This window comes from Musa acuminata, chromosome BXJ2-4 (genome assembly GCF_036884655.1).
Source record: "Musa acuminata AAA Group cultivar baxijiao chromosome BXJ2-4, Cavendish_Baxijiao_AAA, whole genome shotgun sequence".
NCBI classification, from domain to species: domain Eukaryota; kingdom Viridiplantae; phylum Streptophyta; class Magnoliopsida; order Zingiberales; family Musaceae; genus Musa; species Musa acuminata.
Window position 1 is genome coordinate 33346953 of NC_088341.1, and position 140888 is coordinate 33487840.

The 140888-nt window shown below is 39.5% G+C and overlaps 12 protein-coding genes, 1 long non-coding RNA gene and 1 other non-coding gene across 37 annotated transcripts; 7 read left to right on the forward strand and 7 right to left on the reverse strand.

The window, feature by feature from the left end:
* Window positions 1-462: 462 nt before the first annotated feature.
* On the reverse strand, window positions 463-5199 carry LOC103976531 (general transcription factor IIH subunit 2). Its single transcript, XM_009391772.3, has 5 exons — window positions 4798-5199; window positions 2906-3367; window positions 2453-2828; window positions 986-1150; window positions 463-915 (listed from the first exon to the last, which is right to left on the reverse strand). The coding sequence occupies exons 1-4, from the start codon at window positions 5131-5133 to the stop codon at window positions 1020-1022; spliced, it is 1305 nt and encodes a 434-aa protein (XP_009390047.2). The 5' UTR covers window positions 5134-5199; the 3' UTR covers window positions 463-915; window positions 986-1019.
* A 4053-nt stretch (window positions 5200-9252) lies between these two features.
* LOC135610410 (receptor-like serine/threonine-protein kinase ALE2) lies at window positions 9253-19159 on the forward strand. The gene is made up of 8 exons (XM_065104884.1): window positions 9253-9670; window positions 11573-11683; window positions 11757-11846; window positions 12008-12376; window positions 12459-12719; window positions 16590-16979; window positions 17524-17764; window positions 18241-19159. The coding sequence occupies exons 1-8, from the start codon at window positions 9613-9615 to the stop codon at window positions 18908-18910; spliced, it is 2190 nt and encodes a 729-aa protein (XP_064960956.1). The 5' UTR covers window positions 9253-9612; the 3' UTR covers window positions 18911-19159.
* A 2095-nt stretch (window positions 19160-21254) lies between these two features.
* Window positions 21255-57887, forward strand: LOC135581604 (uncharacterized). 16 transcript variants are annotated; one of them, XR_010486112.1, is made up of 19 exons: window positions 21255-21679; window positions 21790-21848; window positions 23584-23665; window positions 26728-26795; window positions 34160-34229; window positions 35909-35990; window positions 36450-36514; window positions 38390-39430; window positions 39546-39608; window positions 39731-39777; window positions 44128-44173; window positions 44282-44361; window positions 48803-48919; window positions 51674-51755; window positions 52517-52639; window positions 54209-54289; window positions 55696-55821; window positions 57512-57627; window positions 57787-57887. XR_010486112.1 is itself a non-coding variant. In XM_065104885.1 (18 exons), exons 1-18 carry the CDS (start codon window positions 21374-21376, stop codon window positions 57542-57544), a joined length of 2571 nt encoding a protein of 856 aa, XP_064960957.1. In that variant the 5' UTR covers window positions 21255-21373; the 3' UTR covers window positions 57545-57887. The 16 variants fall into 16 exon arrangements, 10 of the variants coding, with proteins under 10 accessions (XP_064960957.1, XP_064960958.1, XP_064960959.1 ...); XM_065104885.1 differs by having other exon boundaries at window positions 57512-57887; XM_065104886.1 differs by having other exon boundaries at window positions 52520-52639; window positions 57512-57887.
* Window positions 57888-58112: 225 nt separating this feature from the next.
* On the reverse strand, window positions 58113-60573 carry LOC135610412 (uncharacterized). 2 transcript variants are annotated; one of them, XM_065104896.1, is made up of 6 exons: window positions 60337-60573; window positions 59227-59359; window positions 58903-59043; window positions 58756-58805; window positions 58520-58607; window positions 58113-58442 (listed from the first exon to the last, which is right to left on the reverse strand). In XM_065104896.1, the coding sequence occupies exons 1-6, from the start codon at window positions 60481-60483 to the stop codon at window positions 58348-58350; spliced, it is 654 nt and encodes a 217-aa protein (XP_064960968.1). In that variant the 5' UTR covers window positions 60484-60573; the 3' UTR covers window positions 58113-58347. The 2 variants fall into 2 exon arrangements, with proteins under 2 accessions (XP_064960968.1, XP_064960967.1); XM_065104895.1 differs by having other exon boundaries at window positions 58756-58814; window positions 60337-60568.
* A 2930-nt stretch (window positions 60574-63503) lies between these two features.
* Window positions 63504-65235, forward strand: LOC103976487 (ammonium transporter 1 member 2). The gene is made up of 2 exons (XM_009391707.3): window positions 63504-64027; window positions 64120-65235. Exons 1-2 carry the CDS (start codon window positions 63534-63536, stop codon window positions 65123-65125), a joined length of 1500 nt encoding a protein of 499 aa, XP_009389982.2. The 5' UTR covers window positions 63504-63533; the 3' UTR covers window positions 65126-65235.
* Window positions 65236-65392: 157 nt separating this feature from the next.
* On the reverse strand, window positions 65393-69362 carry LOC103976480 (uncharacterized). 2 transcript variants are annotated; one of them, XM_018822253.2, is made up of 5 exons: window positions 69005-69362; window positions 68121-68164; window positions 67936-67994; window positions 66526-66678; window positions 65393-66159 (listed from the first exon to the last, which is right to left on the reverse strand). In XM_018822253.2, exons 1-5 carry the CDS (start codon window positions 69212-69214, stop codon window positions 65486-65488), a joined length of 1140 nt encoding a protein of 379 aa, XP_018677798.2. In that variant the 5' UTR covers window positions 69215-69362; the 3' UTR covers window positions 65393-65485. The 2 variants fall into 2 exon arrangements, with proteins under 2 accessions (XP_018677798.2, XP_009389970.2); XM_009391695.3 differs by having other exon boundaries at window positions 67936-68164; window positions 69005-69361.
* A 9181-nt stretch (window positions 69363-78543) lies between these two features.
* Window positions 78544-83250, reverse strand: LOC103977769 (protein unc-13 homolog). Its single transcript, XM_009393378.3, has 5 exons — window positions 82522-83250; window positions 80509-81393; window positions 79949-80410; window positions 79696-79882; window positions 78544-79615 (listed from the first exon to the last, which is right to left on the reverse strand). Exons 1-5 carry the CDS (start codon window positions 83032-83034, stop codon window positions 78633-78635), a joined length of 3030 nt encoding a protein of 1009 aa, XP_009391653.2. The 5' UTR covers window positions 83035-83250; the 3' UTR covers window positions 78544-78632.
* A 3085-nt stretch (window positions 83251-86335) lies between these two features.
* Window positions 86336-99673, forward strand: LOC135581614 (transcriptional corepressor LEUNIG_HOMOLOG-like). Of its 3 annotated transcripts, none has more exons than XM_065104897.1 (18): window positions 86336-86536; window positions 86627-86826; window positions 86926-87023; window positions 88301-88410; window positions 88500-88798; window positions 88885-88957; window positions 89046-89151; window positions 89712-89758; window positions 89845-90138; window positions 91952-92020; window positions 92154-92363; window positions 92456-92594; window positions 92675-92784; window positions 96716-96865; window positions 97787-97942; window positions 98026-98142; window positions 98231-98428; window positions 99247-99673. In XM_065104897.1, exons 2-18 carry the CDS (start codon window positions 86795-86797, stop codon window positions 99388-99390), a joined length of 2352 nt encoding a protein of 783 aa, XP_064960969.1. In that variant the 5' UTR covers window positions 86336-86536; window positions 86627-86794; the 3' UTR covers window positions 99391-99673. The 3 variants fall into 3 exon arrangements, with proteins under 3 accessions (XP_064960969.1, XP_064960970.1, XP_064960971.1); XM_065104898.1 differs by having other exon boundaries at window positions 86727-86826; XM_065104899.1 differs by having other exon boundaries at window positions 86401-86536; window positions 86732-86826; window positions 99247-99603.
* Window positions 99674-101783: 2110 nt separating this feature from the next.
* TRNAN-GUU (transfer RNA asparagine (anticodon GUU)) lies at window positions 101784-101857 on the reverse strand. The gene has a single exon. It is a non-coding gene; the product is annotated as a tRNA-Asn (tRNA).
* A 7398-nt stretch (window positions 101858-109255) lies between these two features.
* LOC135610414 (uncharacterized) lies at window positions 109256-110655 on the forward strand. Its single transcript, XM_065104901.1, has one exon. It carries the CDS (start codon window positions 109559-109561, stop codon window positions 110186-110188), a length of 630 nt encoding a protein of 209 aa, XP_064960973.1. The 5' UTR covers window positions 109256-109558; the 3' UTR covers window positions 110189-110655.
* A 743-nt stretch (window positions 110656-111398) lies between these two features.
* On the reverse strand, window positions 111399-113956 carry LOC108952435 (uncharacterized). The gene is made up of 2 exons (XR_001977431.2): window positions 112782-113956; window positions 111399-111708 (listed from the first exon to the last, which is right to left on the reverse strand). It is a non-coding gene; the product is annotated as an uncharacterized LOC108952435 (long non-coding RNA).
* Window positions 113957-125034: 11078 nt separating this feature from the next.
* Window positions 125035-129119, forward strand: LOC103976433 (uncharacterized). 3 transcript variants are annotated; one of them, XM_009391636.3, is made up of 8 exons: window positions 125035-125119; window positions 125235-125407; window positions 125646-125926; window positions 126378-126737; window positions 126881-127282; window positions 127438-127815; window positions 127976-128066; window positions 128605-129119. In XM_009391636.3, the coding sequence occupies exons 2-8, from the start codon at window positions 125239-125241 to the stop codon at window positions 128859-128861; spliced, it is 1938 nt and encodes a 645-aa protein (XP_009389911.2). In that variant the 5' UTR covers window positions 125035-125119; window positions 125235-125238; the 3' UTR covers window positions 128862-129119. The 3 variants fall into 3 exon arrangements, with proteins under 3 accessions (XP_009389911.2, XP_018686840.2, XP_009389904.2); XM_018831295.2 differs by having other exon boundaries at window positions 125080-125463; XM_009391629.3 differs by having other exon boundaries at window positions 125080-125407.
* Window positions 129120-130960: 1841 nt separating this feature from the next.
* LOC103976419 (heavy metal-associated isoprenylated plant protein 9) lies at window positions 130961-132744 on the reverse strand. 2 transcript variants are annotated; one of them, XM_065104902.1, is made up of 5 exons: window positions 132441-132744; window positions 132149-132332; window positions 131897-132069; window positions 131734-131821; window positions 130961-131625 (listed from the first exon to the last, which is right to left on the reverse strand). In XM_065104902.1, exons 1-5 carry the CDS (start codon window positions 132456-132458, stop codon window positions 131105-131107), a joined length of 984 nt encoding a protein of 327 aa, XP_064960974.1. In that variant the 5' UTR covers window positions 132459-132744; the 3' UTR covers window positions 130961-131104. The 2 variants fall into 2 exon arrangements, with proteins under 2 accessions (XP_064960974.1, XP_009389886.2); XM_009391611.3 differs by having other exon boundaries at window positions 131731-131821; window positions 132441-132742.
* A 1743-nt stretch (window positions 132745-134487) lies between these two features.
* Window positions 134488-137603, forward strand: LOC135609139 (heavy metal-associated isoprenylated plant protein 29-like). 2 transcript variants are annotated; one of them, XM_065102233.1, is made up of 4 exons: window positions 134488-134682; window positions 134781-134876; window positions 134959-135629; window positions 137267-137603. In XM_065102233.1, the coding sequence occupies exons 2-3, from the start codon at window positions 134810-134812 to the stop codon at window positions 135201-135203; spliced, it is 312 nt and encodes a 103-aa protein (XP_064958305.1). In that variant the 5' UTR covers window positions 134488-134682; window positions 134781-134809; the 3' UTR covers window positions 135204-135629; window positions 137267-137603. The 2 variants fall into 2 exon arrangements, with proteins under 2 accessions (XP_064958305.1, XP_064958304.1); XM_065102232.1 differs by having other exon boundaries at window positions 134494-134682; window positions 134768-134876.
* The last annotated feature ends 3285 nt before the right edge of the window (window positions 137604-140888 follow it).

Consider the following 140888-nt stretch of genomic DNA (forward strand, 5'->3'; position numbering starts at 1 on the left):
TTTTCCTTTTACAAAAGAAGACTTCATGGTGGTCGTATGTTTTCAAGTGGGGATGTGAAGCTCCACTCAGCTGTTTGGATACTGGTCATCTTCGAGCTGAGAATCTCATGAAAGGTAGAATCCTCTGATACCCATCACAGTCTAAGCTGATGGGAAATAAGAGCACTAATCTTCTCATCTTGGATGTATATATTGAAAACATGTTGAGTTTTCCTGAAACCCTAAAACATCTGAAAGCAAATCATGTTAATGTTAGACCTGTCCATCTAATCCACCATCTGAAATATAAGTGAAACATATAATACCATGAGATCATTTGATACTAACCAATGAAACGTAGCATTTTAAACTGACGACAAAATGAACCTCATAAGTTGATAGAAAGGATGAACAGGGAGTCGTTTAAATCATATCATACATCGATTTGATAGGCATCGCACAGCCGAAAAATAAAGACACGAGTTATTTAAGAAAACTACTTATGATTATTAATGTCTTTGAGTACAATCCTTTCTACATAACAAGAAAGTAACAACTCTTGAACTTATGGGTTCATGTTTCTAATATAACACAGACCAAAACTTTGAATAGACATGAGCCCTTGTAGACTGGTTTAATCTAAGAACATGTCACCACATTATCTGGTTTAATCTCACATATCTTTCGAGTCAGACGTCTCCAGTTCCTTCTTGCATATCAGTGAACCTCGAAAGTTGCAAGGATGAGCATTACATAAAAGCCGATTGGAGATTCAAGATAAGACCTTAAAGCAAACTAGAATTCACGAGGCCCCTCTACTCATGTGAGCAAGTCTTTGCAAGCTGTTGTAAGCATGTAGGAGCAATAAACACAAAGTCACATTTAGGTATGGCTCCATTCAAGCATAAAGCACTGTGCCCAGATTGGCAGGCCAACCTGTGTGCCAAGAATTGCAAACTGTCAATTTATGTGGTTAAACCCGGCAGAAATTACACAAAATACGCACCTACGATGCACTCTGGAGATGCAATCTGTAACAGTCACGTAGTTGAGCTGCGATGACTCTCACAACCTGGACAGTTGTGCAAACTCTCATGGATATAAATATCACAGTCAAGGCAGAAACGTTGGTTGCATTTTGGACAGGACACATGGGGAGCGGGTTTGCTTCCTGCAAAGATCATGTCATTAAGCATATATAGAAATTTTCACAAATGAAAGAATGTCAATGGATGAAGCTTAATCAAGTAAAAACCATCAAGGAACATCATTTCATGGAGTATGGCACACATCCTAACACACCATAGCATGATTACATGTCAAATAGTCTTAGGCAATCTTGGTGGTCAACTTAAAACCCACACAACCTACTAGATGCTAGAGTACTTCAGGCAACAAGTTCATCACAAAATCACTAACATCGTTTTTCAAAGTTAGATAAAGCATGTGTGCCGTAAAAGCTTCTTACTATTTCTTGGCAAACTAGAGTTTCGATATACCTTGACTCATTCAAGCAATACTGGCAATCCAAAGCACTTGAAAAATAATAGTAAGTTCAAAAGATACTAGACCAAAAAAGATAAAATTAGAGATCTGACGCATAACATTATCATCTTAACTTGAGCATGTATGAACTTACACGCTACAGGCATATCAAGTTAATGTTTCCATGAACCATACATAGAGTAAGCGGTCCAAGTGAGTATTAAACATTTAGAGACTGGTTTACTAAGAAGCTCATGATAATGATGGTAACAACATGCATGACTGAAAAGGAATCAACATTGTGAGACTCATTCTATATTGTGGAGGTCTATGAAAATGAGGACTCAACTGGTTCTCTTTTTTATTTATTTTATAAGGTCATTCAGAGGACTTAAAAGACACCAAGAGAAATCCAAATAATTCACACTTCCGATTTTTGATGTTCTGTAAGAATAATGACACTACAGTCTGGAATAATTCTAATTTTTAGAATTTCGTATGTTAGCCTCCCTGTATATAGGTAAGGCTGCTGCTTATGTCGATTCTTCCTGGACCCTGCATTGGTGAAAACCTCATGACTGCATGATCCATTTGGTTCGACACACAAAACAACACAACCAAAATATTCTGCAATCATAACATAAAAATGAACTAACATGACAAGATGAATATTTATTTTAAGCTGTAATTTCACAGTACCATAAACACCCTTATAAAACTTCCAATCTTCTGTGAATATTCTTAGAAAATATGATAGACACCCTTCTAAATAAATTATTTTCATTAATAAATACAAAAATTTTATACCATGCAGTCTAAGTATGTTAGCTGCTATCAGAATCCTATGCTTCTTTAAAGTGAAGTTAATCTTGCAAAAGGGAAATAGAAGACTGCCACTTTACCATTTATACTATGCACACTATCCTATCATAAATTTTCTTAATTTGTTTACAAGACAAGGATAAGGCTTAATAGGTGATGCACTTACCATGGCTGAGAAGGCTCTGTTGGCATCCATAACAAGTTTGTGCTAACTTCTGACTAAGTTTAAATGGAACAACAGATGACACCTCATTAAATGGTGTCACTGGGAAAAGATGATGATAAGATCTCGCTAGATGAGGAGAAGAGACCAAGGTCAAGCCACAAATTCGACATTCAGCTGGTAGTTCACAGACACGTGCTTTACATCTTGGGCAGGTGTAACCCCCACCAATCTTTACGTCTTTGTGACAAGAACATATAGCAATAACACCCTCTGCTCCTCTTTGAGGAAAACCCATCTTGATCAAATTAGCAGCTGCATATTCTGCTATTGCTGGAGGCGGTGGTGCATGTTCCAATAGCAACTCCTTAAAATGGGACTGTCAGGATAAATTGCAACATGTCATCATCACAAAAAAGGCCCACATACTGAGGTAAAGACAAGAATATTTCTTACCTCATCCAATGCCACGGTATAGGAACCCCCAGTCTCTTCGCACAGATGTTTACATATGAAAATTTCTGCTGATAGGCCAATTACAGAACATCTAATTTTAGCATTCTTGCAATTTTTTATCGTTTCCATTATATCCCCTGGATCACATGTATTGCGAGCAGAGTACAAGATTAAGACTTCACGGTGACCATAAGATGGGATTTGGCTCAGATATCCATGGATAAGCTCTAATGCATTTTGCAAAGAAGCATCGCCTGAGCATTCAAGTTTGCCCATTAGAGCTTTAATCTGCGATTCCGGGCTGCCTCCTATGTCTGTGAGTCGATGAGCGACACCATCTTTTATGGTCACAAGACCAATATGAGATAATGGATTCTGATCGAAGAACTCCCTAATAAAAGCCTCTGCACATTTGGCAACTGCAACCATTCGACTAGGGCGATAATCTGTCTCTGAAGCTGCCTGCATTGTTCAGAGTAGTTGTTAGTAATTAACACAGACCTAACGCTTCAGCTGCATAGAAAAGGCTCTTATTGTGTGAATTCAATGTTGCAGAATCCAAAGTTTATGTTATTAAAACAGAACAACTACATGGAGGCATGATATATAGGAAAAAAAATGCTGGTCTATTTGACTTTGTAGACCAGACCCAAAGAAAGGCCAAACAAGTTCAAAGAACATATTTGGTTGCAATTTGATACGGAGATCTTCCTAAATTCTGTGAATTGCCACACAAGCTGTTACTTGTCTTTCTCCCTTAAATTCAAATCTTACTGGTGCAGAACCTGAGGAACAACATAGTACATCTGTATGAAAAACATGAGCATTTATCCTAATGCAGATAAAATGTGGTGTGTCCTTTACAGGAGTTGTGATCACTCATTAGATAATTGCAGTCAGCACTCTCATTCATCTTGGTCATAGACACAATATGCAACATTCACCAACACAACACACAGTTGGAAGTATGATAGAGCCAACTTATTTTGTTCAAGCGTAATAATAATATGAAGGAAATTCAAGAGAAGCGGTTACAAGAAAGATTTGAATCATCAAATATTCTGAAGCACCTCCATTTGAAATGCAAACTTTCTTGATTGTCAATACAAAGATTTATAACATGAAAAGTACTGTACTGGTTGGCAATTTCTTGATTATCAGTACAAAGATTTATAACATGAAAAGTACTGTACTGGATGGCAATTATTGAGGTTCAGAAAAATCTTATAACATTAAAATATTGTTACAATAGTTGTCAAACCACAAAAGAAGTTATGGAATCACGGAATCACGAGTATCTAAATGACTCTGAACATCATTAGGAAATCTTCATTCCTGTCGACCAAAGCCCATTAGAAGAAGAGTCTTGACAAACAAAGAGAAGCCCACTTTTCAAGAATGTGTCAGCAGAGATCACACAGATCACTCAAGCAGGTTCCTGTATTGACTTCTCTGATTGTTAGAACAATTAATTTGCCCAAGAATGCATCCTTTGTATAAATTTTATCACTTCCAGATCTTTCCTAATTGAGATGTGGACCATAATCATTTGATCCCTCAACAAAAAACTCCTTATTTCTACAACATAAACAATTCAAGCTGGCTAAAAAGTACATGTAAATATAGAACCTAGGAACTCCTTTCCAATGTCTGAATAGGTCACAATTGGTGCGACCAACCAATGACTTCAGAAGTCCAGTGTCGTTCTAGCAGGAATCTCCAAGCCGATCCCAATCCAGTCCAAAAGCGCCACATTCTTTTGTAGCAGCAAAGTTCCCAAAAGGAATGACACCGCTCCCAATCCAGTCCAAAGAAACACAGGCACGCAATTGTTTGCAGAGACTCGACCAAGAGTGTTGGTGGAAGAGCAGGAGGAGGAGGAGGAGACGCACCCGAGAGAGGTCGACGACAAGGTAGAGGTATCGGATGAGGCCCTTCTGGATCCTGGACGCGGCGGAGGCGGCAGACTTCTGTAGGAGGCGACGGCGGTACTGGGCGTGGACGAGGGTCTTGGTGTCGATGGGGCGTAGGAGACCAGACTCGTCCTCCTGCAGATCCTCCCACGATCGCTCGTCAGCGTACGCCCGCTCCCACGCCTCCATCCCCCTCTCATCCTCCTCCTCCTCCTCTTCGTCATCCTCCTCCCCTCCGCGCCTCCGCCTCCTCGTCGCTTCCTCTCCCATGCCGGCGTGATCGAATCGCCGCTGCACCTCCACGCTACCGCTCATGGGGGGCCAACCGGTGAGGCAGGCGGCGTAGCTCCGCTAAAAGAAGCTTCGACTTTTGCCCTCTCGGATTGAAAATTGAGACCGACAAAAGACCGGACCGGATTGTTCAAAAAGACCGGGCCGTTGAATATAATTTATTATTTGCAAAAACATGCATTTTTGTTTCTTTATTTTAAAAAATACAAATAAACATATATTATATTTTTCTCTTATTTTAATTATATTCAGAGCATTTCTTTTTTTTAATGAATTTAAAGAAAATAATGAATTGAGGTAAAGGGAAATGAGGAAGAGGATGACGTATATACCAATGCATAAAAGTTATTTTTTTAATAAATTATTTTTTTCGAGTAAAATATTTTTTAAAAATAATTTTTTAGCAAGGAAAATAAAATTTGATATTTTTTAAGAAATATCAAATTTAATTATTTTAAACTTTATTAACCCTCATGAAAACCTCGAAATTGAAAAGCACTTTAAAGACTTAATTTGCAAGCGCTTAAAAGCACGTGTTCGTTGTAGAAAATCTCATATTATTTTCTTCTCCTTATTTTTTAATTTAATAAATTCTTTTGTGTTGTTATAATAGCTCACAATTATCCTTTTGAGTTAAGATAGCTAATATCCTCCATATCACTATATCTAATTATTAGGAACGAGTCGGCACTAGGGGGATGAAATTAGTGCAGCGGTAAAAAAATCTTTTTACGATAAAAATTGATTTCGACGAAAATCATTTTGGAGAGAGGTTAACTTGAAAGCGTTTTCATAAAGATAGCTTAAAACCGTACGGAAGAGCATAGTGGATATAAAGCAAGTTACGAGATTTACAGTAAAATAAATTTCTCAAATATAGAAATGCAAACCAAATAAGAAGACGCCGATTTTATAGTAGTTCGGTCGTCATGACCTACATCTACTCTATCGATTCCTCTTCCGTTAAGGCTATCGGCATCCACTATCAATCTTCCGAATATTAATCTCCTTCTTACACCCCTTTTCTCTTTTTATCGGATTTAGGAGACAATCTTTACAAGTACTCACATCTCTCAAACTATTCTAACACTTAGACTAGAAGAGGAGGATTCTCACAAGAGATTACAATAGCGTTTTTCCCTTTTTAAATTCTATGTGTTTGTGTTTTTTAACTAGGGATGAGAAAGGTATTTATAGGCCTCAAGTTGTCAAACTTGGAGCCTAAAAATATCTCATCCCGGGTTTCCTGAGTACAGGCGGTACCACCGCTAGTGTCAGTTTGACACTAACACTACACTGGGCGGTACCACCCCTGGCATCCTGCCAGGGGTGGTACCACCACCTAGACTAGCGGTATTATCGCCTGACATAGTCTCGGAGACTGTGCAACGATGGTGTCACTTCTTGGATCACTGTTTGGGCCTTTCATTGGGCCCAACACAATTCTTGCATGGGCCCAACTGGCCCATAATTGGGTTGGCCCAATTCCAATCTTAATTATGTGCTAACTACGAAACTTAAGACATCTACTAAGCTAAATAAGTCCGTAAGTCTTGGTTTCTTCCAGCGAGCTTTCAGCGATCTTCCGGTGAACTTCCGATGGTCTCCCGACAATATTCCAATAGACTCCCGGCAAGCTCATGGACTTCACGATGATCTTCTTGGCAAATTCTGACGAGCTTCTCTGGCAAGCTCCGGGACTTCTCGATCAATTCCGACAGAACTTCCGATGAACTTTTGAACTCCCAACGAAATCGCGTCATTGACTCCGGAACTTCATTTTACTTTATGCTTTGCTATCGTAGTTAATCCTGCATATGTAAAAACATACTTTGATCTAGACAATTATTACTAAGCATAAATCATGTTGTCCGACATGTTATTGGTCCATTGACGCTTCATTCGATTCTTCGGCGCATCCTCCTCTCTTGCGGCCTATTGTCCAATCGATCAGTTGACCTCCGCAACTCCGATATCCTTGGCACAATATCAACTTTCTTGGCTCGATGCCAAAAAACATGGCCCGAAGCCTTCTATCAATACGTCGACCGATCCTCCGGCTATACATCCAATCTTCTGACATGTTTTCTCCCGGCCCAACATGATTCTTCCTGCTTTAATTGTTTCATCCTGATCGAAACATCCTGAGTCACTCAAAGCGCAGATTAAATCATAAATAATTATCAATTAGTTTCATCATCAAAATACGAGATTCAACACTAATCGTGATATAAGTGAAATATTTTGAGTCAAGATATAAAAAATATAAATATCCCTAAAATACTTTTCAAGCAAACAATATATTAATGTCAATTAGAGATCAATCCAACAGTTCAATTAACAATCATCAACCAAATTATGATAAGTTTATACCAAACAGGTTTGAGTTTAATCAATGGAATTGCTTATCACATTCCAATACGATGAATTTGTCATATTATCTCTCTCTCTCTCTCTCTCTCCCAATTAGGGCTTATGCTCACAAGCAAATCGATCCTAAGCCCTCCTCGGGAGAGAGAGACAACAAAGTTTACATCACATGCACCGAATGAATGCTTCGCAGCTCAAGCGGAGTAAGCGTACCGCAGCTGAGGACCGATGCGTATGACGCAGTGAGTGCTCGTCACTCCAACACTGAACAGTGGCGTGCCCTGCCGACCGCGGAGTCTCGTCTTTTCCCTGCCTTCAAGCTAACGCTACGCCACCCTTTCTCTCTCTCTCTCTCTCTCTCTCTCTCTCGCCATCTCCATTGGGAAGCACATGACATGACCTGCTACAATTTCCCCCACTTTGAGCACCGTCTCACTTAAATGCGGCCTTGCGATTGGGCGTTGACTCCGTCGTCCGTCGGATCCCAATGAGCTGCAATCCATTTCATTATGTATGCATACATGTGGGAGTGAGGCACGTACTTTTTCTTTTCATTTTTAATCTATTATGATGTATTGCCAGCACCATTTTATTATTGTTTACCAAAGGAAAAAAGTAAAGATAATTTGGTTGGAAAAGAAATATATTCGGTAGACATATGTATTTTATACTAAGGGAGAATCAGTGGACTAATAAATGAGATAAATTGAATGTACTACTTTAATGATGATGATGATCAAAGATGTGATGGATTTGAGATATAAATGACAACAAGGTTGAATAATAAATAACACGAAAAATAAAAAAATTAATATATGATTAACTTGATAAAACTATCGATTCATAGTATTATTATCGTCGTTATAAGATGATTTTATTATGATTCATAGTATTATCATCTTCGATGATTTATAGTATTGTAAGTTGATAACTTCGACTATTAAATATGACACTAAGAAATTATGATCTTAGTGTCATTCACAAATATGTCTGTTTATGATGCTATTACATAATATTTTTTTAAAAATAAAATATTTTTTTTTTATTTTTATTATAAAAATTTGCTTTAAAGATATTTTTGCTTGATCTTATTTTTTTTTATTAAATTTGTAGGAATGTGTGAACCTTTAATTCTGAAAGTCTGTAGAAGTCTAACTTATTAAACTTAAATTTATAGAGATAAATACATAATCACCTCTCTCTCTCTCTCTCTCTCTCTCTCTATATATATATATATATATATATATATATATATATAATTTTATCCATCTTGTTAAATTTAGAGGGATGCATAAAAATCACATATAACAAAATCATTGCCTCCTGCTTTTATAATTCTGAATATATAAGTTATTAGCCATTTAACATATTTATTCATTGTATTATTAATGCATTAATAATACAATGTTCATTTTTATTCAAACAAAAATCTTATTAAGCGTGCAAATGTTTCAACAAAAAGGGGAAAAAGACACTATTTTGGGCCACATAATGTACTGCTATTCTATTAGAGGGGTAATCCTGTATCCTACCTCGGCCGGGGTAGGAGATCCCTTGCGAGGCAGCAAACACGGGACAAGATCACATGAGACCTCATTTAATGGAAATTATGTGTGAACTCAAATTAAGCAAGTGTCGATTGGAAGCGAAGGACGATAAGTAGAATTGGGTTCAATAATAGAATTAAATCCTTAAATAAATCAAATGGGTAATCTATACGTAAATCCTTATATAAACGATATGAGTAAGAGAGAGAGAGAGAGAGAGGGGGGGGGGAAGCAATTACTGCGTCAAGCTGGAGTTGTTTCTTATCTTTTTGCCCTTGTTCGCTTCACTCCATACCCCCAAAGTTTGGTGGTAGTCGTCGTTAATGCCCGCCCCCTCTCTTTATTTCGCTTTCTGCTGCTGTTGCTGCTGCTCCTCCACCTCGAGATCTCGTCTCCCTTGCTTCTGCTTTCTCTCGCTCGACGAGCCCGTGGATCTGCTGCGGATCCCGCCGCGGGCTTAGGGTTTTATGAGCCGGCCCCGCCGGCACCCTCCTCCAGCGGCGGCGACGGAGAGGAGCCGTTTCGGACTCGGGGAATGGGGGATGCCGGGCTCCGGAGAACGCAGGAATCCTTCTGAGGGATCGAGATGTCGGGGCTACTGATGTGTCTGCTCTCTCTGCTCCGTTTGGCGTCGAATGATACTGGTATTTTTCTGCCCTCTCTTTGGTTTCCCGGGATTTGTCCAAGATCATGTCTTGTTAGGTTTTGAAGGCGGCTTCTTTAGATCGGCTTGAAGCAGGTCTTGTGAAACGGCAGGATCTAGCTCATTCTCGGCTTCTGGTTGGGAGTACTTGGGAAAGGGGGGGGAATGTGGTCTCGTGCTTAGCCAGACTTGGACTTTTTTGGTCTTTAGTCGATTGAAGGGAGTTGTGATTTCTAGTCGTTAAATCTCGAACTCAATAAGTGTTCCGTGGAGTGGTTTCTGGGAATTCTGCTAATGCTTTTCTTTTGAGGATGTATCATTGTTATTTCTTTATACTAAAGTGGCAAATTGTTTGGTAAAATATTGAGATGGTCTACACTTCTCTAAGTTTATGTGTCTGACGTACGACCTCGTACAGGAGTGGTTTTCATTCCTTGGCAGACAAGATGTCTTTAACGAGCTTGATATCAAATTTAAAGTTTTGTTTGTAACATGCTAGATATAATCGGAAGCAAAGCATTCATGTTTAGAGAATCTGAAAGAAAATAAACTCCATTCCTGCTTTGCTGGTTAAAGGTTTCGTGGCCCTCACTGGAGAATAAGGGTCGATAGGCGGAACATTTGATTAATAAAGTCATGCTCATTTTTAAGACACAGTTTCACATGGAATTGCTTGCTAGAAATTTCCTTTATGATCTTATATTCTTTGCTCTTTTAGATTGGTTACTTACATTGATAACCAACTCGCTGTCATGGTAAATGAAGCTGATGAATTCACCAAACCAGATCTTGCTTCAGGTTTGCATACGTTTGTAATCTCTCAGTCTTATAGGACAAGAACAAGCACATGCACACAGAAAATTTAAGGGTTTTTGAGTTGCTAACATCTGGAAATGATAATATTACAAATGTAGACATTTTGTCAAATGCAGGTTTTGGTTTGCCTGCATCAATGATGCATTCAGTGGCAGTTTAAGTCCTTTATTCTGCATTTCCACATGCGACTTAGGTGTCTGCATGTGTTATTGCAGGCTAGTTACAACTGAAGACTGGGATCTCTGCCATCTTGCTCTCTGATAACCACCACCCCTCTTGCCATTGCTTCCGATCATTGCCCCTCTGGCCATCACCTCGATTTATGTGGTCCTTGATGTCACCACTCTCGAACACTGTTCCTTTTTCTACCTCTCTTGGTCATTCTGGTCCTCACTGCCATACATCCACTGTTTTTTAACCATTCCTGCGCCTCTGACATCCAGTAAACAAATCATTGAAGTTGCAAATGCAAGAATGATCATATAATCTTGGCCTTAAATTTAAGCTAGTTCCTAACTTCTTGAAAAACAGACAAACCACTTTCTGTTTGGACATGCAGCAAATGCTTTGATATAGCTAGCATAACTCAAGACCCTTTAATATGATTAACAGATGATTTTAAATGCTGAATGAAGTGATACAATTTTCATATGGATCCTTTTCACATCTATCATATTGGTCTGGCCTCTTTCTTGAACACTGGTTGCGAACATGGGACTTTTTCCTTTTTATCTCATCCATGCTTCTCCTTTTGCATGTTGATGCTTTAGTACTTTGTATGCCAAGCCTTTAAACAATAAGGTGGAGTTATTGAAGAAAAAAAGCTCGAACATTGAGACACTTTGAACTTTGAAGGAATACCTCCTTTTCAAATACTACAAAAAATCGGGCTCATCTTGCATTACAATGTTTTGAATGAATATTTTGTTATCTACAGTTGTGTCTACTTAGTTGGTTGTTTTTATATGTATTAATACAAGTAATTACTGATGATACTTTCATTGTCACTGCTATCCTACTCTTCATGCTTACACACCCATCAATAGCATTGGACACAATCACTAAATTTTAAAGATTACTTGTTCAGGAATGCATACGGTAATAAGCCAGGCAGTGACTCCAGCAAACACACCAAAAGCATGGAATTTGAAACATTTGGGTCCGGTACCTGCTCCATCTGTCTCACCTGAACATCATGGTAATCAACATTTTAATTTAATTTCCTTCTTTTGTTGCTATTCTTTTAATGACATTAATTGATCTAATTTCAGGCTCTGTCTCAAGTCATCATGTGTTGAAACATCATAGACATTTGCCTCCTGCTCACCCACCAACCTCAATTACACCACCAGAAACACAGGGTTTGAAATTTTGGGCTTGGTTCATGTTTTTTTGCTAAAAATAAGGATTTAGCAGACTTTGTCAGTGATGATAATTATTGCGTAATGTGGATCACCATGATTAATTTTTGTTCACATGACTGCATTTCTGATATATTTATTTCTTCTTGAACTTCAAATAGGTTGTGAAATATCCTGTTCTGATCCACTCACTTCAACCCCAATTGGTTCACCCTGTGGATGTGTATACCCTATGCAAGTTGGAATTGATCTTGGTGTAGCACCATATGAGTTATTCTCTAGAATTGCTGAGCTTGAAGTTGATGTTGCAGCTGGCACATTTCTGAAACAAAGTCAAGTGAGAATAATGGGTGCCAGTGCTAGCATTAAGGACGCAGAAAAGACAACAGTTATCATTGACTTGGTACCTCTAGGTGAGAAATTCGATAAGATGACTGCACTTCTGACTTATGAAAGATTTTGGCAAAAGAAGGTGCCGATCAACATGTCCCTTTTTGGTGACTATAATGTGTTATATGTTCATTATCCGGGTAATGTCATATACCTCTTTTGCATAAGTTCATAATATTAGCATATTTATACTTTTGCTTAGAATCCAGGAACATCATGCAGGACTTCCTTCACCACCACCTTCAGTTGATGAGTCATCGGGTCCAAGTGGGATTGGGGGTCACCAATATCCTCTCACAGCAAATATTTCAAATCACAAGTCACAGAAACTGAATGGAAGAATAATTGCTATAATTGTATTATCTTCATTCATACTTCTAGTAGTATGTTCTGGGTTAGTGTGCATGTTTTTGAGATCAAAGCTTGGAAAATCTTCTAATTCTGTTGGACCCACAATTACATCCTCAGCAATCAGAAAAACAGGTACAATCAATCTAAAGCGCGTTAGTTTCAAATTTTAGTGATTTTAAACATGTTATTGTATGATGCATCGTTGCACTTTTATTAATGAGTGAATGAACCAAAATTCGGAAGATAACTTTCCAAATGGGTAAAGAACCAGATGTCCTTCCTAGTATCATATCCCACAGAAAGATGATTAAAACCAAAGATTTTAAGAGTTCAATGGAGAGAACTTCTTGCTTCTTCTGAAGTATGATTTAACAAACAATCCAACCAATCATGATTATAGCAATCCTTCAACGCCCATGCATGGCATATAAATCACCTATCTTCTTGCCTGCCATTTCAACCAAAGCATTGACAACAGGTTCACCTCATCTCCACTACCCAATCCTCAAAATGAAAAAAGATGGGTTTGGTAGGGAATTATGCCGTTGGTAACGAGAATAGAAGAAGAACCAAGGTAAGGTTCAACAAGCCTATGCAAGGGCTACTTAATTCAGTCTCAGAGTAAGATTTCCTTGAGAAAGAATTGGCTCGTTTTTATATTGATTAGTTTGGCAGTTCATGGATTCAACTTCTAGTTTGTATGGTGGTAATCAGTTCTTAATTCTTACAAGTTTTTAGCAATGGATGGAACTGGGTAAAGAGCCAGTTCCAGGTTACCCCTGCTTAACCAGTTGAGCTTTTCTGGTCTTCAAAACATTGTGCATACCATATATCACAGTTTTCACTTTTAAACTGATTACTGTCCAGCAGATGATTGTATCTTTATTTGCACAATCAACAATGGGATTTGTGTGGTGCATGTTTTTGTAGCATGATCAACAGATCCTGGTATTTCTAATGATCAAAATTACAAAGAAATACCTTAACTTATCAGGATACCAAGTGTCATAGATAAGTTGGGTTCTGATCCTAGAGACTCATAATCAATTTTCTAGAATGAATGCTATGTCATTGCATATGTCGATGCACATGAGCTGGCATAAGGACCAATCTGTTGCATATGCTGTGGATGCTTGGGTGACCACACAACACTGTAGTGCCTGCCATTTAGGCACATATGTGGTTCAAGTGGGTGCTTCCATTGATAGGTATATTGCAAGGTATGCAATATCGTACCGTACCGATGTTTCGAGGATGGCTTGATTCGGTACGGTACCATGTACCGAGCGGTATGCCAGGGTGTACCGGGCGGTAGACCTAATTTAGGTATAAAACCCTCCGAAAATATATGAAAATAAAAAAAGTTAGAATAGGGTTTTTAAGTTAGAAATAAATATAGTAATAGCATAAGTTTAGCAAAATCAATGTAAATTAGGTAAGAATAGTATCACATATCTTTTTCGGGCTTTGAAGAATATCTTGTGCAAGGTTCGTATTTCAGTCCATTACGGATTGTCCTTGTGTAAATATTGAAATATCTACAGAAAAATCATTTGAATTGTTAGACTATTTTGTTACAATATAAACTCTAAAATTTAAATGAATTAAATAATCACATATGCAGATATACCTGATTACTGATTCTACCACCAAAACGAACGACGGGCCTTCACGGGTGGTGGATCGGGGTCCTCGATCCTATACATCTGCATATCAATATGATATGTTTGTTGAACCCAATAATGAAATTGATCCTATGACATAGTGTATTGATACACCATATGCTATTGATGCATCAATGTGGTGCTGATTGTAGGCTGATCGTCATGAATCATATTCGTTACAAATCGTTGTTTTGTAGAGTTTAGAAGAGCACCAATGTGAGAAAAAAAGAGTTTGAGATAGTTTAAGAGAGTATGAGAATGTAATGGAGTGAAATAGGAGAGAAGAAGGGTTTAAATACTATGAGAAAGGGCTCCAATGGTCAATTTGACCGTTTGTGCACTGTAGCACTGTTACAGTGCGAATCGATCGTTACCGAGTGATAACGGTTGATTAGTTGTGCTGGGCGGTAACGGACAAAATTTCGACTGTTACCGCCCGATATTACCTCGTAACGTTCGATACGAGGCACTTTTAAACGTTTCGCCCGGCAGTAGGCGATCCGCATACCGGTATGTTGTCGGACTGGTACGTACCGCTCGTATCGGGCGGTACCATTCGAAATTGCATACCTTGGGTATAAGTATGCCTCTTATTTTCCTTGCTTGAAAAGTATTTAGTCATATTAATCATTTGATAATATATTTGTTCCATGAATATTCTTCATCATTTACTCTTTTTTTTTAAATTAAAATTTATTATGCTAGAATGGATCCTGGAATAAGTTGACTGTTCCTTTGCATAATTTGCTGCTTAAGATTGCATAGTCACTTGAATTTGCTATTCTCATGTTATTTTTATGTTTGAATAATAAACATCCAAGGTGGCATGCCGTTTATTGGGTTTCTGTTTGCAAGCAACCAAAGTGTACTACATTGCCCTATTAAGTGGCAGGTGACTGATCTTAGCAGTATAGTTTTTTTTCAACTTTTATTGTCAGAAACATGGTTGTGCGTTTCGCTCGGGCCAGTATGTATCAGTCTAATGACCTGTCAAGTCGGCAGAATGGACTGCGGCGCATGTCTTCTGATACCATATGTTCTCCTTTTAGAAAGAGTTTTGCAGCATGTGCTGACATACCATATGTTGATACCATGTCACGTAGTGGACCTGTACTCCAGCCGGGGAACTGGCACGGGTCTGGTTCCAAATTGGCAAACCACGGTTAGAAACTAGGTGCTTACTTTTTAGACCTGCTGAGCAGCACTAGTAGAAATGGTAATCCAGAAAATGATGTATGAATAAAATTTGGGATTTAAAAATACTTTGTTCCTTTTAGTTAGATTAGATTTGCGATATGTGCACATAACTCGAGGTTTAGTTATTCTTTGGTTCTGCTTTATGCAATGTAAGACTCTTACTATGAATTGTCCGCTCATGTAAAATGATCCTTATGATGAGAAAAGATTTACTGTTTTTTTCTTTTGTAAATGAGTACTGAGATTCTTGTGGAAACAGTTACGAAACATGTCTTCAAGATATCTTCTTCACTTTATATTCTTGTAATTATACCACAGTAACTTGGATCAGACAAGAAAATATTTTCGAGGCCTGAAAAGTAACTTATCCCATCATTAGACTGAAATAATCCCTTTATCTTCAATAGAGGTTTTGTCAATTATGCATCCCCTTCCTCTCGAGTAAGATATGAGCAACTTCCTCAGTTATGTGAGAATATAGATTTTTGGCTTTTTAGTTCTAAGAGATCGATTTTAAATGTTAATGTAGTTACATGTTAAAATCTCATACGCGATCGGCATTGGGTGATCCAGGTTTGCTGCAGAACACGTCAATATACTTGCTTCAGTACATTCTGTTTCTTTACATCCTTTGAGGTTTCTGCAGCTGGCCACTTGCTTCTTTTCTATTTTTCATTTTTAAACATGGGCATGCATTTATGTTGCTGATGTCTTGTAATTATGAGATTATAAGATTGCCAAGCATTTTTTTTGTTCAGTGTGACATGGTATCTTTCTAGTAAATGAAGAATACTGATAATAAGTGGATGTATGCCCGCCTTCAGTGTATTGCATGTAGGTGGATGTTATTCAAGTGGTGAATTGTTTCACTGGTCCTTATTTTTCCATAAATTGCTTCTATGTTAGTGTTTGGATATGTGGTTTTTTACTTATGCATGAAGATATATGTCCTACGCGATGTAATTCTACTTGTCTGTGTTTTGAGACCCAAAACAGTTAGCATCTGTAACCTCATTATATAATCAAAGCCTCAATTATTTTACAGTACTAGGAAGTACAAACTGTATCTATATTTTATGTGCTCATGCTTTATGATCCATGAATACACCTTTGTCTTAATGTTGCACATCTCTTCGTACAGGTATCAGGTCTATATTATCAAGTAGTTTAGCTAGCTCCATGTCAATGTCCTTTGTTTCCAACATGGCTACCTGTCCACCTTCAGTGAGAACATTTTCAGTAACTGAGCTCGAGAAGGCTACAGATAAGTTCAGTTCTAACAAGATTTTGGGAAAGGGTGGATTTGGACGTGTTTACTATGGTGTCATGGAGGACGGAATTGAGGTTGCTGTGAAGTTGCTTACCAGGGAGGACCAGAGTGGGGATCGGGAATTTATTGCAGAAGTGGAGATGCTTAGCCGGTTGCATCATCGCAATCTTGTTAAGTTGATTGGCATATGTATTGAAGGGGGAATTCGATGTTTAGTATATGAATTTGTTCGAAATAGAAGTGTTGAGTCCCATCTTCATGGTAAATTTCTTACAATAATTCTATACTTCACAAAAAACTGTACAATCATGAAAAAACAAAGAGCTGCACAATCATGAAAATATTTAGGCATCTTATGTCACTATGCTTCTTAATGTGAAGGTTGAACAAAGAGCATCTTATATATAAAGGAATTTTTAATGGGAATGATTTCAGAACATTTTCATAACTATGTTAAACCACTTAATTACTTCTTAATGTGAAGGTTGAACAAAGAGCATCTTATATATAAAGGAATTTTTAATGGGAATGATTTCAGAACATTTTCATAACTATGTTAAACCACTTAATTACTTAAACCATCGGATATGCCTGAGTTAGTGATGAAGATTTTGTTGTTATAAATCTGGAAAATCTTTTCATTGCTGATAAATGGATGTTGACTAAAAATTTTGTTCCATTAATTTTGCATATTTTGGGCCTACAAAGTAGTTGCAAGGAGTCGTTAGTGTTGTCTGGTTGCATGTAACATAGCACTTGTGCTCAACATTTTTTTTTTCCGGTTACTGTTGTGCTTGCATCACAGGTGCTGATAAAATGAAGGGACCTCTTGACTGGGATGCTCGGATGAAAATTGCCCTTGGTGCAGCAAGAGGACTCGCATATCTGCATGAGGATTCCAACCCTCGTGTTATACATCGTGATTTCAAGGCCAGTAATATTCTACTTGAAGATGACTTTAACCCCAAGGTTTCAGATTTTGGATTGGCTAGAGAAGCATCAGAAGGGGTTCATCATATATCTACTCAAGTTATGGGGACTTTTGGGTAATGTCACTTCTTCCAACACCCTTTGTGTTGACGTTTGAATTGAATTTTAGATTGCATTAATGACCCATGTCAATTTTCATGCTTAAAGAATTTCTACTAGAATCAATTATTGTCCATCATTTATTGTTCACCTAAGACATGCTTAAAGAATGTCACTTGTGCTATGCAGCTTATTTTTGTGTTAATTGCAGCTATCATTATTATTACATGGTGTCTGCTGGAAAAGATGTAACAAACGATGCATCGTGTCATGTTATTGCAGTGGCTCCATATGAAAGCTTTTTCTTTTTTATGAATTATATATAATTTAACCTAATATTGTATCCTCTGACTAACGAATTTCATGCCACTTGCTAGTAAAGAAAAATGAACAAATTGCATGCGCTTTCTGAATAGCACGGCAAGCATCTGAGTGCATCCCCACATTTTATATTGCAGACTTCTTTACAAGAGGCTTACCCATGACTTTGCAGGTATGTTGCCCCAGAATATGCGATGACAGGTCATCTACTTGTTAAAAGTGATGTTTACAGCTATGGGGTGGTATTGCTGGAGCTTTTATCTGGTAGGAAGCCAGTGTATATGTCTCAGTCTCAAGGACCAGAGAACCTCGTTACTTGGGCACGCCCTTTGCTTACTAGCAGGGAAGGGCTGGAGCAATTGATCGATCCATCATTAGGTGGAAAGTATGACTTCGACAATATGGCAAAAGTAGCAGCAATCGCATCCATGTGTGTCCACTCGGAGGCATCTCAAAGGCCGTTCATGGGGGAAGTTGTGCAGGCACTGAAGCTAATATGCAATGACATGGATGAAGCTTGTGACAATTCTATCAGCCAGAGGGAGGAATCATTGGGTACAGATGGTGATTTCAAGGGAGATTTCGACAGCGAGAGCAGTTGGTGGAATGGTGCAACACCACGCATAACCTACGATGGTGCTACTTCTTTTGTGACCATGGAGTACAGCTCAGGACCAATGGAGGAAATGCAGAGACCCCATTCGACATCTACTTTGGTCGGGGGGATAGAAAGTTTGGTCAGACCTAACAGATCTGGTCCTCTAAGAACAAAGAGGAAGAAACAACCCTTCCACAGATTGAGAGGGAGTATGAGCGACCATGGCCATCCTTATGCAGTCTAGGTCCTGATGGCCCTTTGAGTTAACCTTTTACAGACCGAGAGGGATCACAAGCGACCATGGCCATCCTCACAGTCTGTCAAGGGAAATTTACGTTGTCGATTTTTACTTTAAGCTGTACAGTTCCGAGAGGCATCTCTTGTTGCAAGTCATAACATGGTGTCCCCTTCTGTGTTATATCGATTCGTTTATTGTGGCTCGAGAAATGTTTGTGTCTAATGGTATACGAGACGGGCCTTGCTATTTACGTTACACTGGTATCCTTGCTGGTAGCTACAAATTTGAACTGTACCAGTTCGTTTTCCCCAGTTGTTGAACCCAGATTGTTCTCGCACACAAAATTGTGTGGTAGGTATGACAAATCTCTTTAAAGAAATGTTTTAGGAGTGGTGTTCTACGAGTATAAATAAAAAAAATATTGTCTGCAAAAAAAAAAAAAATATTTTTTTAAAAAGAATTTATCCTATATTTTTAGTGAACGATAGATTGGATATCAGAGCTAAGTTCCCATGCAAACTAGTGGATCGATGGCTATGTGTTCAATAAATATAGGGGTAATTATATATTATCTTTTTGTGGTTAATTATGATTAGAATTTTGATATTTATATTTTTAAAAATAGTATTGAGAATTTTATATTTATAAAAGTAAAATATTTAATTATAATTTTTCTTACTTTGTTAATTTTATCGATAAAATAGCACGTGTTGTTACAACAGGAAAAGAAAAGATAAAAATATAATTTTATTTTTTTATTATTAATTTTATATAAACTTTTCATCTTTACTTATTTCCTCTCTCCTTTCTTTTTTCCATTCCGACTTGTTTATCGTTCGTCGCACTTGTTCACCCAATCTCAACTCTAGCTCTTCTGAGAACAAGAGCTATTTCGGAGATCAATTCAACCACATCAACGACTAGCTCGATGAGCAATATGGACGGAGACGTTTGGTAACAGAATAATCGTTCGTGGAGTTATAGATAGTCATAAAAGAACGATCATTTGGAGCCAAGCCTCGTAGATATATTACGATGATATACTTGGGTGGTGGTAGTGTAGAGTCTCAAGAATTTATACGGAGCAATAGTATCACGGTAATCCTTGGGCTTCCCTATGGGAGCCTAATTCCGTGGATTTCATCGACCAATGTTGGACTTTGAGATTGAACTAATGCAATAAAATTTTGTATACAAACGGATTATAACACGCAGCGAAAAAAGTAAATAAAAATTATAATCACATAAACACTAAGATTTACGTGAAAAATCCCTCCAACGCAAATGAAAAAAATCATAGGACAAACTAAAGAAGTAAATCCACTATAAAAGTAATAAACGTATAAAACTCAAAGTTTTTTACCTAGAAAACTGTTTAACAATCATAAAAGAATAAATGAGATACAAAGATGACATCACCGTGATAAGTTACTCTCGTTTTTTTCCTTACTCTTCTTCCTCTGCCCTCAATTATTGCTGCTGTGATTTTTTTTTTTTTTTTTCTGTCACACCGATAGCCATTGTTGCCCCCATTTTTCTGCTTAGTCGCCACAAGTTTTAAGTTAAAAGAGTTAAGGTTTTAATGCTGAGATAAGCTCAGGGTTATTAAAGCCCACCATGGATTCAAGTAATGGCTTCCTGACCTCGTCGAGCTACGGTGCTCTGTACCAGTGGCAGCAGGCACAAGAATCTGAAACCCGAGTTAGAAGGCCTTGGGGCGGGTCGAGTGAGAACAAAAGAGACTTTTACCGCCGTGCTCTGCTTCACCCAGCCGGCGCCAGCGCAACGACCGGTGGCCGGTCTTGTTGGCTTCCAGTTTCTGCTGGTGCTGCGACCACATAGCAGCTCTAGAAAGCGGCTGGTGTTCTACGAAGCAAAGATTCATCTTTTGCGGTTAAAGAAGAGAATTTGCTGCTCGCAGATGTGTGATTTCTGGTTGATGTAGTAGTGATAATGTACCATTTTGTGCAAGCATTTAGTGTATCTTTTAATCGTGTAGATGAACATGAGATTCGTGCATAGCATTCTGAATGCCGCATTTGATCGAATTATTATATAAAATTAATACTTTTAAAAATAATAAAAGTATATTTATATTTTTAATATAATAATACTGATCTTGAGATTAAATATTTCATATAACATTATTTTTTAAAATATAAAAAAATTAGATATTAATCATAATTAATTATAGAAATAATATATAATCATTTCATAAATATATGTATGTATATAAATAAATAAAAATTTCCATGTGATAACTGGTGACCGTTGGGTATGTGTTCAATAAATAAATATATACATAAGTAAAAATATTATTTATTTAAGCTTTCTAGAGGACGCCTTCTCCTTCTCGTTATCTTTCCTACCCGTTTCCCCTTGACAGGAGGGTGCAAGAAAGGATAACCGAAGAAGGAGCCTTTGTACCTTGCTCGTTGTGAGCTCCTACACCTTCCCAGCGTCTCGCCAATGACCTCTTTGAAGAGCCCCAAGATCCCTCTCCGTTCGTTCCCCTTCCAACAGCTCTTCTCTTTGCCTTCTCCAAGAGTCCCTCGCCTCAACAAACCCCGTCCGCCTCCCGGCGCTGTGGCCTTTCGCAAGAAAGCGAGGTTCCTGAGGTCAATCCGTACACCAAGCGGCGGTCACGCGGCCACCCGTTGTTCCAGTGCGCAACACGGCGGGAACTCGATCGAGGAAGTGGAACGGCCTCCCTTCGATCTCAATCTCGCCGTCGTTCTTGCTGGATTTGCCTTCGAGGCGTATACGAGCCCTCCGGTCCGTTCATGGGTGTTTTTTCTCTCCCAAGAAAGTTGTTAATTTTTTCTTGCTCTCTGATTGTTTTATTTTCTTTCGGGCAATTTTGTTGGTTCGTTTCTTTTGAATAGAAAGACGTTGGATGGCGTGAGATCGATGCTGCAGATTGTCAGACGGTGTTCCTTTCCGAGTACGTCCTCCTCCTTTTTGATGCGCATGCTGTTGTGAATATTTATTGGTTTATTTGCGTCGGTCTCATGTATTGAAATCTTGGTCATCATTGAATTGGTTTACAAAGATTGTTTTCTCATTTAGTAATTATTCTATATTCCGATTGCCTCTTCAAGGCAACTTACATGAGAGTAGTCCAGGAATGTGGTACGAGAATAACTGAATTTTTTCGGGAGATCAGCACTTGCATTTAGATGGTGCTTACCCTGTTTATTATTCTGTTTGAATGCTAAGCTCTATCATAACATCTTTCTTGAATTAAATGAAGAAGGTCACTTCTTCTCACTGACTTGTTATACAACGGATTATTATCTGTGCAAAGCTATACTCTAGTTGTCATATGAATCACCTGCTAATTTTTCTTGGTTTACTAGCTTCTCTAATGTGCTCTTTATGATTTAGGACTTTGTGCGCTGAACTTGGTATTAAAGTGATATGCCAATTAAGATCTCTCTTTTGAGACATGTTTTTACAAGTATAATTTGGTTCTTACAAGTCTTCTAGATAGGTGGCTCAAAACCTCCATATGAGATGCCAATTTTACATTTGTTTTCTTTTTCTAAAGTCATAATTATCATCATCATTTTTTGCACTTTTGCAACCTCTTAAAAAATCATTTGTAAAATAAGTTGCACAAGCATCTTTGTCCACCACCCTCTTTCTCTTCTTGTGATTACTAACAAGCCTAAAAGGAAGGCAAAAGGAGTATATTTCTCATGTGTCTCATACCTAGAAATTTCGCTACTAGGAAGTTAATCTGTTTCATAGAATATCTTAACAGTATAGTTTACCTTCTTACCTTGCAAGAAGATAAGCTGGTTTCATGGCTTAAGCATCTTCTTCTTCTAAGAAATGATAAGGTTCTCATGTGGCCCTAGTCTATAAGCACCATATAAACCACACAGTACACTCATTCTTTTGTTTAAATGCTAGGGCAAAATTGACAATATGCTGCATTAGTATCTTATTAGTATATATATATATATATTTTATTAGTGCTGATTGATATAGTGGAGCTTATAGTACATACAATCATGCCATGTTCTAGTGATTTGCCTTTTACAATTTTTTTAATATTATAGCTGTAAACCACATGGAATTCTTCTTGAAATTCTTATCTTTGACTAATTACTGCATTCCAAGCTGCTCCTTGCACACAGGAAGTTGCAGATTGTATTTGTTGTCAGTGGAGAAGTTGCATTAATAGTCTAATATAACCTTTGAATGTTCTTTTCTCAATAGTGGCCAGAATAGACATTTAATTTATTTGGACAAAATTCACCTTTTTTAGGTATGTAGATAGATTATTTGCTGATACATCTACAAAATGTGCCACTGGAGTGGCTTTAGATGGATAAATTTCCTAAGAAACAACATTTTAAGCTATTTTCATGCATATTGAATATGACAAAGGCCACAAACTGAAGTTGTCATTATGCTAATGATAAAGTTATTGCAAAGTCTCATTCCATATGTTAGCTGGAAAAATCTATGGTTGTCTGATCTCTTATAACTCCAAAACCACAAGCAAATTTACATTCAGTAAGAAATGTTCACAATAAAAAAACTTGCTGTGTTTAACTTTGTTAGGGTAAAAGGATATGGTGCCTGAAATGACATCAGTGAATTTTGGGTCTGTATATCATATATCATCTGTGAAATGGAGTTCCAATATAGTCCTTATATTTTGGCAGGCAATTTCTTCGTGAGGTATATGATGGGCAACTTCGTATTAAGTTAAAGAAAGGTGTAGATTTTCCTGCATTGGACCCATGGGTATGTCGTGTCGTTGCCTCTATGTTCACTCCTGAAAAAAGAAAAAAAACTTTGAGATTTATTTATTTTGATCACTTTTGCTGCATGAATAAAATCTAGTGACCAGGTTGCTTCCCATATACAAGTTTTCGTTTCTCCTTTATCCCATGTATAACATTTATCTAATCTACAAAACAGTATATGCTATGTATCCCATTGTGAAAACATGGATATTGTAACAAATCATTTAATCAGCATTAAAAATGCTTGAACAAAAGCTGGTAGGCGATGATAATAGTAATGGTTGTGAATTTAACATGTGCAGAATTAGAACGATTATGTTTGCTTTATGGCTGGGATAAGTTGGTGAATCAAATTGTCTAAGAAGCTATAAGACACGGAGGATCATAAGCACAGACAGCACACAGCATAGGCACTACAAAATTTTGAAAAGTAAGACATGATATGACCAATATGCTATAGTTTTATATATTAAAAATATTATGTACAATTTAGATATTCTAGGATCATTGTATGTGTTTGCACTTATGCACAAAATGTTAAGGAGATTTTTCACATACTAGTAAGCCAAAATTCCAAATGCATTTATAGCACTGAATATTTAAGCACTATGTAGATAATATGTCTTATATATTGTAGGTAAATGTAGGTTATAAATATGTCCTACTAAATCTTGAAGTACTTGACACGTTGGTCATTATTTGTTAGTACCCAACACGTACATTACAAACATTTTAGAAGTGTCCATGCTTAATAGCTATGTACACGAGAGATGTACATTATGTTAGGCTTAGGTATGTTAAAAAAATTATGTTCTTAATAAGTCATTTATGTAGCCTATGATTGTGTGAGATATTTTCATAAATGTCATGAGGTGGTAAGTCTTGCAATCACCAAGTTTTTGGTAATTTATATAATATTCTTGTTAATATCTAGAAAATTTTAGTTTTTCTTTTCTCTGTTTTCTGAAACAAAAAATGAACAATAGCCTATCTGCTTCATTTCATTGTGATTTTGAAGTAAAGCATGGACATCTCTTCTTCAGGAGAAGAGAAGAAAAAGGAAGGAAAAGAGGTGGATTAGCAAGTAACTTATTCATCTTGTTGGAGTATTAGGTGTCCCCGAAAACAAAGTTTAGGGGTGGCATACTTTTGGGTAGGTTGGCTGTCTTTTATTTAAAAATATTTCTATTGTGCTTTATGGATTACACTAGTATCTGATGATAATAGGCAACCCAAATGTTCACATATATACATTTATCTCAACTCTCATTTGAACATAAAATAGTTTAATCTAGGAAGGGAAATGCCATTTAAGGAAAAGGAAAAAAAAAGTATAATTGGCTTATAAGTTATAACAACAAAAATAACTACTTAATAAGATGGAGGACAAACTCAGGATGCTAAAAACCAGTAATGAATAAGCAACATGCTTTTCTGTACCTACTGGGGGAAGCCACACTGCTGGAGAAAGGACTGTCAGAAATCGAAGCCTTTGAAGAAAGTGAATCCCTATGGAAACTGTAAAACAGACAGGACTCCTTTTTGTTAATGGTAGAAGTCTTCAACCACTATTTTGTTTGCAAGGAGACTTCCCAGTTTCCAATGGTGTGTTGCCGTTGGAGGCTGATCTCTCATCATCCCTCTTGTCTCCACTAAATATGGTGGTTCCGATTGAAAATTTGAGCTGGAGGAGATCCAAGTTTGTTATAAAACATAAAATAGGCAATAAGCATGCCTGACTAGTTTGGTTGATTTTGTTGGATCGGCTCAGGCCAGTGAGCCGATATCATCTGGAAAGACAAAAGTACGTATATACTGCATTTCATGTCCAAGCTTACTCTTTCTGTGTGTTTGGTTGTATGTGTGTGTATTTTTCTTTTTATGTCATGGGGATTTGGTTCAAACCTTTCCTTGTTGAAATTTGATACTGTAAGGCCTCTCTCTTTCCCTTGTTAGAAAAAATGTGCCCATAGGACAGTATCTAAACAAGGGAGGGGGACATTAATGGGGAAATTTTGCTTTGTGGGGACAATAATTACTTCTTATTGTAATACTTTGAACTTCTAAGTAGGAAGCTTGACAAAGAAACTATTAACAAGTTCAAAGGGCATGAAATACTATTAAATAAATGATTTGGCATACTGACCCCAAATGTTTTGGCTGGAATTGTAACTTCTTAAAATTTTTTATTGGATTTATCATTTTTCTTTGAGATGTGCTTGACCTGGGTCCAAAATTTGTCTCTTCGTTCCCAGGTGATTAATCTTCAGTACCTACTTAATGGTTTAATAGGTATCTTTTTTTCAGTATGTGGACAGTCCATCGAATAGTGATATTTCAGAAAAGGGGTCTTGAGGAACTTTGACTACTACAAAGCAAAACATAGATTACGGGCTCTATTTTCTATTATACAAACAAAAGCAAATTATCATATTTTGCATATACATCTCTAACATCTATTTCTTGTGTTTATACCTCTTACAATTATGGTGATATGTTTGCTGATTAGACATGTGGGGTTGCTGGAACAGTTTGGTTTGTTTAAAGTTTAAAGTTTAAACTAATATAATTAGTACTATATTACTCTGGCAAATTGTGCAAATGTGCAAATGTTAGAGATTACTTTAAGCATAATGCAGAAGTGAGACAAATTTTGCATGTGTTTTTATTTTTTAATCTTTTATCACAAATCTGGTGCTCTCCATGAATGTAGATAGATGAACCAGAGATAGGTAACATCATTTATGAACTTGTGGCAGTAAGTTTATCATGTTTATATCTTCATGGATCATATGACTTGATCTTTATATTTTTGTGTCACATTTAAGCTTTGGCCACACAAATCATTTGTAGAGTGGTGTGCCATGTATGTACCCAAAGCTACTGCTCTCTCCCATCTCCTAAGTTACCCATCTACAGACATGAAGGATTTGAATGTTTAATGGATATTGTCTTCTGATTCTGCAAAATAAAAGCTGAAAAACAGTTATGCATGTCCACTGTTCTTTTTAGCATTTGGGTTGCTTCAATTATTTCTTAGGAGCCCTTATCAACTTTCAGGGAACAAGTGATCCTTATGTGGTCTTGCAAGTAGAAGGTCAGGTCGCAAAAAGCAAGGTCAAATGGGCGTAAGTCCTCACTTTCTCCATGTGAAACTTACCAGTTCAATTCCACATGAGGCTACTTAAAGCTTGTTATTTACCAACTTATGGCTTTCCCTCACTAGTGGCATGTCATTGTGGCTTGAAGTCATTCTTTTGTACAATTTTTTGTTACCTTGTTTAAATATTAAAAAGAATATACACACCATATTATTATCGCAGTATAGTCCCTTAGTATAATGCTCCATATTTCAATCATGTCATCCTTTTTGGGTTTTATGGTCAGTTCTAATCGAAAAAGCATATAGGAGGCAGAGATTGAAGTTTTTAGTGTTTAACAGTAAGGATTCAACGTACATTGACATATTTATGATCCTTAAATTCTGGAAGAATGCCGATGGTTGTGATTGTGAAATGGCCAATCTTTGTTGATATCATTGTACTTTTTGCTGCTGGTTGGGCAATCTAGGGTGTCACATATGAGGGAAAAAGGAGAACAATTATGATTGATTTATTTGAACTAGGACTTCAATAGAGTTGAACTGTGTTGAATTAAGTTGCTTACTCTCTGATATTCCTTTTTAGGAGGTAATCAAGCTAGGCTCAATCTTCATTTCATGCTATGTTCATTTTTAGATAGACATTCAAAGATTTTATCTAAGCCAAGCTTCCGTAGGATTCACTTGCTGAACCAAATTCAGGATTCGCTTGTCTATTTCCCTAGTTTGGATTTGCAAATGTCTTGTTAGTGAACAAATTCTGTCATAGTTCATGCTAGTGGCTGGTTCTGATATTATAATAAGAAATTTGTTAGAAAGTGATTTGAAATAATCTGTAGTTGACTGATTTTGACCAATTCTAGCTGACTAACAACCTAAAAAAAGCTAGCTATGTGCCCAATTTTTAGTCAATATTCGATTCGTAGAGCATTATTGTAGGTATTTCCATGATTTGAACCTTGATCACCCATGTTATGAAGGAGAATCTTATTATGATGCAAATGCCTACCATCAACTAATTGAGAACCTCAAAAGAAGAAAATGAAGAGAGGATCGACGAATGTAATTGAAGGAGAAGTGGAAAACTTAAATAGAGGAAAGTGAAAAGAGAATCTTGTGATTATTATAGTGAAATAGAGTGGATACATTATTACTATTGCATTTCCTATTGTTGTAGCTATCATCTTCCATCGTTTTTGCAATGTTTGTTCATGCTAGGCATTTTTGTGAATACATATGATGCTTCTCGTAAGTTGCATATACTAACAATTAGGATGTTTATTGTACATGAAGAGATAGTGAACCTCAATACATTGCTCTCTTAGGAAAGAAAATCTTGTCTCCTCACAAGAAAGAATGTAAATTTATCGAAAATCGTTGTGACATACATGAAAATTTATTGAATCAGCAAATCTTTATTGTCATCTTCTATTCTCATGTCCATGCTTCATAGATTATGACAAGAGTCAATATTGGTTTGTACATATTGAAGTTCCATGACAATGAATGGACTAAACTTGAGCTACTTCATCAAGTCGGTAGCTATTTTGATCAGCCAAGTTTTTAATATGTGGCTGAATAACTGATAACTCCTTAAGTTTTGAGTCATTATTTGGATGAAATAAAATGTTAAGTCTATATGCTTTGCCTACTGGTTTAGTTCGAAAATGACTATCAAACTCCAAGCTCTTTGGTAGTCCATTATTCTCACTAGAGTGAAGCCCCATTATGGAGGATGATCATTTTGTCACTCATCTACAATTTGGTTAGCAAGAATATAACTGAGACTGGATAGTTAATTCTGGGATCGAAGACTAGAGTGAAGCCCCATTACGGAGGATGATCATTTCATCACTCATATACCATTTGGTTAGCAGGAATGTAACTGAGACCAAGGTTTGCAATTTCGTATCATACCGGAGTTTCGAGTACAGCTCGATATGGTACGATATAAGTATATCGAGCGGTACGCTCTAGCGTACCGCTCAGTATGTGTGTGTGTGTATATATATATATATATATATATATATATATATATATATATATATATATATATATATATATATATATATATATTAGAAGTTAAAAAAAAAAAAAAAAGGGGCGACGTTGTCGAGGCGACGTCGCGTCATTTCTTCTCCCCACGTTGTCACAGACTTAGCTGGTTTTGCCTAAGTCGTGCGGTACCCTTGCGTGTCCGTCCGCAAATGTCAGCCTTCCCGAAACCTCCCATGGTCCCTTAGGACCTACAAAAGAGAAAACGGGTTAGAGAAAGCGCCTCACTCGGGATCCATAAGCAAACATTTCATAAAACACTTCATAGCTAATGCAAATTACAAACGGACTTTACAAGCTCTAAACGGTTGCATAACAAAGGGTCAGAATGGTCCACTACAGACCGAGTATCTCTCATAAGTATCCTCATGACATAACATTTATTTACAAGCCTAAAACGACCACCAAACCCAACTAAAATAGGGTTGTTAATCTTTCGACCGTCCCTCTACATGCTATGCAAAGCATGAACAAACCAAAGGACACGGATATACATAAGCATTACATCAAACATCCTGTTTAGAATTTTGTCCGTGACATTCTCCCCCACTTATTCCTTCGACGTCCTCGTCGAAGCCTTTGCTGATGCTGTATCTCCTCGCCTTCGCTGAGTCTTCAATCTTCTGCTCCAGCTGCAATGCGTCTCTTGGCTCCCAACTGCTCTTCGTTGCTGTTGTTGAGTAGTCGAACTTTTGATCCGTCATGCTACTTCAACTCGCCAATGACTCTAACTTTAGTGTGGGGTTGGCTCAGTTGTGTTGATCCTTGTTGGGTCCTGCGGATCCGTCAGATGAAGGAAAAGACCATCCTTACTATACATCAGTTTCTCAAATGCCTCATGTTGCTTGAACTGGGTGGATGCTTGTTGGAGTTTTAACGAGCATCGCCTCACAAACTTTTGAAGTTTTGGGTCCTTCCTCCACAAAATTTGTCAATCGACTCTTCTTTTACTTAGTTGTTATTTCCAAGTAGATTCGCATCACTTCCGCTTTCGATTGGCATTCTGTTGGGAAATGAAGCGGATAATCTACTCTCACTAGCACTGATCACCATTGGTGAGGATTTGACAACTATTGTCTTTCATTATCTTCGAAGGGTCTTTGAACCTATGCAGAGCTCCTCTGCTGGATATATAAGAGAATTGTAGTACTCGGTTTCGCCCATTCTCCTAAGAGTTGAGAAGGCAATGGTTACTTAACTTCGCCCACCTCCTCGATGGTTGTACTCCATGCATCGAGCTGGTTACTGGCCTTCGCCTGCTCTTTGCTCACACTTCTGAAGCACTTGAAGTATTTGCACTCCTTGTGTTGAGTTAGCTACTGTGATTCACCTTCTCAATGCCATTGAACTTCTGGAATGCAGGAAGTTTTCACTCCAACTTGGAGTAAGTCTCTAATAGTTTTGATCGCCTATGAGATTGTACTGTCTTCTCCATCAACCCTGCTGCCTACTCCACTGGGTAGCAAAGGTACAATACTACGTACTGCCTACTTCGTTCCTTGGTCGTGCACTCTTGCACGACCCAAAGTCCTTCACTTTCGGCTATCTTGATGAGAAGCCCGTTGACACCGGTCTTACGAAGTTCTTTGGCCTCTGCCCTTCAGCCTTGTCTCGGTACTTGGAGTTTGCCTTTGCATACTCCACCTCCTCGACCCCTTTCATGACCAATCGCTCTCCCTCCATGAGAGCAAGGGATCGATGACTTCACGAAAGTCCCGCCTCTCGGTACCATGGCGTTGCCATGCCCATGGCCTTACTATCCATCGCTTCGCATCTACATCCCTTTTCTTCACGATCGGTAGATATGTCTCTGTGGCACTCCTTCGAGTCCACCTCCATTCTAACTGATGCTTTGTTTTGGGTAGCTAAGTCCCTTTGGACTCGTCGTTGCTTCCTCGCCCCTTTCGACCCCCTGCTTCAACACCTCTGTGTTCTCTAAGCAGTTCCCCTTGGTCGACGGAAAGACAGATTGCAACTCTCATGCATGGCCTCTGTCATCGTGTTGTAGGGTTTGCACCGATTCTATTCTCCTTAGCTTCCTTGGTAGCAACGTTCGCTTACTCGACGTTGTCCTCTGACTTACCAGGCTCCCTTAAGCGAATATAGGCTCTAGAGCAGTCCAACTCTCCAACTGCTTCGATTATACCTCTGCATTATCAAGTCCCTCCAATGAGACGCACTGGTACTTGCATTTGAACTTTCCCTCGGTGGTATACAACCCCCCTATGCTGATGACCAAGGCTTTCATCCGATGTAAAATTCGATGCACACACGGAAGACCCGCCTTTGCGGTACCATGACTTTCACTCCTTGAATCCATAGCCCTTCTTGCCGTCGTGTTGTTCGCCGAAGTGGAGCTCCCAGTAGCTCCCGATCATACTTTCGTATGATATAGTCCCTCACAGGACTAGATTCGTGTGTATTGCATTGCCACGAACTGTTCCACCACGATTTGCTGCACCATGTCGCCTCCTAGTGACATCTCCATTGCATTCTGATCCTTGTGGGATGAACTTGGATTGTGATCCCTCCATGTGTGGCCTCTGCTAACACATCGCAGGGCCTCTTCTACCTTCGATTTTGTTCGCTTCTTTGACAATCGACCTTCATCCACCCTCTCTCGGGTCACACTCAGACGAAACACAGCTCTAGGACAGTCTGCCACCTAGTAGCTCTTCATGACAACTTGAATGACAGCACTATGGCATATTTTTCAAGAGTACCTGCCTCCGCGTCCTCTTGCCCCGTGCCAAGGCCTTCTGAACCCAACTTTGCCTTTGCAAGTTGAGTTTCCTTGGTTCCTCCACCAAATGCTTCTCCGAGATAAGGTGCATACGTCCAGAAGCTCCCTTCGTCTTTGGCACTATGCAAGATGAGTCCGTTCCATTAGAATGAAGGACCCATGGAACGACATGGTCCCGCTCTTGCCTCTGCAAGAGTTCATGTCCTTGACCTCTGTCCAAGGAAAGCTCTATGCCTCCGCTCCATGTTCCATCTTCTATGCTAACTCCCTTCATGCGGCTTGGGTACTTCACCAAGTTACACCCAAGTTGCTCCGCTCCTCAGTTTGCATTGAGTTGATGGTGGCCCTCGCGCCCACCATTCCATGGGTCAGCCCTATATTGAGTCCGATCTACATATCGACTCCAAGTGTGCTTACATTTGTGTTGCCTTGGGTTGCTTCCCCACTTGATCTCGTAATGCATCCACCAATGCATTCTCTTATGCGAGATCATGCGACGACTCCTCGTCGCTCGCTCGGTCCATTGACCTTTGTGGAGTTATTGTTTTTGAAGTACTCCTCCTCATCATGTGCGGTCCGTTGCACAACATTCTCCCTTTAGAGAGCCGAGACTTATCCCTCCTAGATATTTATCCCGTTGGAACAACATCTCTCTTCGTTTCCTTCTGAAAGTTTCAGAGACCACTATCCCCTTGGATTACTCCGACTTGCTGAACAAACTGTGCATTGTTCTGCCCCCTGCAAACGCACTTGTTAGATCACGACTCCACGTCAATACAGCCCCCGCTGCACCACTCAAGGCCTAGCAACATGCTGAACTCACTGCACACTTCAGCCTCCTACGGACGTATCCTTCCCATACCGAAGAGAAAGTTTCAATGCTCCATGGCGTTGAGTTTTGATCACCTTAGGATGGCCACGAACATTCCATTGTCCGCATACAAGCCCTTGTATGAGTACCGAATTCTTCGAGTTAGCAATTCCCTTCACCTCTGTGAGCTTTGCACCACTCTTTCGGTCGCTGAACAACCCATTCCACCTTGCATTGTCTCATCCTTTACCAAGTGCTTTGCTTGCCTTGAGCATTATCAAGTATGGTTGTCAACATCGAGCTGTAGCTCGAACTCAACCATCCCAACCTTTGTGCAATACGCATTCTTCCCAACTTGCTTGTCCTCGTGGTGCCTCTTGCGCGAAGGGTTGGCCATTCCTCTGAACGCCAATCTCAGATGTCCGCTCCTCTGAGCGACTCATTTTCCCTACATCTCCATGCTCGTTTTCCCCCAAACGGTTGCGCGTGCTGCAAGGTTCGCAATACCGTACCGTACCAGTATTTCGACCTGGGCTCGGTACCGGTACGGTACGGTATACCGAGCGGTACACCCAGGTGTGCCGAGTACTGTAGCACTGCTACAGTGCTACAGTGCACTCAAACCGGTAATAGGCGGTCCGCGTACCGACAACCTGTCGGATTGGTACGTACCGCCCGTACCGGGCGATACAGTTCGGTACAGCAGCAGACCCTGGCGTGCTGATTGCCCTCAACGCAGCTCCGCTAGGTCCCCCACGTTTGCATGCCAAGTGTTTCTATGAGTGCTTGTCCCGCTCTAATACCATTTGTCATGGACTTAGCTGGTTTTGCCTAAGTCGTGCGGCACCCTTGCGTGTTCGTCCGCAAAGATCAACCTTCCCAAAACCTCCCATGGTCCCTTAGGACCTACAAAAGAGAAAACGTGTTAGAGAAAGCGCCTCACTCGGGATCCACAAGCAAACACTTCATAGCCAATGCAAATTACAAACAAACTTTATAAGCTCTGAACGGTTGCACAACAAAGGGTTAAAATGGTCCACTACAGACCGAGTATCTCTCACAAATGTCCACATGACACAACCTTTATTTACAAGCCTAAAACGACCACCAAACCCAACTAAAATGGGGCTGTTAAGCCTTCGACCGTCCCTCTACATGCTGTGCAAAGAATAAATAAACCAAAAGACACGGACGTACATAAGCATTACATCAAACATTTTGTTTAGAATTTTGTCCATGATAGCGTGGGGAGAAGAAAACCTCGAAGCCTCAGCGATGTCGCCGAGGTTTCTTTGCGGGAAGTTTCTTCTCCCCCCGAAGCCTCGACGACGTTGCTGAGGTTTTTTCTCCCCACGCCGAGGCTTCTTCTCCTCGCGCGGATTAGGAGAAAGTCGCTGATGACGCTGAAGCCTCGTCACCTCAGACGAGGAGGAGGTGACATCTCATATGCAGTGTTCGGCGAGGGAGGGCGGCGATGGATCGGGATTGTCGAGGGAGAGCGGCGTCGGATCTCCAGGTGCACCCTCTTCTTCTCCCACTTCTTCTCCCTCAGCTAATACCGCCCGGTAGCTGGCGGCAGTGGTCGAAATCAACCGTCACCGACCGATTTCGGGTGGTAATGGAGTGGAAATAGCCCCAATCGACGGTACTGTCCGGTACGAGCGAGATCATTCGAAATTAAAAACCTTGGCTGAGATTGGATAGTTAATTCTGGGATCTCTTTGATTTCATGTACTTGGATATTTTGTTATTATAAATTTCTTTGATGCTTTTTTAACTGTAGGTCAACAGAGCCAACTTGGAATGAGGATTTCACTTTGAACATCAAGAAGACACCAGCTAAAACTTTGCAGGTACAGTTGAATGACAAGCATGAAATTGCAGGATGCCATGCTGGCAACTAGCATTTGCTAGTCATTGCTATCAATATTTACCTAGTATATCTAGTTTTTGTGCCATTAAAATTAGTATATCATCGACCTAATTTATCCTTATCACTTCTAAACTTGTTTTGTATGTGGTGGAAAAACATCTTGAACTTCAGAAATGTATTTTCAATTTCACTAACTATATTACACTATTAAAGTGGTGGTCTATATGGGTCACTACATTATTGTTCATGTTCTCTAATGGGGTCTAACATTACGTAATAGGCCACATACTGTCAAGTTGAATGCGCATGCTGGTTGGAATGTGGGTTAGTCACTAAGCTACTAGGACATGTGACCTTGACTTGTCTCTTGTTTTTGCCCCACTTATGATCATGACATGAGATGTTGACCATCGCTTTTTCAACGGCTGTGCTTCGGTTAGACTCTGCTAATATGGGGCATATCAGATACAGTCACTTCTAGGAGCCTATTACCAGTCCTAAATGATATGACCCTAAAAAGCTTTCTGCTTTGCCTGGTCTGCCATAGCTATCCCTAGGTGAACTTTTTCTGTAAATATGGGGCTTTTCCTCGTTATTTGAGTTTTGCAATTGTTGGGTCTTGTAATCTTTAGTCTCTTAAGTCATTCTATTACTAACCTGCTTGCATCGTGCATTGGAGAGGACCCTTCCAAAGGTTACTCCCATGTTCCTTGAATCCTATTTAGCTTTGTTGAACCACCTTCAGACCCTTTCAGCATAAAATAGGAAAGTGACAAACAACAGCTTGTTGATGAACCAGTCAATTTCCCTGTTCTTATGGTTTGATAAGTGACTTTCAATTTTTGAGCTACAACAATATGCTTTTAGCATATGTTTGCTAAAATATAGTTCATGTGAAATACAACAACAACAAACTGTAATGTCCCGAGTCCTAACTATTTAGGATCAACTACATAAATCTTTTATTGCCATTGAGTTTTGTGTAACGAAACATGTCCATTCAAGTCAAGAGCTGTCAAATCAAGTGTTTCGAGTCACTTTTTATTACTTCTAGGAAGGTCTTCTTGGTTTCCCTTCAAATCAAGTGTTTTCAAATCACTTTTTATTGCTTCTAGAAGGTCTTCTTGGTTTCCCTTAATCTCCTTACATCACTACTCTTAATTGGCTCGCATTGTGTAACTGTAGTATCCATATGCCATTTCTTAACATGCTCATACCACTTTAGATGATTTTCCCTCATTTATCCTCTATTGGAGCTATACTTAATTTCTCTTAAATTAAAACATTTCTTATTTTTTCATTTCTATTAACTCCCATACATCCACCTCAACATTCTAATCTCAACTATGCTAACTTTTTCTCTATAAGTAATAAGACAAGAGTAATATCAAATCAATCTATCATTGTCCAGTGTTCCACAAGCTGACTTGATGATGATTACATTTAAGCCTAACTTCTATCTTAATCAACATATTCAGATCAACATTTATGGAGAACAAAAATTTCCTAAAAGTATGAGTGAAAAATTATAGAAGCAATCAATGACAAGTGGTGTTTGAAACTTGTTTAATTTCAACCTAACATTTTACTACTTTAGCCTTACAAGTGGTTTGATTTTTCACCTTATCTCTTGTTATGGTACTTAATTTGTAAATGAAGGTTGCAGCTTGGGATGCGAACCTCATTACTCCACACAAACGCATGGGAAATGCAGGAGTTAATCTCGAAACTTTCTGTGATGGTGAGTGTCCTACATGTGAAATGGCCAATCATGACAACTGTTTCTCAACTTTAATCCATCGTATGTTTTTATGGTTATACTATCAAAGCATCTATATACTCTCATCTGAATATTCACATGCATAGAATCAATTGCCATGTTGTGATTTACTATTTGCTGTATTGAGTCTACCCAGGAAACCTCGTGTTTTGTGGTAAGTTCTGACAAGCTATGAAGTTGTGAGCTGCTAATACTTAAAATTGGTAGACCATACAAATTTAATATATGTTTTATGCTACTAAATTTTAAAATAAGCGGGAAGGTTCCTCTGACAATTTTGTATCTATGTGATAATGATGCATTTGATTGCTGAAGTTAAGAAATTGTTGGTTCTTTTAGTATTTGCAAGCCAATCCATTCAGTGTACAGCCAGTGTTTGTTTTCTTGGACAAAGAAGTGTAATAAAATTTGTTGTTGTAGGCAACCTGCATGAGGTGATGGTGGAACTGGAGGGGATTAGTGGTGGTGGAAAGATATATTTGGAGGTAAAAATTGGTTTATATGCATAAAAGTAGTTACTGCCAATCAATCCTTAAAATGATAATTTTTTAAAACTCTAATCTGTTCTGTTTTGTTTAAATTCTTAACATGTTTTTTATATCTGTTTATTAGATGTTAATCATCAACTGGTTATATGAAGTTCTTGTGATATGTAAGACCCAACAGTGGTGACTAAAATATACCGCAGTGAGCTGACGTATGCCACTCAACTTGTATAACTTATGCCTTTTAAGGGAGCTTCCTCGATTGTCTTCTTGAATCATTTGTCTTGTCTTTTTTTTGTGTTGTGGAATTGATCAATTTGTATCTTGTTCTTGAAATAACAGAAAGTAGCTCTGTTGCTATAGGCGAAGCATTTAACTTTGAAATGAACATTTTCCAAACACAATATTGTTTACTTTGAACTTTGAAGTGACATGTATGGTTCCTAGTTCCTATTTTGTTTATACAAATGTTTTTGCATGTTAGCTTATCCCAAAGACAAACTAACTCTTAAGGAAAATCTTATATGTTTAATGTTGGTATCTATGACATCTATCTCTAATCAGCACAAAAAAAGGATTATCCTAAACAGTAAACCTCCTAATAAATTGATGTATGGGGCAAGGTTTCATATCTCAATGGTACCTGTTATGGTAAATAACTTTTTTAGCCGTGACCTCGAGGTCGACGCGGCTAGTTCAGGGGTCCGAATGGCGGGGATCTTGCGTGGCGTGCCTCGGGTCCTTCGGGTGGCCGACCGCGGTGATCTGGATGCCCCGTCAGGGAGTGAGCTCTGCCGCAGCGTCTGGGAAGAGGCAACCTCGACTCGCACCTGCACACTGGTCGGGTCGGAGGCTCGACCCGACCCCTCCGACGATCAAGTTAGCGAAAGATGTAGAGGGGGTTTCGAGAGAAGTAGTGTTTTTGGGGTGTGTCCCCGCCCCCCCTCTTCTAATGAAAGAGAGGGTATTTGTAGGGAAGCTTACCGTTTCCTGGTGTACCCACCTGTGTGAGGCAGGGTCGCACCTCTGATGGCGTCTGACACCGTTACTGACGTTGCGTGGAGAACGGGAACGTTGCAGGGTATGGGCGAGGGTCGGTAGTCGTCCTGCCCTGCCATGGTCAATCGTGCGGGGTTGGAAGCCATTCCCTGATAGCGGGTGTCGCTAACGCGAGTCGAATCAGCGTTATGGCTCTCCTCATCGGGCAGAGTGGCGCCCACGTGGGGCTTTTGTCGTGACACGTCACGTCGCCATTATTTCCCATATTAGTACCAGTTGGTATGGACTAATATTTACTGGTCCCACCAAGTGCTGATATTGAAACACATACCTTGATACCAATAATATTTGTTTTTTTAAATTTTTTCAATGATACCAGGTTTTATAGGTCGGTGTACTGTCTAGTATTATAAGTACCTGCTGAAACCAGTATCACACTGAGATTAAAATGATTGGTATCCTAAACAGTAAACCTCCTAATAAATTGATGTATGGGGCAAGGTTTCATATCTCAATGGTACCAGTTGGTACGGACTAATATTTACTGGTCCCACCAAGTGCTGATATTGAAACACATACCTTGATACCAATAATATTTGTTTTTTTAAATTTTTTCAATGATACCAGGTTTTATAGGTCGGTGTACTGTCTAGTATTATAGGTACCTGCTGAAACCAGTATCACACTGAGATTAAAATGATTGGTATCAGGATCCTCTTTTTTCTGTGAAGAAAATAAATAATTGACTTCTATTAATGACGAAGCTTGTTTTCTAATATTTAAAGGATATTTTTTTCTAGATCTACCATTTGTCTGCTCTGCTTAACCATAAAGGATGAACAATTAGTAACTTATAAGGACTGCTTTATTTATTAGGTTATTTACAGAAGCTATGATGAAATTAAAGAAGAGAAACTGTGGTGGAGAATGCCTTTTTTCTCAGATTTTTTTATAAAGAGCAACTTTGGATCTGCTCTCAAACTGGTCCTTGGGTCTGAGGGTACAAATGTTAGTCAATTTGTACAATCTGCCTTTGGGCAGTTAAAAACTTTTGGATATACTTATCTTGAGAAACCTTCCTCTTTCAACAATGATAACAATGACTCAGAACACACTGATAAATCTATAAGTAGGAATGCTAGCTCAGCAACATTTCTGCAGCAAGAGAGCAGTTCAGAATCTTCAGATAATTCCATATCTAACTCAAACCTTGAGAAAGAGCCCACGTTACTTTTGGTTCAAACTAGTGAGGAAGAAAATTCTACATTGGAGAACGATGATAAATCAGGGCCACCAGATGAGTATTTCTGGAGAACTTTTGCTGAAAGTATCAATCAAATTGTTCATCAGAAGTTTGGCTTTTCACTTCCTGAGGTCAAACTGTTTGATGGATTTGACAAGTTAAATAAGGTCAGCTTACAGTCACTCAGATTTGCAGAAAAAGAGTATGTTGAATCTGGACTTGCAACACCTGAAGATAAGGGTGATAATGAGAGACAGAGTGATCATCTGTCTAATATAGATGAGTCGAAGTACTCACTTATGGACATCACGAAGGTATCAAGGGATGTGCTGAGCCAAACAGAGACAATATTTGGAGCATTAATGATCCTCACTGCCACACTCTCTCAACAGAGAAATGATCTAATGTCATTGCTTGAGAGCAGCGGTAGAGAAGACACTTCCAAGACTGAAGATGACATTGCAGGATATTCTTCAAACGACACAGGAACTGTTGCCGTAGAAGGATTTGAACTAGACACAGAAAAAGCTGAGGAGATGAGGGAACTGTTTTCAAGTGCAGAAAGTGCAATGGAAGCCTGGACAATGCTAGCCACTTCGTTGGGCCGTACAAGTTTTATCAAATCTGACTTTGAAAAGATATGTTTTCTTGATAACACCACCACAGATACACAGGTGAGTCTGTAACTGCATATTGGTGATTTTAATTATGATAAAATCTACATGTCTTCCTTTCTTAAATTCACAAAATTTAGGAATACTGAGTAAACTAATATACAATGATCTGTAGGTGGCCATCTGGCGTGATTCTGTTCGGAGAAGATTAGTTGTTGCCTTCAGAGGTACTGAGCAAGTATGTTGTTTGGTTTATTAGATATTTACACTTAATTTTTTGCATGTTCTCTCTTGCAAATAGATTTCTAATGTTGAGTAAAGTTTTGCTGGAACTTACATGTGCAATTGTTGTATGATCAGTCAAAATGGAAGGATTTGTGCACCGACTTAATGCTACTTCCAGCTGGGTAAGAACTTATTAAAATTTCCACTTTTGATGTATATATACCAGGATTGCTCCTTTGTGACTTGAGTGATCAAGGTTTGAGTCATGGAAACAACTTTGGATCACCCTATATATATTTATATACAATTGAATATTTATTTTATTCTAGATAGGATTCTTGTTCAACTAATGAGCTCCAATGGACCAATACTATGAGACATGTTCTCTTTGGGTCTCAATCATGATAAGATTTTGGACTCTTTTAGAAGAAACAAATAGTTGTCACCAAAATGACATTTGAACCAAGGTTCGTAATATTGTTCTGTATGAGATGGTATGGGCAGTATTTACTAGCCCAATAGGTTCCCGGTTAACTAACCACTGTAAACCGAATGATGTGTTTGGTACCCAACAGGTCGGTACCGTTCAGTACAGGCGGTACCAAGTAGTTTATATTTTTTTCAGTATTTTTAGGTTTTTTCTGAAACTTGGTAGGACGGGTACCATACTGGTCTGGGCTATGACTGATACCATGTACTGTACTGATCCGAGCAATGACTGGTGTACATGAAATTGCGAACCTTGATTTGAACTGGAATAAGTGAAATTGCTCAGTGCCAAGGTTCGCAATACCGTATCGTACCGGTATTTCGACCTGGGCTCGATACCGGTACGGTACGGTGTACCGAGTACTGTAGCACAGTGCGGACCGGTACCGGGCGGTCCGCGTACCGTTGGCCTGTCGGACCGGTACGTACCGCCCGTACCGGGCGGTACGATTCGGTATGGCAGACCTTGCTCAGTGCATTTTTCTTTTTCTATCATCTCTATAAACAATCAATGCTTTAGAATATTGAGTCAATTTTGGTTAGTTTTTCAGGAACAGGTAGATAAATTCCTATGAAGCTTTCAAGGAAACCATAATAAGGCATTGGATGGACTGGAGTTTAGCAAGTAATGTAGCCACTAACAGGGTTTGCAGTTAGGAAAAAATATATGCAGCCAACCGTAAATGATTGAAATTCATGGCTTATTTATTCATGCAGTTTTGAATAATACCGCTCGTACCTGGCGGTATGTACCGGTCCGTCAGCTGACCGGTACACGGATCGCCCGTTACCGGACGGTATGTATATATATATATATATATTAAGGCGATGTCGCCCGGAGAAGGAAAAAAATAAAATAAAATAAAATAATATATATATATATATATACCGAGCGGTATACTGAATGGTATATTGCTCGATATACTATATCGTACCGTACCGAGCGAATGTCGAAACGCCGGTACGGTACGATATTTCAAACCTTGGTATCATCATCCTTGGTTAAGTTAGGCTTATAAATATATTTCAAAAAATTGGTTTTGGTCATTGGAAATCTTCAAATTTAAAAATGAACTGCTATCAATATTCTTTGAAATCAAACATTTTATGAATACATTTTTTTTTCTTATGTGTTTTTATTTTATTTTATTTTCTCATAATTAGTTTTCTACCCATATAAACAGTTCAGAACCATTACTATAAGTTGAGAATATAGATGGAATAACAAGACTTCTACCTTGTAGTATGATCTAAGGACAAAATATGTTGAAAATATATAGATACTTTTGATTGATAAAGCGAAGCATATGTTTGATCTGGAAAAAGAACTAAGAAATAATCTATTCCATGGATCTAGATGCTTCTTTTAACATGAAAAACAGCATATAATAGATGTTCCATTGACTAAGGGCCACATAGAATACTTGGCATAGATTTATCATTTATCCTACATAAGATACATGAGATATCTCATAGACCAATAGTTAATTGATGAAAACCATAAAATATGTCCAATCTACATTAAGCAATATAAAAAGAGTGTAGCTTAGTGTGTAAAGCTCCCCTAGTCCAGTATCTGGGTAGTGTAAATGAATGCAACATTACCCATGTAAGGAGAGAGGTTGTTTCCATCACTTGAGCCCTGGCCACTCCATGAGCAACCTTATTATGGTATGAAGGTTTGTTCTTTTCTGAAGGCAATGATTCTACCTTTTAGTTTAATGCAAAGGATATGCATGCTTTTCGAAAATCATTTCTCTAAGAAATTGAAAAAGCCACAAAAGAGAAAAAACAAACAAGGAAGAAATTGACATCTCTATAGCATCTTCATTGCAACTAACTTCTTTATATAAGTAAAAATACAAGAGAGAATCTTGCAAACCCTGGATACATTCACTCTATAGGAACAACACCACCAAAAAAAAACCTCCAATTGAATTTGGGTCCTTGTTTTTTCGTTTTTATTTTCATTTCTGTTCTTTCAAATTATTCAACACATTAAAACAGCAAAAGTATCTCTGATCTTTTACCTGAGCTGCAGAATAAAATGATTTCTCCAAAGACCCCCACAAAATCCTCAGTGGTGGAAAGCAGCTGTGAAGTATCATGTATTAATGAAAATTTCCTTCATCTTATGCAACTACCTGATGGTGAAAAAAAAACATGATTAGCATCTTCTGATGGAAAGTCACAAATGGAGCACCACTTTTATAGCCTTTTCTGACCAGTAATCTTCCAGGGTGAATTTTTTCCTTTCGTTGCTATTTGCATATAGATATCTAATAAGACCGAAGAACTCCTATAAGATTTAGTAAGCGTTAGGAAAAAGACAAGAAGCAATGGAGAAGTTAAAGTCAATGGAGAGCCTCCAAATAATGAAATTAGTCTTTTGGGAAAAAAATAGCCAATGCTTATGGACCAAGGTTTAGGATACTGGTCCAATACTGATCTTGGAACCCTGATGGGCTGATATGTAGTGGTCATTATGTTTTCACTCTGGTAGGACTCCAAAATAAATTTAGAAATTTTTTTTAATGTCGATGTGTTAGGTATAAAAATGGTACCTGCATTATGGTATTCGGTGGGACTGGTTCATTCAGGCAGTATGGTTATAGTATTTTTAAATTGTAACTATGATTGAGGACCATCTTAGGTAATTATGTAAGACCATGCATAGAAAACTCTGTGATGCATAATCATGGTCGTCATCGCATTGATTTTGTGCAGGACTCAGAGATAAGGAATTTGGTGAGAAAGAAAGTGTTTTCATTATATATGTGTTTCCTGAACCAAAGTGACAAGTCCATTTCCCAAACTGAAAGAACAACCAGCACCCTCGGCTGCTAAATATTCACTCCTTCAGTCTGATTCTCTACTTTCTCCTATGCTAAGTGATACCATTCTCTTCTTCCTTACAGGGGGTCTTGAAAATATTACTCATCTTTTTGCATTATGCAATATCTAATCATACCTTTGAGATACATCTGTTCATTTACAGTAAACAAATTATTCTAATAGTTTATTCTAATTTCTGGTTTGATTCTTTTACATACATAGTATGAGCTAAACCTAAAATTATCGTGTTACTTGTTTGTTGATATTGTACAGTGTCTACAGACTACAGATACCATTCTCTTCTTCCTTACAGGAGATTTTGAAAATATTGATCATCTTTTTGCATCATGCAATATCTAGGCATATCCTTTTCTAAGAGGAGATGGAGGAAGATGAGGAGGATGTGTATTGATAGGAGGAAATGACTATCCGAATGAAGACACAACAGTGACATGGCAGGACAGAGAGGGCAATGATGGAGGAGAGTGAGAGAGCATGAGGAGAGAGAGAGAGTGCATGAGAAAGAGCACAAGAGAGAGGGAATAAACAAACGAAAGAAAAAAAATACAGCTATGAGCTTACTGCCTGGTACTGAATTGTATTTGGCTATTCACCTCCCGGTAAGCCTGGTACAATGAGATTGCCGAGTGGTATAATCCATACTCGATCAAACTTGGCTAAATCATTTGATCCACATTTTGATCGACTGTTGAATTAGTAAATACCATCTCATATGGAGCCGTAGATGTGGAATTTAATTCCTTGGTTCCAAGAACTAACCATAGACATTGGAATTTAAATTCTAAATATAACTATTTGGCTAAAGCAGTCAAATGCCTTATATTTGACTAAATTGATAATAAGTTCAGATCAAGGATTCAAACCTCGGTCCGATACCGACTTTGGTAATCTACTAAATTGGTATGGTATTGGTATGAAGAGTGGTAATTGACCTATGTCGCCTGGCATAACCTGCAAAAAAATGACCAGACTGATAAATACTGATTGGCGTGCACCGTACAGATAATATTTGAATCCATGCTTCAGACACTAACCAGAGTCTTGTATAAACAAATTTGTCAATTCGGGATGGGTTACTCAGCTTCTTGTGTTGATATTGCTCCAAATTTTGTTTAAATTGCAATGTTGGAAAGAAATACATACATGATATTGTAGCCTGATTTTCTATGCCATTCTTGATCATGTAGGCTAAACCCTGAGAGACTAAGTGGCGATTTTAAACAAGAAGTTCAGGTAATGATATAAATTTATTCTTTTATGCTTACCGTAATAACCTTGTTGAGTTCAATAGTTATTCTATATAATTTAGCATGATGTTCAACTGGAATTAAATTTTGACAGGTTCATAGTGGATTCTTAAATGCATATGATTCAGTCAGGACTCGGATAATGATGCTCACTGAACTTGCAATTGGTTTTGAGTAAGTCATTTTTCTTTGTAAACAGAAATACAATTTATTTACATGATATATGTACAATGCTGAAATATAATAAAATGCAGGTTTGCTTTAACAACATTTTTCTATCTGATTAATATATTAGGATTCTTTAGATCTGTAATTTTAAAATTCATTGTCATTGCCTATACAAATTTCATACCTATTTTATTGTGCTAATGGTACAAACTATATGTTCATGCTCTTATTAATATATTTATATGACTAAACGATGGATCTTTCTTTTTTCTGCATATGAGTTTTGTTTGTTAAAAACTTTGAAATAGTGAGATTTCATTGAGTTTTAATACAAAGTAAGATAAGGGTTTTAATCAAGAAGGTGATGAATAGGATGGATTAAGAGATTCAAAATGATAGCTTACCTTTGGACCAGTGATTTAAAAAGTATTAGACACCAAGGTCCCAAAACGTCCGAGGCACTAGGCGCTCGCCCAAGCGAAATGAGACGTTCTAAAATATTAAATATAAAAAATATAATTATTTAAATAAAAATATAATATTAAATTAAAAATATATTGTTAACAATATATTACTTAAGTTAGAAGAGGAGAAAAAAATATTCTCTGAAATATTAAAATATAAAAAATAAATAATATAATTAAAATATAATTATTTAAATTGAAATATAATATTAAATTACAAATATACTGTTAACAGTATATTACTTAAAGTTAGAGGAGGGAGAAAAAATTGTTAACAGTAGCACTACGAACGATAGCAGCGACAACGGTTTAATATACTATTAATCAGGGTCACCGTACCGAACCATACCGCTCGGTATGGGCGGTACGTACCGGTCCGACAGATTGTCGGTACGCGGGCCGCTGTTACCGGTCCGAGTGCACTGTAGCACTGTAGCAGTGCTACAGTGCTCGGCAGACCTGGGTGTACCGCTCGGTATACCATACCGTACCGGTACCGAGCTCAGGTCGAAATACCGGTACGGTACGGTATTGCAAACCTTGCTATTAATTAAGGTCTTCAATTTTGAATAATATCGCCCGTACCGGTCCATTAACAAATTGGTACACAGATTGCTCACTACCGGGCGGTATATATATATATATATATATATATATATAGCATCGGTGGCGGAGGCAGAAGGAGCGCTAGGGTTCCTCAGGGTTGTACAGGCGTGAAGCGTGGTTTTGAGGTAAGAAACTATGAATCGAACCGGCCTTAAATCAGTTCGGTTCGCCTAATAGAGTCGGGTGCTCGCCTGAAGCGCCTAGTGCTTGCGTTCAGGCGAGCAGCCAGGCGGCGCCTCGTTGAAGCACGCTGCCTGGTGCACACATGAGGTGCTCGGGCCTTGCCTCGCCTCACCCGAGCGCTTTGGCAAGCGCCCGAGTGCCTATTTAAATAACTGCTTTGGAACTTTTTTTTGAGTTGTTAAAGGCATATTCGGGCTGTGAATTAGATCCTGTTGCACTTAGGACACTCTTGCCAAACACCTTAACAATTTACCATCTGATCATCAATCACTTTGGCCAACCCATTTTTTGTGGATGGGGTGCATTTGATGAAATGAAACTTAGTTCTAGATTAGGTCATAAGGTCATCTAAAAATGACTTGAAAATGTGTTGTATCTATCAAGCATAGATGATATCAGTTTGCCATAAAAGTGATCAACTTTGTAACTTGGTACACAATGCTCTCATTTTGGTGAACCTAGGTTGCAGTTGGAACAGAATGGGAGTGTACAATCTCGTATACTGAGAGTGACCTTTAAGAAAGTGGCAGACCGTGCAGCTTAACATATCCCATTGCATTACAACGCAAGTTTAGCTAGATTAGAGTTCACGCACCAAAATGTTCTTTAATGCCAAAGTGACCAACCAAATCCTCCACAATATAGTTCATAAACTAGAGACTCCATAGGTAGGACTTGGAAACAATTATCCTTCTTCGATGACAAAGTTTGCAGTGGGATCAAAACCAAAGTCCTGACATGACTGACAAGTGGATCCAAACTATGGACAACTGTGATATGACTGTTAAGCACTCCCAAGCATGCTACCTGGATTGACATTTTGACCAATGACCTCAGTTTATGACTCAGTGCATTGGCCACTTTATTCTTAAGATGAATTGTGTTACTGGAGTAAAAGTCATTTAGCATGCTGTTTCTTTCCATCAAATTTGAGTTCAACAAACACAACACCCTCATGGTTGGAGTTCAATAAAATTCCCTCTAACGAAGGTAATGCCTTATCCAATGTTTAAATCCTGAATGATTGCATAAAACTTAAAATCGTATGTGGAGTATCATGCTTTGCATCATTTAACTTCTCACCAAAATAGGCAATAGGACAACATTACTGATTCAAAACAAGAGCTATGCCTATATGGGAGGAGATGTGTCAAGTATCAACTCTAAAGACCATGTCAAAATCAGGAAGTGCTAACACTGTAGCACTTCATAGACTAAGCCTAGTCTAAACCATGGTGTGTGTAGCCTTCACTCCTAGGTTAAGCCAGATTGATCAAAACCCTGTTGGTCATGCAAGAAACAATGTTAAGAAAAATGGCAGCACTACAAACAAAATTGTTAATTATATGACAATATATTTTATAAAAAAATCTATAGAAAACACATCTAGTCCCCCGAAAGCCATCCCCTCATTGTTTATATTTTATACCAAGGATTACAATTTTAGTCTGTATCGGTGTACCGAGTCCTGCTCAGTACAGTATGTACCGAGGAGTATCAATGGTACGCTGGGGTATATCGATGGTACACCCAAAATCATAAAAAAAGAAACATCCAAAAATACCTAAAAAGTAGAAAAAAAGTTAGATTAGGGTTTTTAAGTTAGAAATAAATATAAATTTAGTATAATTTTAGTAAAAATAATATAAATTGACCTAATATCGATCAAATTTTGATTAAATCATCATTAAAATCACTAATCACAATATTAAAAAAACTTAATTAAACCTAATTATGACCCTTAATATGCATGAAATATAGAGATTTAACCTATTAAGTGTCTACTTTCGAAAAAAATCATATTAAACATACTAATCATAACATTAAAGACTTTAATTACTCCCTAATTAGTACTATTCTACTATCAAAAATATATTAAACCAAGGTTCACAATACCGTATCGTACCGGTATTTCGACCTGGGCTCGGTACCGGTACGGTACGGTGTACCGAGCGGTACACCTGGGTGTATCGAGTATTGTAGCATTGCTACAGTGCTATAGTAACTGCTACAGTACTATAGTACTGCTACAGTACTCGGAACGGTAACAGTCGGTCCGCGTACCAAAAATCTGTCGGACCGGTACGTACCGCCCGTACCGGGCGGTACAGCTCGGTACGGCAAACCCTGTATTAAACAACATATTAGACATTAAGTTATATGCCACATAGAATAGGCTTAATCATCTCATAAATCAATAAAAATCTAGAAAGAGAATACTTACCTCTTGATTAGAGTGTTCTTCTTGTTAATCCTCCCAAATTAATCTATTGAATTTCATCAAATCCACAAATTGTAGCTTTGTTTTGTTTAGGAGAGTGAAAATGTGAGAACAAGAGAGAGATGTGAGTGAAAAAGAGTTTGAGAAAGTTTAAGAGATCGAGAGAGTGAAATGAACTGAAAGAGGGGGGAGGAAAGGGTTTAAAAACCCTTTTCTAAGCCTTAAACCGTCAAATCGATCATTTAAAATAGGGCAATCTCAGCCCTTGATTGGTAACGGTCGAAATCCGATCGTCACCAAACAGTACAGGTCGGTAATCCGATCGTTACCAACTAGTACAAGTCGATAACGATCAGATTTTGACTATTACCACTCGATACAAACCCCGTATTGCCCGATACGGGGTCAAGTGACCGGTACCGCCCGGTAGAGGGTGGTCCATGTACCGGTATCCTATTGGATTGGTACTACGCATTGGTACAGCAAACCCTGCTTTATACTCTCATCTTCATAAATATGTTTCATGAGGCTAATATGAGCTCCACCATCACAGGAAAACAAGAATAAATCTTATTTGTTTCCGTATTGTGGAATCCATTCCAACCCTCTGCCATAAATTGATGCACTAGATCCTATTTTTTCAGCATTTACATGATAATGAAACTTTGCAAATGTATCTGATGGAGATTCGGCCCTGTACATCACCTCTTCTCTACAGCATTCTATTCCAAATCTGTCTTGGTACAAGCTTTCCAAATCTGTCTGAGTAGTGGACACAAAGCAACAAAATTTACCATAATAAAGGTACACAAAGCACTTTGAAAACATGTCCAAGGTGAAGATAATAATAATCTTTCAACAAAAACAAGAACAATAAGTTTTGTTTTTCAGTTGTGTTTATTGTGGTGTTTTTTAATTACTATTAATTGCTTTTCAACTATTTTGATTAATATTAACAGAGTTTCTATTACAGATTGGGAGATGAATCAGAAAATGCACCTAAATGGCAACTTTATGTTACTGGACATAGCTTAGGTGGTGCACTTGCTACACTTCTTGCTCTTGAATTATCATCAAGTCGAATGGCAAAGTTAGTAGAACATTGTTTCCCATACAAATTGATGCATTTTCATTTCCTAACTTTCAGAATTTTTTTTTCCATTTTCTTGAAATGACATGCTTGATTCCTGCTATATGTATTGAAAGTCTATTCTGGTGGGAAAGAAAAGAAATATAGAGTATCTGGCAATGAGAAAGGCATATCAGAAATTTCCTCTTCCCTTGTAACAAAGATCAGAAAATGGATTCATAAATTGTAGGTCAGAGGAAAATCCTCCAAATGCTGCAGAATAATGACTCAACTAAGTAATGCAACATAAGTTATCAAAAAAGGGGAAGGATAGTTGCAAGCTGAGGATATTGTCAAGACTTGAGTGAACATTATAGAGTATGAGATTTATTTCCTTGGATTAGCTTTTTAACATATAGAGGACATTAATCAAAAAATTCTGGCAAAGGTTTGAATAGGATACTTAAATATGCTTGTGTTTTCTTTCGTTAAAATAGCCAACCATGTCATATAATGAAAATCTTGTAGTAAAAAAAATGATATATTGAAAAATTAGTTATCTTTGATGAGGATTTGATGTAGAACAAGGTAGAGAAATAGAGAGAGAGAGTAAAAGAAGAGTGAGATTAGAGATTAAAGAGGAGAGAAAGAGAGACATGCGATTAGAGATTAGAGAGGAGAGAAAGAGAGGCGTCATATTAGAGATCAGAGATAAGAGAGGAGAGAAAGAGACTAAAAGAGAGATGCAATTCTTCTCCATTCTAATGAAGTGTTTGATCCATTGAAAAGCTCCACTATTTACAAGGGTTTATAAGCCTTGGTACAATTAATGAAGACAATTATTTTCAAGAGTAATTTTCTAGGGAATTAGTATACCTTTTAGAAATCCAAAATGTAACTTTTAGGATACGTAAATAGTAAATGAGTGCATTTAATACAAAAGTAATCCGTAGAAAGATAAAAAGACTTTTCAATTTTCAATATAACTCTTAGAATTTCTAGGTCAATTAATTGATGACTTTTTGTTGATTTCTTTGCCTAGAATAAACATTTCTGAAATCCTTTTTAAAGTTAGATGATTCTCCATCGGGATCTCAAACAAATTATCAATTTTATTGAGAAATAAACTTTCTTGAAGTGCAATTTAATTGAGAAAAAGAAGCCAAGTGTTCTTGCCCTGAAGTTAAATGATCTCAGAATGTTAAATGAGATCTTGCCCTGAAGTTAAAAAACAAATTAATGAGAAGACTATGGTATGATGATCTCAAAATGTTAAATGAGATCTTTCCCCGAAGTTGAAAAACAAATTAATGAGAAGACCAGGGTCTGTCGTAGCGAGCCGTACCGCCCAGTACGGGCGGTATGTACCGATCCGACAGGTTGTCGGTACGCGGACCGACTGTTACCGGTCCGAGAGTACTGTAGCACTGTAGCAGTGCTACAGTACTCGGTACACCTGGGTGTACCGCTCGGTATACTGTACCGTACCAGTACCGAGCCCAGGTCGAAATACCGGTACAGTACGGTATTGCGAACCTTGGAGAAGACCATGGTATGATGTAAGGATTGCAATCTTCCTCGTTGAAAAATACATGGCTAAACAAACTTAGACATTCATGAGAGCTTATTGATGAACAGATCTTCTCTTTACTCACTCCTTGGCCAATGAGCTTTTGATGGGCAATCCTCTGTTACTTCTTGAGCAGAGACTGAGGGATCTGATCTTTATATTTCACAGACAAGCTGATTAGCTGGACCAAGAATTACAAAGTGAGGTACTAAAGGACATAGGTCCCTCTTGGATTGGTAGGAATGTAAGATACTAATGTATCAACTGTATACCATTTGGTATCTCGGTACCTATGAAAAAACAAGAAGGAAAAGAAAGTCAAATTTCAAAATACTAGCTGATCTTTATATTTTACAGACTAGCTGATTAGCTGGACCAAGGATTACGAAGTGAGGTACAAGTACATAGGTCCCTCTTGGATTGGTAGGAATGTAGGATACTAACATATCGACTGTATGTCCTTTGGTATCAGTCAAATTTCAAAAGAAAGGAAACAAAAAAAATGAGAAAGGAGTAGATGGGATGTCAGGTTGATGTCTTCTCTCCCTTGCAGCATTGATTCTATAAGCCCTGGCCTCCGCCTCCGCTGCCCCATCTTTCTTCCTCCTCTCCTGACAGATACTACAGGTCTGCAGTATCCAGGACTAGTTTCAAAGCATTCCACCATAAATTTCAGAGTATCACCATTTAAGGGTTTCCATGGCTTGAATTTTATAATTGAACTGGGTATTAGTATGTTTCAATTTATTACCTTGGAAATAATAATGTGATTTATAACTGGGTATTTGTACTAGTGGATGCAGCAGTCTTGAGAATTTGAAATGTTCTTGAAATTCATATTTGCTGCATGCAGTAGTCTATACTATTCTGAACTCTGAAGTAATACAGATTATGTAATCTGACTATAGCATGTTAATGCACAAGTTTGATCTTTGCATAAAATAAGCTAATATTAACAGATTTTTAAACTAGATCTCTGTAAGCAATTACTATATCATATTTGCACCATAGCTCTCATTCTACTCATGGTAATTCATTTGGTATATTTTACAGTATGCATTATTTTCATATGAATTACTATCATAAATATAATTGTGTGCCTTAGACAGCCATAATTTGGGTATACTACCATCTTCTTTTTTTTCCTGATATTAGCTTTTCTTCTCTAAATCCAACTCATATGTATCTTAAGTTGTTATTTGTAGGCATGGACAAATTACGGTTACGATGTACAACTTCGGTTCTCCTCGAGTTGGAAATAGAAGGTTTGCTGAGCTCTATAATGAGGTATGGAAGAGGTAGCTGCACCCTAGGTTCATGATGAGATATATGATGCATTGATTTGTTTCCCTTTGTTGTATATTGGCTTGGATTAACACTCTTATTATTCTTAACATAATTTTCAAAAATCATTTCCTGTTATTAAATACTTAACATATTTCTAATCAGAAATCCATATTCTATACTATCAAATAGCAAGATAAATCCAGAACTACCTTGTCAATTCTTATTTATCTATCTTGGTTAGCTCAAGAGTTGGCATTTATATTGTGTACAAAAAAGGAATAGGTAATACCTTTTAACATTATGTGCAGCTTTAGAGATTATACATCATTAGGCAAATTGACCAACTACAACAAATTGTTTCTTTCAACTAATAAATGCTTATTTATCAATGATGCCATCAGTTCTCAGGTAATAACTGCTAAGTAGCCCTTTGTTCCAGGCTCCCTGTATTTAATTATTTAAGCAGCTTTATTGATATTCTAATTTCTGAAACTAATTGGTTCACAACTTGATAATGTGTATCCCCTTGAAGCTTGATGTGGTAAATATTTTGTTGAATTTTCTAGTAGCAGCTTGTATGTCTTAATTTTACAACCCCATGCTTAACTCTTTTTAAACTCGTTTACTATTCTAGCGTAGAACTCTTTTTGTTTGTCATCTACAATTCCACAAGTAGTTAACTTTTGGAAAAGGTCCCTTTATCATGTTTTTTTGCCACTTATTTTATGCAAAAAGTTCTTTAAGAAAAACAAAACGTACAGAAGGTCAAAGATAGCTGGAGAATTGTGAACCACAGAGACATTATTCCAACAGTGCCTCGTCTTATGGGCTACTGCCATGTTGCTCAACCTGTTTATCTTTCAGCTGGAGATTTAGAGGGATTGGTGAGTAGTAAGTTATATTGGTAAAAGTCATGCAAGCTTCTTATACAAACATTCTTCATTTATTGGTGAGTAGCAAGTTATCTTGGTAGATGTTACCCTTGGTTCTTATAGATGGCTTTTATTTATGAATACTGCTCATAGCCTCATACATCCAGGGTAACAATTATTGTTAATAGAATAACGGGTATGAAGACTGAAGAATATTCAGTTGTTAAATAGCCTTTCACTGGACTTTGGACCTTGTGGTATTTTCTCTCAATTTTATGAATAGTGTACACAACATCATATGCCAGCATCCTGGAAAAAGCAGAGCAGAGAATTAGCTTCATGATTTTAAATGCCTCTGAAAATGATAACAGTATCACTTTTTCAAAAAGATTTGAATTTCTTAAAGATCTTCCTGGGACATTCACTTAAATTCTAGCCTGTTGTTTTCAGTAGCTGTTTCTGCATAGGCAGGTGTCAGTAGTTAGGTGACCAAGCAGAAATTCAGTAAACCAGGAGAGATGTTAATTGATTTATATAGTTTATGGTTTATGCCTCTATGGAAACTTTTTTTGGCTGAATCTACCTTGCAGAGTTAAAGATTATGGTGTTAATTGCATCCTTTAAATTCATTGCCATGTGGGTAACATTCAACTTCCAAATGGTGTTTCATGTAAATCACAGACATGATAGGCAGTTGCTCATTCCATCCCTTAAATTGCTATTGTTGCTTCTATTTTAGGAGACCTAATATCGCTCTCTTTATTGTGATGATTTGGAACATATGATAAATTGGTTCCTGTTTGTAATTGGTTTTCTTGATCTAAAACCAAAAATATACTTTGTGAAACTCGAATAATGCCAAGAGAAGAAACAAGAATATAGTAAACATGGACAAATGAAAAGTTCAGGAACCATATAGATCTATTACTCTGTAGAAAGGGGAGACTGATGTAACAGAGTTACAAGTGGGATATTTGTAGAGGGGCATCAGGAGTTGAGTTTATGTGATTGTCACATGCCTTTCAGACTAATCGTAAGGCAAACAATGCTTTATAGACTGAAATTAGATAGTCAGCAAACAACACATATTCAGTGTTGTTGAGATGGATGTTTGGTGTTACTGGAAAATATACAATAAAAATATATATATTTGTGAACAGTAAAATATAGCTTTCACAAAAGAAATTTGGGAAAATTGTTTAAGAAGATAGAACATCCAGAGCCTCATGGACACTCCGATCAGATGAGATGAGTAAATCAAGATTAGTGGTGCGTGAACAGGTATAGGGATGCCTAAGAAAACTATAAGGCTGTTACCTAAAACAGCTTATTATTGTTTTTTCTTGGTTCCAAGGATGAATAGGGTTGACAACCATATGTTTAAGTGAGCCTATTTTTTCTCTTTAACTTTCACTTTTGACCATTTTTATGCCTTGCCAAATGTAAATGTATTTGAATTAATTACTTCATCAATTCTCAGTTTTGTGCAATCTTTTTGACCCATAAATTCTATTGTTAGCGAGTTTATTCATCAGCAACCAGAGTATGTTACACTTAATATTCTGATACATGTTGCTACAGGTAAATAGAGAATTTCTAGGAGATGGGTATCAAAGTGATGTAATTGGAGAAGCCACACCTGATATTCTTGTGAATGAGTTTGTAAGTGTCACCCTTGCCATACATTAATGTTTGTGCAGCGAATCTGTAATGGGGATCACATTGGTGGGGATATAGGCCGATATGTCCCCAACTTGTGTTTCAATGACGGGTAAGGCAGTCAAGCTACCTGCACCTGTCTGGTCTGATCGTTTAGCGGCTCTTTCTAATAGATGAGAATGTATATAGAAAACATCCCCCGGGAAAGCCTCATAGCCTCGGTGTAACAATAATGACATTTGTCGATATGCCACCGCCTGTTTATAGGTGCACATGAATGCTTAGATTTGAACCTATGTTGGTGTCCACAAGCATGTGATGGTATTCCTTATAATAAAAGAAGATAGTAATTTTTTACATTTATGTTTGCCGTATATCTAGAATTTCTGAATAGTAACTTAGGACAAACGTGTAACCAGAAATTATTGACGTGTTCTTAATAATTCTAGAAATATAACAAACAAACAATTTGAGTCACTTGTTCTAATTTCAGTATATGGAAGCATGCTTCAACTGAAGCAACATTGCTTTCCGTACTCATTTGAACACTTTTGATGGACCCCTGCCTGGTCCGTGTCTTATAGTCCTTTGAGATAACAACAAATTCAAAGAACCAGATTTTTAACTATTTGATGTTGGACAATCTCCTTTATGTGTGTCTAGCAGTGTCATGTCATCTTTTGCCATCTTTTGTTATCTTCTTTGGTCCTTCCCTTCCCATAGAACCTTGTGCAATAGGCTCACCTTATCTTTAGGTGAACTATAGCTCTTCTTTTGGTAATGCCTAAACTGAACCATGTTGTGTGATTATTTTGCTCTTATCATTAATTGCATTTCCCTGTAAATGACTACAACCATTTCTCACTGTAAATTACTTGTCTCCTTTATCTGATGTCTTAGAACCATGTAAACATGCATCGATATAAATTCTTTTTCAACCTTAAACTGTTGATTATCATAAAAGGACACACCTACATGCATACACTTAGGCGATGCCACAAATCATATATACTACAAATTCAAAAGAAAATGTTTAGATTATATGACTTTTAGGCTTTCTTCATCATAACAAAAAGAGATAATGCTTCGCAAATACTCTCTTTGATTCCCTATCTCATTGTTTCTTACCTTATTGTGTTTTCCAATATAGTCAAAGTTGAATCCTTTTACTAATTGACCTTTCCTGGTTAGCCATTTCATATGAAGAATAAACATAACTTGGTTCTTTTTTATTGTTGTGGATTCCCATTCAACCCCATATATGATCCTCATCCTGCTTACATATGTTCAGTATAGTATATATTCTATCAAAGTCCTTGATTAAAAAAGACAAAAAAAACCCGCATATCTTGTGAAAGATGTTGTATGATGTTGAAGTGGTCTCTGATGAAGGGAAACCTTCTATGCAGATGAAAGGAGAGAAGCAACTTATTGAACAAATATTACAGACCGAGATTAATCTCCTCCGTTCCATCAGAGATGGGACTGCCCTTATGCAGCATATGGAAGATTTCTATTACATCACTCTTTTGGAGGTTCTTCTGTGGATCCTTGTCATTAATGTTTGATTAATTTAAATTATGCTTCTAGATTATCACTTATTTTTTGTATATTGGATTGCTTAAGAATAAAAGATAAAGCTGGTGTTTTTCAAATGCATTTTCTAGAATTGTCAAGCCTATTCTTCGGAGAAGATTTATTTATTTAAACTTGGAAACCACTTTCTTGTAAAAGGTGGATAGGTACAACAAATATTTGTTGTCAGTTAATCTTCTAACATAATTGTTGAAAGTAGTAGCTGCTGATAATTCGTATGTGCACCATGTATTTGGAATAGGAGAGAATCAAGATAATAACTGGGATCATAGACACATTAAATTCATAAGAAGAGATGAGAAGGTTGCAGTTGAAGTCTCATAAAACGCTTATATACAAGAAAGGATAATAGTGAAACAAGTGAAGGAAGATGTAACACTAAAATTTTAGCAAAAATGTAAAAATAGTATCCTTTTTGTTTTGGACAACAGAAACTAGTTCTTGAACGATGTTAACTCTGAGGGATTATATAAGAACCAGTTTCCTTGATGACATACAAAAAAAGAGGCTCACAGCAGAGGTATAATTAGTAGGAAATAAGATATTTTAGAATAGAGCAAAAATAGCAGAACTATAAAACATTTCATTCTCTACAAAGTAGAAACTTCCAGAATCTGCAGCTAACAATGACCCATAAAGTAACAAAATCTTTTAGAAAACTGATGACCTTTTTCAATTATTTACCTAGTTTTTGGTTTTTGTGGCAAATTGCCTGATCACAATTTTTTCTTTATGCTTTTCATTTCACAAGCATGTTTATTGTCTTTTCAGATGTTTTAAATAGGATACCACATACTTTGTAAATGACCATTGTGGCAGCTAGTGTTGTTCACTGGTGGTCATGATAGGAAAAGAACATAACTAGTGTTGTTTGCATGTAACTAGTTATGTCAAAATTGAGGTATTTATCTAAAATGAGGTGTCCATAAGGATAGTACTTCTGAGTTAGCAACAAGTTGCCTGGATTCTTCAAGTGCACTTTGAAAAGCATAAGCTGATAAATACCTAGTATCATTTATCACTTTTTGATGGGTAATGATTTTTTCCTTGGCCAACATATTCTCGTGTAAATGATAATCCTTTTAGTATCCTTATGCTGAAATTTGAAATTACTCATGTTAATTTTAACCCAGAGTTACCATATTTCTATCAGCTTTCTGATTTTCACTTGTCAACTTGGTTGTAGACACACCTTATAATTTACAATCATACTTTAGACGCTTCTGGAATACCTACACATGATTAAATTATGAACTTTTTCTTTTGAAGTAAGTTTAACTGGATGTTGCATCAGTGCATTTATACATAAAGATTCATGGTTTTGTGATACATGAATATGCAAGGTAGCTTAGTTGTTGGTTAATTTTGAGTTAGCATTTGATATTGTCCAGTTCATTATTCAAGCTTTACAGCCTTCAAATGGCACAAACAATTGATGAATGCACCATACTTACATCTGGGATGTAATCCCATGATCAGGCATTTGTTATCGTCTGCCTGTCATGAAACTGCTATAGCCAAAAGCTTTCTTTTATGCATTATAAATCACATGTATCCATATTTTACTAATTCAGCACTAGAAGGTATGACTGGAACCTGGTTTAACTTGGAAATACTGTCTTGTCGCAGAAAGTGAGATCAAACTATCGACGGACGGTTTGAGGGAGCCATCATGCAATTGCATCTTCTTGAGTTAATTCAGTTCATTCTTGCACCTCCAACCTTCTTCTATTAAGTTTTGTGAGGTCCTGATATTCTCTTATTTTTTGTGTTGGACATTTATTTATATGACAATTGGGGGTATCAAGATCGATTACAATATAATTTTTGATATTCTGGTCGATCGACTGAAACTTGATGACAATCTGATGTTTAGTGGATTGATGTACCTGTTGTTTTCTCAGTGGGGATGGTGATAACATGATAGAATGTCAAGCTAATTTGCACTGCAAGTCGGGTATGTATTCAATGCCAGAAAATATTTTATTATCATTATTTTTATTCATTTCATAGATGTGCATGTAACAATGGGACTCAAAGTTCTAACCACAAAGTCCTGCTATGTGATAGCAGCTGCAATCACAGAGTTCTCTAACCACAAAAGTAACTGCATAAATGATTAGTTCTAAGATCCTGAGAGATATAGCCACACCACATCAATGGTATGTATTCCAGTTGGAGAAATATCTTTCCACTAGTTCTTAATAGATGTACCGATGGCAACGAAACATTCTGAGACAGTTGGAGAAATATCATTGCCAATTATTTGTGATGAAGGCATATCGATCAAAAGGTCAGCATATCTCATGTAGCAGCAGACATGCCAAATAGACAATGTTTCGTTCTCCATATTACAAGCATTGTCGTTCTAACATCAATCTTGTAAACAAAAGCTCATATCGTGCTATCCTTTTTGAGTGGCTGATGAAGCACAAAACCGGATGCTCAGCCGAAAGTGGTAGAACTCAACTTAAATCCTTCTTCATTTCTTGTTGTAACTGAGTGAAGGCAGAGAGCATCGAAGACCGGATATTTGCAATTTCTACTATGGCATCAAGTGCTGCACAAAGCGAGGTAGATTTTAGCAGAGAAGTGTTCATTCAAAAAAGAATGATTGAGTTCATGGACATGACAAACCTGTCTCAAACGAAACTTGGGCACCACGGAGCTTTGGAGACACCAAAGTTCCAAAGACTGATAAGGATTTAGACCTCTCCTTCTGAACCTATGGTTTGAAAGAAGAAACTTTAAGCTACAACATTCAAATTTCGGAACATCGTTTCTATAAATTACACCATCAGAGGAAAGAAAAAAAAAAAAGCATTCCAGATTGTTTCCGTAACATATCAAATTTTCAAGACAACATAACTTACATCACTATCACTAATGGTAGAAGATGCATTGATTGTCAAGTCATGTTCATCTGTAGTATCTAAAATCAATGAAGACATTTTGTTATCCATTCTACCATAAGGAGAGGTTGAAAGATACAGGAAAAAAGTTTAAACGGAATTTAATACCGTAGAAGTTGGATGAACCTCGATGCCTTAATTCTGAATTCTTAGATGTCTTTTGCACACGACTGACTTCCAACTCCCTGAAAGAACATTTCCCATCCCTCGAAGATGCCCATTTTGAAATAGCAAAACTTGGATGTGATTCTGTAGTTGATACAGGATTTTTTATCTTCAAGATTCATATGCAAAAATTATTCTACAAGTTTGAGATGTCAATCTTACAAATATCAACTATGTAGTCAGCGGATTAAATCATGATGCAGAACTGCCACAGACATTCTCATCCAACAGCAATTTTATTTCAGACACAACATATTCATAAGATACCTGATGGCGATCCATCAATAGATTTTCTAACTTGAAATGTGGTTGCAGCAGACTGTACTTTCTGGTCAAGCAACACACTTGAGATGCGCGATGAACCCATCGAGTGACGAGCACTAGCTAGTTCGAACCATCCCTGCAGCCAAGAAATGTCTTCTCTAAATGGAATAGAAAGGCATAAATCACAAGCACTAAGTTCCATAGATCAGCTCAATGAGATACAGAAAGCAGCTACATTAAGTGCATGAAGTTAACATGATCACAATCTCATGATCAAGAATATTGAACATATGAAATGGATCAAAATATCCTTCAGAGATTTACACATGGAAGGAAAATTGGTTAACGGGATTTCTATCAGCAACTCTTTTCTTGCTACTTACAATCTCAACTTTTAGTATTCCTAAGATATCTCTCAGCAAATAGATGTAAATGCTCTCAACTTATCATTTAATTTCAACACTCTTTCGACTCTTTTTATATAGCCTTTTTTTTCTTTCCCTTCTTCGTCTTCTTCTCCTCCTATCGTCCGAGATGGTCGGAAGGGACACAGCTAGGTTCCGGTGTCGGTGCTCATGGGGATGATTGATCCGCGAATGAAACGGGTTGTATGAAGTAATGATAATTGAGGGGTTGTGGAAAATAAAAGTTTGATTGGTAATTGAGGGATTGTATTTACTAAAATTATGTTTTATATATATATATATATATATATATATATATATATATATATATAATTGTACGAAGAAAGGGCGTTGCCGATAGGGCAAAAAAAAGGGCCTTGTTATATCTGCAGATGGAATTTCCTTTTTCCTCTCAAAGATCTATCTTTATTTTCCCCTAATTTCCATGAAATCTATTGAACTGTACAAGGACATGTTTAAGAAGAAGAAGAAGAAGAAGAAGAAGAAGAAGAAGAAGAAGAAGACTTTTAGATCATTTTACCCTAAAAATTGCTTTTTTTATCCGGGAAAATCTCATTCAGCGCCGACACGAAGCCGGAAAATTCATGATTGCACAATCAGCGAGAGTCGAACAAGACTGACATCGAGCCGACCTGATTTCTAATCTAAAGAAGCAGCAAAAAAATGAGCAACGAAAGGGTGGACTTACCTGGCGAAGGGTGGAAGACAAGGCATCGAGTAGCGTAAGATAGCTATCCAAAGAGTCGAGGAATCGGAGAACTTTCCCGTCCTCATCTTCCTCCTCCTGCCCGATCCCTCCCGGGTTGCTCGAGGAACACCGGTCGTCGTCCTCCATCCAACTCGAGCGCCCCCAACGAACCACAGATCTCCGGGTGATCTCCTCCAACTAAATCCACCCGGTTTGAGGGAAACGGCCGAACCGGCCGGCTCGATCGGTTGATTCGTCTCGCCTCGACGACGAATCACCTGTAATTAGCAATCCGTCTCGTAGGTGTGATTCAGTCGATCGACACAGACATGTAACTAATGATAGAAAATTAATACGTTAGTTCGTTTGTAATATTAAATAACTTTAAAATATATTTTTAAAATAAATTAGTTCAATAAGATCGAGGTGATAAGATTTATGAAATTATAAAATTAAAATTAAATTAAATTGAGTCTTCGAATCAATTTGAATTTAAGATAACGAAGTCGATTGATTGATATTTTTTTAAATTAAAATCAATTAACTGAACTAAAGAAAAGAACTGAATTATTAATTGATTGATTGATTGATTGATTGATTCAAATCGAAATATAATTAATTGATCATAATATTTTTAATATAAAAATATGTATAATTATTTTTTTACTAAAATAATTCTTTTGTTAAGTACAGTAGATGATTGAAATAATAGATGACTAAAATAGTGATCAGCACGAAGCTTAGATTAAGTATAATAGATAAGTAAAATAATATATTACATATCTTCTGTCGTCTCTCTTTAGTCACGTGAGCACATAAGTTAATCATTAAAAGATATAAAGATAAGAGTAGACGATTTTGGTTCTCTTTGAAGATTGTGACTTTACGAAACTTTTGAAAATCAAGTAAAAATCTTCTAGATAAAGAAAGATATACATCAAAAATATGATATAATGTTATTTGATCTTAATAATTTTGGTGTTAAAATTTTCTGCATACAAGTGTGGCCTCACAGTTCTTTGCCTTCATTCATGAGCTTGCTTTGACATGCTTTCTTGGCCTGTGTTGTGCAGAAAACATGATGCAAATATGGTGATGATGATCCTAAGAACATAATAGAACTGAATGCACTTTGTCTCCAGATTCTTGTCAACGCCAATAAATAATGGCTTTGGTATCAAATGCCTTTCACAGATATGGGGTTCTGCTGTCCACTGAATCTCCCACATATAATATGGTGTTCATGTCACATAAGCAACAGACAAAGAAGGAAAAAAAGAAACATCAGCTTGAGAGCTGCAGTGCTGAGCTCATAAAACCCAAACCCAAAGTTTGAACTCCTAATTGGGACGATAATTAATATTGGGCAAAGTCTTACTTCCTTAACACCACCCAATCTTCACAATCTGCGAAAGGAACATCCATTGTTTGAGCAAAAATGCTGATTATTCAGGAAATGAACAGCAAAGTTGGAGGTTGAGAAAAGCATCATAAATTTTCAAGACACCAGTAGAAGCTGAATAGTTCTGAACACATTATGTTATGCTTGTTGCTGTTAAGATGGAAAGACTTGATGAGTTCAGACAAAATAAAGAAGATGACCATATCAAATGGAAATCTATAAGAACATCAACTACCATTGCAGCTGTTCCTGAGTTCTATCAGAAGCTGAGAAATGTCCAATGTCATGAAACAAGAGTTATCATGTCAATTAAGTATCACTAATTACTGCAGTAAAGAAGGGAAGAAAGAACTAGTTTAAGATTGAGTGTTGAAGGAGATCTCAGGTGAATTGGTGCCAGGCCACAGGAAGTGCTAAACATTAATATTGTTCAATTAATTGCATAATTGAAGCTATTTGTTGGCATGAGTTGGCCTAACTACATTAGTAAAAACATTATATTCCTATATATTTATGATTGCAAAACAAATTAAAATCTTATACAATTATGTACACATATGTGGAAAGATAAATATATGTTGGTCATACAGATTTATAGATCAAAATCACTTAGTGGTGCACCATTATATAGAGCTCTTGTAATCATATATGTATTAGATAATAAACAATAACAAAATCATAAGTCTCAATGATTTGAGGTCATCATTATTGAGAGTAAAAAGTCATACATTAAGTTAAGTTCAAAATACTTTATTTATTGTTTTTGTTAAACTTTTTTAGCTTTCTTTTTTTATCTCTTCTCGTACTGCTAATATTAATTATTTTATCTGTTCTAATTTAACTCATAAACAGTGACATTAATATTAGTTATCTTTTACTTCTTAAGACTGTTAAAATTATAGATTTTGCATCTCTATTACTTGAAAATTATCCTTTTGATTATACTGATTCGAACACAAAAAAAAAAAATTATATAATGAACCTTTCATGATAATCTATGTTAAAGTTTTAAAGAACATATATAATATAATAATTATATCGATTGTTTAGTTATATTACTGCAACATCCCTATCCAGAATTAAAGAAATACATATGTCAAGGGAGCCATCCCAGTTTTAAATCAAGTTAGAATTATTAGAACTTATTCTATATTCGATATGATTACAATATTTCTTATTTCAATATTTTTCTTTTTATTCTTCTACTTAGGTCTATAAAAAGTGATTAAAGTATTATAATGAACGAAGAAGATTAATCAATGACTTGAATTCCTTTTACATCGAGCGGTGCGAGATCACACTTATGTTTTCGATAATATGTAGGAGTGCAACTCCTTCGTTTGTAAAATATTCTTCTTAAACCATAAATCAGATAATTATTTCTTTATTTTTATATTATTATCTTTATTTCTCTCTCTCTCTCTTTTTTCTCTATTATCAAAACCAAAATTGTCGAAATTGCAAGTCTATGATTCCAACCCCATCGAATCTGATTATGCTGCACATTATATTGATATTTCTAATAAACAATTAACTTATAGGAGCTAATAAAGATTAGTTTTTAATAATATACGTGCAAAATTTTAATTCTGGGAATATATATTTAGCTTACATTTGGAATGATGAATACAAAGCACAAATGGCATCTCTCTCTCTCTCTCTCTCTCTTTTCCTCTTCTTTTGTCTTTTACCAACACTTTTGTAGCCAATATAACGCAAACTTTGCTCCTTCCTTTCTCCAACTCTTCTTCTTCTTCTTCTTTTACTTGAACACCACCTTAATCTGAAACTAGAGATGGCTTGCGACGCATCACAACTGGCTCCGCTCCTCGGCAACGCCACTGACGCTGCCGATTACATCTGCAACCAGTTCGTCGATGCCGGCTACGCCATCGACAACACCTACCTGCTGTTCTCGGCTTACCTCGTGTTCGCCATGCAGCTCGGCTTCGCGATGCTCTGCGCCGGGTCGGTGCGTGCCAAGAACACCATGAACATCATGCTCACCAATGTACTCGATGCGGCGGCGGGTGGGATCTTCTACTACCTCTTCGGCTTCGCCTTCGCGTTCGGCACCCCGTCGAACGGCTTCATCGGTAAGCAGTTCTTCGGGCTCGAGGAGGTGCCTCAGGCTGGGTTCGACTACTCCAACTTCCTCTTCCAGTGGGCCTTCGCCATCGCCGCCGCCGGCATCACCTCCGGATCCATCGCTGAGCGAACCCAGTTCAGCTCCTACCTTATGTTTTCCTCCTTCCTCTCGGGTTTCGTCTACCCCGTCCTCTCCCACTGGTGATCCACTTTCTATCGCCCTTTCTTTGTAGATGTTCCGAATTATGTGGGTTTGGTGATGAGACAGGCATCTGTGATCTGATGATGCGCAGGTACTGGTCTGGTGATGGATGGGCATCGGCCGGCCGAAATCTCGGTGAGTCGCTCCTTTTCAAGTCCGGGGTGATCGACTTCGCAGGGTCCGGCGTGGTGCACATGGTGGGGGGCATCGCTGGCTTCTGGGGCGCGTTCATCGAGGGCCCCCGCATCGGGCGGTTCGACCACGAAGGCCGCACCGTGGCCCTGCGCGGCCACTCCGCCTCCCTGGTCGTGCTCGGCTCCTTCCTCCTGTGGTTCGGGTGGTTCGGGTTCAACCCCGGGTCCTTCGTCACCATCTTCAAGTCCTACGGCCCCAGCGGGAGCATCAACGGCCAGTGGTCCGCCGTCGGCCGCACCGCCGTCACCACCACCCTCGCCGGCTGCGCATCGGCGCTGACCACCCTCTTCGGCAAGCGCCTCCAGACGGGCCACTGGAACGTGGTCGACGTCTGCAACGGGCTACTCGGCGGCTTCGCGGCCATCACCTCCGGGTGCGCCGTCGTCGACCCCTGGGCCGCCATCGTTTGCGGCTTCGTCTCCGCCTGGGTACTCATCGGGCTCAACACGCTAGCCGCCAAGCTCAAGTACGACGACCCCCTCGAGGCGGCGCAACTCCACGCCGGCTGCGGCGCCTGGGGGATCCTCTTCACCGCCCTCTTCGCCAAGGAGAAGTACGTGAACGAGGCGTACCCAGGGCGCCCCGGCCGGCCTTACGGCCTCTTCATGGGAGGGGGCGGCAGGCTGCTTGGTGCGCACATCATCGCCATACTGGTCAACATCGGATGGGTCAGCTGCACCATGGGGCCACTCTTCTTCATCCTCCACAAGCTTGGTTTGCTCCGCATCTCGCGCGAGGACGAGCTCAAGGGCATGGACCTCACCCGGCACGGCGGCTTCGCCTACGTCTACCACGACGAAGACCCCGGCCACCATCAGCTCGCCAGCTTCCAGCTCAAGTCCGCCGCCGCCCGGGTGGATCCCTCTACACCCCCGCAGGCCGCCGAACCGAACGATGCGTAGCCATGCAAGCCCATCCAACCAATCCAAACCTGCTTGTTCGTTCTATGGATCACCGTTCTTCTTCTGCTTTTGAAGTTGAGCAATCCACTTGTTGTTTCGAGTTGTGTATAGCCTGATGTGGACTGATAGAATAGGCAACATGAATGCAATGGATGGAAACCAAAGTACTGATCAACTCCCTGCCAACAACACATCCACTATCCATTGACAGATCCAAGTCCAACTAAGGAAAATTTTCAAGAACTAATAATCGTATCTAATAAGTCATTAGGCAATTCACATGAATTCCATATTCAACTTCACTGCCCTGAAACTACGGAGCAAGGAAAAACAACAACAAAATTCTTACATGCAGGCTAATTAGTCAAATGACATAAATCCTCTCTTAATGTATGGTAAACAAGGAAATGGCAAGCCCAGGACGAACTCTACCAGATAGCATTTGGAAATAAGAGCACTTAGAACGAGATTTTTGTCTAATTCTCTGCCATTAATGCCTAAACCCATTCCACTGCATGCAACAAGAGTAATATTACATAGCCAAGGAACTGAAAAAAAATATGCTAAGCCGAAATGCTCCTCATAAGCCTTGCGGACCTGTGAAATATACCTACTCATGGGCAGTATGCTTTGGCACAGAGAGTAATCCTTCATATCCATGCTCAACACTTCAGAATCAGAATGGAGATTGACGACAACAGTACCATGGACTGGATGAACTTTGCTTCGAAGAGATTCAAGGAATGGCCCTTGTCGATCCCACAGCTTGTGTGGAAAAATATCATCACCATCATAAGCATCAATGAACACCAAATCATAGATGTCATGGCTGTTGAGTACAAAGTCCTCTGCATCTGATCTGTGAAGGAACAGCCGCTCATGAATGTGTTCCCACAATACTTCGTCTGCATAAGAAGATTGATCAAAGGATAACTTATCTGATGTTTCTTTTACAGCAGAGGCAGGGAAGCCCATTGCCTGAACAGAAGCCATGACAACAACTGGATCTATCTCCACAATGTGGACAGAAGCACCTGAAAACAACAACAGAAAATCTGAATGCATACTGTTATAAGAGCTATATATAACATTTCAAGTTCATTGTAGAAGATTGACTATTGCTGCCATCATGGTATGTTGCTGGAAAGAATCTTAACTTCAGTTGCTTCTTTTTATTTTTTTACCCTTACTTGCATATGGACAATAAATAGTTCCAAGGGATACTGATAATACCCTTTTAATGTTGCTGGTAAATTGATCCTAAAGCAGATTTCAGCATAACTTCAATGGTGAAGTCTCACTAAGTACCGTCCAATGGAAAATCAAATATCATAATAAACAACACGAAAGATAAGCCAAGACAGAACCATTTAAACTGCAGGCAAAGAAGATTGATTTACCTTTAATTTTACTGGCCAAAAATAATGGTAGACTTCCACCACCATGGCCAACACATAATATCTTCATGCTTCTTTTCCCTGTAACTGCTCCAGAAAGATCATAACCGGAAGAAGCCAATGCAGTCAAACCAGCTGATACCATGCTCTTTAGATCTGGCAAAAAAACACATTATTGACATCAAAAGTTGATCATGCTGATCACATAAAATCTAGGAGAAATGTCAACGGAGATAGTTGAGGGCATTGATTAAATTTTAATAAACCAGACCCCTTTTCATGTTTATCTTTCGTGTTTTCTTTTGTCTGTCCATATGTTGCATTACAACATAAGGTTTCTGTAAACGTGTTGCAGTGGAGAGGGCAAGTTCAGTGTACTCATCATGAGCACAATTTAGGTTTATTCCAATACCTTACACTGCTAATAAGTCAAGTGAATAAAGGCATAAAAATGAAAAAGAGAACACAATCTCAAAATAATAACACCAACTTTTAAAAATAGATATAGATTTCTCCATATGTACTCATCTTTATGACAGACTTGTCCTATTACAAAAAAGTAAATCAATGTATCAACAAGTCTTGATCATGAAAGTTATCCAACTTGCTGAAGAACTAAGAGTAGAAGCTTACAGAAATTTCAGAAAATATCTTGCATGATTATGTTGATTTACTTATGCACGAGTTGAGATATCCAAAAACTCCAACTACATCATGATTAACAAGAACTTGTCCATTTTTATCAGACAAATATTGGACAAAGTATGCAAAATTATTACAGTAAGCCCACTTCATGTTTAAGGAAAATGGCCAAATGAAACTTTTTTTCGATATAATTGTTCTACCATTAAGTTTTACATTTAGAAGGGGAACATGAAACTCTTGACAAGGTTTGACGTACCGAAGCATACCACTCGGCATGAGTGATACGTACCAATCCGACAGAGATCGGTATGGGCGGTACATCGATACACCCAAGTGTACCATGTGCTAGTATGCTAGGCACATATCATACCGACAGCTGGTTGGTATATCGGTATGGATCAGTAATACGAACCATGACCCTTGGGATATCTTAACAGCTAGAAGAACTATTACGAAATAAGAAACAAAAAGCTACATATGATTCCTAATAAGCAAATGTGGTTGAAAGAGTCGGTTGAGCCAAGTTGACCAGTTCACCATTTGAACTAAAATATACAAAGGGCTATTGCTTACAAATGTAATTAACTAAAAGCTACCAAGTTTCCAAATCTGTCAAAAGAACACATCAACTTACGGTATGACTGCTTGCAACATTAAGGCTGGAATCTTTACTGAAAAAAAAAAGCGCCCTTCAACGGAACATAAGAAATCAATTTTCAAGAGAAGTGATTAACAGAAGAACATGAGAAAGTGAGCTAGGGAAATTACATGGTACAGCCAAACAATGTGGCTGCTGCATCAGAAATAGCGATGAAGGGTCTGAAGTTCTGTAAGCGGTCATAATTTTAGCTGTGCTTTGGCGAGTATTCTCATTAAAACGAAGTACACGCCACTGATAACCAAGAATCTTAAGCCTTCCATCATGTTCGGATTCTGGATGGAGTTTCTCATACCTTTGTTGAATCGATCTTTCTATAGCAGGCAATTGCTCTGCAGGCTACACAATAAACAAGACTTCTCAAGCAATGTAGGTTTATAGAAAAAGGGGGGAAAAGATGCATTATATGATGTTTTAAAGGATTATAAGTAGATAATAATACAAATACATTCCATAACTTTCAACACAATCAGGTAAAGCTTAATTGTCTACAATAAACTTGTATATTTCATAATTTCCTTGCAATTTTTTTTTTTGCATAAGATAAGTGGCAAAGACGTTATTCGAGTCCAAGTCCAAGACCTTACAATAAACAATCAAGATCTTTACCTGCTAAGCTAGCTAACATCTTACCTTGCACATTTTATAAACACTACAAAACATCCCTGCCAATTCCAATATCATTATAACGTAAGGAAGGTGACTCTCATTTGTGCATATGATGCTTTGAAGTTTGAACTTGCATAGAATATGAAGAAAAAGCACAACAAGCACTCAAACCTTGCAAAGTACAACATCCAAAAAACTCTGTGTTGGATTTTCAAGACTTGCGAAAATTTTCTATTGCAGAGGTAATTGGGATGCCACAAGAATGTAAAAGAACCCGAAAAAGTTATGGCAACTTATACATATGAACCAGAATAGTCATTTAAACCATCTTGACAGAATCTAGTGCATGAAGTCACTTGTCTGATCAAACCACACTTATACGAAGATCATCTACAGTCTTACATTTGAATCTGTTTTTGAGGAAAGACTTATGCTTTAAGGTGTAATCAGAAAAAAGGAGGGGAAAAAGTCATTGTTTAACGACCGCGACAAAGAACTATCGTCTGGTGTTATGGAGAGAGAGAGAGAGAGAGAGAGAGAGAGAGAGAGAGAGAGAGAGAGGGTCAGCACCGGTCGGGACGAAGGGTAGGCGACGACGGAGACGACGCCGTTTCCGTGATCCGAGACGGATCGAAAGACGGTATCGCCGCCGTCGCTCCACCATTCTGAGACGTAGGACCAGTCTCCCTCATCAGCCAGATGGCCACGGGCGGCAGCAGAAGTGGCGGAGGATAGCCACCGGATTCCCCTCCTACAATTCCTCCACCGCGACCTCCACATCTGCTCGTCGCGCGACGAAGATCGAGGAGATTCTCGATCGAAATCCCAAAAAACCCCTAAACCCTACCTCGGCGGCGGCGACATGATTCCGCGGTTCCGCCACACCGCTACTACCCAAACCGCTTCATGACACCGTTTTAAGGGACACCACAAGCGCGACGGAAGTCGCGACTGCCCGTGAGAACGGACGACACCTTTAATGATCTAAAGTTAATATTGGAAATATTCATAATTTTCAGAACAAAAAGATTGCTCATTTGCAGACGGATGAATTAGTAATATTTTTATCAAAAAATTAATATCAATAATGGAAATGATGACATCTGGACTAAAAGATTGTTAATTATGATCGAGTTCGAATGACTGTAATCGATGGGATCATGGATCAGATTGTAATTAGGCGAGTGAGTTTATTTGATCCGTGAACACTAATAGGGATGATTTACCTCGTGACAGTTTATTTGTTACACAGGTCGATACTTAATCAGGGTCCTCAGTCATCAAACTCAAAATAATGTCATTGCAATGTATCTCCTGATAATGATGTCTTACATTATTAAAATCAAAATAATTAATGATTAACTTGATCTTATCCCAAGTCAAACAATAAGAAAGTCTAGGGATAAGTATAAAAAGAAACTCATCAGCTCACATTGAGAGAGGGCTCTTGCACACTAATTCAGTCATATAGCTCACGCTATTGTATTCTCCCCTTCGTTGACTTAAGCATTGGAAGGGTCACGCCGGGCAACCCTCGATGTTGGCCTATCATGTAGGATCATTGATCGCCCGAAGACATTCAGATGACCCAGCCCCTAAGGAGGAACCTTACAACTAGGAGGATCCCAATCTGCCTACACGGTCATCCCGAACCGGATCCCCCCCAATAAAACGTTTTTCGATCGGGGAGACTATACGGTCTCACCTCACCAAGTCTGTCACGTCAACAAGGAAGAGGCACCTGGATGAGCTTGCACATTCGATAGTGAACCAACTGAACCAACTCATCAGTTGATAGTACTCATTATATCATCATTCTAGTGCTATAAGGAGGGGCCAAACGTCACAGGCACATCCTTCCAGCGAACGTTCGAGCAAAGAGATGTTACCTCCAATCCCAAGCCCTCTTGGGAAGAGAAGGCACGTGCCATATTTTAACAAAATGACACCCCCACCTCAGCCCAAGCACCAGGGCTCTATTGGCACCTACTCAACGATCCAAGGCTCTTCCCCCTCCCCCCCTGGATTGGAGATAAGGGGCACTTCTCTCTTAGTTTATTCAACCTATAACCCTGGCGCAACGACTCACCCTCGGATTGCCAACAACACCTCTTCTTCCCAAAGGCCAACCAAGGAGTTCACACCTCATCTTTCAAGGATCTCTTCAGCCAAGAGGGATGAGTGGCCCTTCACCGCACCTTCCGATGGCGGAGTGCAACATACCACCAAGACGCGTCATAGCCCTATTAGAGTCTGAGTTAATTTTTATATCTAGTTCCACTAAATGGAGAGTTGGTTGATTTTCCATGAAGGCAAGGCTCCCTATCAGAGTCTGAGTCAATTTTTATAGAGAGTCATCTTTATTAACCCTAATGGATCCTGCCCTATTGGGTATTGGATCTCCATCCAAGTATCCCTAGCTTAATAAAAATTAGATCTCTATCCAATTATCCACTCTAAGCTCTTATTAAGTCTTATCCAATTGATCCAATAAAATATGAGCTTATTAGATATCACATATTCAATCCTCTATTCGTTGTGTCATCCACCAAATGTGTATGATCCTCTAGGTCCAATACCGAGCTGATTGTGAGTTGCACCTATCAGAACTTCTTCTAACTTATAACTCATTATGATTTAGTAAATTATCATCCTATAATAATTCACTCAACTCATCGACTATGGATGTACTAGGCCACTACGCCATAATCATTAAATGGTATAGGGGGATCTAATCCATTGAACATGTATACCCTTAGTTACCGTGTATCTATAGTCCCTCATCCAGTTAATATCTCAAAGATTGTATACTGGGCATGATGCTATAAAGTCCATACGAAATCTACTCGAGCCTCGCTCTAATCAGATTCTCTCGGAGAACTTCTCTCTCACTCCGAATGACCATGACTAGTGATTTGCTTGAGCAAGAATACATAAGACATTCTTCTCATGACACTGAGTGCGAATGATCTTCTATTGATACTCAATTACCCTCGTAAGGTTGGCTACCACTCTCGATAACCGATTATACTATATCTAGAACTTCTAGACCTATAAGTCTAGTATTAAAAAGTGAAGTACTCATAAAGAGTATTATTCGTATATCAAGTCTATGGACCAAACACATAATTGAAACCACGAAACTACTGTCTAACGATGAGGTAACATTAACCATCCAATATTTCATTAATGGATCATTCGGTGAACTCATTCTCTAATGATCACCTGTACTATATCCCTAATGTCCCAACACAAGCAACTATGAGACCAGCTACCTCCATCATATGGATGAATATATAATATACCAATCTCTCTAATTATCTTGATGTTCATCTCAAGTAATCTATGACCTATAATATTTAGGGTTTGTGTTTATAAGCGAATTGATCTCATTATCATGATCTTATAATGATCCAATTCCTATTGCATGGATCCAAAGATATTATAATATATTTATTATCCAATATAAAATAAAAATATTACTAGAATATTCTCACTTTATATTATAATATATTTATCATTCAATTAGTCACCTGTGGTGACTAGTTGGCGAGATGAGATTGGTTACCAGAATATGACTTATCATTTGTCTTGCAGGTTAATCTTTCCCGATTCAAGTGTCCCGGACATATTAGCTTTATGCTAATATTATAGCGGATTAGTTTTAGCATAGGTCAAATTTTCTTGACTCATATCTCGGGCACATTTAAACCAACGTCACTATTGTAGTAGATTTAGTGTGGGTTGAAATTTCTCGACTCATGCCTTAGGCATATTTGGCCTGACATATCCGTCGTAGAGAATTTGATGTGGGTTATATTTTTTTGACTCATACATCTCGAACACATTTGACCTAATGTCTCAACTATAGCGGATTTAGTGCTAGTCGAATTTTTCTAACTCATATGCTTTAGGCACATTTAGTCTTGTATCTCCACTGTAGCGGATTTGGCATAGGTGGGATTTTTTTTTACTTATATGCCTTTGGCACATTTAGCCCGACGTCTCTGTCGTAGTGGATTTAGAGCGAGTTGAATTTTTCCAGCTCACACGCCTTAGGCACATTTGACCCGACATCTTAGTTATAGTGGATTTAGTGTGAGTTGGATTTTCCTGACTCATATGCCTTGGGCACGTTTGGCCCAACATCTCTACCATAGCGGATTTGGTATGAGTCAAATTTTTCTAACTCACACAATTCGGGCATACTTGGCCCAATGTCTCCGCCATACCAGATTTGGCGTGAGTCAAATTTTCCTTACTTACACACCTCAGGCACATTTGTCCCGGTGTTTCTACCGTAGTGAGTCTCAAGCTTCCACCATATCGAGCCTTCTTCCCTTCTCACTATAGCAGATCTCGAACTTTCGTCGTAGAGGGCCTTCTTCCCTTCTCCGTCATAGTAGATCTCAGACTTCCATCGTAACAAGCCTTCTTCCTTCTCCATCGTAGCATATCTCGAGCTTCCACTATAGCAAGCCTTCTTCCCTTCTCTGTCATAGCGGATCTCAGGCTTCCACCAGAGCAGTCCTTCCTTTTTCTACCATAGTGGAACTTGGGCTTCCTTTGTTGCAGGCCTTCCTCCCTTCTCTGTTGTGGTGGATCTCAAGCTTTAGCCATAGAAGGTCTTGGTCCCTTCTCCTCCATAGCAGACCTTCACCTTCTCTCCACCATGGTAGGCCTCCACCTTTCCTTCATGGCAGATTTTGGAGCCTCACTCCAATGTGGCTAATTTCATAGCTTGTTCATGGAGGTAGTAGATCCACAGAAACTAACGTCCTATGGTGGGCTTGGGAAAGAAGGTGGTGAGACTGTGGTCGATACAGGACTTCACGGACGACTCTTGGGTCACCGTTGAGACCCAACAAGGCTCTACAATACCTGACACAAAGCCGGACCCCTTCTTTACATGGTGCAGGCATATACCTAGAGACAATTTGTGCCACAATTGAAGATTAAAAATGAAAGTAGAGTAAAGAAGGGGAGGTTCAGGCTGTACCCTGAGGGGTTGGGCTAAGGCTTTCATTGACCAACCAGTACTCGTAGGATGAAAGAATCTCCCTTAAGCAACACACATGATTTGTCTCCTCGTCTAACATGAAAGGGGGGTGTTATCAATAGTGCATGCTGACAAGACGAGGGTGAATCCCCATTCATGACTGTCACTCATGAAAAAGTGGCATTCCCTCCAACTTTTGTTGTTTGAAGGGGCACTTCCCACCTTGAAGCCTCCCCGGGTGACCTAATAGTATATGCTCTATCTCTTGCATAACCAAAAGCAGGAGGTGAAGAGAGTGCGAGATAATATGATGTCGACGCCTCGACACTTCTCGATGAATGATGCTATGAGATAGTGCTATGAGTTAGGCACCATATGAAAAGGTGAAATCCTCCACCATTGGAGACATGACTTAATGATTGGATGTAAGAGGAGATGAAATCTCACCTCGAGGGCATCACTAGGGAGGTAGAAGCCCCATAAAACTAGGTTGAAGGTGCACTAGCCGGGTCAGGGGACATGCAACTCAAAGTTGGTCAAGGTGCAGTATTGGGATCGCAGGCAATCCAAGAGGGATGCACTCACTACCGAGTCACAATCGTGAGAGCTCTTCATGGACTCCAAGTCTCAGAGAGCCCTTAAGTTTTTAGAAGATGCATCCTTCAAAAAGGACAACCCAACTTTCTCTACCCTCACATTGCCCGAAGACGAAGCGTGAAGGGGATGACCTAACTTGCTCCACCCTCGGGTCATGATGGTGAAGTCAAGTAGTCTAGGAAGAAGCACAAGATCTTAGTGCGGAGGGTCTCATGTTTTGAGAAGGGGGATGTACCTACATTTTCATCTTGGGGGTCGATGCACTCCCCAACAACACTCGTAGGAGGTCGAGATCCTATGCCTAAGGGTTCACCTTGGGGGCTAGGATGCTCTCCAACAGTGCCCGCGAGAGGCCAAGGTCCTATGACGAGCTCGGGAAAGAAGGTGGTGAGGTCGTGGTTGATGCGGGACTTATGCAAGGGTAAATCCTTGCTCTTCATGGCCTTGCAAATGGCTGATCTCCTCAACTCTCCCTTCAGATGCCCCGTTAGAGCCCCACTAGGAAGGCCTCAAGCATGCTCAGAAGGTGTGACGTGAGGGTGTGGTTGTATAGTAGTACTGTCATGTATCATTGTGTTTGGGGATGGAGAAGCAAATCTATTATTCTCCCTCGAATGTCCTAATTTATACATGCTTTCGTAACGAAGTGGTGGTAAGTTGCATCATGTTTGGTCCCTTGAACTTTTCCCCAATGCAAACATGCTCTTGGTTTACAGCATCATCACTACATGACAGCTCTAATTGACCGGGTTTGAGATGCTGGTGCCATGATTGACCAACAGTATTAGTGATCGATGATCTCCATGCTAAGGTTGAGGCTCTAAAGAAGGGATCAACCTAGGTTGCTGTTGCTGAGGCCGAGGCTCAAGCGATAGAGTTGGCTAGTTGGTTGGAAGTGCTAGTCATAGGTGCCCAGCAAGCCAATCACGTGAGTGATGACACGTGTGAGGTGATACAGAATCTTTTTGCTTATTATATTTTGACATATATCACTTTATAACTATATATATATATATATATATATATATATATATATATATATATATATATATATATATATATATATATATATATATATATATATATATATTGTGATGTCCTTGGATTTGTGCAATGGGAATCGGATCGTGATGAGATCACGAAAATGAGATCGATTCACCTTTAAACACATATCCTAAATAATCCCGGTCATAGGTTACGATACACATCCATATGATGGATGCAATTGGTCTCATAGCTGCTCGTGTAGGGACACTAAGGATACAATACAGGTGCTCATTGGAGAATGAGTTCATTGATTGATCCGCTTATGGAATGCTGGATGGTTGATTATGCCTTATTGTCAAACAGCGATTATGTAGTCCTAATGGTATATCTAGTCCTTAGACTTGAGACACCAAGGATATCCTGTATGAGTGCTCCACTCTTTGATACCAGACTTATAGGTTTTGCTATCCCAGATCTAGTACAACTGGTCATTGGGAGTGGTAGTCGACCTTACGAGGGTTATTGAGTGTCGACAGAGGATCATTCACTCTCGGCGTCATGAGAGAAATATCCCATGTGTTCTTACTCAGACAAATCCCTAGTCAGGGTCATTCGGGTTGAGAGAAAAAGAGTTCTCTGGGAGAATTCGATTAGAGCGAGACTCGAGTAAAAATCGTATGGGTCTGACAGCACCATGCTCGATATACGGTCTCTGGGATGTTAGATGGATGAGGGACTATAGGTACACGGTAACTGAGGATAAACATGTCCAATGGATTGGATTCCCTTGTATCGTCTGGGGACTATGGCGTAGTGGCCTAGTACGTCCGTAGTCGATGAGTCGAGTGAATTATTACAGAGATAATAATTCACTGAGTTAGAAGGAGTTCTAACAGGTATGACTCACGACCAGCTCGATATTATGCCTAGAGGGTCACACACATATGGTAGGCATTGCGATGAGTAGAGGTTCGGATATGAGATATCCAACGGAGCCCTTGTCTTATTGGATATCCAATAAGCCCCTGAATTATTGGATCCCATGGACAAGATCCAATAAGAACCCATGAGAGAGTATTGGATAGAGATCCACTAATCTAAAAGGCTTGGGTTATTGGATGTAGATCCAATACCCACTAGGGGAGGATCCATTAGGGTTTGACAAGGGGCCTATATAAATAGGAGGGATTCAGAGCCTCATAGGCTAGAGCCTTTGTTTGCCTCTCCTATTCTCCTTCCCTTCTCCACCTCAAAGCAGGCCTGGAGTTTTGAGGAGCGTCGTCGCAGCCCTGCTGTGTGGATCATCGCTAGAGAGGAAGACGCTTGACCTCCTTCACCCTCTCCTAAGGATCTGCAAGGAAACAGGGATATACAATCTCCATAGATAACACAATCTACTCTATATGTAATTTTTCAGTTTTGTGGATTTTGCATACCAATCTTTGCACGACGACGAACATCTCTTTGAGAATCGGGGATTTTGTTTTCTTGTTCTTTCGCTACGCATGTGATGCTGTCCCAAAGATTTTCCCAACAGGAAGATGTAGAGCAGAAGCTAGGGGGACATAGAACAACACTTAACCAGCTTTCCAAACAACTGAAGGAGGTTCGGAGAAATAACCGTGTCATGGAGGATGAGATACTATATATTTCCTAGGAGCTAGAGGCGGTGAAGGCCAGGGAAGCAAAGGAGGTGGTGGAAGGTAAACAAAGTCGCATTCCAAAGCAAGAGAAGAACATGATCACTGCCTACAAGGAGTCCGCTAGGTTTTAGAAGGGCTTGGTAAGGTTGGGATGGGTCTCATACCAATACGGGTATCAAGTCTTTCTGGCCCACTTTAAGGTGAGGTACCCGTAGTTGGAGGTCGAGGAGAAGGGCTGAGGTGGTTTATGACTCATCGATAAGTTTCTGCACGAAGGTCATTATTATGGGTGTTTGTCGACCCAACCCCTCAAACACCCAAGTTAGCTTTGGAGTGGTTTGTCATGTAAAGGAGTTATTTTCAAAGAGATCTGACCCTTGGGCTAGCACCGGGGGTTAGCTTTTATACCTATTTAGGCGAGAGAATTACTTATAACGGTCATAACGCCTTTTCTCTGACATTCCATCCACAGGGGCGGCAGGCTTGTAATGGCCGTAATGTCTTCCCTCTGACATTCCGTCCATAGGGGGCGACATATCTGTAATAATAGTAATATCTTCCCCTTAGCGTTTTGTCCATGAGACCCGATCGAGGGAGGGTAGACCCAAACGATCGTTCATACGTTGTCCAAGGAGATTGACAAGGCCGACCCAAATGGCCTCTCATGGATGGCCCAACAAACCATAATTACCTCTATGTCACTGCCCTTTGGGGGTGACTGCACCTTCATTTTTCATGTTAGTACCCTTATGATGATCAACTAATGGGATATGATTGATTACCAGAATATTACCTATCAGTTAACCAGAATAACGTCAACGGAGGCATATCTATGTTCCACTATTATAAAGTGTTTATTGACTCTTACTAATCATTTTGGTTCTAATAAAAGTAGCATGCGAATGCAGCATCTCTCAGCCGACAAAATTGCTCCATCCTAGTCTTTGTTAAGTCTGCGAATGAAAGATTCTCTATCCTTAGTTTGAAGGTTTGTTTCAAGGATCATCAAAACGGGCAAATTATACATTCTGATGATGTGAAAAATAAGGGACATAACACTTATGGACACCATAATAAAGCATTTTAAGTTGTTTGATTATTGGTATTAAGGTTGTTTATGGAAGTTAGTAGCTTCAGGTTTAGATTCTAAATTTTTCTTTTTGAATTTATGTTTGAGAGTGAAAAAAAAGTAGGCTTTCAACATTTGGGGTATTATTTTTATAAGATTTTTTACCATTTAAGGTCATCCTTGTCTTGTAGGAAGGCACATTCCTCCTCCATAGTACAATCTGTATCTTTCTCCTTCACCACCCTTTGAATAAGATAGATAGCTGAACTAGTCCTTCTTGGAGGTGGCAACAATAGTGAAAGAAGACTCTTGTATAGGCGCTAAAGTCAAGAAGAAAAATCCATCCATCAAATCATATAAGATATTAGAGGACGAAAGAAGGTTAAATGGGTTAGATAGAAAAAGATGAAAGATAAAAAGAGGAGAGGTAGATTGGGAAAGAGCAAGGGTTCAAGGAGAGGGTGTGTAGAGAAGATGATGGGACATGAGATGAGAGGATGGTTGGGATGAGGAGCGAAAGGGAGATTTGATCAATATTTACTGCCCTTCAAGTTGTAGTTGGTATGTTGTCAATGAGTCTAGTGCTAAAAGAGAATTGAAGGGAAGGAGCTTACTGGGCATACCCATCATGGGGGAGGTTGACCGGACTCAACTAAAGGGCATATTTATGGAAATCGCGACCAATCTTTTCGGGGGAGTGAATGAGTATATGACAATATTATTTATATCCATTGCACATATCACAAAAAAGTATATCCACTCTTCATATATATATATATATATATATATATATATATATATAGTGGATGCATAATATGTTTTGTACCTACACACTTTTGACTGTTTGCTTGTTCTCCTCTTTCCTCTGACTGACTCTCGTTGTTGTCCGTCGTTGCTGAACCTTCACCGCCTCTTGGCCAGATCGAACGTCCGCTTCAGAAACTGGTTGGCCAGCTCGTCGTCCCTGTGGCACAGCACCCTCAACACAGTGTTAGGATCCGCCCGGTTCCACCTCCCTGTTGTCGGCGGCATAGGCACCTTCGTACCCACCGGCACTCCATCCCCGCTGACACCAGTGACGCTGACCCCGCTAGCCTCGCACGCCGCGATGCTGAAGTCTTCGATCAGCCTCTCCGTCGGTAGCCCCATGAGCGTCACGATCCCTTCTACCACCTCCCCCTCCCGGCCCACCTCCTCCTCCCCGCAGGTGCTGAACACCCGCTTCAGGCCGCGGAAGTCGTCCAGCACCGTCTCGGAGTCCTCCCGCGCGAACGCCCGCTCGCTCCCCCCGGCCAGCAACACCATCAGGAACGCCTCGAACGACGCCTTCATCACCTCCTTCAACACCAGCGGATGCGCCCGTTCAGTGACGATCGACGCCAGCAGCGTCAGGTTGTGCTTCAGGATGCGGAGCCCTGGGCGCATCCTCGCTTCGGTGACGCTGTGGACGTAAAGCCCGTCGTAGAACAAGTGACGCGAGTCGAGGAAGATGAGGCGGTAGGCCGCCACCTCCGACACGTACTGGATGGCGTACTGCGCCGAGGAGAGGACGGGGTCGAAGTGGCTGGACGTGGCGCCGAAGCGGCGGTTGGAGCTCCCGAGGCGGGGGGAGGGGGACGGGCTGCCGCGGGAGAAGAAGGCGAGGGACTTGTCGAGGGCATGCAGATTGGCGATGAGGAAGTGAAGGGTGTTGAGGCGGATGTAGAGCCGCTGCGTGCCTCGGCTTGTGGATGGCCGTTGGTGGCCCGTGTTAATCGGGCCGTCCTCTCCGTGCAAGAGCCCGGCTCCGGCTCTGCAGGCCGTCTTCTTCCACAGCTTGATGAACTTGGAGTCCTGGTTGCATCTTGTCAGTGGGGGAAGGCTGGGCACGTAGCGTTGTTTGATCCCTGTGAAGAGGAACATTCGAGTCCGAGTCTTAATCTGATGGACAGATAGATTATGAGCAGTTATCGAAAGGCTTCCATACCGCATGCACCAATAAACTCAGTGTACTCCTGAAAGATGGTCTGCAAGCCATCAGCAAGGTCTTGAACCATGGCATCTCTGACTCCCAGTGGGATCTCAAAGAACTCATCCACGGTCACCTTGGCCAGCTTCATCAGATCCACAGCCGACTGGGCATAGGGCTCCTTCTTGGATCTCGGCATCCAGGTCTGGAAGTTCAACGAAATCCATCAGTACCTAATGAAGCTCTGAAGAAAAGCCGATGTGAAACAAACCTCAGTTTCTTTTGCTCTGTTAAGGAATTCCTTTCCCATACTCAACCTTTCTTCCATCCAATTCTTGAGGAGGTTTGCGACGACGGAATCCACCTCGTAAGCCACCATCTGCCTCACTATTTCCTTCCCACCATCTTCGCAGTCGGCGGAGTCCTCCATGAGCATCTGCACTAGGAGCTTCTCCAACTTTCCGGCAGACTGCAGGACTCGGACTAACTCAGTTGTGAGGCTTGTGACCTTGGCCAAGTACTGCTTCAGCACAATCCCAAAGCAGCCGTGGATCGCCACCATCGCGGCCGCAGTAGGGAGCGGGTGCCATTTCCTCAACACTGGGCTAAATGCGTCCTTTTCAAACACGGCCAGTTCCTCCGTATCACTCGCAAGTTGGACCAGAATGTTTCTTGGTTCATCATCTGCTTTGATCGTCATACTCTCATCAAGTGCAGCTCCATTCTCTAGTATCTGAACATATTTCAATTTGAATTGGCTTGTAATGAAACTTGAGATATATAATCGATGATCTCGTATATCAATGCAGCTAGAAGAAAGAGAATCGGCACCTTGGTGAATGCACTCCTTATGGAAGACTTTATGTAGTAATCTACCCTGTTTCCGGATGGATTCATCCCCACCTCGCCGTCATGGATGACGAAGACCATCCCACTGTTGCATAGATCCTCGCCGATGATCTTCGCTGTGGAGACTGCCAGAGAGAGTATGTGCTCCATGCTTGCTGTGGTTTCCTTGTCGAAGCACTCATGATAGTCTAACACCCTCCTCTCTGCCCAACGCTGCATCACAACCAGTACAGCAGACACGAGCCTCACGTAGTTAGCTTCGAGATCCGGCTTCTTCGCGTCGTTGGCGACCTCGGTCAGCATCGTCACCGCTGCGCACATCAGGTCCGGTTCGTTTTGTCCTGTTTCGATGTAGTGTTTGAAGAACAGCCACGCGAAGCAGACGTTGTGGATCATCCGGTTGATCCCTAAGGAAGGCCACGTCTTCTTCATCAGCTCGATGAGCTCGTCGACCTCGTCCAACACCACGGTCTCCTCACGCAGGTCGAAGATGGAGTGCAGGAGAGCGAGGTAGAGATGAACGTTCAGAGGGTAGCCATCGGCCCAGTGGCATACTTCGGTGGAGGCACCACCGGAGCTTCGCCAAGCCAAGGCGACGACGGAGTTGCAGAGGTTGCGCATGACTTCCGAGTTCTTGCTGGTATCGATGGGTTTGATCTCACCGGCTCGGACGATCTCCAGCAGACGGATGGCCGCCGGGTTTTGCCGGTCCACAGGGAGCGAAGGGTATAAGAGAAGGGTTGCTTCAAGGATCTTGAGCTGGCGCCTCTGCCACTGGTGGTATTCTCGTGCGTCATTGAATTCGGAGGGCTTCAATTGGCGGAGGAGCTCCAGAGGAAGGATGATCGTCTCTGCTCTTCTGCCCATCTGTCGGCACACAATGCATACGTTCGAAGCATTCAATCAACAAAATTCCTTGTTCGATGAAGGGCCTAAAAATTCCAAGTTATGGAAATATGAAACAACCTTATTTAGTTCCAACATATCGAAATATCCAATTGAGAACACATTTGATGCCTCTTAATTTTCTTTTAGATCCATTTTTATTGCTGAATATATTTGTGAGTTCTAATTGCCTCTTAGTAGATTTTTTAATTCTACTAAGAAATGTGATTGAACAATCATTGAATAAATAAAATATAAAGAATATATTATTTTTAAAAATTTATAAATAATATAATATTTCATTCAAATAGACTCATCTAGATATAATAGTAATGTTTTTTAATATAAATTTGTAATCTTTAAAATGTATTAAAAATTTGAGAGATCACTTTGAAGACTATTTGTCAAATCATTTTTAAGCTACATTATTATTTTTTTTTAGTAATGCATTCAAAGCTCTTAAGCTGATTTGTAACCAACAATGTATTCAAAGAGATAAATCTCTTTTAACACAAGCTAACATAGGGTAATTACCACCAATCATATGTCATAGATCGAGAAAGAATTTCAAATAAATTTTTTAGTTCTTATAGTTAGACCAGAAGTTCAATACTAAACCTATCAACCTAACCATTATAATCCATAGTTAAAAGGGTTATCTTAATTCACTAAATTTTTGTTGAGATATAGATTACCATTCTTATGGCTATGGTATCATGTGAAGAAAGGGAGAGATCATATTTAAGTACAACTCTTTCTAATAATAAGGTATTACTAGCTTAAGATCAAACTAAATAGAAAAAATTAAAACAAAAATAAAAAAAAGAAAAACTATATATTGAACTACTCCTTACTCTAGAGGCCTAAACACTGGGATAAATCAATAGGTGTAAGGTAATAATTTAAATTGAAGATATGCTTATCTCTAAAATTTAATCTAATAAATTTATTTAAAAGATAAAAAGATAAAAAAAAATTTAAAATCTTCCTTAAAAATAATACTTTAAATCTTAATAATATATAATAATTTCTAAGTTCAATATCCCGGAGACAATAAATAAATAAATAAATAAATAGTGCAGCGACAGGAAGGACATACTAATGTATCACCTGTCCGACGAGGGTTCTCATGAGGGTCTTCCTCAACCGGTGGTCGCTATGCTCCGTCACGCGCATCTGCAGCCGCATGATCTCCGCGGAGGTCATCGGCCTCTTCAGCTTCCCCGGCGAGTTAAGCCCGCGGGTCATTCCCGTCCTCATCGGCGACGACCGCCTCGCCTTCAGCCCCAGCACCTTCTTGATCCGACTGTTCGGCACCGACATCCCCGGCCCCCACTTCGGAGATCCCTCCCCTCCGCTACCGCCGCCCCCGTCAAAAGCCGCCGCCGACCACGGCGACGACGACGACGACGACGGGAGGTAGTTCAGGGGGCTCCTGCTGCCGCCGCCGAAGCCGGGGGACGAGCGGCACGACATGAAGAAGATCTCGTACGCCGTCTCGCGGAGGTCGGACCGCCCGAGGGTGTCGAGCCTTCCGAAGGGGCAGTCGAGCTCGGCATGGCAGTCGGGATCCGGATCGGTGTCGGACCGTGAGATGGAGGAGAGGGAGGGGTGGCGGCCCATCCCGCGGCGACGGCTCAGGTCACTTCGTGCAGGGAGAGGGAGGGAAGGTGTGTGCCGGAGGCATGGCAGGCTACACCGGCAATGGTGCAATCGGAAGGTGTGGAGAAAGAGGCGGGAAGAAAGAATAGCGAAGAATGGGGAGGTGTCGGGTATTGTGGGATGGGAGAGGAGGGCGAGGGAAGACAAGCTAAGAAAGGGAGCGGAAAGAGAGGAGGGTGTGAGGATTGGTTCTGGCGTTGAGCTGGCGGCTAAGCTACCTCTCTTTTGAGCACTCTGTCTTTGCCAAGTCAAACTTGTGCCATGTCACTGCTATTACAATTGCAGAACTTGAGCCTTGGGCAAACAAATGAAGATATATACAATTATCATTATAATGTAACAAAATGTAGATGACTATGGTCTGAACTAAAGTCAAGATTTGGGCCGCATAATGCATTTTTTTATAAGAAAAAAATTTGAGATACAAAATAGGAGATTTTCTTGAGAGGAGAAAATACTTAATAGACTATGTTACGGTGGATGAAATAATATAACGAAAATTTCAGCATCATATTATTGATACGTGAGAATTACGTGGATTGACATATCTAAGCTAGGTGGTTGATACATTGGCACAAAGTGATCGATACCTTGATATCGTATAGTTGATCCGTCGATGCAACACATTGATATCTTATGATTGATGAATCGTTGTAAAGTGATTAACACACGATTGATACCTCAGCACCACGACACTTCGGTGCCACATAACAAGCATGATATAGCTCAATAGCTTCGTTTTGTCTTACTAACTAATTATCTCCATCCTTTGATCTATACCATGTGTTAAAATGTTACTCCATCTCGAACTCAATGAGATTGATAATAGTTATATCTAAGATCAACATATTACATTCCCTTGAGTGGCATGCCATCCGGAGGTAATAGCTTTAGAAACTTGCTATCAAAAGAGGTTTCATAAGTACATCCTAACATACCCAATCTCAACTTGGAATATATCTAACCTATCTTACTAACTAACTTAAGCATTATAGTATTGTTGGGAGTGTTCTTATAATCTTATTATAATCTTATAGGGTTCTAATTGTATTAGTGAAGTTTGACTTGAGATCGACTCGAAAAAAAAATAGTTAGATCTGAACTAACTTCCACCTTGAATCATCACAATTTAATTTAACAAGTGTTGTAAATAAGATCTCTTCGAAAATTAAATTAATTTTAATATATATATATATATATATATATATATATATATATATATATATATATATATATATATATATATATATATATATATATATATATATATATATATATATATAACTTGTGAAGAGGTGTTAAAGTCGTATGAGGAGCTTTATATAATTCTTTTTAACTTGGATGGATATATCCCATGTAGAGGAGACACTTAGTCATGTTGGATACCACTGATTCTTTTTGTATAGAGTCAATGTATATATAATTATAACATTTAACACACTCAAAACATGTTTTATGTACTGAGAATCCATTTAAGATTTTTAAAAAAATATATAAAATATCCTGGGTGTCCATTTATATACGATGTATTTACCTAAGATAAAAAATATATATTTAAAGCACCCTCCTAAAATATATTTTGTGTATGATACATCTATTAAGGACAAAAAAAACATTTTAAGCACATCCCAAAACATCCATTTATGCACAATACATTTGTTCAAGATTAAAAAAAAAAATCTAAAGCACATGTCATATTTAAAATATTCTTTTATATATATACTATAATACGTGATTATAACGATACAATGATAGGAGCTTTTCTTCTCGATATGACATCAATATTGAAGTTTTAAATGAGACAAACATTTGTTCTTTGACTTTACCCACTCGACTTGCGTAGGTCAAGCATTTAGGGTAAAAAAGACTCTTTAAATATAGATTACTAGCAAGGGCTCAATTCAACCCGTAAATTAATTTATTTATCAACATATTTTTTTTTAAGATAAGTAATGAATATGAGATTTAAACCTAAAATAAAGTGTTTACTGATAGGGATAAAAAAACTGATTTGACATAACACCCCGGATTTGACGTAATGCACCCCCACGCCGGACACCCTGTGCGGCACGTGGCTCCTGAACGAGCATTAACGACGACATGACACGCACCTACACCCATCATACCCAAGCAACCTCCTCGGCTGACCCCTCATGGCCGGTCAAGGCAGGGGAAGGCGCTGACTGACACCCCCCATACCCTGCGGCAGCTCGGCCTTCCACGCAACGACCACAACGACAGACGCCATCAGAGGTACGGCCCCGCCCCGATAGGATGACACGTCAGGTAACATCAAACCCACTTATAAATACCCCCTGGCTCCCAATAGGAAGGGGGGGACAATCTCATAAAAATACTCCATTCTGCTTCACTAACTTAATCGTCGGAGGGGCCGGGCCGAGCAACCGACCCGACCTGTGTGCAGGTACTCGACCGCCACTTAATCCACCCGACGCCATGGAACTTTTCGGCCAGCAGCCCCTGTGGCAGCCACCGCAACCACCCAAGAGGAGCCACGTCTGATCCCAACCATTTGGAGCCCTGAACCAGCCGCGTCGACCCCGAGGTCACGACTGAAAAAGTTACTTGCCGTAACATTTACTGTTAAGGTAATCAGCGACTTTCGCAAACTTTAAAGTTATATTGCAATATCAGCTTACTTTTTTGTTAGAATTATTCGAGTATTAGGATGTTTTTCGTGTTCCCTATATTTTTCATAAAAATGATTCGAATTTAGATTATGTGTATGAAACCTTATGTTTGGAGATATTACGGTGAATTTAAATATATAGGTAATTCAAGTTCAAGATAATGTGTCATATTTTTTCTCATTCTGATTCACTTAAATCCGATATAATCGGATTTGGAGAGATTCCGGGTCAGAAATAGGGTTCGGATTCGGATTCGGATTCGGATTCGGACTCGATTTGGTCCCCATAAGCTCCGGGCTCTCAGCAAAGCTGTGCGTTACTTAACCCGGGCTGGCACCCACAGCTGTGCTTCGACTACTGTTACATATTACCTACTCTCACGCACACACCTATGCGAAATAAGATCAGAACCGTTAATATCATCTTTAACGATCAAGATCTCTTTATTACCTTCTCGCATATAATTTACATGAACCCCACTGGCTCTGGTTCGGACGTAACGGGACGATTCCAAAGCAACGGTTCGGGTCCGAGCCGAAGGAGCTCGAAAGCCAGCGGCGGTTTGATCGCTCCCCCTCCCCCAACCCCCCATTCCCTTATAAAGGTTGGACTCTTCCGCGTCTTCGATATCTCCCGACTCGACCTAATCTTTCCGCGATCGCCTTCTCCGTCTACTGCTTTGGCAATTTTGATCTCTCATCTCGTTCGTTGAGGCCCAAGAATCGGTCGTTTAAGGGAATTGCAGACGAGGGGGTGGCGGTCTGAAGTCGGAGTTCGGAAATCGATTTCTTGCCTTCGCGTGTCACGAAATTGTGGGTTTCGTTTGCGTTTGTTGTTGATTCTAATTTGTTTCTTTTGTTGTGCGGGAATCTTGAATGTCGATGTCGGTTTCTGTAATGTAGGATACGGTGTGCATCATCCATCTTCTTGGATTCGTCGTCTGCCTTTTGCGTCTGGGGTTTGGTTGTTTGATAAGTTTGTTCCCTTTTTTTTTCTCGGTAGTGAAGCTTTTGCAAGGAAATAGGAATTGTGATTGTTCGTGTGGAGAGCCGTATATTGGAGCATAAATTATGGCGCAGAGTAATTGGGAAGCGGACAAGATGTGAGTAGGAGTTTGGATTTTTCTCGACTTTTAATTTATGGAATTATATGCTGTGTTAGTTGTTTTAAATTTTGATTCCTTTCGATTCTATCTTGTTAGGCTTGATGTGTATATCCATGATTATCTATTGAAACGGAACTTGCAAGCCACTGCCAAAGCTTTCAAGGAAGAGGGGAAAGTTTCGGCTGAACCTGTGGGTGAGTAAAATCTTTTCTTTTCCCTGACCTAAATTGTATCTTGTTATCAGCATTTTCTTTAAGATCAACCGGGAGAAATCTATTTATTTAGTTTATATAGTACAAATCCCTGAAGTAGGTTTAGCAAGGCACTCGTATTGATCTACGTCTTGGTATCTAGCCATTCCAGATTCTTGTGGGTTTAACCATCCAACTATTTTTTTTTTCCAGACCCTCCTGATGACATGTTGACTTACATTTGCTATCAGCGAAATGTTGCGTACAAACTCTAGGACTTAAGCATATATTCTGAAATATCTTTTACTATTAATAAAGTATGTTATGTTTTTATCAAATATTAACAGGAAAAAATACTATTAATAAAGCATCTTTTACTATTTTCGTTCCACATTACTACTTTGAGTATCATCTAACAATTCCATGGGCTGGTCTGCTTAAGAACCGTGCCCAAAACTGCAAATAAATGTAACACCCAGTCTATGTTGAGACATTTGATTGGTTAGTGCATTATTGCACAAGTGATGGATCTCAACGTGTGAGCATCATATATGCTATTTAATATAATAAAATTTTCTTTCAATTTTGGAAAAAAGGGAAAAATATAGGATCCAATCTTTCAGGACATGAATTTCTTTGACATTGTAAAACACTCCTATCTTCAGCATGAAAATTCTATCTTTTGTATTCCTAGTGATATCTCAGTAGGTTGGATTATGGATTTCCTCATTGTGCAATGGAATTGTGTTGCAATGGTAGAAAATTTATGATATATATATATACATATATATATATATATGTATATATATATACATATGTATATATATATACATATGTATATATGTATTTATGTATATATATATATGTATATATGTATATATGTATATATGTATATATGTATATATGTATATATATATACACATACACACACACACACACACACACACAAACACACACACACACACACACATATATATACATATATATATCATGCATATATGTTGGATATTACCAAGCTAATTATGAAATTCATGTTGGTGGTAATTATTTGCGATAATTTATTGACGACAGATAAGTCCTAAAATCCACAGAAAAGAACCAAGTCATTTCTGCCAGCACATCCTGGGTTATATGGTTTCTGAATATCAGATTTATTTTCTTTTATTTTGTGTTCAACCATAACTAAATGCTGTATACAACCTTTTAGATCTAGCTTTCAAGCATGTTTAAAAGTTCCACACTTGGATATGAACAACCACATAACTTGGATTGACTTGCAGCAATTGATGCTCCTGGAGGCTTCCTTTTCGAGTGGTGGTCTGTATTTTGGGATATTTTCATTTCTAGAACAAATGAAAAACATTCTCAAGTAGCTGCAGCATACATAGAGGTAGCTTCCTTGGAGATAATCTCTTTTCAATTTTTAATATTCTCTGGTCTAGAATGGTTACTCCAAGAAATCTTCTGTCAAAACTTCAGACACAGCGGGCAAAAGCAAAGGAAGAACATCAAAGACAGTTGCACATGCAGCAAGTGCAGATCCTGCAGCAGCAACAGGCACAATTTCAGAGAAGAAATGCTATTCATCCTTCTCTCAATGGGGCAATGAATGCAACAAACATTACTGGCATTTCGGGACCACCAACAGCTAGTATAATGGCTGCTAAAATTTATGAAGAGCGCATGAAGCAGCCACAGTCAATGGATACTGCAATATCCTCACAATTTCTCGACGGTAATAGAGTTGCACTTCTCAGATCTGCAACCAACCATCCAGGGTATTGCCCAGTGTTTGAATCTCATCACTGTTACTAGGATGCTTAATAACAGGACCAGTAAGTTGTTCTTTCTGATCTGGTTGCAGGCAGTTTATCCAAAGTCCCGTCAGTGGATCTGCTGCGATGCAACATATTCAGGGACAGAATCAACAGACATCTGTAATCTTTTGCCCCATCTGTCCCTTGTTTACCTTTTTTTCTTTCCTTGTAGATTTTTGTTTATTCTGTCAACATATAACTATTGCAGGACATTAAGGGTGACATTGGTGCAATGCACAAATCTTTGCATAAGGATCCTTCTTCATTATATAGCCAAGGGATTATGCAGGCAAAATCTGGATTAGGTGGTGCTGGTAAGCAACTCCATTGGAAATTCATGAAAAGATTTCTCTTGCACGTATGTTATAGTTACAGAACAATTATATATAAGGATGGAAATCTTGAAAGTTTGACAAATTTGGACTTTAAGATATTGCATGGAAGGATCTCTAGATCATTAGGCTTTCCCTGAAGATACAAATTAAATAGTTAGATGTAAAAAAATCCTTATGATGTCACACATAGTGACATAGGATCTTAATTTTTTAAAATTAAGCACAATTTTTAATGATAATGTCAATTTCAAGACTTCATAAAGATTACCTTGTAGGTATTTTGAAATCCACAATGAAATGCTTGAAATGTTTAAAATCTTTAGAAGGTACATTTCATCAAGAAATCCTACTTCAAAGTTCAAAGTAATTATAAGTTAACACTGAAGTTTTGCCAAGAGCAGGTACTTTTGTTGATTTTGTAATGAAGTTTAATAGTTACAAGTAACCACAATCTGCAACTTGTGTTTTACTTGCACTTGCTGTTACAAATATTTAAAATCTGCAACTTGTGTTTACCTGCACTTTTTCCTGTTCCACAGGAACCCAAGGTGTTAGTGGTCTTCCGCTGAAAGGCTGGCCTTTGGCAGTAGGGTTATTGCTATTATCTTTGAAAATTTGTTTCTTTCCTTTATTTTATCAATTTTCATGTGTACCAATTTATCAATTTGATAGGGAATTGATCAATTATGTCAAAATTTTGGCCCACAAGTAAACAAGCCTTTTCTACCAAATCAAAGCCAGTTTCAGCTGCTATCACCAAACGAACAGCAGCAGAATTTAGCACAGGCCCAAGCACAAAGCAATATCGATTTGTCTAACTACGGTATGGATCATCGTAAGATTCGAGCCCTGCCTAGGAGTGGACTTGGTGGGAAAGATGGTCAGATGAATGGAAATGATGCATCAATTGGTTCTCCTAGCGAGTCAAGTTCGCCAAAGGTCAGACAGGATCAATCTATCATCAAGGTTAGTTCTCTTATGTTGCTTTTCATAGTGATTTACACTTAGAACATGTGGAATACATTTGACTTTGACTGACTTAGGTTGTAAAGATAGATATTGATTCAACCATCAAAAGAATAGGCTTTATTTCCTGCATATGTGTTTTTTTATTTATTTTCTGTTTTCTGTGCATGTGTGTTGCTCGGGAGGGCACCTAGCTCTCTTGCATATGTGAAAATCAGAATTTATGGCTTTTGAATTTATATGGGAGTGAAGCATGTCATTGAAGTGTGAACCATATGTTCAACTTTTGTTTTGCTTTTCACCTTCGTTAGCTGCTTCATCATAACTTTTCATAGAAAACTATTTGTTCATGGACAATATACTTGTCATGATTTAAGTTGATTGTTAATTTTGACCAATAAGGCTTGTTTGATGAAATAAATGCAAGAAAAGTTGGGTGGAGGGTCACAGGCCTGCTGGATAAAATGGCAGATTTTTTCTTCAGTTGCTTTTGGCAAGCGATAGTCTGATAAGCCACGATGCTAAGGAGAAATTGTCTTTAGACATCAGAGTCCATGAATTAATAAGTTAAACGGATTACTTGCTAAAATATGCCTGCATGTGGTAAACGTTGAATAGGTAGCTTCTGTACAATTTGAGGGTAAGTTCGTGGATTTTCACAAAGCTTAAACAGACAGTCAGATCTTAATTTTGATGTTGTTGTTTAGTTGATATTTTAGTTTCTAGGAAAAGAAGCAAAAATTCAGGAGTTAAAGGATTGCAGGGTCAAGAAAAAGCACCAAGACCTAATGATAAGGATGTCCAAAAGTTGGTCAATAGGCCAACAACAAAAATTTATGGATAATTGGTATTCATTCGTTGATATCTAGCTTGGGATCAGTCCGAGTGCTATGAAAAACTCTTCTGAATATTCTATCTGTGGATAAAATGATGGATGAAGATATGGATTTTGTGCCAACATTCTTTAACAGAAGGCCTGGCATATCATGGAAACATATTTACTGAGGAACTTTCTTGAGGTGTTGCAACTGGTGCATGTCCTTTTGAACCCTCTTGCTAAAGTTTGTAGTTTGATAACATTTTTCCATGCTTTTGAAGTGTAGGCCTTAAGCAAGTTCAAGTCAGATCTCATCACTGCAAACATGCATTAAATTACAAAGAGGGAAAAAGGAACTGTTGATGGTGTCAGCCATTTGATGCCCTGACTTCCCTATGATACACATACCAAAGACGAATGCAGAAAGAACTTTCCATGTGTTGTCTGCTCCAAACTTCTCTAGTATGTCTGTTGCTAATTTAGCATATTAATTTAGGTATCTCAAAGTTTTAGTCTCTTAAATATGATTATCCCTGCAATAACAGTTATCAAACATTGGCTATCAGACCTTTCTTTTTTTTAGTCATATTTTCAATGAGTTAGTTGCAGTAATGTAATATATACATTCTCTCTCTAAATGTATATATTTACATGAATATATGTTTCCTGTGTTGTAATTTTCCCTGTTTGCTAGTATTTATGAGATCATAATTTATTTAATTATGGTTTGGTACATTTCTTTAGGGTGGTTAGGGTATTTAACAAGTCATTTTATGTTGAATACCATGTCAGAGCTTCTTGACTTGCAGTTCTGTTCCATGCTGGAACATTGAGGTGCACTTATGATCCAGTTTACTTAAGCTTCTTCATATTTATCATTTTTTTATGTCTTGAATTCTTTTCTTCATGTCTTTATCGCTGGCTTCTGTGCTACTCAGTTATGCCTCCTAAAGATAGCATGACTGCCTTGCTAACAATTGCATGTTCTCATTTTAGGCATCCCAGATTCAGCAGTCATCTAATCAACAAACCCAGGAACTGGTGCAGCAACAACAGTTGCAACAGGTATTTGTGTAGATTTTTCCTCCCTCCTTTTCCTTTTCTTTTTCTGATATATATTGTGGTAGTATCTTATTGAGCATTTACACACCCTTATAGATTCATACTGATCGATGTGAAATTTTAACACAATTTCTAGAGTACTAGGAAGAGAAAATCTACCTCCTCTGGAGCTGCAAATAGTGCTGGTATGCCTTCTGCCAACTCCCCTCCATCAACTCCTTCCATTCATACAACTGGTGATGGAGTTTCGATGGCTAGCAATCTGCAAAATGCTAGTACCATGTCCAAAAGCTTGATGATGTATGGAGCTGATAGAACAGGTGGGCTTGCTTCTTCAAATCAGATGGTATGTCCAATTATTTCAGTGTTATTATCATGAAAGTGGAAGATAATGGTTTGGGACCATCTGATTAAGATGACTGGCTCTTCTGATTGCAGGATGACCTGGAACATTTTGGGGATGTTGGTTCTTTGGATGACAATGTTGAATCGTTTCTTTCAAATGATGAGGGAGACGGACGGGATATCTTTGCTGCATTGAAAAGTACTGCTGAGCACAATGCAGAATCTCTGAACGGTACCTGTTCTCTCTATTGGCTATTCAGTTTTATACCTCTACTAAATTACTTTTTAACATGTACAGAATCTCTGTCTTAGGTTTTACCTTTGGTGAGTATGGTTGCATCTGTACCAGTAACAGCAAAGTGGTTTCATGCCACTTCTCTTCAGATGGAAAGAGACTTGCTAGTGCTGGGCATGATAAAAAGGTGACGTTCATGTCAATTTCATTCATTTCAACTTGGTCGGGTACTATGTGGTTGGTGCAGCATAAATACCAGACTGATTTCCCTTCCTGACATAGATGTCGATTGTCATTGACTACTTATATTTTAAAGTTTTATCAAATTGTTACAATGTAGTCAGTTAATTTTTGCTTGATTGTGATTCTCATACAACTTGCTTTATTAGCTTTAAGAAAGTGTCATATAAATCATAAATTGAGCAAAAATACATATTAAATTTGTTTCCTGTTGGCTTCTGTGGAGACAGAACAAAATATTACTTAACTACACCCATATTCTTTTCTGACTGTTTATGCATTTCTCTTAACCATCATTAGGTTGTCAAGGAAATGATAGTTTCTTTGTGTTAAATAAGTTGCATATTATATTGCTTCTGTTATCAACCATAATCAAAATTCTAAATTGTAACTGTTACATTTCACATCCATCTAGAAATATGGTTCAAGGGCATGATTTCATCAAGCAGATGGGCACATCTGATGATGTAGATTGTTCATTAAGATAAGGAATAAAGATGGCAATATCTATCAATTCTGTGGAATTACGTGTTAGTGTTTAGTTGAATAGCTCGGAAGATAGCTTTCAGGGGGATTAAAGCTCAAGTTGTTGCAAGTATGCATGTCCTTTCTAGCAATTGATGACTTGAGAGTTCTGGTGCATGGTACATAGTTTTCTTGGCATGCCACATGTGTTGGTAATGTGCTGACATAAGTTAGGATAACATTCATTTAGGGCCCTGTTTGGCAACATAGATGATATTAACTATGAGAAAAAAGGGTATTAAGGTTTTCAATTTTTGCAACAACAAAATGTTACAGAAAGTATGTTTTTGCTTCGGTTGTAGTTCGAGTAAATAAAGGAATTTTAGAGAGTGAATTTTTGGGAGGGTACAGAGTGGGGAAGGTGTTCCAACAATATGACTAGTCATGACCTCTAACAATGGATTTGCCTCATCTGGTGGTTCTTGTCACATTCTGGCTTTGCCACCTACTACTCCATTGTTATTCATAGTTTCTACCATAATTGCTCTACCGAAGAAAGGAGAGTAGGAGGTGTTGAATCTCATATTTTGATGATGAAACCAATTGATAGTGTTTATGATTTGATATGCGTTTTGAGTGACGCAGAAAGCTTCGATCAAGGAGAGACAATGGAAGCAGGAAGAATCATGTTGGGCCGGAGAAAAAGTGTCAGAAGATTGGACGTCACATCGAAGGATCGGTCGATGTATCGACAGAAGGCTTCGGACCATGGTTTTGGGCATCGGGTCAAGAAGAGCGGATATTGCGCTAAGGATATCGGAGTTGCAGAGGTCAACTGGCCGATTGGGCAATCGGCCGCAAGAGAGGATGATGCGCTGAAGAATCGGACGAAGCATCGATGAACCAATAACATGTCAGACAACATGATTCAAGCTTTGTAATAATTATCTAGATCGAAGTAGGTTTTTATGTGTGCAGGATTAACTACGATTGCAAGGCATAAAGCAAAATGAAGTCTCGGAGTCAAGAACGTGATTTCGTTGGGAGTTCGAGAGTTCGTCGGAAGTCCGGATGTTCGTCGGAAGTTCTACCGGAATTGACCGAGAAGTCCAGGAGCTTGCCAAAAAAGCTCGTCGGAACTCGCTAAGAAGATCGTCGTGAAGTCCAAGAGCTTGTCGGGAGTCCGCTAGAACATTACCGAGAGATCATCGGAAGTTCACCGGAAGAAACATAGACTTACGGACTTTGTTTAGCTTAGTAAATGTCTTAGAATTCGTAGTTAGCACATAATTGGGATTGGAATTGGGCCAACCCAATTAGGGGCCAGTTGGGCCCATGTATGGACTGTGTCGGGCCCAATGAAAGGCCCAAACAATGACCCAACAGGTGGCACCGTTGTGGCACAGTCTCCGAGACCGTGTCAGGCGGTGGTATCATCGGTCTGGGCGGTGGTACCGCCCAAACACAGTCTTCGAGAGGTTGTCAGGTGGTAGTACCGCCCAATGCAAGGTGTCAAGCAGTGGTACCACCAGACTGGGCGGTGGTACCGCCCAGTGTCAGTGTCAGACTGGCACTGACGGTGGTATCGCCCGTACCCGGGAGACCCGGGATGAGACATTTTTAGGCTCCAAGTTTGAATCAACTTGAGGCCTATAAATACCCCTCTCATCCCTGGTTAAAGTACACACAACCGAGAGCAAAAAAGGAAAGAAAACTCTGTTTTAATTGTGTGAACTCCTCTCAAAGTTCTAAGTGTTAGAATAGTTTGAGAGAGGAGTAAGCGGGGGTGTAAGGGTTATCTCCTAAACCTGGTAAAAGGAGAAAGAGCTGTAAAAAGTGGTTGGTCTTTGCCTATTGAAGGAAGACTGATAGTGGATGCCGGTGGCCTCGACGGAAGAGGAATCGGTGGAGTGGATGTAGGTCACGACGATCGAACCACTATAAAAATCTGGTTTGCATTTCTTTTGAGTAATTTACTTTAACTGCAAATTGCCTTCTCATTACTTGCTTTACATCCACTACACTCTTCGGTATGCTTTCAAGTTAACATCTTCCGAATTGGTTTTAATCGTAACGAATTTTTTGAAACCGACGTTTTTACCACTGCACTAATTCACCCCCCCCTCTTAGTGCCGACTCGTTCCTAACAGGAGAGAGGCAGAGCATCTCTTTGACAAGATCCTTATATGCTGTTAGCACCATGGCGAGTAGATTGGAGCTAATGGAGTTTGTTTTTGGTTTGTGGTAGACATGATTTTGGTAGTGAGCAGAACGAAAGGGGTGGAGGGCTTCAATAGCAACACATGGTGAAGGGAGAAAGAAGATACAGAACATTTAACTCTTTATCCTTTTACTGTGGTGTGTTTGCCTTCAAAAACTTTCCCAAATGGTCAACTGTAAATAATTCCAACCCAAAGTGATATAACCATGGAAACTTGCAATACTCCAATAATCCCCTATTTGCTGACAGTCCTATAGCTTCTATCAGCATCAGCATACTCTTAGGGTCTATGTTGAGATCATATGTCACAGTATGGTTGCAACTCTTCATCATTTAAAACCATGGCCTAGAATTTATGATTATTGTTTTCTTGTCAAGCAATTGAAAAATGAAATGAGTTAATATTGTTTTGTTTCATAAAAGATATGCATGCATCTCATCTGATTGATTCATGTTGTTGACTCCCTATTCTTTTCCTGTTCTCAAGTTATCAGGTCCTCCTATGTTGTGTATTATCTATTGAATAGGTCTTCTTATCCAAAATGTGGTAGTGTGATGTCAATTTCAAGAAATCCAAATTTATTTTGCCATTTTGACTAGGATTCTTGGTCTATTTTGTGAAGATATATGGTAGAAGACTTATGTTAATCTCATTTAATAGTGCAACTAAATACTAGATATAAACAACTTTTTTGGTCCAATTTTATGCAAATTTTGCAGTCCATTTTCTAAAAGTTCTGTTGCAATGTACTAAAAGTAGGAACTAAGTGCAAGCTCTTCATTGAGTCCCCATTTTATGCACTTTGGCATGATGGGAATTGTGCAAATCTTGAGCCATTGGATTTAGAACATAGACAATAACATTTGATTTTGAATCTGGCATATGGGAGCAGTAAGTCTGTATATATTCTGGTGTAAAGATTATATATGAAGGAAAAAAACATGTTTTGTTCGAAAGAAAGTAATCATCTGGTTGACTGTAATAAAGGAGATGAAGCTCCTACAAGAAAAACCATATTCTGTGGGTTCATGTACAGGTAGAGATAGGTTCTTTTTTGTTGATTATAGTGGTGTTTTTCATATGATGATTCTCTCAGTTGTTTCCATGTTGCATATAAGTAACAATCTTAACTGCCATGGTTTATTTTTCATTGTTTCAGGTGCTTACCATCTTATATTTTATCTGTAATAGGTTGTCCTCTGGAACATGGATACAATGCAAACCATGAGCAGTTCCCAAGAGCATTCTCATATTATTACTGATGTCTGTTTTAGGCCAAACTCAAGTCAGCTGGCAACATCTTCTTTTGATAAAACTGTTCGACTATGGAATGCAGCAGAAGTATGTTTTTTAATCACCGTCATTATATTGCGGGTTTGTTAGTTGTTTAGTTATACTCACAAATTAGTGTATTAAATCATATCTAAATTTTTGACCTTATTAATTATTTCTAAGAACTTGTTTGTTAATTCTCAGGAATCCAATTAATACCCAGATTTGATTAGATATTATCCTAAAAAATATATCCGTATGTAGAGGTACCTGTCTTTTATCTTTTATACTTCTCTGTTGGAGCTTTTGTCTTAGGATTTCACATCAACAATTATGAAAGAAATTCATATCCATTTAAGTGCTCCTTGGTAGAGTTATCTTCTCTTGCCATTAAGCTCGATAAGGCATGCTCTTTGGTGATTTGTAGGCAAAAAAACATTGTTCAAACTTTAAACTTATGTAGGTAGTTGGCCTTCCTTTATGTCTTTTGTGATTACTTCTTTGAAATTGACTTGCTTCTTTCTAGTGATCTGTTATTGGTCTCTGTTGGATGTGTTAAAACCACCAGCCACTCTTGTCACTTGGCTCAAAGTTGCAACAAGCATCGTCAGCTTTTTCCTTATCCTCTACCTTTTTAAAATAATAGATACCATCCATCTGTTGAAAAATCTAGATTTCCTTTTTTTTTTCTTAATCTATATAAATCTAATCATCTTTCTTGCCTGCAGAAATTTCCCTACTAATATGATCCTTACTTGGTTGTATCAGAGTCACAAGAAAATCAATTTAGCATCTCTTAACTTTTTATTTAAATAGTTGTTTCATTTTGTTTACTTTTGTGTTTTTGGTGTAAGATTGCTTCATTGATAGTCATATCCAATTTCTAAAATTGTAAGCTTAGAGGACATTCAAATTTTATTTATGTTTATGTCTTATTGTTACTCTGGTTATTCCTTTTATGCTGATTATATTCCCTTGTTTGTTTTGTAGTCAATTCATTGTTTAAATACTTTCACTGGGCACACCTCGCATGTAACATCAGTTGATTTTCATCCCAAAGAGATGGATATTTTATGCTCTTGTGATGACAATGGTGAGATCCGGTACTGGAGTTCTGACAAGTATATGTGTAAACGTGTTTCTAAGGTTGGTTCCATGGTATCTTTATGAATTCACTTGGTTGATCACAAAAGTTCGAAATTTTTTAGTCTTCTTTGCTGGTGAACCAGGGTGCTACAGTACAAGTGAGATTTCAGCCTAGAAGTGGACAGTTTCTGGCTGCAGCTGCAGAAAATGTTGTATCTATTTTCGATGTTGAGACGCATACAAAGACACGCACGTTGCAGGTCCATTTGACAAACTTTCTAACTTCTAGAACATAGTCAATCATTAGTTTGCTTCCATTGCTTATCAATCTCTCTCTATGCATCACAGGGTCATAAGAAGGAGGTCCACGCCATTTGCTGGGATGCAAATGGCAAAACTCTTGCTTCTGTTAGTCAGGACTTAGTTAAAGTATGGTCTTTGCAAACTTGGGAGTGTATCCATGAACTGAACTCCACCGGAAACCAGTTTCATTCATGCATCTTCCATCCAAGATGCCCCCAAATCTTGATTATTGGTGGCTATCAGGTATATCTATGTTAATCATATAATGTTGTATAAAGTAGTTTGCATGAATTCTCAGCTATCCTCTTTTAGTCGTTGAATAATTTGCTTTTTCCACTTAAGTATTGAATGTTGATATCAAGTTCTTTTAACAAATATAGTAGGCAAATAACAAGTACACTGCTCAAGTTTGTATGAAAAAGACTCCTCGCATACACTGTCCTAACCGTTCTCTGATTTATTATGCATTCTCAGAAAGCTGTTTTACCATTTAGATTATCATAAAAATAGTATCTTGATTAGAGCCTTATAAAGATGTGTTGAAAAAAGGGCGATTTCCTTAGAAAATACTCATATTTTGGGTATTTCCCAAACAGTACTCTAATTTGAAAAATACACAAAATATCTCTCAAAAGTTTTCTCGCAAATTTTTTCATTTGTTTTTTTTTTTAAAAACAAATTTTCAATTGTTATAGTGTTTTCATTTCGATCGTTTATAGTGTTTTTTAATAGTGTCTATAGTGTGTCATTGAGGTACTAAAAATATTATAAATGTTATTGAAAAACATTGTAAGTGACATCATATTGTGTCTATTTGATTGTCATTGCTCATAGACCATTATAATATTATATTTTTAGGCTTGTAACTAGTTTGGTTCAAGTTGGGAGTCCATTTAAATCATTTACAGTGTTTTCGAGTAAGTCATATAGGATTTTTATTGTGGTAGTCAAAACAGTATAACAAGCCAAAAATACTGTGACAAGTGAAAACACTACTGTAACAGGCAGGAACTGCTTATATAGATTTCCTTGGTTGCTGAGCGCTCTTTCAATTTATGCAGACAATAGAGCTGTGGGACATCATTGGGACAAAGAGCAGCGGAATTCAAGCGCATGAAGGTGTTATTGCAGCCTTGGCGCAATCACACTCGACTGGATTGGTCGCATCTGCTAGCCACGACAAATCTGTTAAATTATGGAAATAGTGGTAGCTGCAATCAGGGATAGATGGACATAAGGTGCTTCTTCTTAGTGGTGTTTATATTAGTTCTTGATTTGATTTGTAGCTCCAGGGACAATAAAACAGAAAGCCCGACAGTCTCTTGGTGGTCTTTATATGTGAGTTTGCAACTTTACTCGTCTAGGGAGTTGACACTAGACATTGGAAGAGGGAACAGTATTTGGTCCTTTTTCTCTCATCTTCATTTTCTTTCTTAAGGTAGCTTCAAAGATATGTATCACTGTCAATCGACAGAGTGATTTGGAACATTGAACTTTCTTGAGAACTTTTCACCCTATATATATATATATATATATATATATATATATATATATATATATATATATATATATATATATATATATATATATATATCCACTTGATTTTTGACTTGGTATAATCCAACGTCATTATTCCTTTTGGTCCGCACAATAAAAAAATTAGTGCGTTTATAGGAAGATGAAAGAAATATGAAATTGTCTTAAGAATTGTGTAAAAAAAAAGAAGAGAATATTCTCAGGTTTTGAAGGAATCCCATGTATAGGAATAAAAAAAAAGTGATTTGATTTAGATCATAATTGATCTATTTTTTGATTTGTTTTATCTATTTTTTTTATCTATTTTATCTATCAAAATCATGATAGATCATAATGTGACTACATTTTGGATGACATGAAAACGAGTTGTGTCTGGTTGTCGTTTAGCTTTATTTTAATTGATTTTCTTTTCTTTTTTTTGAAACAAAAAGGAGACATAGTATTCATTATATATATTCGTAAACTGTCGCAAGACCATAATCTGCACGACAAACGTTTGCAACCCTTCAGACCCCATTATATCAGACCCTACCTAGCATCAAAGCATGAGCTTATTCGTCTCTTAGTCCTTTAGGTCATTACGGAAGCCCAATTTATGGTCTTCTCCAGCATAGAAATCCATAGGTTAATTATGTTGTTGGTCGTAGTCTTCCTTTTTAAGGAGCGATGACTGAGCAAAGGGTTCAGTTCTTTATTGGTCTAAATCACTATACATCATATGCTAATCTCTCCATTAAATGATCTTCGATGCAGGGTCTACAGTACCGAATTGTACTGCTCGGTACGTATCGGTTCGATCGGTTGTCGGTACGCGGACCGCTTGTTACCGGTCCGAGTGCACTATAGCACTATAACAGTGCTACAGTACTCGGCACACTTGAGTGTACCGCTCAACTGTACTGCCCGGTACGTATCGGTTCGATCGGTTGTCGGTTCGCGGACCGTTTGTTACCGGTCCGAGTGCACTATAGCACTATAACAGTGCTACAGTACTCGGCACACTTGAGTGTACCGCTCGATACACCTGGGTGTATCGCTCGGTATACCGTATCGTATCGGTACCGAGCCCAGATCGAAATACCGGTACGGTACGATATTACGAACCTTGCTCCGATGTTCCTATGGTGAAAGTTTACGATTTTACTGTAAATGCTTTGGTCGCTTCCGACATGTGTAGTGATTCATTGAACAAACATGAATGCGAGTGAATCACCGGCATCGATGGGGTTGAAATCCAACTGTGTGTGACTTAGTTGCCTGAGAAACCATTATACGAGTTCGCAAGTTGTAAAAGAGTAGAATCAGAACATGAACAACGAAATTACCAATTATAAATAACATCTTCCTCAATATGAGGTCATGAAAATAGATAAAGGATAGATGATCACATTTAAAAATAGATAAGTCGAACCCACATTTTTAAACTTGTCAAACAAATCTTGAAGGAAGAAAGCACCTTAGTAGTTACAATAAATAAACATTTGCTAATTACTAACACCACCAAATGAACAATTAAGTGAATCATAAGTAAAACGGTTTATTCTTTTTTTTCAGATTTTTTTTGCCCAATGAGGTTGCAGTTTAAGGGAACAAAAAGTAAGTGACTGTATCAACCTCTATCCATAGAAGTTAATTTCTATGGATATAATTAATTCCAAAACCAGTTGAAGAAGTGTTATGAGGCAATCACATAACGACATCCCTTTTCTCTCGTCCTCGAAACAGTGAACGACAGCCGTAAAGCAAACTAAACTAAACAGGTCCGTCAAAAGCAACAAAGTGACATACTAAATAAAATCCAGGTTCTTAAGAAAAACTAAAATCAGCAGAGCAAGACAATTAACTTATGCCGAAACCATATAGATGCCAAACAAATTAATACATAAATTGAGGTTGCACCAGGATGTGAAATAGATTAACCCAACTTTGGCGGTAGAGAATATATCACAAATTATCATCGAGAACTATTGTACAAATATGACAAAAAAAATCATCACAATGTTTTGATTATATAGAAGTTTTTCGAAGAAAAGCGAAATATAAAATTTATATTTAATAACAACGCTAGAAGGAGGGCTTGAACCTCCGACCTTGTGGTTAACAGCCACACGCTCTAACCAACTGAGCTATTCCAGCTTTTGATAAATAAATTTAAACAAATATTAAATGATTATATTTATTGACGAAGCATTAAATGAGCACCGAGGTCCTGTTATTCTCAAAGTAAATACATCAACTAGAGAAGGTTAAACGTCACAAGTGATCCAAAAAATCACACGAAAAGAGGTAAACAATGAGAGGTTATAAAATCTTCTATGTTGCCAACAAGATAATGAAAAATTCATATCATGAGATTATCGTTACCCGTCTTCTCGCAACTTCATTCTTTGCTCCCTCCCTCTCTGGACAGCTAAGTTGTTCGATTGAAACAGCAGATTTCTCAAAGGCTGCTTAATCATTTTGTTTGGGCACTAATTTAAATATTTTGCTTAATCAAAGGTCTGCAAAGCAAGTCATTTGACTAAATATTAGTGACAGAATTCAAGCATCCTGAAGCAGGGTAGACTCTTTGGCACTTAACTGGTGACCAACTGTCATTAGCATGCAAGCAATTAATTTCCTTAACATGCCAATGTGATACACATCAAACCAAGTGATGAAAGATGGAATCTACCTAGCATTTCACAAACAGAAAAAACAATGTTTCCCGTACCTACCTATAGGAAACCAACAAACATAAAACTATTGTCTCATCAAACAATATACCAAGAGACAAAAGGAGTTTCCATGACTTCTTCTTTTTATCCTATAAAATATAACGTTGTCTCTTACATTCGTCTCTTTGAACCCTTAGTCCTTGTAAGTACTAACTAGACATATACACAAAAAATACATGTGCACATATAAGATGATGTGATTCTCTATCAAGTTAACCAATAATCTTCCCATAAGAAAAATATTTTTAAGTCCAACATGTTAATTATCAACAGAAACTAGGTGACTGAACAACTTAATTACTTTAAATACCATAGTTAATTAACCAATCTATAGGGGGAGTAAGAACTACTTTTAATGAAAAAGCTGACAACGAAATGTACCTACAAAATCTGAACAAACATTGTGATCAGTGAAACCATTAAACTCAAAAAATGTAGCCTCCCTCTGGGAAAAAAAATGAAAAAAAACAAGTGAAGTAGGAAATAATACATGAATCATGGAAAGTGATAGAAGTTCACCATTTTAGAGAATCCAAACAGTGGTGTCTTGCATGCATGCTCAAACACAAAATTCTACAAACTCTTGTTCTGCCCACATCAAGTATCAGTTTGGAGAATCGCTGAGATGACGGTTAGTACATGATAATAACAACACCTTTTTCAGAATCTAGTGTAAGATTTAATAATGCTGACTTTGAGCCATCTTTAGCAAATTTATGACTTGAAAAATCACACAAGAAATAGGATAAAATCATATAATGCGGTCCATAGAAAAGTAAAGAAATACGCATTGTCTATTGTAATTAACTTAACTTTGATACTTGAACAGAACCTCAGCATTGCCGATTTACATAATATTAATTTGGCTAACAACTTCTATGAAATAATATATGTTCTACTCCTGCATGTTATTTTCCAACAATATATGTTTTGTTTCTACTTTTGACATAAAAGATGTTGTGTGTGACAAATATAAATTGTCCGATGCAATAGGATGCTGATGTTGCTCTCTAAGAATAAACCTAACAGTCTATGACTTATTCTTCCTAAATCATGCCGACCACAACATTCCATGTAAGAGTTGCTTCAAAGTTCTTTTTTTCTTTGATGTTGCTCCAATAGAGCAGCTAGACTCTAAACCATCACCATGAATGCACTTTGACCAGTACTAAAAATGAGTCTCTATATGGTTGAGTGTTCTACTTTGGATGTATTTTCCTTCATAATTATATTTACTATTTAAGATAAATTTTAAATTGCATATTTTCAGTTGTATACTTGCCTCCGAGTCCTATTTTAGTCCTTAAGCCATTAAGGTTCATGCTCAGAGGGTTTTGGATGAATTTGTAAATAGGATTTGAGATTCCAAGATTTCCAAGCAAAGAACCCTTCTTCCATAAATTACTTAGTGTATTTATTATATAAACAAGATGTTGCATTCTTAAATAGGATTTCACATTCCATGATTTACCAACAAAGATAATAAGTTCTCTTAACAAGGTTATGTCATGAGATTGGTTTTCTTTTATGTAAAAATATATAAGAATAGTTAGATTGATCATGTTGGGACTTGTGGCTTATTGGAGTTGTTTAGACAAATCATCTCTTCTTTCATTTGTGTTTAGAGGCCTTCTAACTTAGAATTGACAGACAAGCATGTTATGGACAAACAACTTACAGACTACGGAGCCCTTTCCCTGTATTGTGGTATACTCAGAATATTAAAAGACATAAATTTTTTGGAATTTCCACAAGGGCATGTGGAAATGGTATCAAACAGATATAGAACTAATACTGGAAAAGATCAAGCGTTTAGGCATGGAGAAGGCCCAAACTGTTTCACTAAGATATAGACTGATCAATTTCCCCAAATTAATGGTCTCCCATCAGCTTGTGTTGTATGAATATTTTAGTACATTTACAAACGATTCATAATGCTAAACAAGATAATTTATCATGTCATTGAAGATATTTAACTTTGTAAAAACCCAGTGGGCTGCATAGCATCGTTCCATCAGCCTAACATGCAACTATATGAGAATAATGGCCATTGCTTGCCTGCCACAGAAAAAAGCTATCCTCCCAAAGTAAAGAATTTCAATTATGTAAAAATATATAAGAATAGTTAGATTGATCATGTTGGGACTTGTGGCTTATTGGCGTTGTTTAGATAAATCATCTCTTCTCTCATTTGTGTTTAGAGGCCTTCTAACTTAGAATTGATAGACAAACATGTTCTGGACAAACAACTTACAAACTACGGAGCCCTTTTCCTATATTGTGGTACACTCAGAATGTTAAAAGACATAAATTTTGTAAGCTAAATTTACATTAAGAAAATATACTGATAAGGCAGATCCTAACACTTGAGACTCATATCCTTTGGCTGAATGTTAAAAACTAAAGAGCACTGTCACATTTCAGGCAGTCAATGGCCTATGACGGATAGTTGAGAAGTTGCTCTGTAGTTTTTCTTTTCCCTAGCATGATTGTCATAAATAATTTGAACAATATCTATCATAATAATATATTGATGTATATATACATAAATATCATAAACGATTGTCTTGTTTAGATGATTTTGTTATCACATTCAACTATAATATACTTATATATAAATATAAGTAGGATAACAGAAACAAATAAACTTAATTAAGTAAGAAAAAAATATCAATAATAATATTCACTTAAACATGCAATGTCATATCTCTTATGAGTTGCTTACAAGTCTTATTCTAAGAACATATTCTTTAAACACTTTAGGCTATAAAGCCTTAGTAAATAGATCAATAATAATTAAAGTGGCACTCGAGTTCTTTTTTTAGATTCTTTCTTTAATCATCAAGTCTTTATCTCGATATGCTTGAAAACACTAAAGTACTTGTCATTCTTCGAAAAAAAAACTGTTGTGATATTATTACAAAATATCCTTAGCGACCTAACAATTGAGTTGACCACATTAGGTCCTGAGATAAAATTTCGTAGCCATAAATTCAGCTTCCATTGTTAATGATATGCTTTATACTTTTTCAAAAAATTATTGTTCCAACTAACATAAATATAAATATTAAAGTAACTTCCTACTATCGAGACAATTCGTAAAATCAATATATGAATATCCTATCACTTCAAGCTGATATGATCTTTTGTATGTGAGCAGGTATTCTTTTATCCCCTATAAATATCTCATCACTTTCTTTTTAGTTTTTCAATTTTTCATTCTTAAGTTGTTGTGGTATCCACTTAACATCTCAATTATAAAACTGATATCTAATCTAGTACTTATTTGAGTATATAATAAACTTCCAACTGCGTATGTATAAAGAATATCCTTCATTTGACTATTTTCCAAGTTATTATTAAGACACTCGCTTTGATTGAATTTTTCACTCATAATAATAGGTGTTTCATTAGCTGAATAAGGTTGCATGCTAAATTCTCCAAGACTTGATCAATATATCATTTTTTAGATAATTCTAATAATCCTTGAGATCTATCCCTATATATCTCAATATCAAAATCATAAACTACCTCATTTATATCAATTATCTTAAAATTATTGATAAGAAATATCTTAGTTTTGTGCAATAAATCAAGATCACTACTGACAAAAAAAATATTATTCACATATAAGACCAATATAATAAACTTGTTTCCAGTGACGTTAGATATATGCATTGATCAAAAATATTTTCTTAAATCTAAAAAAATAATAATATTATGAAATTTTATATACCATTGTCTGAAAACTTGTTTACTATCACAAATACATTTCTTAAGTTTGCACGTTCAACTTTTCTTTTCCTTCTCTACGAATTTTTTAATTGATTCCATGTAAATTTTTTCATCTAGATCCCTATTAAAAAATACTATTTTCAAATTCATCTAATGTAACTCAAGATCATAATGAGTTACTAATGTCATGACAATCCTCAACTAGTCTTTTTTATAAACTAGAGAAAAAGTCTCATTATAATCGATTTTTTTTTGAAAAAAACCTTTAGCCACAAGTTTGGTTTTATATTATTTAATAGTGTCCTTTTAGTTATGTTTTGTTTTAAAGAGTCATTTGCAACTGATTATTTTACAATTATTAGGCAATTCATTGAGTTTCCAGATATTGTTCCAGTTTAGAATCACTTTAACTATTCTTTCATTGCATTATACACTTTTCAGAATCATTGCTTTTCATAACTTGTGAAAATGATAAGAGTCTATTTTGATTCGTATGTCATAATCTCATTTTCGTAAATATATCATATAATCATCAGAAATAATAAGTCTTTTTTCTCTTTGAGATCTTTTTAAGACTACCGGTTGTGGTTGTCCTATAAGATCATTAGAAATGACATTAATATCACGTGAGAATTCATCAATATTATTTTGTTATTTACTCTCATTAATTCCTTCAATGATTTAAGGAACAATAATCTTTCAAATATAAAATAATAAAATAGTATCAACCTATATCTCCTCTATATCAAAATTAATCTTTTAAAAATTTTCACTTATATTAATTTTATCATTTTTTAGGAATATTGTATTACCAGATTCTACTATAGTCATACTATAATTAAAATAATAAAATATTATCCCTTGAATTTTTATGAATAATCAATAAATTACATAAAATAATTCTTGGACCTAATTTTTATGTAGATTAGAGATTCTTATCTTTGTAGAATAACTCCAAACATGTAGATATCTCAAATTAAATTTTTTATTAGTCCATAACTCAAATAAAGTTAATAAAACTGACTTACTAAGAACCCTATTCAAGATACACATAATTGTCCTAAGAGCTTCACCTCACATCGACTCGAGGACAACTGAATAACTTTTCTTCTTTTTTTTTTTTTATCTTTTATAAGACCGCTATGAGCGATGAAATATCAACTAAAGATAGATGATAATAGATCTATAATCTCATGTATATTATGTTATCACACGTATTGAATCCTAAAAAGGTATTATCTATTTATAGGTGCGAGGAAAGAGTCTAAGATAAATAATTAAAAAAATTCTCCCATCAAAGTTATCTCATAAGGAATCTTACTAAAAATAATTCTTTTATTGATTAATAATCATAGTCAAAATCTAATCAAATTTATAGTAATATCTTATCTAATTCAATAGACTACGTAAGCAACCGTCTACTCTCCAAATAACACACAAATATTATAAGTAAAATATAAAGAATCCTATCATGATGTCACAACTCATAGCAAACGATGCAACAAAGTACAACACCCCGAAAGGACACTCCGCCTCCATTAATACTCACCATCAATTCAGCTCCAAATGCTGCCTTGATCAGAAAAAAATGAAACCTTATTGCCACCATTTAATTTTCACACAATTTTCTATTGTGATTAGAAGTTTATGATAACTCCTACTAGTTTGTTTACCTTGGTTGACATAAAGATAAGACACTAATGACATTTTCAACAATATTATGTAGAAGCAACAAGTTTGACATCCAAAAGAAAATATATCAATGGATGCTACGCTCCATTTTGTTTTAAAATCCAAAGTAGAATTAAATACATATTAATGGAAACACACAATCTATATGTTCATGTTCATTGAATACCATAGCTAAATTAGTAAATCATGGTTAAATGTCCTCTGTTAGGTTCATTCTACCATCCAGCAGCTACATTGGTACATCATGCATGCATTATCATGTGATGAACTTGGTATAATATTTTCAAGAAAATGCAGTACAACGTCAAACAAACAGAGGAATTCTCTATTGCATATAACGATCCAATAAGAGCAAGTGTTGGAATCTGATATGGCAGTAATTAATTAGAATTTAGGTCATGAAATAACTCTTCGCATTACGATTTCAGACAAACAATCTTTTCGATGGGAAATAGAGGAGAAGCAGAAAGTAACCTTAGTGCTCCTAAAATCCACTTTATAGCTTCATCGCTGATCTAGTAATTACATCCTCTGTCTGCAGACAATTGAACAAGATTGATCATCAGCATTAGCGTTAGGCATTTCAACAATAACATATTTTTTTTCTTGAAATGAAATATATCTTGGATTGCCCAATTGGCTCATAGTTCTTCATTAGATTAAAAGACAATAAGTCCACACAAGTAACAACATACCGATAATTTATAGGTTTTTACATTCTGGGTCAAGAAAACTGTAAAAAATAGCTCACCATGAATCGGTCCCGTATAAATGTCGATTCATCATGACTCCAAATAACATGTTCTTGGTTAGGGATTACGAATCACATCGTACGAGCTTCAGAAAGAACAATTAAAACTTCATCCAAAGATCAAAAACTAGTAGAAGGAAGACGCATCAAGAACCAAAAGGAGAAAGAAAGGCAGATCACCATCTTGAGCACCTCCGGAACCCTGGGCTCTTTGACCGTCGTCTTGTACTTGGTCACCAAGTTGATCGCCGCCATTTGCCCGAATCGGATATCAGAGCCCCCCGAGACCAGGAAGAGGCTACGATGACGGAGGAAGGGCGGGCGGATATGTGGGGATTCAATCGGAGCGAGGAAGAGGATTTCAAGTTTGGGGAGAAAGGGGAATAGAGAGTGGGTGGGTAATGTGGCCTATTTATAGAGGCGGGCCTGCAACCGAAGTGGAGCGCTGATCAATGGTTTCAAGAAGGGCGGGAAAGGTGTATCAGATTTTTGTAGGAATTACGATTAAAAATCCCATTCGAAATTGAATTCCAATATCAAATCAGCTGTGTGTTTCTTTATTCTAATTAATTCTAAAACTAATTAAAATTTGTCTTGAATTGACTTTAAATAGATATGAGTAAATATGAGTAGCCAAAATAATTGAAACAAATGTTATCATGTTTAATAATAAAATTACAATGTGTAAAATATTCATAAATTTCATCCACTCTGACCACCTTAATAGTTCACGTACTCTGCAGCTCAACCTAAAAGCTAGCAATCCAAGGATTTCTTACCCTCCACTACCATGACTGGAATCTCTTTAGCCCATTCCTTGCCCTCCATGCAATCCCGTGTAGCTTCTCCAAGCAAGCTAAGAACTCATTCCATTCCCACGAACCACCGTATATAAGCATCCTCCACACCTCCATCCTCACAGAGCCAACAGAGCTGATCGCCATGGTCGCAGGTAGCAGCGAGGAGCCGCGGCAGCGCCGCGTGCAGCAGGAGATCAGAGACATGATCTCGACGCTCACCGATCGGCTGACTGCCCTGGGAAGGTCCGTGCCCCGCTCCGACGCCAAGGGTCAGGAGGCCGGCGACGCCTACCCCGGACTCGGGGTCATCACGATGGCCGGCGACAACAAGGGGGCGTCGATGAAGGCGGACATGGAAGAACTGGGGGACGCCCATGGGGGGTTGTACAGTGACGACGGCGGCATGTGCACCTACACAAACAGCAACTACCAGGCCGTGAACAACTCGATTCTTCTCGGCGGGAGCTGCGCAGCGAAGGATCCCGGCGTCCATGTGGTCATATCAGAGTACGTAGAGGAAGATGACGATGACGATGACGATGATGAGGAAGAGAGGCATAGAAAGAAGGAGAAAAAGAAGAAGAAAAAGGAGGAGAAGGAAAAGAAGAAAAAGGAGAAGAAAAAGAAGAAGGATAAGCATGAGGACAGAGTTGAGGAGGAGGAGGAGAGGCAGGAGAAAGAAAAGAAGAAAAACGATGAGGAGGAGAAACAGGAGAAGAAAGGCGAAGGCAGCTCCAGAGAACAGTTGGTAGTGGAGAAGGTGGCACAGTAAGGAAAAGAAAGAAACAAATAGCCTAAGGTTGGAAGATATCAAGAAGATGAAGAGCACCAAATATGAGTAATAATCTAACCAGCAGTTAATAAGGTGAGAGACAAGAGTAAATAAAGAGATATAAAATAGATCCATAGATAAGAATGAGAACAACTTCCTATATTTTGAATCCAATAAATAAATATCAAAAGACTCTGCATTTATCTTATGTAACTAAATGAGCATGAAATAATGCACGTCAATGATTCTGCTTTTAGCATTTACTTCTTGTTATTGCAATAGAATGCTGCATAAACTGTGCTGATGATATGAAGCTTATATGGTGAGATAGTTTAGTACTGGGAATAACTTGCAATAAACACATTCCTTAACGAACTCTACATACTTCATATGTGCCCTGCATAGGTAATAATAATGCAATCTATCAGCCATATGATCTGCAAATATATGAAACTCCCTGATACTTCGACATGAGCAATTTTGGGCATATGGCAATCAACAGAGCATAATTAATAGATTAATAAATCAGATAGCACCAGTAATCTTGCGTCTTCTCACCAATAAAGGAAACAAAAAGAAGATTATGCTGTAACTCTCCCACAGAGGTGTACTTAAGTGAATATGACAAATTCTTTTTATGCATTTCTGAAAAATCCATAGTAGCAATATCAGCACTTGAAATGATTCTGAAATATGAACTGTTTCAAGTGGCAAATAGTTAAAGTGTTACCTGGGATGCTGAAATTTTCCTGAGAAACAATTGCAAACGAGTAATAATATCAATGCAAAACTTTCTTCAGTATGTACATTATCTTTCACATATTTTTGTGCTAGCTACCAAAATTATGCTGAGCCATTATTAACAAATAAACATTGATACAGAAGCAGCTCTTTGGAAAAATTAGTGGATCTAACCTTTGAATGGCTTTCGAAAAGCAATTGGTTTTGTTTCAACATAATTTCCTTATCTACAAAAATACATATCCAATGCTGTCAATTTTCTTTTTTTTTTTTTCTGTCCGCTTAGTTTCCTGCAAATAGATTATGCTAATTTTCTTCTTAGTCAGTGTATCTATCAGATACATACTAATTGTATGACATACTAAAAGAATAGATAAAATATAAATAAATGAAGTTAAAAATATTGCAGTTAAAAGAATGATAAACCATAGCAACATAGTGGCATAAAAAAACATGTTTGCAGAAAATCTGGAGTTTCCAAAATGCAAATGGTAGTTACAAACAATGATATGATGAAAAAACAACACTAGTCATTCAATCGATCATTTACCAACAAACCTTTTTAAATGGTACAGGTAAATGAGGCAAAAAGTGAATTATTTATGTACTCTACAAGAGACTTTCTGTATTATTGCTCAAAACTACATACAAGGTAATCTATACTGCAACTTGGTACCCAGGATTGATATTTGCATTTGCCATCTACTGATTTCTCCACTTTCTACAGCATTCTAGTGCAAGCCGAAAACCAATACCAAATCCCAGCACAATGAGAGCACCTGCATCATTTGCTTACTAATATTATTTGATATATACACAATCATACTTCCTATAGGAAAATAAAATTAAAGTTTTTATTTTGCTTTTGGCCAATCCTTATTGTCATATCACTAATGTTCATTAATTTGAACCCTATTTTTTTATATTTTGTAAGCGTTTCTTCCAGATATATGCATAAAACACAAGGAGTTTGTTGCAGCTACAACAAATAAAATTTTAGTGGTGGCTCATGAGAAGAACTTGGCTCAGATATGACAATCTTTCTTGTTTAATATTGGAGTTTCTCTTTTTCTCCTTGTATTAGGAGGTACTCCCAGCATTATGAAACAGGGAAAGTTGCAAATTCTCCATGGCTTCAATTTGAACATAATATCCAAAAATACTAACAAAAAATGGTTGACTGTCAGTGGTACAAACAGTCATGCACCGTGAATTTGTTCAGTGGCTTCCTCATTTTAACACCAAGTTTTCTATTCACATCTGTTAGTCCACCTAGTACCTGTAGGAGTTCTACAGGTTTTAAGTGCTGTGAAAGAGTAATAGGTGTAACCGTATATCGAGAGATGCAAGTTGATATACCACCATAGTATATTTGTAACATCTCAACCAATAGATCCTAGAGACCAATATTGGACTGGTATTTAAATCCTTGGTCTGTATATTACTTAAACTTGTGGTGAGAGCAGAGGCTACCTACATACTAAATTCACCTACAGGTTCTTCTGAAATAGCAGGGTGAATGCCAGATGGTCATGGTCATGAACCCCAAGAGCACTCAAAACTGGTAAGTATCAACTAAATGCTGACATGTGCAGCATGATTCCTTGTTGGTGACAGGAAGCAAATTATTGGTGGGCACTGGGATAGAGCACTTCTAATGGTTTCTTAAGACAAATGAAAGCTCTATAGCAGGTCTATTACAAAAAATTGTTCTAGAAGCAAATGAATTCTTCGACTAGTCATACAAGTCCTACTAATCACAGTCATTCATAATCACCAATTATCAAAGAATTCAAATAAATAAATTTAGCATACTAGAACAGGAATGAACTTAAAGCCGTAATAAGATAACCTGCACTGCTCTCGATAACTCTCGCTCTTTGGCAAGCAAGTTGTTTTAGAGTCAGACACTCAACCAATCTCAAGATACCCCTCAGAGATAGCAATCCTTGTGCTGCCCACCTTGCACTCCAGAATGTCCACTGACTGGGAGATCTCAATGCTAATGGTGGAGGGATCCAATGCCCTGTGCACATGTCTCTCCGGTGATACTTCAAATCCTTGTATCTTCGCCCTACCATATGGATGGCTCAAATCATTTTCAAAGACATGATGATGACCAGTATCATAATTGGGTTGGAAATCTTGACTCGGGCATCTTCTGCTCCATTCCACCAGCACCATCATCACTTAGCATGGATTCCTTCCAAAGCTACCACTCTTCTCCACCTGACCTCTTAGAGCTCTTCTTCTCCAAAACTCTCAGCAATAGTTTTCCTCCTCTTATGCTCTATGCATATAGTTGCCTTCTTCCAAATAAGCTGTAAAACTGAAATAGAGCAAGGAAATGCTATTTGATAACTTAGTAGCATTAACCTCGAACAAAAGAACAACAAACAAAGGATCATCTGATTCCAGTGAAAACGAGCGGAAAGATGACCCCGTGAAATGCGATACCTGATTTCTAAAATTTCCAAAAATTCGAAAGCATAATCTCAAGCTGGATTCTAACAGCGACAAACCAAAACCAGACAAGAAACAAGGCACAAAAAATCAACGCCATCAACCAACTAATTCCATGCTCGGAAATCCCTCGTATCAAAACAGGGCACGAAGGGAAAGGGTGACCAAGACGAACACCACGAGCCACAAAGCCGCCTCTTTCGAGGAAACCATAGCTATCGTGGATTGATAGCGATTCCACCTGAAAGAAGGCGTCAAAACCTTAATCCAGCGGAAGAAAACGAACAAGCGAGACTGACGACGAGAGAGCGAGAGCGTTCTAACAATCCGATTCCAGTTCGGTCCGAAGCCAAAATCATCCCTATTTGTTAAAGAAAAAGTATTTTAAAAACATTTTTCATCGGGATTCTAAATAATAACAGGATCTCTCTTCTACTCCATGTTTAGGCGATCTTTCGCCGTCAGATGCTATTTCACACGAATCTTGACATTCCTTTGAGACTACACTAGCAAGAGAAACATTTCAGAAAATTTTCTCACCAACTCCGCGTGTACGCACACATAAACTCGGCCAAGTAATTGATGTGCTGATGATGATGATCGAATGTTTCATCTGTTTCTACGTGGCAATTATGTGACGCACGTAATATTAGATAAATAATATATGTTTGTAGGTCAACAATTCTTAGTCAACTCTCTCTCTCTCTCTCTCTCTCTCTATATATATATATATATATATATATATATATATATATATATATATCAATTAAAATTAATCTTCATCAGCTGCTGTAAACTATTAGTTAACTTGTTCATTGACATTGATATCTGAAAGATGTTAGTGATCCATTTTAAATAACCTCTTTTGAACAGAGGGGTTAAAGAATTGTCAACCATTGGTGTGGAAAATGAACATGATATCTGAAAGGTGTCATGTAGCTACTTTAGCTAAAGTATCATTGCTGTGGAAAACAGTTGTTATATGGCTACTTTAGCTAACTACACTGATGTCTTCTAATGATATCTTAAGATGCATCATTGAGCCCACCAAAAGAGTATGTTTGGTGATTCAGTGTTTGTCCCATGCTGAGAATAACTTTCATGTCTAATTATAGCACAGAATGAAAAGAAATGTTGCAAAGCTAATGAACAGACTACAAATGATAAATAAATGCATACTTGTGTATCAAGTAAAGCAGATTTTGCAGCCCAATGGCATCAAACATATGTTCTCTTGTCTTCTTTAAGCATACCTAACCTATTAGCTCAAAGGATTTTGACCAAAGTCCAAACCAAGGTTTGCCAACCTGGGTATCAGGTCTGACTCAGATTTATTGGATTGGTACATACCAGTCAGTACTGGTGTTATGACATATGGTATACCAATAAGTATCAATGTTTTTGGAGAGGATGAAACATGGGAGAAGAAGAAGAGATGATGGAGGAAAAAGGAAAGAAGAGGAAACGATGTTGGAGAAAGAGGAAGAGGAAGAGGAGAAAGACTTACTTGACATATGACAGTTTACAGTGAGATCCGATCACCTCAATCCAGTTGCTTGAGAAGTGTCGTGCAATGATATCAAGTTTCAATACTTTATAATGTCGAGTTTCGATCACCTTAGAATAGTCCTGGATAATCTATAATCTATATACTGAATTCTTTGAGTTAACAATTCTTCTTATCTTTATGAGCTTTATACAACTTTTTTGGTTATTGAGCAACACATTCTATTTTGTATAGTCTTATTTTTTAGTCATGTTTGTCTTAAGCACTTCATTTGTCTTACGTATCGTCAAGTTTGATAGTCAACATCAAGTTATAACTCGAACTCAGTCATTCCAACTTTTGTGCTATGCGTTCTTCCTAACTTACTTATCTTCATGATGCCTCTCATGCGAATGGTTGATCATTCATTTGAATAACAATCTCGAATGTCCGCTTTTTTGAGCAACTTCTTTCCTTATACCATAACGTATGTTTCTTCTAAACAATTATGCGTGCTGGTTGCCCTCAACGTAACCTTGATAGGTTCCCCACATTTATATACCAAGTGTTTTTAAGTGTGCTTATCCAGCTCTGATATCATCTGTCATTAACTTAGTTGGTTATGTCTAATCGTACGACACCCTTACGTATCCGTCCATAAAGGGTCAGCCTCCTTGAAACCTCTAATAATTATTTAAGAATATAAAAAAAAAGACGGATTAGAAAATATATTTCACTCAGGATTCATAAGCAACCATTTCAGCAAATACATGATAGTCAATATAAATTACAATTCACAAGATCTGAAGTATCGGACAACAAAAAAATCTAAGATGATCCATCATAAATCAAATAAAATAAAGATGTCAAACGTATTGTAAACCCTCTATATGCTGTACAAACCATGAATAAAATATCTCGTTTTCAATTTTATGCATGACAATTTATTGGATAAAATAATAATATTAGTTCAAATTAATTATTTTTCACTTAATTTTTAGGTTTCAAAGTGCGTTCAACCGTTATGCTACTGTTTGAATTTGATTCAACAAAATCTATCATATTCTAATAAGAAATTGACGAACACTAAGTATATTTGGTAGATCGTATTTTGATGCTCTATAGTTTCAATGGTCTAGTCGTAACTTGTATTGAGAGTTTACAATCTTGATTCATCATTCTACTTATATACTCATATTTTTCGTTATTCATTATATCTTGAAGAATATATCCTATCCATAGGATCCTTGATGAAAGGATATTTTGTTATCTCGTCAAGAAAGACATATTCATCCTACCAATCAATAATTCATTGCTTTTTTAATTCCCATCCATCGATAAGGATCTTATCCAAGTTGTCAGAGAGTTTTTACATCGATAAGGATCAATAATGTCACTAATGAGGTCAATACAAAGAGTGATCTAACCGGAGAAGCAATCCCGTCTGACTTGGTGGGTCCCATGGTGGCCAATCAAGAGGCAGGGCGTCGATGGATTTGATGCCGCCCGACGTCATCGTCCCCAACCTTCCCCTCGAAGGAAAGCCTGAACCAAATATCTACCGTCCGATCGCCGGACGCGTCCATCCCCGCCTCCCCTTTCCCCTGCCGCCGTGGGTCCCTCGTTCTCTCTCTTCCACCTGTTTTGAAGGGTCTCTCTTCCACCTTATGTGACGGGAGCTTATGGTCTTATCACAGCAACGGAATGTGGCTATAAAAGGTGGGAAAAGAGATCCAAAGCGAGCGCGTTTTGATCGCTCCTTCTGCTGAACATTGTTCTCTGTAAGAATTTTGTTGGGTATTTGATCTCCCTCTAGGGTTCTTGAGATCCTATCTCGGTCTCCTATGGAATTGCCGCCGGGCTTCCGATTCCGTCCGACGGACGCGGAGCTCGTGAATCATTACCTCGAGGAAAAGATCGCTGGCCGGATCAAGTCCGCGGACGAGGTCATCTCCGAGATAGATATCTGCAAGTCCGAGCCGTGGGACCTTCCCGGTGATCTTCCCGCACCCAAATCTTACTTACTCCCTCTCCTTCATTGTTTAATTCACCTTTTTGTCTGTGATTTGTGGTCAGTGTTTGTTTTCCCCATTTTCTTTGGCTAAAATTAGATTTTCGGTGCGGACTGTGTTGAAATTTTCGATCTTGCGTTTCGCGCTACAGTCAATTCTTTTGTTTCTCATTTCTAACAGTATTGTTTCCAGGTTCATCATTGATCAAAGCAGACGATTCGGAGCGGTTCTTCTTCACGCCGAAGGACCAGAAATATCTCACTGGCAACCGTTCCAACCGAGCTACCAAGGCTGGCTACTGGAAAGCCACAGGGAAGGATCGGATGATCGGGTCCATATCTCGGGTTCCTACAATCAGAGGCACGAAGAAGAAGACCCTTGTGTTTTACCAAGACTGTGCCCCCAGGAGGCGTTCCCACTAATTGGATCAGACGATCTCAGATTTGGATTTGAATAACTGGTTTTATTACGGGATTTGAGTGATTGATCGAGAAAATTTTCGATCTCAAAATCTGTGTAAATACTTATTATATCAATGAATAAAAATCGTCTATTTCACTTAACTTATTTCTCAATTTAACATGGTATCGACTTTCTCGTTGTCCGACGTCACCCCGCTGCCAGTTTTCTCCTCCCTACGCCGGCGGTCCTTCTGCTGGTTACCGCCGTCGATCGGCTGCAGCAACCTCCCTCTGCCTTGTCGCAGCCGCCTTCTCCTCCCTACGTCGGCGTCTTCCCCTCTCCTCCCTGAGCCGGCGGCTTTCTTTGCGGCCGCCTGCTCCAGACGGCTGAGTACGGCGGGAGAAGCGGTCGGTGAGTCGCGCACGCATCTCACAGATCCTACCCCCTCCCATCTCGATCGGCGACGACCGCAGCTTCCTACTCCACTTATTCTCTTCTCCTCCGACCTCGGTCGATCTTCCTCACCGACGGATCGCAGGAGGCGACTCCCACCGTCTTCTTTTCCAGCGGTGGTTGTTCTCCCAGCGGTGACTCGCTTTCTTCCCAGCAGCGACTGCCGCGTTTCCTCGGCCAACGGCGGTTGTCTTCCTCTCTGTTACGGTAAGTAACTTTTTTAGCCGTGGCCTCGGGGCCGACGCGGCTTGTTCGGGTCCGGATGACGGGGATCTTTCTGGGGGCGCTCCTCGGGGTCTCCCGGCAGCCGAGCTCGGTGGTTCGGGTCGGGAGGTCGGGTCGGGAAGAAGCTCCGCCACAGCGCCAGGAAGAGGCGACACCGTCTCGCACCTGCACACAGGTCGGGCCGGGGTGCTTGACCCGACCCCTTCGACGATCAAGTTAGAGAAAGATGTAGAGGGGGTTTAGGAGGAGGAGAAACATCCGTCTCTTGAGTGTGTGATCCCCCCCTTTTTGTCAAGGGCTCGGGGGTTTTTATAGAGGAGGTTTGATGTTACTTGATGCAAGGCAGGACTGTACCTTTGGTTGCGTGGGAGGCCGAGCTGCTGCAGGGTATGGCGAGCCTCGGGCAGTGTGTTACTCAGGGGGATGGCGTGTCACATTGCCATTTTTGTCCCTATCATATGCCCCCCCCGAAAGGAGCTATGCGTCGGTTTTTGCATGCAGGGAGTTCGATGCATGGCTTCTTACTTCAAGTCGGCTGTTCCTGCGGATCCGAGGGGCATGACGCAGACGGGTCGGTCGCGCGAACGCGTCTCAGGCAGCACGAGGCCGGGGTGCGCAATTCAGTCAGGAAGCCCAGCAGAGTAGGACTCGGGAGAAATGGAGCCGATGAGGGCCGAGGAGCACTGCGCAGGCGAGCTGGGTGGCGTAAAGCCGAAGAGCCGAGGAGCCCGGCACAGGCGGGTTGGCCGCGCAGGCGTGGTCTCGGGTGGCGTAAAGCCGAAGAGCCGAGGAGCACGACGCAGGCGGGCAGGCCACGCAGGCGTGGTCTCGGGTGGTGTAAAGCCGAAGAGCCGAGGAGCACGATGCAGGCGGGCAGGCCGCGCAGGGCGTGGTCTCGGGTGGCGTAAAGCCGGAGAGCCGAGGAGCACGACGCAGGCGGGCAGGCCGCGCAGGCGTGGTCTCGGGTGGCGTAAAGCCGAAGAGCCGAGGAGCACGACGCAGGCGGGCAGGCCGCGCAGGCGTGGTCTCGGGTGGCGTAAAGCCGAAGAGCCGAGGAGCACGATGCAGGCGGGCAGGCCGCGCAGGCGTGTCCCGGGTATTGTGCGACCGAGGTTGTGGCCTCGGGCGTTTAGCGACCAAGGTGGTGACCTCCGGCGTTACACGACCGAGGAGGTGGGCTCGGCAAGCATGGAGCCGAGGCATTCGGCGCAGGCAGGCTGCGACCGAGGGGTGTAACCCAGGTGGGTATTGTCGAGGAGTTCGGCGCGGGCCAGCTGACCGCACAGGCGAGTCTCGAGGTTTATGGAGTCGAGGGGCACGACGCAGGCGTACTGGCGGCACTGCTCTGTCTTGGGAACATGGAGCCAAGAAGCACGGTGCAGGCGGGCTGGTCGCGCAGGTGTGTCTCGGGGATGATGGAAGCGAGGAGCACGACGCAGGCGGGCAGGCCGCGCAGGTGTGGTCTCGGTCATCACGTTGCCGAGGAGCACGACGCAGGCGAGCAGGCCGCGCAGGTGTGGTCACGAGGGCCATGCGGCCGAGTAGCACGAGCAGGCGGGCAGGACGCGAGGAAGCGGTCTCGGGCACCATACGGCCGAGGAACACGTCGGAGGCGGGTAGGGCGCGCCGAGGTAGATCTCGGCAGTGTGTGTCCGAGGTGTTCGGTGCAGGCAGGCTGCGTCCGAGGGGCGTAACCTAGGTGGGTATGCCGCCTTGAGATAGACTCGACAGTGAATACAGACGAGGAGCTCGGCGCAAGCAGGCTGCGACCGAGCGGGCGCTGCTCAGGCGGGCAGGCCGCGCTGAGGTGGGCTCGGCGTAGGCAGGCGGGCAGGCCGCGCTGAGGTGGGCTCGGCGTAGGCAGGCTGGCAGGGGGCCGAGGTAGCGTAGTGCTTGCTGCGCATGGGGCCGAGGGGCCGAGGCAGTGTGTTGGTTGCAGCGTGTTTGCTGCGCACGGGGCCGAGGGGCCGAGGCAGCGTGTTGGCTGCGCATGAGGCCGAGTGGCCGAGGCAGCGTGTTGGCTGCGCACGGGGCCGAGGGGCCGAGGCAGCGTGTTGGCTGCGCATGAGGCCGAGTGGCCGAGGCAGCGAGGCTGCGAGGCTGCGTGTTGGCTGCGCACGGGGTCGAGGGGCCGAGGCAGCGTGTTGGCTGTGCACGAGGCCGAGTGGCCGAGGCAGCGAGGCAGCGTGCTGGCTGCGCACGAGGCCGAGTGGCCGAGGCAGCGAGGCAGCGTGTTGGCTGCGCATGAGGCCGAGTGGCCGAGGCAGCAAGGCAGCGTGTTGCTTGCCGGCTGCGCATGAGGCCAATCGACCCCGAGGTAAGTGGGGAGCATGAGCTTGTCGGATAATACCTCGACATTTGGGGGCCGCCTGTTTCGCGTTCTTGGCAACAAGAGCAGTGTACCGCGCGGTCTCTGGCATCTTCATCCTCTGGCATCTTCATCCGCCAGTAGTAGGTTAAGGCAGCCGGGAGGGGCCGAGGCGTCGAGGCCACGCAAAGATCTCGGCTGTAGCCGAGGAGCCGAGGAACCGAGGCAGCGTGTTGGCTGCGCGCGTGGGACCGAGGGGCCCACGAGGGGTCGAGGCGCGCGGGCTGGTCGCGCGCGTGGGGCCGAGGTGTCGAGGCGCTCGGCGCGGTCGGGCTGGCCGCGCGCGTGGGACCGAGGAGCCGAGGCGCGCGGGTTGGCCGCGCGAGTGGGGCCGAGTGGCCGTGACGCGCGGGCTGGTCGCGCGCGTGGGGCCGATGCGGGCGGGTTGGCCGCGCGTGAGGGCGAGAGGCCGACGCGTGGGGCCGAGGAGCCGAGACCGGCCCCAGAAGTCGCTACTGCTGGTGCAGGTCGGCTGTAGTGGAGCGACCAAGGAGAAAGCTAATGTACCGTCATTTCGGCCCTTCCTCTAGCACCATTCTGTTACGGTAAGTAACTTTTTTAGCCGTGGCCTCGAGGCCGACGCGGCTTGTTCGGGTCCGGATGACGGGGATCTTTCTGGGGGCGCTCCTCGGGGTCTCCCGGCAGCCGAGCTCGGTGGTTCGGGTCGGGAGGTCGGGTCGGTAGGTCGGGTCGAGAAGAAGCTCCGCCATAGCGCCAAGAAGAGGCGACACCGTCTCGCACCTGCACACAGGTCGGGCCGGGGTGCTTGACCCGACCCCTCCGACGATCAAGTTAGAGAAAGATGTGGAGGGGGTTTAGGAGGAGGAGAAACCTCCGTCTCTTGAGTGTGTGATCCCCTCCTTTTTGTCAAGGGCTCGGGGGTATTTATAGAGGAGGTTTGATGTTACCTGATGCAAGGCAGGACTGTACCTTTGGTTGCGTGGGAGGCCGAGCTTCTGCAGGGTATGGCGAGCCTCGGGCAGTGTGTTACTCAGGGGGATGGCGTGTCACATTGCCATTTTTGTCCCTATCACTCTCCATCGGCGTTACGGTAGAGGCGGCGTCTCTGCGCCCCGCTGCCGTTCCGCTCTCTAGCGGCGAAGCGCTCTCTGCCCCGAGCGCCCCCGCTTACCTTCTTCCTCACCGTCCGCCGCAACTTGCTCGGCGGCCTGATCTCTTCGCCGCCAACCAAATCACAGCCGGCGGGCTTCAAGCCACCGCGACAGCCTGCTCTCCGCCGTCGATCTTCCTCACCGGCAAATAGCAGGAGGCGAGCGCAGTGAAGAAACATCTTGCTCGGCGGTCTCTTCACTTCGCCGTCGAGCAGAAGCATGAGACAAGTGCCCCCCACCTTCTTTCTGCGGCGGCAGAGCCGAACCTTCTCCTCCTGGCCGCAAGCGTCTCCCTTTTCTTCCTCACCGGCCGTCGAGCGCCCGCCAACACCTCTCGGCGGTTGCACAGCAGCAGGCCGAGCGCCCGCCGCCTCCTCTCGACCGTGCGGTCTTCTTCGGTTGTGCAATTTGATCCATCAGATCGAGATAGACAGCAGCCTCCCCTCTTCCGCAATTTGATAAGCTATACAATTGTTGTTCCTGAACGAAACAATTCACCGATCTCCTGTTTGATATCATCTATTAGCCTACATCAGTGACTTTTTTAATTATTCATAAGAAAAGATCGGAGATTCCAATCCAGTAATAAATCCTCGTCATAATTATGATAAAATTATTTTATTTTATAAGTAATTCATTGCATAATCTCTACCGGATAATCGATCGTTAATCCATTGCATTCTGATAATTATAGAATGAATTCAATATGTAGCTTCTGTAAACACATTATAGGATCTTCGTCATTTCTGATTGTTTTCATTTGTTTGACAATTGAAGCATAACTTTATGACAGTACGTTGCCTAGCAACTCCTGAAGTCCACCAACTTCGCTGAAGTTGGTGTGTTATTATCTGGATCCTGAGTCTCTACCCCTAACATAATCTCCACCGCGCATCGCTTACTTCACAGCAACTCGAATTGTAGTATTATGATTTATTATTCAAGAATACCCATATTCGCATCCTCTTGCCTCGTGTCAAGATCTTATGGTCTCAACTTCGCCTCTATAAGTTGAATTACCTTAGTTCCTCTGTTAAATGCTTCTTCGAGTTAAGGTGGATGTGTCTTGAAGCTCCCTTCATCTTTGGCACCATAGGATGAGTCTGCTCTATCAGAATGAGGGACCTATGGAACAATATGATATTGTTCTTACCTTTGCAAGAGTTCATGTCTTGACCTTTATCCAATGAAATCTTCATGTCTTTGCTCCATGTTTCATCTTCTATGTCGACTCCCTTTATACGGCTTGGGTGCTTCACCAAGTTCTACCCAGGTTACTTCATCCCTTGATTAACATTGAGTTAATGGTGGCTCTTGCACTCACCATTCCACTGGTCGGCCTTCTATTGAGTCTAATTTCTATATCTACTATAAGTGTATCTTCGTCTGGTGTTGTCTTGAGTCGCTCCCTCACTTGATATCGCAATACATCCACTAATGCATTATCTCATGCGAGATCATAAGACGATTCCTCACCGCTCGCTTGGTCCATTGAGCTTTGTGAAGTTATTATCTTAAGGAACCCCTTCTCAACATGTACGATTTGTTACACATGATTCTCACTCTAGAGAACCAAGACTTATCCCTCTTGGATATCTATCTCATTGAAACAATTTTCCTCATTGTATTCTTACCTCTGGAAGTTTTGAAGACCATCATCCACTTGGACTACTCCGTCTTGCTAAATAAATTATGTATTGTTCTGCCCTCACGAACGCACTTATGAAATTGTGACTCTTCGCCAATATAGCCTGCACTTTATCCCTCAAGTCCTAACAATATACTAAACTTACTACACACTACAACCTTTTACGGATGTATTCTTCTCATGCCGAAGAGAATGTTTTAATGCTCTATAACATCTAGTTTGTCACTATGATCGTCATAGATAATCCATTGTCCGTGTACAAGCTCTTGCATGAGTACCAAATTCTTCAAATTAGTAATTTCTCTCACCTCTGTGAGCTTTATACAACTCTTTTGGTTGCTGAGCAACCCATCCCACTTTGTATAGTCTCATTCTTTGCCAAACACCTCGCTTGCCTTGAGTATCATCAAGTTTAGTTGTCAATATCGAGTCATAGCTCAAACTAAGTCATCCCAATCTTTGTATGTTACATGTTCTTCCTAGCTCGCTTGTCCTCGTGATACTTCTTATGCGAATAGTTGGCCATTCTTCTGAATACCAATCTTGGATACCCGCTCTTATCTTAGTGACTTCTTTCACTATACCTTAATACCTATTTCTTCTAAATAATCATTCATGCTGGCTGCCCTCAACGCAACCCTGCTAAGTCTCCAACATTTGCATACCAAGTGTTTATGAGTATGCTTTTCTTGTTCTGATATCATATGTTATGCTTAAGTCGTGCGACACCTTTGTGTATCCATCCGCAAAGAATCAATTTCCCTAAAATCTCTTATGGTCCTTTAAGGACCTAAAAAAAAAGATTAGTTAGAGAAAACATTTCACTGAAGCTTCATAAGTAGTTATTTCAATAAACACATGATAATCAATGCAAATTATAAACGTGGATATCGTAAACTCTGAATGATCGTACGACAAATGATCCAAGATGATCCACCACAGACCAAACAAAATGAGACCGCTAAGCCTATTGCTAACGCTCTATAAAGCAGGAACAAAATATTATTTTTATAATTATATCATTGGTAATTTATTGGATAAAATAGTAATATTAATTTAAATTAATTAATTTTGAGTTAACTCATATAAATCGTTATGCTACTATTTGAATTTGATTCAACAAAATCTGTCATATTCTAATAAGAAATTAACAAACACCGATGTTATTAATTATATTTAGTTGATCATATTTGGATGCACTATAGTTTCACTGGTTTAATCGTAACTTATATTGAGAGTTTATAATCTTGATTCATCATTCTACTTATATATTGGTAGCTTTCAGTATTCATTATATCTCGAAGAATATATCCTATTCGTAGGGATCTTTGATGAAAAGAATTCTTTTTTTAACATCAAGAAAGACATATTCATCCTACCGATGCATTGATGCCTTTTTTTTCTTCCTATCCATCGATAAGGATCTTATCAAAGTTGTAAGAGTGTTGTTACCTTTATTATCTCTTATATATTTCTTTACTCCATCTCTTCGCTTGGGATGAATGGAAACAACTTTCTTATAAAAAGAACAAGGCATAAATGAAAGAGTGAGCTGATTCATACTGGCACTGATGAGGTCAATACAAACCTTCTGACTTGCTGGGTCCCAATTGTGGCCAATCAAGAGGCAGGGAGGCGAGTGGGTACCACCAATACACTGGTCGGAAAGGGACGCTTCTACTGGACGGCCAGTCGAGGTAGTGACTTGCGTCGATGGATCTGATGCCGCGCGACGTCATCATCACCAACCCTTCGTCTCGAAGGAAAGCCTGAACCAAATATCTACCGTCCGATCTCCATCCAACGGCCAGATAGCCGTCTTCGACGTGTTCATCCCGCGTTCCCTTTCCGCTGCCACCGTGGGCCCCGCAGTCTCTCTTCAACCTTACGTGAAGGGAGCTTATGGTCATATCACAACAACGGATTTGTTGCCGCACAAAATGTGGCCTATAAAAAAGGTGGGAAGAAAGATCCCAAGCGAGCGCGTTTTTTATCTCTCCTTCTGTTGAACATTGTTTTCTGTAAGAATTTTGTTGGGTTTTTGATCTCCCTCTAGGGTTCTTTAGATCCTATCTCGGTCTCCTATGCTCTCTGATCTCTGCGATACAGCTGAAGTAGTGGTTGGATGGTGATTAGGGAAATGGCTGTTCTGTCGGTGGAGTCCTTCCCGCTGGGCTTCCGATTCCGTCCAACGGACGTGGAGCTCGTGAATCATTACCTCAAGGGAAAGATCACTGGCCGGATCAAGTCCGAGGACGAGGTCATCTCCGAGATAGATATCTGCAAGTGCGAGCCGTGGGACCTTCCGGGTGATCCTCACGCACCCAAATCTTACTTACTCCCTCTCCTCCTTGGTTTAATTCAGGTTCTTGTTGTTAAAACCTCTTTTTTGTCTGTGATTTGTGTTCAGTGTTTGTTTTCCCCATTTTCTTTAGCAAAAATTAGATTTTCGGTGCGGACCTTACAGATGTGTGTTGAAATTTTCGATCCTGCGTTTCGCGCTACAGTCAATTCTTTGTTTCCCATCTCTAACAGTATAGTTTCCAGATATATCATTGATCAAATCGAGCGATTCGGAGTGGTTCTTCTTCTCGCCGAAGGACCGGAAATATCCCAACGGCAACCGTTCCAACCGAGCTACGAAGGCTGGCTACTGGAAAGCCACAGGGAAGGATCGGATGATCAGGTCCATATCTCGGGTTCCTACAATCATAGGCACTAAGAAGACCCTTGTATTTTACCAAGGCCGTGCCCCCAGCGGCGTCCGCACTACTTGGGTCATGCACGAGTACCGCACCACCGAGAAGGAGTTTGACTCAGGAGAGCAGGCGAGTTTCTTCTTTTTCTTTTTGATGGTTTATTAAGAACGTTTTTCCAGTTTCTTTGATTCTTGTTTCTGGTGAATCATTCTAAAGCTGACTAGATTTACGCACTTATTCTGACCTTGTTTAAGGTTTGTCTATTTAGTTGCTTTCCATGCATCAAATCCCACTGGAGCATCTGCAATTTGAATGGCTTCTTTATATTCCACTACTCGTTCCTGGTGGTTTAAGATGTCTTGATTGTGAAGTAATTGGTTGATGTGTGACATGGGTTAATATGAGTCAGAGTTTCTTGTGCATAAGAACTAAGAGAAGTGTACCTCTGAAAATTTTTATGGTTAATTTGTGCCCCTACGTATTAGTTTCTTGAAGGATACATTGGCTACGTTTCTTTTGTGATTCTTTATATTCTTTTAGGTTTGTGCTCTTGTTTCATTTCTTATCCAATCCTGTGCAGGGTGGCTTCGTTCTCTGTCGTTTATTCAAGAAGCCTGAAGAGAAGATCCTAATTTCTGATATTGATGATTGCACGGAGGGAAATGTTGGTGAGATGGAGAGTGGTGACCCCTCTCCTGCTCCTGCTCCTGCTCCAGGCATGCTTTCACCAGTTGAGATGCAGCAAGGAGTAGAAGCAACAGTGGAAGTTGTTTCACCATTGGATCACAAGCTTCCGGGGTCATATTTGCAAGAAAATTTACAGCCTTTGCCTCCGACCTCTGATATGCAATCATCGGGTGTCCACGAGTTGCTAGAAGAGAGCCACTGCAGTGAAACTGTCGTTTCAGATCCTCCTTGTGAAACCCTTGTGGGAAATGAGGTGAGTCATCGTGGACATGAACGGATCTTGGTATTCAATTACTAAAAATGATGTTCAGAGGCCTAATTTACCCATTTGTTATATGTTCGAATTTGATCAAGTGAATATTAACTTGCCTTCTTATTTCTTGCATGCGAAATCAGTTTGGTCTTCGCCTGGATGATTTACCACAATATCTTAACCCAGACTTTGACAAGCTTGGTGGAGTTGACCAGGAATTTCCAGAATTTGATTACCATTCCAATTCCCCAAGAATAACTTACACGGGGCATGCATTTGATGCTGGAGTTGACTGGGAATTTTCGTCAGGCCTCAATCAATGTGACAGTGTTGAAGACGACTCTGTCACCGAGTTCTTAGATGCAGTGCTTTGTGATCCATATGAATGTTCCCCTGAAGTATCATATGTCTGTAGAAGTCTAAATACTGAGTTTGAGCCACAAGGTCAGATTTGTGTCAGCACAGATGATACCCCCTGGGACTCCCTATCAGGCAAAAAGAGCAAGAGAGGCAGTGACAAAGATGATAAAGCTACTGTCTTAGATGTGAGACATTTTTTTCCCAACACATTTTCTGAAAAACATTGTAGCATTACTACTAGTTTGCAAAATCTGTTGATTTGCATGAACATATATGATAAAGCAATTACAGTTACCGAATTGCCAAAATTCTAATTTTTGTTGTTTATTGTGTCCCTCAGGACAGCATAGGATTTTCTGGTGAAATCTACAAGCTTCCTGTTTGTTCGAGCACCTTGTCACAGAAGAATAGTTGTATTGTTCCTACAAGACAGCACAGGATTTCGGTGTTTCCTAATCACAATTTGAGCCAAAATGTTTCCTTAATGGACTCTGCAAGTGCCTTGCATCAAGAAACGGCCAGGATGAGCAACTGTGACAAGGCTGGAATCCAGATCAGCACTCATAATAATTTACAAGAGTTAGATTGCTTGATTGAACCACAAAGCCTGCTGATGAGACGGTTGCGTTTGCAAAAGTTTGTTCGTAAAGGATCTGTTCCCAGCACCGATCAAGTATTAAGCACCAGAAATGATGTGATGAAATCAGCTGCCAATGAGGTGTGATGTTTTGCTCTTCTTTTGAAGTAAATGATACCATTCACCTGATATTAAGATTAACCAAATATATTAAGTCTATATTATAACAATTTTTGTTGTTTATATTGAACTTATAGATATTTAGTTTTAATAGTCCCTAACCTTGGGATAATGCCTACAGGTTCGAGAAATTTTGAAGCATCAATTCAGTGAAGAACAACCTGTTTTTAGTCGTATTGCCAGTACCACTTCAGAGGGCTTTTCTTCTCATGGTAATTAACAGCAAACCATGCTGCAACTAAAATATTTTGATCACTGAAACCGTACACATTGTTAGAGCTCAACTTAATCAGTTCGATGCTGATATGGTTCAGTCTAAACTAAACTGAGTTTTTTATGCTGATATGCTTCAGTTTAAACTAAACTGAGTTGTTGACTTGGCACGATATATAGTTTTGTAAGTCCCATGCACGATATATAGTTTTGTAAGCACCATTGTTGGACTAATTATCCACTCAGGGTTAATATACTACCAAAATTCTCTATTAGAGTACTTCTATCGTGGGTAATTTCATTTGGGACCCTGCAAATTTTGAAAATATTGAATATAGATGTTAAGTTGTTCAAATATTTCATGTGCCTTAATAAGATTTAAAATTATGTTGAAATACCGATTTCAGCACTACTAATAAGATAATATAGTTGACACTTAATAATTAGGACATTAAAATTTGTTGTTGTTGTATAACAAGTGATATACTGACCTATTGATTATTGTTGATTGTCATGCTGTTGATGCAAACTCTACAGAGATAAAGTCCTCTTCTCTTGAGATATATGAAAGAAAATGTTACACTCCAGCACAAGAATCCGGGATCAATGATTTTAATCCTAAATCAAGTTTGAGAACACGATGGAAGCATAAGGATGATGACAGAATCAGCAGCCAGTCTTTGGATGCAATGGCGAGTAAAGATGGTTCATACTTTAGTGTTAGAATAATTTTGATTCTGTCGGTAATACTTTTATTCTTAATACTAGGACTAAATTGGTGCCTAAGGTCCTGATGTGTGCATATGAGCGTAATTCACTTCACAGAATCAGTTCTTGACTTTGTAAATATTGTTGCCTTCCTGCACATATCTTCTGGGCATCTTTGAACAGAAACTCTCCCTTGGCTTTACTGGTGCCATACTGAATTTTATTACTTTTGTAATTAAGCTTAGCAGGTCATTTCAAGAACTACTTTCTAGCATTTGTATGGTGTTAATATACACCCGAATTGGCTATTTTGCTGCTAATGCTAAATTCCTGGATTCTCTGGATATGCTCTACTACTATGCTATGAGGTGCTCTACATAATATTACAAACAACTAGTGTCATTTACTCTTGAGGAGAATTGCCCTCATCTCCTTGTGCACCCTATTTGTTTATGGAGAATTATCACTTGAACTTGTTTATTTTGTTCCCTTGTTGCATTGTCTGTGTATTAGAGTATCTTCCATGATCCTTGCACAATACAATTTTCTGGCAACTGACTCTTGAACTCTGCTTAGTGATCCATCACTGAACTCCGCTTGTATTTTCTACCATCCATGATTTGCAGTTGATTGCACTTGGTTGGAACTGAACTCATTGACAGTTTGCCTTGTTGAAGTTGGGAGTGTAGAAAGAATGACAGCTTTCTGATTTCAAGTTTAAGGCTCCAAAAGATGCATTACTTGTGTTAGATTTTTCTGATGATTTTGAAGTTTGGTATAAATACTCCAGTGGCTTCTAATTTAGATTGATAGAGTTAAGTTGCTGTCACAAAATTTTACATGGGTTGTCTGCGAATATTATGTGCATGAGTGATCTTTGTTTAAACCCAACTTTTATCTTCGGCAATGTGTTTTAACCGGCAGGAGAACTTGACTACATGGTGATAATAAACTGATGGGGTGACATGTGATATTTTGACTCATCCTATCATACTAGGGAAGTAATTTTACTCAGATTCATTAATCTGAAGAAAGTACATTGGAGAATTAATGCAGCTGAAATTCTAAAGGATGATTTGGCTAGGAAACCCCATGGTTTCAAGCACTGTTTTGATGAATCCTTAACAAACAGAAACAAAAGCTTTTTGCATATCAACCACCAATGAGCATCTACAATACCAATTATTGGACAAGGAAGTATCTTTTCAGCTATTTTTTTTAGTCTGTTGTCTACGTTCTTGTTCCCATTTACAGAGATCATGGCTTGTTTGAGCACAACAGATGCAATTTCTCACCATTACTAGATCCTGTTTCAGCATTGTCATTCCAAATTGGATTCTGTAAAGAAAGAAAAAGCTACCTTCTGCATCAAATTTAGGCATTGTGGATATTGCAAGTTTTGAATTCATGAAGAAAGTAATCCATCCCCCTGTTGAAGTCAGCTCATCTGTGACTCCTTTTTAGTAGAAACTTTCTTCAGCCTGGAGTTGATCTGAAGACACTTTTCTGCTTAACTGTTCCACTGTTGCTGAATAATCATGTGTGTCAGCTTCCAGTTTTTTCTTACTATCAATAAGTTGCTGCCTCATAACAGAATTTTTGGGGTTTCTTAGATCCTTAAACATAGCTTTCAATTCCCTCGATTTCTGTTTGACTTTAAACATTATAAATCTATCAACACAATTTCTTCAAGCCAGCCACCCTGGACAAGGGAAGAACTGTGTAGGGTCTCCAATGAATTATATTGTTGTTTGCTATCATGGATGTCAGGATTGGGGAAGATGACATACCCATGTGCCATATGCACACATGAAGCCAGGATTGGGTTGGAGTCCTCCCCTACCCTCTCTCTCTCTCTCTCTCTCTCTCTCTGTATGCTTTCTCAAGCTTCTATCACCATGTGGACTGCCACCAGCAACAGCAACACACACACACACACACACACACACATACTCCACACACTCTGTTTCTGCCCACATTTGCCACCATCTGCCGACATGCAATGCACCACCTCGATGACACTGGCTATCTGGTATCCTCTCATGATCCTGACATTGCTTGTCAATGCAACACCACAACCACCAAAAGTATGGTGGAATCAAATCATTGTATCTACCTCTAAATTATGCGACTACAGACAAAGTCAGCGATTTTACATCACCAAGAAAAGGAACATATTCATCAATGAGCAAAGAAAGACTTAGATTTGGTATTGTGTGGCAGCCAACGCAAAGCAATCAGTGCCACATTATTCTTCATATTACATACAGATATCATTTTTGGTGATGGAGAGAGAGAGAGAGAGAGAGAGAGAGAGAGAGAGAGAGCTTCATGAGATGCAACAAGCATTAGGGTTCTCATCACTGAAGAACTGGGGTGGTGGCGGAGGCTGCTGGATCACGTACACCGGCATATAATGCAGCATCCTCCGCGCCATCTCGTCCTCCCCGGTGATGCTGCCATTCCAATATATCATCTTCTTCATCATGTCTTCTTCTTCTTGGCCGACGACGTTAGCGTTATCGTTGGCCACTCCCTCTCCTTCTTTCTTCTGCTCCTCGCCACCTCCCTTCTCTTCCTTACCGTCGCCTTCCTTGTTGCCACCTGCACCATCTTCTGGTTGGGGAGCCTTCTCGTCTTCCTTCTTATCCTCTTTCTTCTCTTCTGCAGGCTTCTCCTCCTCGGGTTTCTTTTCTGCCTCTTCTTTTCCCTCCTCCTTGGGTGGCTGAGGAATAATGCTGGCGAGCTTGCCGGTCCGTCGACTGATGTACTCCACAAGCTTTTCTCCATCCATCGTTCCGGTCACCGTGACCTTCCCGGTGCTCAAGTCGGTGTCTGCCGTTTGCACCCCTGGATGATCAGATTCAGATTGCGATCAGTTCAACGTGGATCATGAGGACTGGAGAAAGGCCAGAGACTGGGCGAAGCATAGAGCAGAGAGCAGAGAGATATTACCACGCATCTTGAGTATCCTTCTCTTCAGCTGCTCTGCACACGCCTCGCAGTGCATGTTCACGAGGAGCTCAACTGTTGCCATCCCGCTCACCTGTTTCAACGACTTACAGTAATCAATCATTCGATGGTAGGCATTTTGATGGTAAGATCTTGCAGTGCATTTTACCTGGGATGGAACAGCTTCTGGTTTGGAGTCCCCTTCGGCTGGGGGCAACGGAGAGAGTACTATGGCTTTCCTCGTCGTTCTCTCTTGTATCCTGGAACACAGGACCTGAGGGTCCAATACCCCTTTGACTGTGACCTGGTTTTGCTTCATGTCCACCTCAACACTTTCCACACCTGATGTGGAGAATCACCGATCAACTTAGAGAAGCTGGTAACGAGTAATAACAGTGTCAGAAATGAGTGTGTGGAGAACCTCTGCATTTGAGGATGGACTTCTTGATCTTCTTGGCACATCCAACACAGTGCAAGGCCACAGACAAGACAATGGGTGGAGGAGGCGATGGCTTTGCCTCCTCTTTCTTTTCTTCTGCCTTCTCCTCTTTCTTCTCCTCCTCCTGCTTCTCTACCTTCTTCTCTTCTTGTTTGGCCTCTGCTTCCTGTCAGATACGCAAGTAATATAGACAGATTAAGCTGCATTCTAGAGCCGAGAAAATTCTCTTCTATGAGATGTTGAATGCCCAGAAAACCTCAAAGAACTGCTTTACCTGCTTTGCTTCACCCATTCTGGAACCAACAAGTTCAAGACTGCGGCAGGAAAGAGAAAGGAAGCCAGCCAAGCAAGGAGGGAGGAAGGGTCAAATGAGCATAACTTCTTATATATACAACAAAGGGAGACGCTAGAGCTATAATGTAACTTTGCTAAGCACATACAATGGCACTCAAGCAAGGTAGCTAGGTGAAGGAGCTTGGGACTTGTTTAACTCTAATACTGAATTTTTTGATTTATTTCATGTTTCACTTCACAAGAAATGAGTGGAGGAGAGGATGAGGGGATGAAGGAGAGTAGGGATAGGGAGATTTATAGACAGAGTAGGTGGGTGGCAAAAGCAGAGGGTTATATTGACAACATGAGCAAACCAAACCATTAGCTAATCAATGAACTTGTTCAAGAGGGACTTGATATGTACATATAACCTTTTCTACTCCTTTTCTTCCTCCTGTCTCCATAATTTTTGGTGAAAAGTGAGATGAGGATTTTAGTGGGACCAGAAGAATCCATCATGCATCAGAAAGAAGGAAGAGGGGATCACATGGGTGGCAAGGCAAAAGTTCTGTGGATCATATGCAAAGTTGGAGAGAGATGAATTGGTCCATAATTACTTGTGAAATTGGTGAACAAAAAGACATATAAATATTGGAAACTAATGCTTCATCTTATGTTCTTGTTAGCAAGCTGGAGCAATCAGGATGCAGAGCAAGGCATGATTAAGGATGTAGTTTATGGGGGTCCAAATGATTGTTCATGGTGCCATGTGAATATGATGAGGCTTAGATTCGATGACAGGCAAAGAACATGAAGGTTAAGGTAAAGGGATTCCTTTGATCCTAAGGATTGGAATAGAGATGGAAGTGGACACAAGTCATCTGACATGGGAATTGGTCAGCAAACTTACCTCAATTAAATATGGAGCTTAAAGTATTCTCTTTGGCTTGCTTTCAAGCACAAGACAAGATATTCCACAGCTTCTTGGAGTGTCTCTAAATCCCATCTTCCCGTTCATGTTTCATCTCAATGTATAAAGCCTCGAGGCCTTATGTAACTCAAGAGGAAATAACACAATTCTGGGTGATTCAGACATGGCACAATGTGAAGGCCAAAAAGTCTCAGAACTCTTTGACTGCAATATGGTAATTAATAATGGAGAAATGACTGTGTTGGAAAGACCAAGAAAGCATCGGGCTTTCTGCAAGACGATGAGATATCATTGTGATGGGGCGGTTCAACAGGTTTCATCTTTCGGTGGAAGGAGCTCCCAAAAGCAAAAGGACAAGGCGATCTCTTGTCTTTCTTTTCCTTATGCCATTGACGAGGACATAATGCATTATTAGATGCATGCATGCTCAAGAAAAATGTCCCCGACTCTACAAGCTGTGTGTGTCTACCATGTCCCTTCTGCCCCAAGCTCTTGTGCGGATGAGATGGTGTAGTTGCCTGTGCTTATGTCAAACACCTGCTGATCATTGATATGAACTGTGATGAGCGATGGAACAGATGGGCGTAAGGGCGATTTAGAATGGATTCATATGCCCCGAAACCATAGATATAAAATCATCTTTTTATTTTTTTGGAAAAGAAAGCCATTAATTATGTAAAGTTAGAGATGAATTATTTGGATTTCTTCTCTGATTGTTTGATACTATTATCTCGAACATCGATCTCGTCTTTGCTACTTGTGCTTTTAATACTATTGTGATGAAACTCTATATTGCATACAATTCTTTTATCTTTGATATCGCTACATTCTACCATCACGTTATTCTGATCATCTTCCTCGGCGGTAGGTTTTGGAGCCCCCAGTCGCCGTCGTTGACAAATACTGCTGACCAACTGAGAGCAGCCCACATGGCTGAGCACTTGCGAAGTCTACTCCGCCACCACACCCTTCTTCCCGACTTTCCAAGGCAAGAACCACTTTCCACACCATCCTCACATGGCAGCTACGACCCTTTTCCTGTCAGCAAAGCACATCAAAGCCCTAAACCAGTCATCCAAATGATGGCATACTTGCGTAGTCTTTGGATTAAGAAGTCCCTGCAGCCTCTAAAGCTGACACAAACCACAGGAATCTCGCTAACCATCACGTCCAAACCACCACAACTAAACCTCCACCTTCAGCAATGGAGCAGCAAAAGCGAGTTTAAAGAGCAAAGCAGAGAGGGAAAAAGGAAGATGGAGCCGCACACAAGCCACGCAAGCCTGCGTACCCTTGTCTTCTTCTTCGTAGGGTATGTAATCCGCTTCAGCTTTGTGCTTATATATATACCTCTCATGTAGACCCAAGAGGTGACAAGATCAATGGCTAACTTGCAGATTGTGCCGGCAGGAAAGAACGTAGAAGCCCAGTACGTGGAGATGAAGGTGCCTCTCTACTCGTATGGGTGCGAGAAGAAGGTCAAGAAGGCACTGTCTCATCGGAGAGGTATGAGACCGGCATTACTTCTCTTTGCCCCCAAGAGTAAGAACATCACAAGGTGTTGGACTTGTTGTAATCATGCAAACAGGGATCCACTCGGTGCATGTCGATTATAAGATGCAGAAGGTGACGGTGTGGGGGATATGCAACAAAGACGACGTGCTCGCCACAATCCGGAAGAAGAGAAGGGAGGCTCGATTCTGGGAACAGGCAGAGCTGGAGGCAGCCGAGGGCAAGGTCGAGGATGAGATGGCGGTGGCAAAGGCTTCACGTCTCGCTGCTGCAAAAGGCCACAGATTGAGACTGTCATGGAAGAAGCTGTTCCCCCTGTAGACTCATACCGGACAAACAATGTACAGAATAATGAACATATGAATAAGCTTCATAGATCTGAAGCATATGCATTGGCTACTTCTCTAGGGAGAAGCACTTGGGAGGACTCCATCGTTCGGGTTCGGATTCGGATTCGGGTTCTTGAAAAAAAGGGTCAACTTTGTGGACCGATATGAAAATAAAGAAAGATTTGGACTATTATGCAAATTGGCGCGTCGCAAATGAGAAAGACCGAAGATGTGATTAGGGACGTTTTGATAGGCATACGAAAGATTTAGTTTTGGTGAGTTAGCGGAGGAAGCGAACGATGTTTCGCTCGACGGACGATCGGCCGGCTTCCTCCACCGCCGCCTCCCGGGGATCTGATGTTTCGCCGACCGCCTTCTTGGATGAGGTTGTTGGAAAACCCTTGTCGCGGCTGCAGATGTGAGTCTTTCTTGCGCACACCTCTCTCGCAGGAACCAGCTTCTTCACACGAATCGCACGGTCCTCGTCTGTTAAGTAGTTGCCTGTTATAGTGTATTAGGGTTTGGGGGTTTCTGGAATTTGGTTGAATTGCATCGTGCTCATCAAACTGTTTTGACATTCTGCATCCTCCATTTGTTCTACTAAATTATCAGTCGTACAACAAGAACAAACGTGACATTTACTCATCTAATTGTGGCTTCGGTACTTGAAACTTCTAGTTGGGAATTTTGACCACCAGGAGAACCAATAAAAATATGTATATACAGGTAACAGAACGATAAATTGTACATGAAAATGGGATTAGAATACATGTATGTAATAAAAAATATATAATAAACATGGATTACTAGTTGAAGAATAAGCTATTTGTGATAAGAATATAAGTTGCATGATGCAGGAGGGATGATGTTACGTCTTGGTTGAGGTCTTGTTAGGTCTAAGTACATTTGGTAAGATAATTTGGGACCTTCATTCTTAATTTTGGTCTTATTTTTGAGAGGTCGATGTGTTCTCATTTGAATTTATCTCCATCAGTTATGGGGTGTCAAATGATCCTAATTTCTGGGATTTGTTTCGTTAGGTCTGGGTTGATACTTACAGAATTGATTCATTGGTTTTGGATCCATTGGCATTCCTGCTGGTACTTCTAGATTTGGTAGGACATTTTTTCAAATTTCTTGATTAGATGAGGATTAATTAAATGTTTTGTTTCTTTTATAGTCCATATTTGCTAGTACTTTTAGCTGAATAGGTTATAGATTAATTGAGGTGTATATTAAATACTGTTTTGAAGAATTCATGTCACAGTAAAATTTATGAACAATGAAAATTTTCTTTTTTTCACTTTGGAAGGATTGGCAATTGGGTATGTTATTTTGTTTGTATAGAGTTCTCGTCCCAAACTGATGTAGGATGAAACTTCATGGAAGAAATTTATTGTTTTCGCTTGAAGCCTTTGTATATGTTTTCCTCTATTCTATCTTCCATCTTCTTCTTGTGTTTCCTGTTGTCTGCTCTCCTGTCATGCATCTCGTCTCTTGACAGTAACAGGGAAATCGGGAATACAAGACTGTGATTTGGGAGTTGGGGTTCAGGAATAGGTGATATCATTTATAGGGAAACAGAATTCTGTTCGAATGAGCTTAGGTCATCGATGAATCAATCATGAGCATGCTAAAGGTAGAACGGACTGTAGATGAATTGTGTTCGAACATTCTCTGTGTTCATTTATAAATGATGCATTGAAGATTTTGTGGTTTTAGAATGCGACATATACCTCAATAGGTGGGATGGACTGCTGATGGAAACTCGACTGTAGGTCTTACATTCTTTCATGAACAGAAAAGGCTATGTTACTGGTTTGTCTCCTTATTACTGCTGGTAGTAGATGTGAGATGACTAAAAGATTATCAAATGATTCCATCCGAGAAAATTATAGTTTCCTAACATAACTATGTTCATATATCTCGTAATACTTGTAGTCCATCTGAGTGCTTGATTCATGTTGTTTTGCTATCTAACATGTACATATACAAGTTGAATTAGCAGTTCTGGTTCCGATAAAACTATCATCGAACGAAATTACTGTTTTGTAGATTATACATTTCGTATGGATGTCAAGTTAGATGGCTGGTCTACAACTTGTGCAAGAACCAGCATTCTTGGGTATTCAGCATCATGCAGAACTGCTAGCTCTCGACAATTATTTTCTGAAGGGTTTCGCATTTTTGACTGCTGCCTGTAGAGTGTTGACTAGTTTTGCATCGATCCATCAATCTCAGCTACTAAAAGACACAAATTCTTAATCTTGTACTAAAAAAGCTGGATCTGTGTAGTTCCATCAGTGTGAAGAAATGCCCATGTATCTTATTTTCGCGGTATGATATTGGAACTATGATTTGGCAATAATATGATTATAAAGTCAGATTAGAATCAGGGCAAGTAATCGTTCTAACCTTTTAACATTGTCCTCTTGCCGCGTATCAGTTGTATGTTACGATAAAGCTCGATCGTGCTAATCACAATAGGACATGAATTGTTACCACTGCAACCTACACCTTCTCTTTTGCTCGAACGACAAAATTTTCGCATACGATGTTCTCTGTACGAGGCATTCCTCTGCCAGCAGGTGATGCAATATTTCTAACCTAGTATTAAACCGATCAATGAAATTACCATTTGGAACGAGTTTCTTGATAAGATGTAGCAGCAATAGCATACTTGTTCTCTCTCTTTCGAAAACAAATATAAGAAGAAAGGAAAAAGAACTCGGAACGATGCTGTCCTGCGTTAGACAACTGTGACATATTCTGAGTGTGCAGCAGAAGTGTTCAAACATATCTAATAATAACTGTAATATAGAGAACTTTGAGCTTTCCAATTCCATTGTGTGTGTGTGTGTAATATATGACTACCATATGTGACATTCGAGTTCGACTACATAATTTATGCGACCGCTTTTCTGCTGATCGCTCTAAAAGTGGAGTTCCTGAGAAGCCCAAGCCCAGCGGCCGCAAGCCGTTAAGTGGTCATTAAATGAACGGAGCGCGTCGCCACCGGCACGGTGTCACCTCAGTATTCTTCTTTGCTTTTAGGCACGTAGCAGCGGCAGCAGAAGCGGCAGTGCAGCAGTAACAGCAGCAGCTCCTTGTGCTTCGCTTCCAGAACCTAACAGCATGTATGAGAATAGACAAGAAGCATGTTACTTGCAGAAGGTATAGACTCTCACCAAGCAGTAAAAAGTATTTTAATGCTCTCTCTCTCTCTCTCTCTCTCACATATCCTGTCTTATGAAGGCAGGGAGAAAGCGACCGAACAGGGGGAAGCTCAACGGTTTCAATCAGGGCTGCAGGGGGGGAAGTAGGCGTCGGAAGCTGCCCGGAACTATAGTTTATATTATCTTTTATCCCGGTGGGCATGAATCTAGTTAGCCGCTTTTGTTGTCCTGTGCTTCTGGCTGTACCCATTCATGCACCCATCGATAGACATGTGAAGGGTAAATGGTGGAGATGTGCACATTGCGGCAAGCCAGGAAGGGCAGACACTTCACGTATAGGTTGCCGTAACCATAACTAACCAAGCGAAGGAAGGAGAGGAGGGAGGAAGTGGTAGTAGCGGGTAGCAATCGTAAAGGTTGACTTTGATTGCTTCCTTGCCACCTAAATCCGGTGAGCTCATTAGGGTTTTAGGCCTTTTGGTCAATGGAGAGGGAAGCAGGGAAATAAAGAGGGCTGGAGGCCATGTCAGAGCGCAGGAGGAGACTGAAGGAACGCTCAGATAGTTGTGGTCCTTGCTACGCCCATCTTGTTCTGCTTACTGTGCCTAATACCTCTTGATGATGCAGCTATTAGGTTGATGAGGGAGTGTAATGAGCAGGAGAGTGCGATGGTCATGGCTGGAGAGAGGTCCCCATGAGCCAGCCTTTCATCTTCAGGGCCATGCCCCCACTGACCTTAAAAGCCCCTCCCTCTCCCTTCTTCTCGTCTCACTTCTTTATAGGCTGAGCTAGCAGCGGCCACACCACCTTACATGATCATAATATGTGCATCTACTAGAGCAGTGTTAATGAGCTTGGCAGTCTTGTCTGTTCCACATAGGAGAGGATGGGGTGCTTCCAAGTGGCATTGCACCACAACCCACATGGTGGATGCCTGCCCTCATTACCCTTTCTACTGTTAGGGTTATAAGGAGACAGTAGTCACATGTATCTCACACCTCTCTAGCTATGATTGATGGTCCACAGCTCTCACTCCCTCTCACCCCAACTGGGTTACACTCATCAGTGCTCCCCCTAGCTGACAAGAGATGTGCACTGTGCCATCGTTTACTAGCTCCATTTTGGCTGTCACCTTCCGGGAACGGTCCCCCTCCATTAAGTTAGGGTTCCTTGTGAGTCACAGGAGCCTCCATCGCCAGAGGCACAAATCACGGTGACCTCTAATCGGACGGCTCATGTCGGCTGCTGCAGTCTCCTTCCGGAGCGGTCACTGTCTCTATGAACAGCGGTGCCTTCCAATTTGCTGCTTTAAGATTCAGAACATATTCCTACAGTGCTATATATGAGCTCTGGGCACGGGGAGCGGTACAGTAGCTCAGGAAAGGTGGATGGTGAGAGGTTTGGGGAAGAAAGTTGGGTGTTATTTAATGATAGGGAGGGGCCATTTTGGGGGCTGTAATGCTACGTGAGATTTCTATTTGGGTTGGGACACAAGTCTGCTCTCTTCATTAAGAATCAGTTGCCCTCTACTTTGCATCCTCACATGCATGCCTTCCTCGGCACTCTATCCGAGTATATGCACATATATAAGTAAATATGATGATGCTCAGCGTTGGATCTTTCAACCAATCTTTCTTTTCCTCGGGATCTCTGCCACACCGTCGTCCTATGTTTTCTGCATTGATCAGCAACTGGAATCCCTGGGACACCGTCCTACGTACGTTCATCTATATCACCAATATTCCTCTTTTATATATCACGTATGTATTTTAATTGGTCTCTTGTTTGTAATAATACTTGCGCTTGTAAACTTAAAAGAGTTTTTCCTTTGTAATATAGTATATCAACAAAACTGAGCTATCCGATCAAAATTGTTCACATAAGATGTCAAATTGTGTATTACAAACTTATTAAGGAAAAAAAGAATTATGTTCTTTTATAATAAAAATGGTGCACAATAATAATGTGTGACAGTGAGTTCTCAGTTGCAAAAGAAGCATTAGCCACTTTCTTCTGTTCACATAAGATTAAGCTTTTATCGAGTTACCTCTTGGAAATCACCTTCCTCGATTATGCGAATGTTCTTTTGTAGCATTCATCACTTACACTACATGTTTGTCAAGTTCAATCTTGAAGAGAGCTTTTATCTATATGAGTTCCTGTGATTTATGCAGACTGATTCATGAGTCTACCATGTGGGTTTTGAGCTGAATTGTTAATGGAAACTATCATCATGATATGTGCTCTACTGCGAAGGCATGCAAATCACTAGTGATGAATATGAAGTTGAATTATACCTCTGGCATGCATTCTATATCATGTTATGTGGATCTCCCACTATGCTTTGGAATCCTACAGTGTGGAATCTTTGACCCAACATTCTCCATGGCTGAGCGGAAGGTGGAGTGCGCTTCCATGTCTAGGCTTTTCTCATCTAACAATCTCCAAACACAGCTTCTCTCCTGCACAAGAAGACTCCAAAGTTAATGCATGGATCTCTT

What these genes read in the sequence shown, in the direction of transcription:
- LOC103976419 (XM_009391611.3), bottom strand. An exon ending in GTCCATCCTCAAATGCAGAG is followed by an intron (nt 132,070 to 132,148) that starts GTTCTCCACACA and finishes TCTCCACATCAG; the next exon opens with GTGTGGAAAGTGTTGAGGTG. An exon ending in CAGAAGCTGTTCCATCCCAG is followed by an intron (nt 131,822 to 131,896) that starts GTAAAATGCACT and finishes TCGTTGAAACAG; the next exon opens with GTGAGCGGGATGGCAACAGT.
- LOC135581604 (XM_065104885.1), top strand. Translation starts at nt 21,374, where the DNA reads ATGACCTCTTTGAAGAGCCCCAAGATCCCTCTCCGTTCGTTCCCCTTC. An exon ending in AAAAGCAAGGTCAAATGGGC is followed by an intron (nt 26,796 to 34,159) that starts GTAAGTCCTCAC and finishes TTTTAACTGTAG; the next exon opens with GTCAACAGAGCCAACTTGGA. An exon ending in TCTCGAAACTTTCTGTGATG is followed by an intron (nt 35,991 to 36,449) that starts GTGAGTGTCCTA and finishes TTGTTGTTGTAG; the next exon opens with GCAACCTGCATGAGGTGATG.
- LOC135610412 (XM_065104895.1), bottom strand. Translation starts at nt 60,483, where the DNA reads ATGGAGGACGACGACCGGTGTTCCTCGAGCAACCCGGGAGGGATCGGG. An exon ending in AGGTTCATCCAACTTCTACG is followed by an intron (nt 58,815 to 58,902) that starts GTATTAAATTCC and finishes CATTGATTTTAG; the next exon opens with ATACTACAGATGAACATGAC. An exon ending in CTACCATTAGTGATAGTGAT is followed by an intron (nt 58,608 to 58,755) that starts GTAAGTTATGTT and finishes TTCAAACCATAG; the next exon opens with GTTCAGAAGGAGAGGTCTAA.
- LOC135610414 (XM_065104901.1), top strand. Translation starts at nt 109,559, where the DNA reads ATGGTCGCAGGTAGCAGCGAGGAGCCGCGGCAGCGCCGCGTGCAGCAG.
- LOC103976531 (XM_009391772.3), bottom strand. Translation starts at nt 5,133, where the DNA reads ATGAGCGGTAGCGTGGAGGTGCAGCGGCGATTCGATCACGCCGGCATG. An exon ending in ATACCGTGGCATTGGATGAG is followed by an intron (nt 2,829 to 2,905) that starts GTAAGAAATATT and finishes TTATCCTGACAG; the next exon opens with TCCCATTTTAAGGAGTTGCT. An exon ending in ACAGAGCCTTCTCAGCCATG is followed by an intron (nt 1,151 to 2,452) that starts GTAAGTGCATCA and finishes TGATCTTTGCAG; the next exon opens with GAAGCAAACCCGCTCCCCAT.
- LOC103976480 (XM_009391695.3), bottom strand. Translation starts at nt 69,214, where the DNA reads ATGTGGAGGTCGCGGTGGAGGAATTGTAGGAGGGGAATCCGGTGGCTA. An exon ending in ACATTGTTTGGCTGTACCAT is followed by an intron (nt 66,679 to 67,935) that starts GTAATTTCCCTA and finishes TTTTTTTGCCAG; the next exon opens with ATCTAAAGAGCATGGTATCA. An exon ending in TTTGGCCAGTAAAATTAAAG is followed by an intron (nt 66,160 to 66,525) that starts GTAAATCAATCT and finishes TGTTGTTTTCAG; the next exon opens with GTGCTTCTGTCCACATTGTG.
- LOC135610410 (XM_065104884.1), top strand. Translation starts at nt 9,613, where the DNA reads ATGTCGGGGCTACTGATGTGTCTGCTCTCTCTGCTCCGTTTGGCGTCG. An exon ending in GTTATATGTTCATTATCCGG is followed by an intron (nt 12,377 to 12,458) that starts GTAATGTCATAT and finishes AACATCATGCAG; the next exon opens with GACTTCCTTCACCACCACCT. An exon ending in TGTTGAGTCCCATCTTCATG is followed by an intron (nt 16,980 to 17,523) that starts GTAAATTTCTTA and finishes CTTGCATCACAG; the next exon opens with GTGCTGATAAAATGAAGGGA.
- LOC103976433 (XM_009391629.3), top strand. Translation starts at nt 125,224, where the DNA reads ATGGTGATTAGGGAAATGGCTGTTCTGTCGGTGGAGTCCTTCCCGCTG. An exon ending in AAACCCTTGTGGGAAATGAG is followed by an intron (nt 126,738 to 126,880) that starts GTGAGTCATCGT and finishes ATGCGAAATCAG; the next exon opens with TTTGGTCTTCGCCTGGATGA. An exon ending in AGAGGGCTTTTCTTCTCATG is followed by an intron (nt 128,067 to 128,604) that starts GTAATTAACAGC and finishes CAAACTCTACAG; the next exon opens with AGATAAAGTCCTCTTCTCTT.
- LOC135581614 (XM_065104897.1), top strand. Translation starts at nt 86,795, where the DNA reads ATGGCGCAGAGTAATTGGGAAGCGGACAAGAT. An exon ending in TGAAAGGCTGGCCTTTGGCA is followed by an intron (nt 89,759 to 89,844) that starts GTAGGGTTATTG and finishes TCAATTTGATAG; the next exon opens with GGAATTGATCAATTATGTCA. An exon ending in CAAAGACACGCACGTTGCAG is followed by an intron (nt 98,143 to 98,230) that starts GTCCATTTGACA and finishes TATGCATCACAG; the next exon opens with GGTCATAAGAAGGAGGTCCA.
- LOC103977769 (XM_009393378.3), bottom strand. Translation starts at nt 83,034, where the DNA reads ATGGGCCGCCACCCCTCCCTCTCCTCCATCTCACGGTCCGACACCGAT. An exon ending in TAAGGAGTGCATTCACCAAG is followed by an intron (nt 80,411 to 80,508) that starts GTGCCGATTCTC and finishes AAATATGTTCAG; the next exon opens with ATACTAGAGAATGGAGCTGC. An exon ending in ACAGAGCAAAAGAAACTGAG is followed by an intron (nt 79,883 to 79,948) that starts GTTTGTTTCACA and finishes TTGAACTTCCAG; the next exon opens with ACCTGGATGCCGAGATCCAA.
- LOC135609139 (XM_065102233.1), top strand. Translation starts at nt 134,810, where the DNA reads ATGAAGGTGCCTCTCTACTCGTATGGGTGCGAGAAGAAGGTCAAGAAG. An exon ending in GGCACTGTCTCATCGGAGAG is followed by an intron (nt 134,877 to 134,958) that starts GTATGAGACCGG and finishes TCATGCAAACAG; the next exon opens with GGATCCACTCGGTGCATGTC.
- LOC103976487 (XM_009391707.3), top strand. Translation starts at nt 63,534, where the DNA reads ATGGCTTGCGACGCATCACAACTGGCTCCGCTCCTCGGCAACGCCACT. An exon ending in TACCCCGTCCTCTCCCACTG is followed by an intron (nt 64,028 to 64,119) that starts GTGATCCACTTT and finishes GATGATGCGCAG; the next exon opens with GTACTGGTCTGGTGATGGAT.